The sequence below is a fragment of the Meriones unguiculatus genome, chromosome 11, assembly GCF_030254825.1.
Source record: "Meriones unguiculatus strain TT.TT164.6M chromosome 11, Bangor_MerUng_6.1, whole genome shotgun sequence".
In the NCBI taxonomy this organism is placed as follows: domain Eukaryota; kingdom Metazoa; phylum Chordata; class Mammalia; order Rodentia; family Muridae; genus Meriones; species Meriones unguiculatus.
The window spans coordinates 2,086,499-2,211,718 of record NC_083359.1 but is presented as its reverse complement, the minus strand read 5'-3'; the positions used below and the strand labels follow the sequence as shown (position 1 = coordinate 2,211,718).

The window sequence follows — 125,220 nt, the reverse complement described above, 5'->3', positions numbered from 1 at the left end:
CTTTAAAAGTGTACTAAAGAGACTTGCTGAGCTGGGGAGATGGCTGCTCTTCCAGAGGCCCTGAGTTCAATTCCTAACACCACATGGTGGCTCACAGCTATCTATAGTGAGATCTGGCGTGCAGGCATGCGTGCAGACAGAACATTTATACATAATAAATTAATAAAACTTTAAAAAAAAAAGACTTGCTCAGATATTTTAATTGAGCTGGCATGGTGGTTCATGTTTTTAATTTCTGGAGTTGGGAGGAAGAGGCAGGTGGATTGCTGTGAATTCAAAGTTCTGTATAGAGAGGTTATTTTATTTGGTTGGTTTTGGGTTTTGGTTTTGTAGTTTTAGTGTTGAGACAGGGTTTCTCTGTGTAGCCCTGGCTATCCTGGAAGTTAGTCTGTAGACCAGGCTGGCCTCTAAATTGATGGTCCGCCTCGGCCTGTGCTGGGATTACCGGCGTGCGCCACCACAGGTGGACTGCAGGTCTACAGTTTGTGCTTGGATGCAGTCATGCCTCAGCCTGGTCTACAGAGTGAGTTCCAAGGCTATACAGAGAAACCTTGTCTCAAAAAAACAAAACAAACAAAAGGGGGCTGAGGAGATGTCCCAGAGGTTAAGAGCACTGGCTGCTCTTTCAGAGGACCTGGGTTTAATTCCCAGTGGTCGCTCATGATCATCTGTGACTCGAGCAGGGGGTGCCCGGCTCACTGCCCTCTCCTTCACCACCATGAGTGAGTGATTTGTAAAAGCTGGAGAACAGGCTTAGAGCCTTTTAGGGCCTTCTCTTCCTAACACGGGAGGATGGTGCTCAAGACACCTCACTGGAGGAGAATAACCACAACCCCACAAAACAGCAAGGTGTGGAGGCCCAGGCTTTTCATCTCGGTGTTGGAAGGCAGAGGACTGGTTTTCCGTGCTCTGAGGTCATCCTCGGCTGCATGGTTCCAAGCCAGTGGCTGCATAGCAAGACCCTGTCTCAAAAACAAAACCAAGAACGGGCTGGAGAGAGGGCGCAGGTTAGAGTCCTGGCTGCCTTTGCAGAGGACCTGCGTTCAGGTCCTAGCACCCACGTGGTGGCTCACTGCGGGCTGTAACTCTAGTTCCAGGGGCTCAGACACCCTCTTTCTCCCTACGTGTGTGTGCGTGTGTGTGTGTGTAGTGCACAAGCAAAACACATATTAAAATTAATTAATTAGGAGCCAGGCATGGTGGCTTATGCCTTTAATCCCTCTGCTTGGGAGGCAGTGGCAGGCACCTCTCTTGAGTTTGAGGCCAGCCTGGTTTATAGAGCAAGTCCAGGACAGCCAGCCAAGGCTCTGTTACTCAGAGAAACTCTGTGTTGAAGAAACAAACAACAGTTTAATTAACTAATCAATTAATTAAAAAATGATATCTCCTTGGTATCAGAACCCAACGCCTGTAACACACACCGAACCTGCCTTGATCGTGTCCTTCTGGAACAGTGAGGGGTGCATTTCTATCGTGTATTAGCACTAGTTAAAAAGAAAAATATGAGATAGAGGTTCCAAGAAAGAGGTGGGAAGTAAGGGTATCAGATGCAACAGACGGGAGGGAGCAGAGACAGCGGGAGGGATGGTGAGGATTTGGCAGAGTGCTAGCAGACCTAGGAAAGGCAGAGGAGGTGAGGGTGGCCAAGAAGAGGGAGGTGGAAGAGGAAATGATGGAGACCATAGGGATGGGCCAGTCTAGAAGCTGAGAAATCAGAAAGCAGCTATTAAAAGAGAGGAAGGAGGCTGGCACGCTGGAGTGCGCCTTTAATCCCAGTACTTGGGAGGCAGGGTCAGGCGGACCTCCGCAAGATGAAGACTGGTCTGACTCCATCCTGAGTCCCAGGCCCAGCAGGGCTACACAGCAAGATGCCATCTTAGCCCCTCCAACCGCAGGAGATGAGGGGTGAAGAGGGAGGAGGCTGCAAGTGTGTGCTGTGAGGGAGCGGAGTGACGCTAGCCTTATACTCAGAATCAATGCCGCCCGTCTTCGCCTTTCTCTGCTAGAGCCAAGAGTGGTTTTACTGGAAAGCACTGGCTCTGAGGAATGACTCGGTGTGACCCCGAGAGCCTCGTTCTGTGAGAGAGCTCAAGCAGGCTGTGCTTGAAGGCTGACCGGCTGAAGAGGGTGCTCAGGCCTGGAGGAGGCGGAGAGGGGCTCGTTAGGCGAAGGCGTTTACTGCAAAGCTTTATCACCTGGGTCTTTTCCACAAGGCGCACGTGGAAGGGAGAGGCAGCCCCCGCGTGAGGTCCTCTGCTGGCGGCCTGCGCGCTGGCCTGTGCTCCCCAGTAGGGGATCGTAGGGCTTGCAGGGCCGGAGGAGCCAATAGAGGGCGCCAGGTGCCCCGAAGCGGAGCGCTTAGGAGCCACCACGCGGGTGCCGCTTTTGAGGCAGGGTTCTATGTAACCCTGGTTCTCCTGGAATTCATCACGTATACCAGGCTGGCCTCAAACAGAGAACTTTATTTGCCTGTGCCTCCTGAATGCAGAGACTGAAGCTAGTAAGTGTACGCTTTAATTCAAGAGGCAGTGACCACCAAAAGCCAGGGACAACGAAGATGCCCTACAAGCGACAGGAGAACATAGCTGGCCCCAGAGATGTTCAGATGCTGAGATCCACGGAGAGCGAGGCACCGACTGTGGAAGGGGCTGGAAGCAGCGAAGACCAGCAGCCTGGGTGGGAAGGTCAAACATCCAGGTTCTGCCCAACTCTCAGAGAGGGTTCAGGGCGACCTGACAGCCTGGTGAGGTCCGCCTGCCGATGCCTTCCCACTTTAACCCCAGAACTCAGGAAGCAGAGGCAGGTGGACCTCTGCGTTCAAGGACAGCCTGGACTACTCAAAACAGCAACCAAACTGAAAAACCCATTAAACAGTTTGGTTTATTTGTCATCTTGTGGCTCCCTCGGACTCCTTATGCAGCCCACAGCTGAGCTCCTCCACACTTTGCACAGTTGGCGATTGCTCCGCTGCGGCGGAGAGGTGCTCGGTTGCCTTCCCCAACTGGGATCCGACCTCAGGCCAGGGCTCGAGGCGGTGCATGGTTCCTAACAGCCAAGACGTAGTCATTTCTCCGCCTCGCTGGAGACACGCTTGCGTTCTTGTCTCTTCTCTTCTTCCGTTCGCTATGCTCATGCCCTAGAAGGCCCAGCGCTCAGCTCTGAAAGGGCCTGAGGGGTGAGGTGGGCAAGGTTGGGCCACTGGAACGCTATATAGTTTGGAATTATGACCGTGGACTGAAGTAGCGGCCAGCAGAGGGCGCGCTGGGACAGGGAGAGACGCGGCTGCCGACCTGGGCACCGCGGGGGCGCACTGGGCCGGCCCGGAGCATCCCGGGGCGGGCGCTGAGCATCCCCGGGGGCGCACTGAGTAACGCGGGAGCATCCCCGGGGCGGGCGCGGAGCATCCCCGGGAGCGCACTGAGTAACGCGGGAGCATCCCCCGGGTGCACTGGGCGGGCGTTGAGCATCCCCGGGGCGCACTGGGCGGGCGCACAGCATCCCCGGGGGCGCACTGGGTAACGCGGGAGCATCCCCGGGGCGGGCGCAGAGCATCCCCGGGAGCGCACTGAGTAACGCGGGAGCATCCCCGGGGCGGGCGCAGAGCATCCCCGGGAGCGCACTGAGTAACGCGGGAGCATCCCCGGGGCGGGCGCAGAGCATCCCCGGGACGCACTGGGCACGGCGGGAGCATCCCCGGGGGCGCATTCGTGCTGCTCCCCGGGGACCGGGGTGCTTCACCAGACAAAGGCTCTGTGCGGCGTCGCCCGTGCCCTCTGGCGTGGACGTCGGCGCGGCCGCACAGCTCTTACTGCGGTGGCGTCCACCGCCCCCTGTGTGTCCAGCGTCAGGAGATAACCGGCCCGACCATCCGACCATCCGAGTTCGGGAAGCGTCGCGGTTACAGCTTCTCCCTACTGCGAGGGACCCACCGCCGCGAAGCAGGGGCAGCAAGTTCTAGGCAAAGTGCGTGGACAAGGCGGAGAAGGGCTTCTGCCACCCCAATCCAGGGACACCGACAGCCCCCGGCGGGAGACCGTGGCCAGGGGTCAGGGCCCCGGCTGACCCGGAGGAGGCGCACTCCGGGCCTCAGCCTTCAGGGCGCTGGGACCCTGGGCGCGGTCTGCCTTAGCCTAAAGAGAAGGTATCTCGGGGTGCTGGCTACACGTGTGCGCGGCGGTTAGAGCCGAGGAAGGAGGACACTTTGTTTCCTGTCCCTCTCGAGACATTGTCGCTTGTAGCCCAGACTGTCCTTGAACTCACTGTCTGACCCAGGCTGCCCTCGAACTCGAGGCGAAAGCGCGAGGATCGGGAGTTCGAGGCCGAGCTGCCCGATTTGGTTTGCTTCTGTTTCTCAGAGACCCTAAGAACATAACAACGAAGCGCTTCGGCTCGCGACCACCGCTGGGCGCGCTCTGGGCGGGCGGGCGAGCGGCGAGGCACCAGGCCGGGAGGGGCCGGACGGTCCAGGCACCCACCGTGCGAAGACCCGCCCACCCGGGTCGCCAGGGGCAACCGGGAGGCTCGGCCGGCCCCCGCCCGGCGCGCACAGGCCAGGTGGCCGTTGGGGCGCCACCAGCCGGTTTGATTTCCCGCGGCCGGTGGAAAGGGGCGGAGGGGGGAGGGGAAACGAGCCACCGGCCAATGGTCTGGGCCGGCGGCGTCACGTGGGCGCGGGAGGCGGGGCCCGGCTGGAGCAGAGAGTTGCGGGCGGGGCCCGGGGCTGCGGAGCCCGGCCCTGGAGGCGGGGGCGGGGGCGGGGCCGGGGCCTGAGCCGCTCCCATTGGTCCGCGGCCTGGGGGCGGGGCCCGAGCGCGCCGCCACAGCCGGCTGCGATTGGCCTCGGCCGTCGACGCGCGGCAGGCGTGCGGGCGAGGCTCGGGGCGCGAGGACCGAGCCGGGTGGCCGGTCCGCGAGCCTGGGGGAGGGGCCGGGGCGGTGGTGGTGGCAGCGGCGGAGGAGGCGGCGGCGGCGGGGGCCGGTACTGGACCCGGCGGGATGAGCGAGGCGGAGGCGGCAGTGGTGGCGACAGCGGCCCCCGCGGCGACGGTGCCCGCCACGGCGGCAGGGGTGGTGGCGGTGGTGGTACCTGTGCCCGCGGGAGAGCCGCAGAAAGCAGGCGGCGGGGCGGGCGGCGGGGGCGGAACCGCCTCTGGCCCCGCCGCTGGGACCCCCTCGGCGCCCGGCCCTCGCACCCCTGGCAACCCGGCGACGGCGGCCTCGGGGACTCCCGCGCCCCCGGCCCGGAGTCAGGCGGACAAGCCGGTGCTGGGTGAGGGGGGCCACGCGCCAGGGCGGCTCTAGGGGCGGCGGGCTGGGGGAGGGGCGGCCGGGCCCGGAGGGCCAACGGGTCCCGGAGCTGTCCAGCAGCTTAGCGGACTCTCCCGGGGGCGCCGCAGCCGCGCCCTCCCGAGCGGAGCCCCGGGTGGGAAGAGGGGCCTCGGGGCCCGGCCACGCCCCGGCGGCGGGACCCCTGAACCGGGGAGGGCTAGACAGGCTGTTGGGCTTTGGCCCCGAGGGTGGACCAGGTGAGTACCCGGGGCCGGGTGAAGGCCTGCGCGGTGTAGGACGTGGAAGCCCGAATCCCCCGTGTGAGTGGGTGATTCCACTTGATGGAACCGGGGGAGAACGCCTTAACGCTCCCAGGGAAGCCTGGTGGGCCGCAGCTCGTTAGGGAGGCCGGTTAGACTCTAGCTTAGTTTGCTCTCAAAACTCAGCCCGGCTCCGTCTCTTCCTCCATCTTACTGTCCCACTGCATCTCTGCCTGGCAGCAATCCAAGTCCTGGGCACTGTCAAATGGTTCAACGTCCGGAATGGTTACGGATTCATCAACAGGTATCCGAGGAACCCAGGGAGGGGAGGAACCGGGTGTCTTTTTCCGAACTGGCCCGTGGGATTGGACACCTTGTTTCATCTCTACCATGGCACATGGTGGCGATGTCCAGCTGAGGCTGGTTGAAGGTCTTTAACCACAGCACAAATGTTCGCTCACTGGCAAGATGGCGCTCCGTCCACGTCTTCAAGGGCAGCAGAGGGTTAATGACCCAGGAACTTGCAAACCTGACCCTGGCCTTCCCAGCTCCTCTGCCTCACCTTCTGGAGCTGCTTGGTTATTTTTTAGCTCGCTGTGTGCCTTTCGGGTAGAATGTTTTGGGGCTCCCGAGTGGAGTCCTCACTGATTTCCTGATTAAGGACCCCACTCGCTGGCACCTTCACAGCTTATCTCCCTTAAGGAGCTGTGGCTCATTTGACCAGCCCCCGCCCCCCTTAGGCCCGAAACGGTGAGTAGCTGGGAGGTGCCTGTCAGCTGGACTGCTACTTTCCTTCCTCTGCAGCCTCAGCCTGTGGAGTCGGGAGAGCAGATGCTGACCAAGTAGAGCCAGGCCTCTGCCTTCCTCAGCCCAGCCCCCCTGGGAGCCTCGGCCCCCTCTCTACAGGCTGACCTTTGTGCAGATCTGAGTATTTTAAAACTAGAATGTTTGTCCGGGTTCCTGCAAGGAGCACTGCCTGTCTCCCGTCCTGGGACCAAACCAGAGTCAGAGGCCAGGTGGTGCTAGAGAAGGGAGTGTGGGCGGCCCCTTCTCAGCTGCTGTGGGGAGGCTGTGGTTCACCTTCAGATGAGACCTGGCCCCACTGCGGTGTTCCCGGCTCACACTGCATGCCCCTGGCTCTGGCCCTGCTTTCTCCCTCGACAGTAGAAGGAAGGAGCCTGTGGAATTTCCCAGCCCCCACATTAGGGGAGGAGGGGATATTGGCCAGGGACAGTTACACCCGGCACCAGCAGGTTCTGAGGCGCCCTGGGGAGAAGGGAAGCTGACCTGGCTCCTTCAAGGTGCCCTTGCTGCCTCCCCTACTTTCCCTATGGTGTCCAAGTTTTTCACTGAGGGTTTCCAGCATGTGGCTATCTGCACCAGCTTTCGGGGCCCCTCTGGCTTCTTCGTGCCCCCAAGGAAGGAGCTGGGGTAGTGGCGAGGATGCCCGCCTTGGGCATGGGTGCCTGGGGAGGCGTCAGCGGGAGAGGGCGCCTACCTCCCCTCACCAACCCGTCCTGTCCCGCAGGAATGACACCAAGGAGGATGTCTTTGTTCACCAGGTAAGGGCTAGGCTGGCGCTGTGGGGGGGGCACCGGCCTCCCTGGAAGCCTTTGGCCTAACACATGTAGCTGCACACACTGTTTCTCTGGCTCTTACTTCACGATGGCCTGCCCGGGAGGAGTAGCTGGCGTCGCCTCAGGTGCCTGTGTGGACCGCCATTAGCCCCACATTGGCTGAATTGCTGAGCAGCTGTCAGAGCCGCGGGTGTTGCCCCCAGGGCTGCTCACCGCCCCACCACCTCCTGGGACCTGTTAACACCACAGGAAGGAATGAGGCAATTTTCCGAGGGGAAGGCCAGAGGCACTTGGGTGCAGTGTCAGTGCGCTCGCTCGCTCGCAGCAGCAGCATCACCTGAACCCTCAGGCCCCGCCCGGCCGCCGCGTTAATCAGACCTGGGGCTGGGGCGGGCACTCTGTTCTAACACGCTCCCAGGTGATTCTGATGCTGGCTAGCTTGAGAACCACTGCTCTGGTGGAGAGCGCTCAGTGGGATCGAGGTAAGCGCAGTATGTTTCACCCACTTCACACCTTAAGACCTTTCAGCCTTTGTTTTGCTTTTGAGTTTCTACTGCCTCCATTTTTTTTGAAGTCCTTGAGGGGTACAGGGGGAAGGGAGGACATGTTGGGGACAGTGGTGACTGTAGTGGGTCCCTCAGACCTCTAGGCCATGACTCTCCCTTACTAATGCATTTATCTCTTGTGGTGTGGAGCCTCCTCCGGGCCCCTCCCCTCCTGCTCTGACCACTTTCCTGCTTCGCCCTTGAGCCCTGGACTCCAATAAAATCTCACAAAGAAGGAAGCTGGGAGGAGGCTGAAGCTGGGTCGAGGGCTCCTGGTCTTGCTGCCCTCACCTTCCCCATGACTTTTCCCCAACCAGACAGCGATTAAAAGAAACAACCCCAGGAAGTTTCTGCGAAGTGTTGGCGACGGGGAGACGGTGGAGTTTGATGTCGTGGAAGGAGAGAAGGTTGGGGAGCTGCTGCGGTGGCCCTGGCCAGCACTGTGGGAGGGTGGCCTGGAGGCCAGCACAGGCTTGGGCCCTCCTGACAGCAGCCTCGGGTGTGGGAATGGGGCCTGTCCTCTGTCACCTGGCCAGTGAGGTCACTAAGCACGTCCCTGTCTGTCTTCTACTCGGACCCTCTGTCCTCTGGAGCCAGGGTGGGCCAGTGGCTCCCACCCTGCCCCGTCTTCACGCTCTGTGGGGATGGACTGTGGCGGTTGTTTCTAACCACAAGAGGTTTCTCCTTGGATGGGCACAAACTCCTGCTGCTGTCCACGGGGAGGGGGGAGGGGAGGAGTGATTTTGAGGAGCCACAGGATAAAGGATTTGGGCCAGAAGAAGAGGGCACCAGTGATCTGGCCGGCCTGTGAGTTTGTTGTGGGGCAGGTTCTGATTGCCTCCTCCCTCCCTCCCTCCCTCCCCAGGGTGCAGAAGCTGCTAATGTAACTGGGCCTGGGGGGGTGCCAGTAAAGGGCAGCCGCTATGCCCCAAATCGACGCAGATTCCGAAGATTCATTCCCCGGCCTCGCCCAGCTGCCCCCCCACCCATGGTGGCAGAGGCTCCCTCTGGCGGGACCGAACCTGGCAGCGAGGGCGAGCGGGCAGAGGACTCGGGGCAGCGGCCCAGACGACGGCGCCCACCTCCCTTCTTCTATCGAAGGCGGTTTGTGCGAGGCCCTCGGCCCCCCAATCAGCAGCAGCCCATAGAGGTGAGACACAGCTGCAGGCCGGGAGCCAGCACTCCACATTCTAGAAAGAAGTGGGCAGTTGTGAGGGCAGAGACCGTGGAGTCTTCACCGGGAGGGAGAACTGAGCTGGGAAGCACCAAGGTGGCCTGGGCCAGCTGGGGAGCGCCATCGCCCACCCAGGCCTTAATGCATTTCCAGGGCTCTGACGGGGTAGAACCCAAGGAGACGGCCCCATTGGAGGGTGACCAACAGCAGGGAGATGAGCGGGTGCCCCCACCCAGGTTCCGGCCTCGGTACCGAAGGTAAGACTACGAGGGGTTTGTTGTGTTTTGTTTTGTTGTTTTGTTGTGTTGTTTTGCCTCCCCCTCAGGGTCCAGTGTTGGGGCTCATCATGGGAAAGGAGAAAATGAGGAGTCCTGGGAAGAGAGTCTGCCCTGGCTTCTCTGGTCCTGTCAGAGTTTCTCTTTTTAGGCCTTTCCGCCCCAGGCCACCCCAACAGCCTACCACAGAAGGTGGGGATGGCGAGACCAAGCCCAGCCAAGGTCCCACTGATGGCTCCCGGCCTGAGCCCCAGCGGCCACGAAACCGCCCCTACTTCCAGCGGCGTCGGCAGCAGCCCCCTGGCCCCCGGCAGCCTATAGCCGCAGAGGTGAGGGTCTTGGCTGCCCAAAACTTGGTGTGGCAAAAGCCGAGATCAGTTGTCCTCTTTTTTGTCCTTTTCCTCTGCTTCTAACTTCTGCCTATTGTACCTCTGCTTTCCTTGTCCCCATCCCTCTGCCAGCCTGCTTAGCCCATCCCCGACAGACATTACCCTCATCAGGAAACCCCTGCACAGGCAGCCAAGCCCAGGCTGTCTTGTCATGACCCCCCTCCCCACCCCTAGTGGTTGGGGGGGGCACTGTGGGGGCTAGTTGGAAGGAATGAGAAAAGTTAAAAGTTGACTTTGAAGGCTGTGAATAAGTCTTATTCCCCACTGCTCTCTCCAGACCTCAGCACCAATCAACAGTGGGGACCCCCCCACCACCATACTGGAGTGATTCCAGCTCAGAGGACACCCAGAACTACCATCTGGTGAGAGCCTAGGCTCCTCAGGGCAGATGAGTGCTGGGGCTGGATTTGGCTAAGTTACCCTTTATGATTTCTCTCTCTCTCTTATCTTAGGTATCTGCCAGTTTCCAACTGACTCTACCCAACATCCACCTCCCCCCTTTCCCATAATTCATGACATCAAAACATCGGCTTTCCCCTTGAGACTCAGGAGGGCCAAAGCAACAGCCTTTGGCTTTTTTCTCTTTTTTCCCCTCTCCCTACCAAGGGTTGGAGGAAGGGATCCATCCTTATTGTTCACAGGCATCGCCTCCCTCCCCTAAGTCAGGCTGAGAAGGAACCAGCCAGCACTCACCTCCTCCTGATTGTTTTTCTTTCCCACCCATTTATTTTTTGTTTCCCTTCGCCCTCCCCTCAAACACCTCTGAAGCCATTTTATGAACTGTCGTGCCGCCTGAGCCTCCAGTAAAAACAAAAGCAGGCTTTCTTGTCTTGGTCTCTGCCTTTTCTGTTGGAGAATGCAGAATGGTCGCCACCCCCTGGTGAACCACCCTGGGCTGGAGTGAGGTGTGTACAGGGGCACAGGGCTGACTCCCGGCTCCACGGGCAAGAGCCGCTAACTGAGGGTGAGGTCTCTGCAGTGCCTGGGCACTTGTGAAGTCGGTCACCAAACCCTTACTGCCAGCTAAAGCAGTAGGTAAATAGGAAGCCAGGTGTGGCAGCGCTCAGGAAGCCGAGACAGGGGGATTCCTACTTCCAGGTCATCCTGGGCCACACAGACTCAAGAAAACAGATTGTTTTAAAAAGTGGAGCATGGTTTCGGGCCTCTAAACCAAGCACTCTGGGAGGCTGAGAAAGAGGTTTAGTACAACTTCAAGGCCAGCCTGAGCTGTATATTGAGACCCTATTTTTTTTTTATTTTTTTTTTAAGGAAGGGATGAATGTGGATATGAATAAGTGACAGAATCTAGGCTCCAGGGGCTTCTGAGCCCTGAGCCAAGGTAGGACAAAGAGGAAGAGGGTGGGTAAGGGCACCTCTCTGTACCACACCCTCCAGTGCCTCCACGACAGGACAGGACACTCACCTTCAGACAGTGACTTTATGGATGAATCACTATGTACACATTTACCGAGCAGCCCTTGGGGTTCTGCTCCCTACCCGTTCAAGACATGAAAAATACTCAAAGGCTCCCTCCCAGCCAGCGTTTCTAGGCAGCCTTTCAAGTCCCTCCTGCCCTAGTTGGTCGAAAGCTTTCGGATCTAGCAGCCTTCCTGGAGGGGAACAAGAAGGAGCTGGTACCCACACTGGCCACCCGGGAGCAGCGGGCCAGGACCCCAAATATAGAGACCAAAGCTTTCCGCTGCTCCTCCTCACCAAGTCAGGTACATACTGTTGTGCTCCTTTGCCCTGGAAGGACTGAGGCTGAGGCCAGGCTCTGGGAGGGTGTGTCCTTTACCCTGGAGGGGGCCAAGACAACCCCCTTCACCCAGAGTCTATGTGGCAAGAATTCAGTGAAAGTGCCAGATTGTGGGAGGAGTCAGCATTGGCAGGAAAGCACCCCTACCCACCTCTGTTCTGCTCTTCCCACTGAACCCAGTGCCCCTCCTGCAGACCCAGAGTCCAGGCAGAAGCAGGAGGAAGGCAGGAGGGGAGAACAGCCCGCTCAGGTGGCCACAGCCTGGCCACAGCATAAATAATCCACAAGAGTCACACGAGGGGAATGGGGGCCTCTGAACCACCCTGCCCTTCAGCCTCCCAGTTCCCCAGGCTGAGGGCTTCTTCACCCTGGAGCTGACAGGAAAGAGAGAGCTGAAGTGCTGCAGAGGAAAGGGGGTCTGCAGGCAGCTCACACCCTGCCTGGCCCCTCAGTCATTCTCGTCTGGCCCTAAGTATTCAAGTTCTGTACTGGGTTTCACCTCCTGCTCTAAGAGGGAAGGAGTCCGGCGGAAGGCGGCTGAGATCTGGTCAAACGTCCGGCCTCGGGTTTCAGGCACTTTTAGGAAGGTGAAGATGAAGAAGCCAAGCAGGAGGACGGCAAATAGAAGGAAGACGTAGGGGCCCATAGCATCCTGAGACAGTGGGAAAAAGAGGCTGTGACAAGAGGGTGGGAAACTAGAAGGAGCACACAGGCAGGGGCAGAGCATCCGGGACAGTTGGAGAAAGAGGAGTCGCCGGGGTGGGGCGGGGTGGGGAGCCAGGAACTAAAGACTAGGGGAACTGGGGCTACTGGAGCAGGTGGCTCCTTTAAAAGGCGATGGAAAGGACCAGAAATGAGAGTTTACGTTGAAAAACTCCTTTAGCTTTCTAACCTTTGCTATCCTAAGAATGAATGTATACTTGGAGCAGATTCCTAAAGCCATTTATAACATTAACAAAGTTTGTAATTTTATTTCTGGTCTAAATCATACCACTGGCTTATTTTTCAGAAGACACCTAAGCTGCTTTCCCATCTGCTCCTCCCCCCCCCCCGTTTCTCTCCTTTGATTCTGGTGGGGTAGCTCCACAGACTGAGACCACCCGTTGGGCTGAGAGTCCCTGGGCAGACAGGGATGGGCTGGGGGCGAGCTGTCACCCCTCTGACCGCTGGTATGAGACACTGGATAAGGGCAGGGAACCTACCGCCACATACTGGAAGCCCATGCCAACGATGAAGTTGCAGGTCCAGTTGGAGAAACCAGCTACAGCCATGGCTGCCGGGCGAGGTCCCTGGCTGAAGAGCTCAGCCACAATGAACCAAGGGATGGGGCCGGGGCCAATCTCAAAGAAGGCCACAAAGCCAAATATGGCCACGATGGAGACATAGCTCATGGCTGGAACCCGTTCCTAGAGACCAGGAAGGAATGGTGGAAAATTTGGTTCTGGCCTCTCTAGATCGCTCCCCCTTCCCCTTGCCCTTGACACACAGAACTGAAATCTCAGGCCCTGGAGCATCCTCCACCTCCTTTTAGACAGGGCTCTCAGTATATTGCTCAGGTTGGCCTTGAACCTGCATCTCAACCTCCCAAGTGTTGAGCTGCCCTGGAGAACTTGAGTGCTGCCATTTTGTTGGCTACCTCAGAAGGTTTCAAGGTAGGGAGAATAGCCTGGTCTCTTGCTTCTAAGATGTTGCTTCTCCCTTGGCTCTGAAGGTGTGTCTTTGGCAATTACTGCTCCAGAGGCCCCAGTGCGGCCAGGCTACCTCAGAAAAATAGACCACAGACCTTAGCGCCCCTGGTCCTGGCACACACTCAGCCACAGAGCCTCTTGGGGTTGTGCCCGCGGGCTAGACTGCTGTGTGCCCACAGCCCCAAGGCCTCACCAGCAGCAGCAGAGCCACAGTCATCAAGATGGCACAGCCACACATGCCTGCCAGGCCCAGGAGATGGAGTGTCCGTCGCCCGGCCCGCTCCACCAGGAGCACCTGTGGGGACAGTGAGCGGCGGTGGGAGGGGGCTCGGTCGGCTGGGCCCTCGGGGCACCCAGGGCTGCAAGAGCAAGCAGTTACCGAGACCAGCGTGAAGACCGTGTTGACCACGCCAGCTCCTATGGTGGCATAGGCTGGCTGTCCCACCCCAGCCGACTCGAAGATGCTGGTCGAATAGTAGAAAACCTGGAGTCGAGGGAGCAGGAGTCAGGGATGCCAGCCTTCCCCTAACGGAGCCGAAACGCTGATGGAGGAGGAGGCTGGTTCCCGACCCGAGCCCCGCCTGGCCTCCACACGTACAGCGTTGATGCCCGACAGCTGCTGGCTCAGCTGCAGCACCACAGCGATGATCAGAGGCTGCCGGTGGGTGCGGCTGCCCAGGAGCTGCAGCAGGGACATGGGCCTCTCTCGCTCCAGCTTCCGCTTCTCATCCTTGAGCTCAGCCAGCGCGTCGGACACGTCGGCCCAGCCTGTCAGGCGCTTCAGACCTGGGGGCAGGGAGTGTCAGGCCTGGGGAGCCCAGGGGAGGCTGGGGACCAGCAAGGCGGGTGCAGGCGAGCGCTCACTCTTTCGGGCAGGCCCCTCCAGGTTGCGGATGATGTAGAGGTAGCGGGGGCTTTCGGGACAGAAGGGTAGCAGGACCAGCTGCAGGACAGCGGGGAGCACCGTGATGGCCAGAAGCAGTGGCCACAGGGCAGCTGTGCCCAGCAGGGACTCCAGGCCCAGCACCTGCCGGGGAGGTGGAGAGGAGAGGTGACTGATCTCCCTGCCCCGCCACAGCTGCCTACTCCAAGTCCTGCTCCTGGCCCCCACAAGGCCTATTTACCTGGGCAACCAGAATGCCAATGACGATGGCCAATTGGTTGAGTGTTCCCAAGGCACCCCGGAGATGAGTGGGGGCGATCTCTCCCACATACATGGGCACCAACCCCGACGTCAGCCCTGGGCAGGAGGGAGAAGAGAGCCGAGGAGGACAGCTGAGGGTTCCCACGCAAGCCCACACACAATTAAGTAAAGCAGAGCTGCAGAGTAGAGCCCCCGCTCCCGAGGGTACCTGAGTAGGCGCCGATGAGGAACCGGCCGAGGATGAGTATCTCATAGGAGGCAGCCGCGTTGGCCAGGCCCATGAGGACGCCCCCCAGCACTGCCAAGATGTTGTTGGCCAGCATAGCCCTTTTCCTGGCAGACACAGAAAGAGGAGGGCTTGCCAGGGCCCCCAGGCCAGGGGCCCTCCCTGCCGCCCCACCCCCACGCTCCATACCTTCCCAACCACTGAGAAACGACACCAACGAGAAAGGAGGAGATCATGCCACCCACAGAGAAGATGGCGACGGAGAGAGCCCAGAGTGTGGTGAGGGTGCCTGGCGGGATGGAACCTGGTCCCTCAGGACCCTGCCGCCCCAGCCATGTGGCATTGTAGCTCTGTTCAATCACCTGTGGGGGGCAGGAGTGAGTCGGCGACCCTTCTTCCTCCGACACCCGAGCCCCGCCCCTGCTGCAGGGCGCTCACCTTCTGAGGGGCGTTGATGACCCCGATGTTATAGCCAAACTGAAGGGAGCCTAGCACAGCTGAGAACACAGCGAGGACCAGCGTCCCGGTCACCCGCTGCCGAGGGGGCTCCCCGTCCTGGACAGACAGAAAGAGAGGCGTGTCAGAGAGAGTCCTGGGCAGCTTCCTGCAGAGGCCGGGGCCCCAGCTACGGCCTGACCAGGCTGGGCTCCATCCAGCATACTGGGAGGAGAAAGTGGGCCATATTAGGAATTGTAGAGAGACCTCACTGTAAACAGCGCTCAACGGGAAACGAGGCTCGCAGGGGAGAAGGAACGCCCGCGCTCACTCGACAGCAGGTGCCCCAGGATCTGCGCCTCAGACTTGCCCTGTGACCTTGAGGCAGGCTTAGATTCGTGTGTGACCTTGGCTAAGTCACTTCCCCGCTCTAAACTGAGCCGAGGTTTCCTCTTCGGTCAGGTGACATCACCCCTCCCCCGGGTACCTGTCAGTACGTGAAAACACTGCAAAATCAACATCAGCTATTAGAGGTATCCAGACAGTGGTGGCTCCTACAAACTGATGCTTTTGGCGTTAGCACGAGCCCGCGCTCGCTCTCCCTTCGGACGTTCCCTCATCTGGGTCCAGCCCGCCCCCAAGGGGCCCATTCCACAAAGGGCGTCGGGTCATTGCTTTGGGGTGGCTTTTTAAGCCTAGGTCGAGCCTCCCCTCAGCTCCTAAGCTGGGCCCAAGTACTCGGGGACAAGGGGACATGACGGGATTTTAGCAGGGAGAGCGAGCGTGCCCAGGGGAAGAGGGAGGGACGGTGGTGGTGTGAGGGGCGGTGGCCGCTGGCGGCACAGTCTGTCTCCGCGCGGAAACCTGAGCTGGGGGTGGGGGGGCCGGCACTCCCCTCCGCCCTCCACCCAGCGCAAGGCCAGGAGAAAGTTCAGCCTCCGGGAGGGCCGCCAGGAGTGGGGGTGGGGCCCGGGGCGCCTCGGTCCTAGAAGCACCGAGGGCCTGGACAGACGGGCAGCTCAGGGCGGTGACGCTCGGCTCTGCCTCCCGAGCGGGGTCGAGGGCAGGGTGTCGCCAAGAGACGGAGCGGGGTCCGCGGGGACCCAGTCCCAGCCTGGGCGCGCGAAGCCTCCCGGCGGGACTGGAATCCGACAGTCACGGGTTGCCCCGGCGGAGTATAAATAGCCAGCCCCCTCCTCCCGCCTCCGCGCCTGCGCGCGGGCCTGCGCCCGGCCGACCCCGACCGCGACCCCGGCCCGGGAGACGCAGCCCCCGCCTCCCCGGTTCGCCCGAGCGCCGAGCCTCACTTCGGAGCCGATCTGCTGGAACCCCGACGGCATCTCGCGTCGAGCCTCGGGCGCTGCAGCGGGGAGAACCGACTGGGGTGTCCGGCCCCGGCCTGGCGGTCAGAAGGAGGGACCCCGGCGTCCCGAGGCGGCGTGCGCGGGGCAGGCCCGGCGGAGCCCACAGGCGCGACCCAAAGAGCCGGAGAGCGCCGGGGCTCTCCGGGAAGGAGGGAGCCGGGCCGGGGAAGAGATGCGGCGGCCGTGGCCGCCCCCGTCCCGCCCCCGCTGCACCCATTGGCCAGGGGCGCGCACACCCCAAAAGGCCACGCCCCCGCCCGGGCGCCGTCTGCGGGGAGACACGCCCCCGAGGTTCCCGCCGGCCGCCGAGTCTTCAGAGTGGGGTCCCCGGAACAAAAGGCTCCTCCTGCCGTCCAAAACCCCGGGCCCCGGAACTCCCCAGAAGCGCAGCGGGCCCGGGGTGCGCGCTGTCGGGGAGGGTGCGGGCCCGGGGTGCGCGCCGCGGTGGCGCGGGGCGCGCCGGGCTGGGGGGTCGGAAACAATGCCCCGAAGTAACCCGGGCTGGCTATTTTTAGCTCCCACGTTAGGCTCCGCCAAATGTCAGGTCCCGGGTGTCCCGGCCCGTCCCAGGCGGGGGAGGGCGAGGGACGCGGAGCCTTAAAGGGTCCGCGACAGCTTCCCACACCGAGACGGCCCTGGGGACCGCGTCCCGCCGTCCAGGCGGGGCGCTTCCTGCTGGCCCGTCCCCTCCACGCGCTCTCCACCTCGGCCCCTGGAGGGGACCCAAGGGACAGGTGCTCACGCCGGCCACACCACCCTCCCCGAGGCCCCGGGGCCTCCAGGCATGCGCTGGCCGCGTGGGCGACGTGCTCTCCAGAGTCAGCTGCCGTTTTCGGGCTGCAGCTGAGAGGGCACGACCCAGGCACGTCCGGGAGAGGGGTGCCAGGCGCCGCGGCTGCGTGGGCAGAGCGCGCAATGCCCGGAGCGCCCGAGCGCGCGAGGCTGCAGCGCCACCTAGAGGGAGAGTTTACAGAGCGGCGGTGTCCGAGCGCGGACTCCCGGCCCGGCCGGACGGTCACCGCGGACCGACCGGGCCCTCCACGCGGGCGTGTCGACCTCTCTCCTGCACGTTTTCTCCGTCTGTACCCCTACGACTTGACTGGCCTGACCTGGCCGCTTTTCCTGCTTCTGTTCCCCTAAAAAGGAGGTAGAGGGGCTGGAGGACGGCTCCGCAGCGGGACTCCAGCACCCACGTGGGAGCTACAACCGCCTGCACCTTCGGTTCCAGAGGATCAGCGCCCTTCTCTGGTTTTCCGTGGTCCCGGGCCCACATGTGGTGCACAGATACGCATTCAGGCAAAATACCCATAAAATACCCATAAAAACAATAAGAGGAAAACGAGAGGACGGTAGAATGCTAGGGGATGGTGGCACACACCCTTATTCCCGGCACTCAGGAGGCAGAGGCAGGCAGATCTCTGAGTTCGAGGCCAGCCTGGTCTATAGAGTGAGTTCCGGGACAGCCAGAGCTACACAGAGAAACCCTGCCTCGGGGAGGAAAAAAAAAGGTAGAATACAATTTTCAAAAGGCATCGCTTTTGTTTTAGAGACGCTTGCTCGGGACTGCAGGTCTAAGATTAACCCCTGCCTGCCCAGAGTCGCCATCTTTTGGTTGTCCTGTGGTCAAGTTCAGGTTCTCCTGACCAGATCTTCCCCGGAGCTGTGTCCATCCTTGCCTTTACCCCCTCCTCCTCTTCCTCCTTCTTCCTGCCCCTCTTTCCCTCCTTCTGGCCTAGAACTTACACGGTGAAGTAGTCTGACCTTGAGTTTGTGGTACTCTGGCCTCAGCGCCGTGAGTCCTTTGCCTGTCCCCGCAGCCTGGAATACCAGAGAAATCCTATTTGCCTTTCTTTTTTGCTTTTGTTTTTTAGAGACAGGGTTTCTCTGTGTAGCCCTGGCTGTCCTGGAGCTCACTCCCTGGACCAGGCTGGCCCTGAACGCAGACGTTTGCCTAGTGGTGCTGGTGAGATGGCTCAGTGGTTAACGCTTGTCCTTGCAGAGGATCCAGGCTCAATCCCAGCGCCTAACATGGAGGCTCACAGCCATCTGCAACTCCAGTTTCAGGCGACCTGATACCTGCTTCGGAACCCCTGTGGGCACCAGACACACGTGTAGTGCACACATGTATATGTGCAAACACTCACATAAAATAAATCTAAAAGAAATAAGAATAATTTTAAAAAGCAAGACTCCCCTCCTCGGCAAGGACAAACGGCCAAATGTCCTCTGTGTAGTCTACTCCTCATCAGCGCTTCTCTGCAGCCCAGTCTCGGGGCACAGGCTCATCTTCTTCATGCATGCAACTTAGAGCCGCGTGTGTCTCTCTGTGGATGAGGGTCTGTCTCCTGCGGACGGTGGACAGTGCACATGGGGCAGCAAGGAAAGGAGGGGGAGGGAAACACACAGGGATGCCGGAATAAGAGCAGGGAAGGGAGCTGAGAGGCTAAGAGTCGGGGGAGAGCCGGGCCGGGGTGCAAGTGTCGTGGATGGCACCGGGCGGGAGCTGAGCTTGGGTCCCTAGGTTCTGCCTGCTACCTAGGGTTTATAAGGAGGGTCGTCCCTGTTCTCACGTGCATGGCTCTCAGGTTTCCCGGCGGTTTTTATTTTCTTTTAGTGAGTGTGTGAGTGTGTGTGTGAGTGAATGTGTGTGTGTGTGATGCAGTTGTGAGTGGCCTGACCTGTGGGTACTGGGGAATGGACTTGGGTCCTCTGGAGGAGCAGCAGGCACTGTGCGTGCCATCTCTGCAGCCTACGTTTTTGGTTTTTGTTTTTAAGAATTAGTTACTATGTATCCAGTGTTCTGTCTGCATGTACACCTGCTCACCAGCAGAGGGCACCAGATCTCACTACAGATGATTGTGAGCCACCTTGAGGAAATTGAACGCCCAACCTTTGGAAGAACAACCAGTGCTCTTAACCTCTGAGCCTCTTTCCAGCTCTCCAGCCTGTGTTTTTAAATGCACAGAAAGTGGGACCAGCGCAGCAGTTTACTGAATGCAGAGGCTAGGCATGACGGTATGGCCCCTGGGGCTGCAGAGGCAGGTGGATTTTTATGAGGCCAGCCTGGTCTACATATCCGGTTTTAAGCCAACCAAGGATACATAGCGAGTTCCAGGACAGCCAGGCCTACACAGAGAAACCCTGTCTCAAAAACACAAGCAAGCAATCAGCCACGGTCTGGTATGCCACCAAATGTGATAACCTGAGTTCAGCCCCAAGAAGCCATGTGTGCAAGGAGAGAATGAGTGCCCAAAGCTGTCCTCGGGCCTTCCCGTGGCACCGTGATGCGCTCACGTGCACCTGCCGAAATAATAGGAGAACTCAGGGCAGGTGTGCTGCTGGCAGGCTGAGAGCTTCCGTTAAATCCTGTCGTCCCACAGGAGGCAGGAAAGATCGCTGGCCTTGGGCCTGACCTTGCACTCCAGCACCCATAAACACACACAGACACACACACACAGACACACACACACACAGACACACACACACAGACACACACACACACAGACACACAGACACAGACACACACACACAGACACACACACAGACACACAGACACAGACACACAGACACAGACACACAGACACAGACACACACACACACACACAGACACAGACACACACACACAGACACACAGACACAGACACACATGCACACACAGACACACACACAGACACACACACACACAATGAATGAGTGAATAAATGTAAAAGACAGGACTGGGGCTGGAGCTGGTTACAGTGCTTGCTTAGCACGCAGGGAGACTGGCTGGCTCCCCGCATTGGAAATTATGGCTAATGTGGCCCAGGGCTGCAATCCCAGAGGAAGAACTTGAAGGTCATCCTAGATGACCAGAGCCAGTCCAGGGCCAGCCTGGGCTACATGAAACTCTGTCTCTCTCTTTCTTTCACTGTCTCTCTCTAGAGTGTTGGAGAAACAGAGGATTCAGAAGGGGAATACTGAAGCATCAGAAAGGTGGAAAGAGGCTGGACCCTGGGAGAAGCGTGAGTGACAGGGTGGAAAGACAGAAGGGGACGAGAGAAACAGGGGCTCTTCCTGCTGGAGCCCTGACTGTGTTCTTCTGTGGAGAGCTTTGGCTGGTTTATCTTAGTGCCCATTGGAGCGTTTCCCAATCTCTGGTCCTTATCTCGGGAAATATCCCTGCAGGCTTCTGTCTTCTAAACCTCTGTATCTAGGTAAGGAGGCAAGAGACCAGGCTGCCGGAGAACTCCAGGGCCTCCCCAGACCTGCCTCCGCCAACCTCCGCGCTCACTTTGCTTCCAGCCCCTGGGTGGAAGGTGGAGGGTCAGTGTGCCCACTTTGACTCCGCACTGTGCCGCCAGCTGTCTTCAGAAGGGCTGCGGGTCTGGGCGGAGGGCTCTGCCACCACTGCCTGCTCTTCACGCGGCCGGGGCGTGCCTGCCTGAGCCGAGCCCCGGCTGCCTGACTACCAACTTGACGCCCTTTGGAAAGTGACCTCAGCTCTTTGTGCTGTATTTACCTCGCTGGTAAAGTGAGCCGGGAGATAATAATAGCAGCTGCATCTCGGGCCCTGAGGAAGATGAGTGATACTCAGGGTGCTGAGGACGGGGCCAATGGCAAAGCTCATTTGTTTTCAAGGTAGAGTCAGTAAGGTGGAATTGACTCCTCCGCCATGTAGAGTACACAGCTTCATGTGTTGGTGTGTGCACACACCCATGGCCGGCCTCACGATCAAGGTGATGAACAAACTATGGTCCCAAAACTCTCTTCTACCCTCACACAAAAATGCTTTCTGTTTACAAGCATTTCGCGTGCATGTGTGCAAGGGCCGCATGTGTGTGCTTAGGGCTTGATGAGGCCAGAAGAGGGCGTCAGATCCCCCCAAACTGGGGTTACATAGATCTGATGTGGGTGCTGGGAACTGAACTCCATCCTTGGCAAAAACAGTACAGGCCGCTCTCTCTTATCCATGAGCCATTCTCCAGCCCCTTGTCTGTCTTCCTTCCTTCCTTCCTTCCTTCCTTCTTTTTTTCTTTCTTTTTGTAGACCAGGCTGGTCCACAGAGATCCACCTGCCTCTGCCACCTGAGTGCGGAGATTAAAGCCATGTGCCACCATGCCCGGCTTGTTTTTGTTTGTTTGTTCTGAGACAGGGTTTCTCTGTGTAGCCCTGGCTGTCCTGGAACTCACTCTGTAGACCAGGCTGCCTTGAACTCAGAGATTCATCTGTCTCTGCCTCCAGAGTGCTGGGATTAAATGTGTGCACCACCACTGCCTGTCCATTTCTTTATTTTCTGTTTGCTTTAGAGACAGGGTCTCACGTAGCCCAGGATAGCCTTGAGTTTGCTGTGTAGGTGAGTGTAACCTTGACCTTCTGATCCCCTGTCCATGTGCCACCATGCCTGGTTGAATTAATTCTTCTTATGGCTGGATAGTGATTTCGTTTGTTTGTTTTGTTTTACAAGACAGGGTCTCTCTGTGTAGCCCCAGCTATCCTGGAACTCACTTTGTAGACCAGGCTGACCTTGAACTCACAGAGCTCCACCTGCCTCTGCCTCCAGAGTGCTGGGATCGAAGGTGTACACCACCAAGCCCAGCTGGATAGTATTTTTTTTAAAACTACATTTATTTCTTTATTTCCATGTTTCTTCATGTGCACATGAGCCTACCACAGAGAACCATGTGGAGGTCAGAGGACAACTTGTGTGAATTAGTTTTCTCCTTCCATGGGTCCTGGGGCTCAAACTCAGGTCATGAGACCTGGCAGCAAGCAGCTGTACCCTCGAAGCCATTTTGCCGGCCCATAGATAGTATTCTGCTATATGAATATGCCACAGCTTGTTTCCCAGTCGCCTGCGGGCCTCACTCCAGGTAAAGCTGTTAGGAGCAGTTCTGAACAGGAATCTGTACTGCACATGTGTGCATTTCCTCGGGGACGCGCTGGGTTGTGTGGTGGGCACACGTGCAGCTCGGGAGACTTTCCAACCACTTCCAAAGCAGCCGTGCCCCTCCCCTCCCCACCAGCAGCGTGCTCATTTCAGGTTCTCCCCACCTGTACCAACGCCGCAAGGTCAAACCTTAACAGGCTCCGGTCCTAAAAAATTCATCAAATAAATGAGAAACTGTGTTTCTAACACTTAGAAATACAATAGAAGCCAGGCATGGTTGTGCGCGCCTTTAATCCCAGCACCTTTAAGGCGGGTTTCCATGAATTTGAGGCCAGCCTGGTCTACAGAGCGAGTTTCGGAATAGCCAGGGTTGCACAGAGAAACCCTGTCTTGAAAAAAAAGAAAACAACAACAACAACAAAAAAACAAAAACAAAAACAAAGGAAAAAGAAAAACAAACAAAACAAAAACTCCAAATGCACGGTAGGTTGAAACGGTATTTTCTATGGTTTTCTCTGATCAGTGGCGTTGCGGAAGATCCTCTGGGAGAAGGGTGGTGCTGGGCATCAAGCCTGGCACATATTTGGCAGGTGTTTTACCAGTGAGCTATGTCCAGCCTGTTTTTCTTGAGACAGGGTCTTATGGTGCCACTCAGGGAGGTCTTGCATTCACTACGTACCAGAGACTGGCTTTGAATTTACATGGTGGCTCATGATTGTAATCAAAGCGCTTGGGAGGCAGAAGGATCACTGAGAGGTTGAAGCCAGCCTGGGTTACATGGTTCTAGGCTAGCCTGAGCTATAGTGTGGGAAGCTGTCTCAAAATGAAACACTGAAACCCAAACCAACCTCAAAGGGTTCTAGTTTGTGCCTTTGATGCTATGTTAACTCTATGACAAAAGCCATCTGAGGGAGGAAAGGGTTTACTTGGCTTATAGCTCTTGAGAGTCCATTATCGACAGGACCAGGAGACGCTGTGGAGGAGTGCTGCTCAGTGGCCTGCCCTGGGGCTTGCTCAGCCCCCGGTGTGGCCCTGCCAACAGTGGGCTGGGCCCTCCTACACCAATCCCTGATCAAGAAAATGCCCCCAGACTTGCCTACGGATAATCTGATGCAGGAAACCTCTCAGTTAAGATTCACTCTTCCCAGCGGGGTAGTGGGGCACGCCTTTAGTCCCAGCACTTGGGGAGGCAGAGGTCAGCCTGGTCCACAGAGTGAGTCCAGGACAGCCGGGGCTACAAGAGAAACCCTGTCTCAGAAAACAAAACAAACAGAAATACAAACAAACAAGCAAAAAGATTCATTCTTTCCAGACAACTCTAGTTATGTCAGGTTGGGAAAAACAATCAAACAAACAAACATACTCCACAAATCAACCAGGAAGCAGGCACACGCACACAGACAGACAGATATGCACACAGGGGCTAGATGTATGGCACAGTGGGTAGAGTTACTGCCCATCACCCCTAAAGCCCTGGGTTTGCCCCCCAGCACCACAGAAACTGTGCTGACCCACACCTGAAACCTCAGCACTGAACAGTGGAGGCAGGAGGATAAAGAATTCAAAATCATTTTTGGCTACAAAGTTAGTTGGAGGTCACTTGTGCTGGGTGTGGTGGCAGGTGCCTGTAACTCCAGCATTCGGGAGCCTGGGAGTGCCAGGCAGATGACCACGTAAAAAACCATAGGGCTGGAGAGATGGCTCAGTTAAGACCGCTTGCTTTCCTAGAACTCCAGTGCCAGAGGCAGGAGGGTCTCTGCGAGTTCAAGGCCAACCTGGTCTACGTGGAAAGACCTTGTCTCAAAACATTAGGCAGCCTGGCCTAAATAAAACCATATATATATTTTTTCTTTTTTTAAAGATGTATTTATTTATTATTTATACAACATTCTGCCCTCATGTGTGCCTGTGCATTGGAAGAGGGCGCCAGATTTCACTGTAGATTGTTATGAACCACCATGTGGTTGCTGGGAATTGAACTCAGGACCTCTGGAAGAGCAACCTGTGCTCTTAACCTCTGAGCCATCTCTCCAGCCCCAGAATTTCTTTTTTTTTTTTTTTTTCTTTCTTTCTTTCTTTCTCTTTTTTTTTCTTTTAACACTGTGGTCTTGTTTTCTAGTTAGTTACTGTTTGTTTGTTTTTCCAGACAGGGTTTCTCTGTGTAGCCTTGGCTGTCCTGGACTTGCTTTGTAGAGCAGACTGGCTTCGAACTCACAGAGATCTCTGCCTCCTGAGTGCTGGGGTCACAGGTGCACCACCGTGCCTGGGTACTGTGGATGTCCTTTCCCCCATTGTTGTTGTAATCTCTCTAGTAAACAGCTAAGTGCAAGAACCCAAGAATTCCAATGGACAGATGGCGGGAAGGCAGGGCTGCTGGGAGTTTTCTCCAGAAGCAGGAGTCTGGAGGAATGGCTGAGGGCATTTGTGCTCTTCCAGAAGATCCACGTTTGAACCCCAGCACACACACAGGACCAGGAGATGATGTGGAGGAGTGCTGCTCAGTGGCCTGCCCTGGGGCTTGTTCAGCCCCAGGACCCAGCGCCCCAGTGTAGCCCTGCCAACCGTGGGCTGGGTCCTCCTACACCAATCCCACTGCTAACTCCAGTTCCCAGGGGTCCGATGCCCTCTTTTGGCCTCAAGGGACACTGCATGTGGTGCAGAGACACAGAGAAACGCCCACACACAGAAAACATTAGAAACAAAACAAAAGCAAGAACTCCAATGGATAGATAGCCAGGAGGGAGCCTAGCCCGGACCTCTGCCTCTTAGGATTAAAGGCCAAAGGCTTGACCCGCCACACCCAGTTCAGTGCCATGCTGAGGTGTGGCCAAGGGGTCTAACCGCTACTCTTGTCAACAGATCTCAGGACAGGGCTATACATGCCCCAGTCCCCGCAACGGCAGAGACTTCCCAGCTCCAAGGTCAGCATTGCCAACCCCATCCCTGCTTGCCTGTCGGCATGGGCCTGGAATCCCAGCGCCAGAAGGGCAGGAGGCAAGAGTGTCAGTGCAAGTCTGGGGCCATCTTATTCGACATGGTGAGTTCCTGGCCAAAGTAAGATCCTGTCTCAAGATCACCACCCAAAGCCCGGCCTGGTGCCTTCTGCCTGTGATTCCAGCAGTCGAGAAGGAGAGACAGGAGCTGTGGATTAAACATGTTTGTGTGTTGTTTTTGAGGCAGGGTTTCTCTGTGTAGCCCTGGCTCTCCTGGGACTCACTCTGTAGACCAGGCTGGCCTTGAAACGCCCACAAGGAGGGATGTGATGTCCCGGCTGCCGGCCCACGAAACAAGGCCTTGTCTGAAGAAACCAGACAAAACAAATATAGCCCTGCTTTAAATCAGTTCCTAAGTTCCAAAGGTGTGGGCAGCACGGGGCCTTTGCTCCTGCTCCCTTGCTGCTTACAGCACGGTTCCCTCACGGCTGACTCATTGCTTCGAAGTCATTCGCTCAGAAAGTCTCCCTGATCTCACTTGAGGCTGGACCCAGCCTTCCACGTTACCCTGTTTGGTTGCCTTCAAAACAAGTAGGGCTTTATATTTTTATTGCCCTGCTTCCTCCTTCTAGAAAATGAGCCAGCTGAGTGCAGGGTCCTTATCTGTCTGGTCTACCATGTGTCCCCAGGGTTAACTGTAGTGCCCAGTGCATTGACGGGCACCCAGAAACCACATGTGGGGCACTGGAGAAAAGCTCCTTTCAGAATTCGCTCAGTGGGCACGAAAACCTAGACTTTACAGCTACACTTTACAGCAGCAGGGAAATTGATACTCAATCCATGAGCGCACGAATCCAGCTTCAGACTCTGAAAGGACAGCACAGGTAACCACAAAAGAGCTCTGAGCAGGTGACCTGCCTCAGTGTGGGTGGGGCGGGCAGGCTGGGCCTCCTAGGAGAGAGCTAAGCTGAGCACTGAAGAATGAGTTTGTTAGCTGGGTCCAGGAAGGTGGGTGGGGCGGGCAGGCACAGAGGACAGGAAGGTGCCTTAGTGGGCTAGAATTGGCACAGGGTGTTCTGGGGACACAATGGAAGCCAACGCAGCTGAGGGAAAGGCAGGGTGTCAGCAGCCAAGAGGGACGCTGCAGTGTAGCTCAGTGGCAACAGCACTTGGGTAAGGCTCTGGGGTTCAAGCCACAGCAACGGGGCAATGAAAAGCTGCCTCGGCCCGTTCTTATTTTACTCATAATGCTTCCTGATCTGTTTGTGTGTGTGCGTGTGTCTGAATGAAGGCTTGAAACCAGGTGTGGTGACACACTCCAGCTCCTCCCTACTCCCCTACAGGGTTTCTCTGTGTAGCCCTGGCTTTCCTGGAATTCAGTCTGTAGACCAGGTTGGGCTCAAACTCAAAGATGCACCTGCCTCTGCCTCTGTTGTGCTGGGTGAGAGGCAAGAGCTTCAGGGCCTGTAATCCCAGCACTCAGTTGGCAGAGGCAGACAGATCCCTGTGAGTTCAAGGCTAGTCTGGTCTAATCTAATCTACACACCAAGTTTCAGGACAGCCAGGGCTACACAGAGAGACCGTGTCTCAAAAAAAAAGTTAATAAACAGTAATAATTAATAATAAAAAAGCCAAGAAGCGTTGGATCACTGGAACTGGAGTTACGGAATTGTGAGTCTCCATGTGGATGTCTGCAAATGGACCGCTGGTCCTCTGCAAGAACAGAAGGCGCCCTTAACCGCTGAGCCACCTCCAGAGCCTCACTGAGCGACTTTTTAAAAAGAAAGGAAAGATTTAAGTTCCTGTAAGGAGAGTTTTCTGGGGAGTGAATTTAGGAAAGGGCGCAGGGAAACTGGTTTTGGGGAAGTTGGAGTCTCCAGGTAACAGAATACTTGGCGTGTGTAGGTGAAGGCATGCAATTGCTGAGCACACAGGGGATGAGGGGAAGCGTGGGCTTTCAGGGCTGGAAGGTGCTCCCCGGGGAAGGCTGGCTTCAAACTCTTCTGCTTCCGTCTGGGAGCAAGCTCAAACCACATCCAACCAGCAAGCCACCTTAAACCAAAACAACAGCAAAAAACCTCAGCTGTGCATCGCGGCTCACATCTATAACAAAAAACAAAACAAACAAAAATAAAAAAGGCCAAATCCAGACACAAACAACGGAGTTCGGGAAGGTCTGCATTTCATACAGAAGCAGGTGAGTCAGCTGAGCAACGGCCTTCAGTGCGTTCGGTGGACGAAGGGAGGACTGACCGGGAGGCTGGAAGCTGAGCACAGGCGGGGAAGCTGAAGGCCTGACTGTAGACATGGCCAGATTCAGGAAGAAGGCCTGGGATGGAGAACCAGCACAGGGTTGGGGTCGCAGTGGTCGGCACGCGGAGCCACTGGCTCCAAGGGTCTGGGGGTGCAGCCCGAGTCTGAGATCGGGGGAGGAAAAGAGAGGACTGAGGTCTTAGTTGTGGGAAGGATGAGGTCAAAGTTTTGGAAGAGTGCGAAGGACTGTCAGGTGGAGACAGGGTTGGTTCCTTAGGGATGGCTTCAGGCCGCCTTGGGAGTCGGGTGCTAGAGTGGGTGGAAGGGGACGGGAAGGGTCAAAGGGCACACAGTGGGTCCCTGGAGGGTCAGAATGAGGAAAGAGAAAGTGTGCGGCTGGGACCAGGGAAGGAAATCGGCAATGACACCCAGGGAGGGAATGTGGGTGTGGCGGCCTCCCTGACCTCGGTCTTCCCCGCTCCCACCCTCGGCCAGGTCTCCGTCAGGAGCCTCGGTGCCTGCTCAAGGGGTCGCTGGCAGCCCCGGGGACTCGGCCCTGGCACTCCGGGGTGAGGGGACGGCCCGGGCTGCGGAGGGCTCGGTGGAGGCCTGGGCAGCGCTGGGAGAGTCGCCGGAGCGGGTGACTGTGCCCGGACGGGTTCGGGTCCCGGAAGGCGGGCCAGGCCACCCGAGGGGCTGGCGAAAGCCAGACAGGCGGCAGGCGCGCCAGGGGAAGGGCGGCGAGGGGCCTTCCGGGCCGTCGGGGGGACCTGGCTCCGCGCGACCCCGGCGTCCCCGGGGCAGGCTCGCGGCCGGGGACTTCCGAGAAGCCTCCGCCCGCTTCCCGCCGGCCGCTGCAGCCGGCAGGCGAAGGGGCGTGACCCTGGCGCTCCGGTTTCTTCCTCCTCACCTGGACAGGGGGGTGGGGGCCGACTTCCGGTGCAGGTGAGTGTCCCTCCAGTGACGTCAGGCCACCCTCCACTGCCCCCTGGTCCCGCCCCCTGCCGCGCTCCGGGTGCCCGCGGGGGCGCGTCCCCGACGGCCTACATATACGCAGGTGCGCCGCACCTGCGCGCCCGCCCGCCCGCCCGCACCTGCCGGCCCGCACCTGCGCGCCCGCCCGCCCGCGCCCGCCGCCAGCTCCCCGGGCCGCGCACCGCCGCCGGGGCCCAGGGCCCGCGCGCCCGCTCGCTCGGCCGTCTCGGAGCTCGCCGGAGGGAGCCGCCCGGCCTTCGGGGACCGCTTTTGTCCGGAACCTGCCCTTCGGGCGAAGCAGGTTTCCTCGGCTGAGAGTGTCGCCTCACCGGAGGGCACGGTCCGTGTTTACCTCGTTCAACAAGACCCGCAGCACCGGCCCAAAGCCTTTCTTTGTTTAAATTTCTTTTTTTCACTTTTCTTGTGTGGGGGTCTCGGTGCCTTGACTCTCTATCCAGATTTTCTGTGTTGCTCCCCAGATTTTGGTTTTACTGTAGGGTCGCCCTCCCGGCGCGTCCCGTCTTTCCCGAGACAAGGAAATGGCCAACTCGGGCCTGCAGCTGCTGGGCTTCTCCATGGCCCTGCTGGGCTGGGTGGCCCTGGTGGCGAGCACCGCCATCCCGCAGTGGCAGATGAGCTCCTACGCGGGCGACAACATCATCACGGCCCAGGCCATGTACAAGGGGCTCTGGATGGACTGCGTCACGCAGAGCACCGGCATGATGAGCTGCAAGATGTACGACTCGGTGCTCGCCCTGCCGGGTAAGGCCGCGGGGCCGACGGGGCGGACGCGCCCGGGTTGCCAGGGAGGAGGAAGTGGGCGCCCTGGGCGCGGAGGGGGCGGGGGGCGCGGGCTGGCACGTGAGCCCACGCCCCTCTGCCCCGCAGGAAGCGGGAGCCCGGGCGGCCGTGCCCTGCCCCTCTCCCCGGACAAAGGGGGCCGCGGGATCGCGCCCTCCTTAGACGTTGGCCGCACCGTGGCCTCTAATCTTATCGGCCGATTAGCTGAAGCCACAAACCCGGTGGCCTCGATAGCGGCCCGGAGCCGGGACACGCGCCGCCGCCGCCGCGGCCCAGGCCGGGGCCCTCGCGGCCACCTGCCTCCTCCTCGGCCCCCTTGCTCCCTTCCCCCTACCTGAGCGGTTTCGCCGAAACCTTGGCGCCCCGGGCGGGCTCCGGAGCGCAGGGCGGGGCGGGGCAGGCCTGGGTGGCGGGATGGGGCGGGAACCGTCTGCGCGGGGCCTGCTTGGTCCAGGGGCCGTGCTGGCCGCGACGGGCACGGGGCCCTGCAGGGCTGGTGGGCGCGGTCGGCCGCGCTCGGGCTGGCGCCCTCCTCAGGCTACCTGCCGCCCAGCCCTGAGCGCTCCTTCCTTCCGCCTTCTCCGCAGCGGCCTTGCAGGCCACTCGCGCCCTCATGGTGGTGTCCCTGGTGTTGGGCTTCCTGGCCATGTTTGTGGCCACCATGGGCATGAAGTGCACGCGCTGCGGGGGAGACGACAAAGTGAAGAAGGCCCGGATAGCCATGACGGGGGGCATCGTCTTCATCATCGCTGGTGAGCCGCACGACAGGGAGGCACAAAGGCTCGCTCTCGGTTTGGACCCGATTTGGTACTAAATCTTTCTTTTCTAGGCCTCGCTGCCCTGGTCGCATGCTCCTGGATTGGTCATCAGATTGTCACAGACTTTTACAACCCCTTGACGCCCATGAATGTTAAGTACGTCTCCAGTCTAAGGAGCCACATCCGTGGACTTGGGACAGGGAGGGGGACTCCAGGCCCAAGTTTTGCCTCCGTGACTTTCTCTTCCTCACAGGTACGAGTTTGGACCTGCCATCTTTATCGGCTGGGCAGGGTCTGCTCTAGTCCTCCTGGGAGGCGCACTGCTCTCTTGCTCCTGTCCTGGCAGCGAGAGCAAAGCTGCATACCGTGCGCCCCGCTCCTACCCCAAGTCCAATTCCGCCAAGGAGTATGTGTGAGCCTGTGGGCACGGTGTGGGAGCAAGGCCTCCTGGTCATGACATCTCTGAACACCATGTACAGTTCCCTTGGAGGGTGGGCGCTGGGGGGAGGGGGATTGGGAGAGGAAGACAACTCGGGGCGTGCTTTTTGTACAGTAATAAAGTTTTGGAAAGTAGGTGTCTTTTCAGGCTTCCTTTGTCCACACCTGCAGAGGAGCTGGAACCCACGCCCCCACAGGCAGGAGAATGGAGAGCCGGTGGGGACCCCAGGCTGTGGCCCCTATTTTGTCAGTTACCACCTTGTCTCAGGCTCTTCCTTGCTCTCCCCACTCCTGTGTGCCTCAATGCTGTGGTGTCTGTGCAGGTCAGGATAGCTCTGCTCCCAGGGACTGAGCTCAGGTTGCCGGGCAGGTGGCAAGTACCTTTACCTGCTCCCAGCCCTACCCACATCTCCCTGTATAAGCACTCACCAAGGAGCTTTTTCAGTTAACACACACATTACATTTTATTAAAAACGGGCCGGGAAGGACTCCTCATCTTGCTCCACAGCACAGCTCACCACACTTCTGCCCTCACTGCATGCTGCTCCCTGGCTCACACACAGGGCCTCCACAGACAGAGCAGCGAAGGCAGGGTGGGGACGCAGCAGAGCGCAGACGGCAGGCCAGTTCCGAGCCTCAGCCTCCCCTCCCATTTGTCAGATGTCTAGGTCATCATCTGGGTCTTCCTGGTCCACATCATCAAAAGCATCCAGCTCATAGAAGATGTGGCCAGATGTCCGGCCCGGCACAGGGTGCAGCAGAGCTTGCTGTCTGGGAGGGAAGAGGTGATTAAGTCAGGTCTGGACAGCTCCTTCTAGGTGGCAGTCATATTCTCTCAGGTCTTTATTCCAGAAGGAACAAAGTTCCAAGAGGAATCAGAGCACAAGTACCACCAGACCCTAGAATAGGGACTGCCTTGTACGGTTCTGACAAAACCCAAGTCCCTAGTAGCTAGCAGGCAAAGATTCCTCAGTCTTGCTTCATACCCACCCACACACTGGGCACAGAGCAAGAGGCTTTCCTGAAAGCCCGTGAACAAGCTTCCACCACACCCATGCATGCTGTGGCTTTGTCACTGCTGCCCAGAGACGAGGCCACCCCCCCACCTAGTCCAGCTCACAGGCCCCGGGTCCACTAGGGGAAGAGCTCCTCTGTCACTGTGGGAATTCTGCACAGGCCGGCGGGGACCACTCCCTAGACCTGACTCTAAAGATGGACTTCAGCCCCTATAAAGTGTTGAGGTTAATCAATAACCTGCCATCACCCCACCTTTCTGCGACCCAGGTGCTGAGATCCAAGCCCAACCTTACTTTTCAGAGCTGAACTGGAAAGGCAGAGTGAGGCTGTCTCTGGCTTCTCTTTCTTTCTTTGATAAGCGAAGGTTAAAGGTCAAATGAGTCCTGGGATCCACCTGTAGGTACAAGTGCCGTCACTGCTCAGTTTTACTTTTCACATCCCAGGCCCCCAACACCTAGAGTTTTCTTTTTTTGTTTTTCAAGACAGTTTCTCTGTCTTGGTTCTCAGTCCTGGCTGTCTTGGAACTCACTCTGTAGACCAGGCTGGCCTCGAACTCAGACATCTGCCTGCCTCTGTCTCCCGAGTGCTGGGAATAAAGGTGTGCACCCCCACTGGCAGAGCTAGTCTCTCTAGGTGTTTTTCCTTTCACCAGCCTGTAAAATCACACCCTTGTTCTGGCCCTGTCACTTTTAGATACCTGGGTTGTGTGAGGATCTGGGCGTAGCTCAGAATGGAGGGGAAGGCTCTCGTGGAGATCCAGGCTGAAGTCAGGAAGAATGGAGAACCACCATGACTAGGGAGGAAAAAAGAAAAGAAAAAAAAAAAAAAACCTAATTTTTTTGCTGTAAGGCAGCATTCTTAGTATTCTTGGTTAAGTTACTGGTTTTTTTTTTTGAGACAGGGTCTTTATGTAGCCCTGGCTGTCCTAGAACTCAGCAGTCTGCCTGCTTTTGCTTCCCAGGTGCTGGGACCACAGATGTATGCCAGCATGTCTGGATGGTTTATGAGCTCGAGTCGAGCAACCCTGAGTTCAGATCCTGGGTACGCCACCTGGGGCTCAGGCTTCATCACTTAGGTAGGTGACTTAAGCTTTACCATGCCTGGGTTTGTTTCTGAGCTTCAGAGGGAGCTCTAAAGGCTGAAGGGGGTAAACGACAGGACCACACGGAAGGGCTGCAGGTGGCGCTGAGTGTGTTTAAGGTCCTGGGTCTGATTCTCAAGCACACAGAAATGAAACACAGGAGGCCAGGCAAGATGGCATCACTTTAACCCCAACACTTGGGAGGCTGTGTGCTCAAAGCTAGTCTAGTCTTTAAAAAAAAAAAAAAAGTTCCTGGACAGAAAGGGCTACACAGTGAGACCCTGCCTCAAACAAAATGAAAACAAAATGAAACAAAAGAGAACCAACAACACAGAATTAGATCAACTTTCCATTTTGCTTCTTTTCTGAGATAGGACTTCACAGACTCTAGGCTGTCTTTCAGCCTTCTAGGTCCCTTTTAACTCCTGATTGTCCTGCCTTTATCTCCCGAGAGCATCAGTTTTTACTACACCATGCTGCCTATCTAATTTTATGTTAATCTGACACAGGCAAGAGTCATCTGAAGGGAGGAAACCTCAGCTGCCAACATGCCTCCCTAAGATCCAGCTGTCCAGTGTTTTCTTAGTGACTGATGGTGTGTGTGTGGGGGTGGCTCATGGGCTGGTGGTCCTGGGTGCTCCAAGGAGGCTGAGCAAGCCAGTAAGCAGTGCCCTCCACGGCCTCAGCATTAGCTCCTGACTCTAGGTTCCTGCCCTGTTGAGCTCCTGTCCCAGCTTCCTTCAATGAAGAAGAGCCATGTGGAAGTGTGAGCCGCACACACCTTCCCTTCTTAACTTGCTTCTGGTCACGGCGTTGCATAGCCACAGTAGAAACCCTAACTAAGACACTGGCCCTTGTTTGATCTAATCTTCAGTCTTCTCTGTTGTCTCTCCTGACCTGGTAAGTTGCACGCTGCTGAGGCCTTCGGTAGAGGATGGAGGCAGAAGTCCGGCCTGCTTTACCACTCAGAGTCACCTCTGTGTGAGCGAGGGTGCTCAGTGCCCCCAGGGGGCCAGGCCCATGGAGCTCTCCATGCAGCAGGCCCAGGACACGTACCCGCTCCACCAGGGCGTTATCACCTGGATAGTGACAAGACATGCAGAGGATGAGACACACGGGGTAGCATTTAGGTGAAGGCCTTGGAGCAGACAGTAAGGCCCACATTCTACCATAATCGGACTTACCTTGGCCAATCTTTCTCACCGCCTCACCACACTGCTCTGTGCTTCTACTATTCTACCATAATTAGCCAGTCCGAATCTGATCAGGGGACCAGTGGCTTCATGGGTTACCAAGCTGCCTGTGTGCTGTGATGTCAGGGAGCCCCTTTCCCACTGTGGCTCTTTGGGAGCATTAACTGTGCTATACTGAAGGTTTCAGCCACCTGACTTCACGTTTACTTTATGCACGTTTATGTACACATGCGTGCATCCCGTGGTGTGCGTGTGCCATGGCATCCTGTGGACATCAGAGTCTAATAGATTTAGAGACAGTTTCTTTTTCTACCACGTGGGATCCAGGTATTGAATCAGATTTGGGGGCGAGCACTGAGACCCACTGAGTCTTGCTGGGTGGCTCAATTTGGTACATTTTGATAATTCTTTTTTTTTTTTTTTTAATTTTAAAAAGTTATTTGAGACAAGGCCCCACTAGACAGCCTTGGCTGGCCCGGATCAGCTGGTCTTGAACTCATAAGAGGTGAGGCTGCCTCTGCTGGTATTAGAGGTGTGTGCCACCACAGCCAGCCCAATTAAAAAAAAAAAAAGAAAAAGAAAAAGAAAAGAATTAAAAACTGAAACCAAAACAAAACAAAGCGGCTTATTTTTATTGATGTGGGTGGGTGCCCAGAGGCCAGAAGAGGGTGTTGGTGTTGGTGTTGGATTCCCTGATGCTGGAGAAACAGGTGGTTGTCGGTGTTGAGAGCCACATTCTAGTCTGCGGGAAGAGCAGTGTAAGGGCCGCACATTCCCTGGAACTGGAGCTACAAACAGCTGTGAGCCACCACTTAGGTGCTGGGAATTGAACCGGGACCTCAAGAAGAACAGCCACTGCTTGTAACTGCTAAGCCTTTTCTGCAGCCTGACAAATCCCTTTAAGGTACCAGTGCATGGATCAAAATAACCCCTCTATTTCATATCCCTGTCAGACTGTCTTGTAACTGTTACCCATTTACTTTTATTTCTTTTGAGAAAACGTCTTATGTCGCGCAGGCTAGCCTTAAATTTGTCATTTAGTTGAGGATGACCCCTGACCCTCCACCTCTCAAGTGCTGGAATTACAGGTTATGACAGCTTACGACACTAAGGATGGACCCAAGGCTTCATGAAGGCTGTACCAGCTCAAAGTCACCTCCAGCCACATTTACTTCTTTGTACCCTGTACAACTCAAAGGCCAGGACCCGACTCTAAGGTCAGTCTTTAGTTCTCCATTATCACAACGGTCCCTCACACGGAACTGTATTCCACTTGTTGAGTAAGTGAATGAGGTGGAGACAGAGGCGAGTTGTTAAGCACGCCTGCCTGACACCCAGGAGAGAACGGCAGGGGATCAGCTCAAGGTCCATCCAATCTCTCTGCCCAGCCAGATCCTTCACCTTGATCTGGCTGGGTCATGATAGAAAACCTTAACTGACCAAATGCAGACAACAAGTGATTGTGCTGCTCAGCCCTAACTACATCTACAGCACCCAAGGTTCAGGGGCTTTTTGGAGTGGGGGGGACACTGACAGTCAGAGGAAAAGGAGGGTTTTCTCTGAGATTTCATCTCCTAGAAATGTCACAGAAGCTACACCCACTAATTCTCACCAGCATGGCTTCATAAACGAGCTGAACAAGGGAGACACCGATAGACACGAATGGAGGGAAAGAGCTCTCACAGGGGTGCAACCCTAGGCAAAGCTCTACAGGCAACTGAGGAATGCTGAGAGCAGGAGGGAGACTCCGCCCATGGGAAAAGCCCCCACTTGTTACATCACCCCAACGGGTCAGCCTTGACATCACACACATAAGGAACATTATATTAAACTAAGCAGGTTGTGGTTATATATTTAGGAATATGTATCTATGCGACAATAAAGAAAAATAACGAATTTGAGGTGGGGATGTACATGAGAAGGGCTGGTGGGAGAGAACAAAATGGGAAAACGACGTAATGATATTTTAGTTTAAAAAATTATTAAAAAAGTAAAGAAAGAAACTAAGTATACTGGGAACTTAATGTAAAAATGGGGTATGTAATCTATAAAGATGCATTCTGTGACAACATAAGGTTTTCACGAGAATAAAAAAGTTGTTTATGGTCATCCTTGGCTATATGCCCAGCTGAGGCCAGCTTTGATTTTATGGTTATGAGGGATATATGAGAGCTTATATTAAAGCAGGAGCTAGAGAGACGGCTCAGCAGTTCAGAGCACTTGGCCGCTTGTCTGGAGGACCCCAGGCCCACCACTAGCACGCACACGGTGGCTCACAACCAGCTACCCACAACTTGAGTCACGTGGACCCAATGTCCTTTTTGCCTCTCCAGACACCAGGCATCGGTGCACATGCACACATGCAGGCAAAAATCACATCAACAAATTTTCCAAAAGCAACAAAATCCTTCTACGTCTCTTAAGCTGGGTGTGGTGGTGCCATTCTGACAGCAGGAGGCAGATGCTCTGTAATTCCAGGCTACCCTGAACTACAGATCCCGTGTAAAAAAAAAAAAACCAGTAATAATAAAATACGCCAAGCAAGGCTGGAGAGAGGGCTTTAAGGGTTCACAGGGATCAGATCTGGATCCCAGCGCCCAGGTGCATGTTGCAACCCAGCTCTAAGGGGACAGCTGGGGCTTGCTGGCCTGCAGCCCTGCTGGGGTTGGTCTGGTGCTGTATGCACAAATGCTGAATTCTAACCTCAAAAGCGGGTCGAAGTCTGGAGTGCATTGTCATGCACACCAAACAATGCTGTGTAAACTTTTCCCCCCGATGTTCTCTGATTGGTTAATAAAGAAAGGCTGGACAGCCTGTAACTGGGCAGAAGAGAGGTAGGCAGAGCTTCAGGTCCTGGGCTTTGGGTCTCAAGTGTGGACCACGAGGCAGGAGAGGAAGAAAGGAAGAGAGGATGTGGTCTGATGGAGCACATCTAGCCCAGACAGAATGAATAGTGGCAGGTAACTTGGGGAGAGAGGCTGGGAAGTAACAGACTAGCTTAGAAAATCAGTTTAAACCACACCTACCCAGCTACTGTGCTGAAGCTTGTTAAAGAAATCAACAGGTCTCTGTCTCAATTACCTGGGAGCTAGCTGGGCTAGTAAAGCCCTCTAGAATTACATGTTCTACAATACCGCCTAGCTGAGAGCAGCAGAGTCCCACATCCAGGAAGAGACTCTGCCTCAAAGGAACTTACAGAGAGCCAACTGGCCCTGGTCTTGAGTGCTGGGATTAAAGGTGTGCCCCACCATGCCCAGTCACACGCAAGCATGCATGCACACTCTCCTTAAAACAAATTTACAACAAACACTCTACCCCAATCCTCCCCAAAAGGAGATGGCAGAAATTGGACGGGTGACCCCATGCCTCTGGTTGGAGTGGAAAGGGTCGACACTCTCTGGCAGAAAAAGCTGCACAGGCTTAACTAACAAAAGGGGAACCTAACCTGGGCGGACACTTCGCTGGCTCAGAGCATGTAGAGTTTGGCAGAGGGTAACACAGGGAATGTGAAACAGCAACCAGCTGAGAGAATCAAGAGCAACCGTGACAGGGCCAGGGTCCGTCCTTCTGCACAAGGCTCTCAAGGCTCCCAGTGGTCCTTCAGAGACAACGTCCCCAGGTTCTGACCAGTTAAGAGGATCTCTGAAGAGGTCATGGTAAAGCAGGCTGCAAAGAGAAAAGAGAAGACACGTTATAGCCTGAACTTCTCCCTAATTTCTGGACCCTGTTTTCTCAATTTTCACCAATACCTTAAATATTAATGAAAGCTAATTACTGAAAGGATTTAGTAGCTGACAGCACAGACTTTGGTGTATCATAACCTAAGTTCCAAGCTTGGCTTTGGACCTTGTTCCGGGTCATCTGACTGGGAATTCTACCCTTTCAAGTCCCTCTGACATTTGTTCTCCCCTAGTGTCTTAGCACAGCTCAGATTTTTGATGCTCCGTAGATACACTAGGGGGTGAACCCAGACACAACGCAAGCCTTCCTTACTAGTCGGCACACCCAAGCTGCCTTGCTGTGACGTTCTCTACACGGTAATCAATGGACTAGTGTTTCTAAAAGGCATGGCGTGACTTACTCTCCTCCGACTATCCTTGGCATAACATCTAAACTGCTATTGTACTGTGTGAGACCTTACAGTCAGGTACAGCTTTATCTGCTTGGCTTCCTCTGCCATGTCACACGTTATTCTGTTGCTGCCTTTGCCTTGAGGACAAATCTGTCAGGGTCCTGCAGTCAGTGCTGGTGCAAGCCTGCACTCTATGACTAAACTAAATCGGTGCTCGGAGTAACTCAAAGGGCAGCGTTTGGTTACTGTACATTAGGCAGGTCAGGACACACACTGCCTACCTCTTTCTATTTCCTCTACAGTCTTTGTCTTAAATGGTCGCCACTCCTCATTTCCATCAGTCCACAGCTCCCTGTAACTCCAGCTTCAGGGAACCTCATTCTCCTAAAGATCTACCTGCTCCTTTAGTTACTTTTATTAGTTTTGGGGACAGGGTCAAAATGGGTCAAGGATGACCTTGTTTGCTGAGCTGCCTGCCTAAACCTCACAAGTGCTGGGATCAGATTTTGATGAGGACAGTACACAGCTGTAGGCTGCAAATACAGGCGGCTGTCAGCCACCCTACTTAGAAGCTGGGAACCAAACTTGGGTCCTCTGCAAGGGCAGCAGGCACCAGGCCCAGCGTGAATTTATCTTTTCTTTTTAAAAAATAATTTACTTAATTTTATTTTAGGTGCACTGGTGGTTTTGAGAACATTCATGTCTGTGTGAAGGCGTCAAATCTCCTGGATCTGGAGTTACAGACAGTTGTGAGCTGCCATGTGCGGGCTGGGAATTGAACCATGGTCCTCTGGAAGAGCAGCCAGTGCTCTTAGCCAGTGCTCTTAACCAGTGAGCCATCTCTCCAGCCCCTATTAGTTTATTTTTTGGGTCAGGATCTTATTATGTAGACCAGGTTGGCCTTGAACTCCTCAGAGACCTTTCTGCTGTCCCTGCCTCCTTAGTGCTGGTAATAAGGGCATGTGCTACACTGACCATCTGGAGGATAGCAGGGATTGAATCTGGGGCCTTGAGAACACTGCTCTACCCACAGAGCTTTACCACCTCCCTTGAGACTTATTATCACTAAGTATTTACTCTGTGTATCTACATGTTACACAAAAAGTTCTCAAGCGAAAAGTTCCCACATGGAAAAAGTTTTAGAAGCCCTGTCCAGAACACTGAAGATAATTTTAAATTAAAAAATTTGCCAGATAATATGGTGGTTGCACTCCTTGAATCCCAGCACTCGGGGGACAGAGGCAGTCAAGTCTCTGTGATAGTCCAGCCTGGTCTACAAGGCGAGTTCGAAGACAGCGAAGACTACATAGAGAAACCCTGTCTTGAAAAACCAAAACCTAGTTAGAAAGCTAAAGATCATTTTTGCTAAAAACACTACCTTTTCACTTGATTCTACACATAATAAAAACAAGAGGAGTGGCTTGGTTTTCTGTTTTCTTACTGAACCATTCTCTTCACTTCAATTTTTGAATTAGAGTCCACTCACTCCAGCACTGTAAACATGTTAGTCATTTAAACATCATTTTGTCTTTGGGGCTGGAGAGGGGCTCAGTGGTAAGAGCACTTGTTGCTTTTGTGGGGATCCTGATCTGATTCCCAGCACCAGCCCCAGGGATTTAACACCTCTTCTAGTTTCTGTAAGCACCAAGGCATGCCCCTGGTACAAAACACTCATAAACGTTTAAAGTCACTTGTATTTTTAACTTATAATTATGGAAGCAGTACAAGGATACAGTCACTTAATAACCATTTGTGCCTTTAAAAGTAAATGTATCTTGTTTTATGTTTTTCACTTATTTAGACAGAGTCTCACTATGTAGCCCTGACTAGCCTAGAACTCTACTTAGACCTGGCTGGCATCTGCCTGTATCTGCCTTCACTGCAAGAATAACATGTGTACACTACCACAGCGGCCTTATGCTGTTTTTTATTGAAGAAAATTTATAAACTGGACATGGTGCTTGTAAAGGCACATGGTGGGATGAGGCAGGACGGCTGAGAGAGTACTGTGGGCTACAGAAAGAGATTAAAACAAAACAAAACAAAACCCAAATGTCCTTTTCTGAGGAAGAAAAAAGAAGTTTTGTCCAAAGATTTATTTAGCCCATTGCCCTTTGGAATTAATATTCTCTTTTTCTTTCAATTCTACCATCTACAGTCCTGAGCCTTACAATAATGCACAGAACAAACAAACTTCAAATACATTTACGAAAGATGATGGTATCAACTCTAGGAGAAACTCAGTAGTTTCTTAGTTGACTATAACCCTGAAAACATTAAAGCCAGAATGCTAATGTACATACAAGAAAAATACCCAAGAGTCTACTGCTCTCTTTTGTTAACTGAGCAAAAGCGGCTTGTCGCTTTTCATCAGTGCTGTGTCCCTTCACTCCAGTCAAGTCGGCCAGCTGGGGCTAACGTCTCTAAAACACAACTTGCTGGTGGTGTAATTTCTACTGCTCCAAGCCATACGATCCCCAGTTCTCCACAAAACGAGGCTCTGCGGTTCCCGCTGAGGAGAAGCCTTTAGCAACTGTAGTCCGAATGAGCCCGCGCAACTTCTACTTACCGGCTGTTGGCATCGGAACCCAAACCCTCGCGGAACTCTTCCTCACTCACTTCACAGCCAAGAACGTGGACTCGGTCCCCACTAGGGCAGAGAGGAGAAATGTCGAAGAGCTGGGGTCCCGGCTCCCTTCCCGGGAAGGACCAGGAGAAGCTGCGGGGTAACTCACCCGAGCGCAGCTTTCTTGACAAGAGCTTTCAGGAGACTGCGGCCCTCCCACTCCACGGAGTCTGCGGAGAGCCAAGCGGGGGTGAGCCCCACGGGGCCCTCAGGGTCCCACCGCGACTTCCACCCCTAGCCCGGCGTCTGCGGCGGCGCCCCAAGCCTCCCGACCCTCAGCCAAGCCCGGGGCCGGCCCCGCGGGCCTTCACGGCTCACCTCGGAGGAGCGCCAGGCCGCCGCCAGCCAGCAGCGCCTCCAGCATCGCTGCCGTCGCCTCCTGATGGCGTCACGGGCGAGGGGGCGGGGCGCTCCCGCGCGCGCCCGGCTCCGGGGCCCGCGGAGTCCCGACCGAGGGCCCGGCTTTTATTTCCCCAGGTCCGGCGCTCCCAGGCGGGCTCGCTCGGAGTGGCCGCTCCCGAGCGTCGGCCCGCAGCCGTGGAGCCTACATCCGCACCCTGCACGGCCGGGCCGAGGAAGGCCGTTGCAGCAGTTGCGCGTGGGCAGGGGACGAGGGTCGCGCGAGCTCCACTCCCCGAGAGGGGCCGGCCCCGGGTGACGTCACCCGTCCCCGCCCCCGCCATGTCGCTCCGGCCCCGCCCCGCGGCGGCCCCGCGCGCGTGCGCAACGCTGCAGCCCGGGTCCGAGCGCCCTCCTCCGCTCCCCTTAAGCCGACCCTCCCTCGTTAGGGCGAGTGGAGGAAACAGCGGTCCCAGGGAAGGGAGCACACGTCACTGCCGGAAGTACTGTCAGAGGGGAAGAGGAGGAGGGCGGAGGGGAGGAGGGAGCCTCTGGGCGGTAAAATGGCGCCTGTCAGAGTGGGAAGCCCAGCTGCAGAGGCTGCGGCCCCGCTCCTCAGCGGCTAGGAGGCCCCGACCTCGGGGAGGGGGAGGCCAGTCCGGCCCAGCGCTCCGCGCCTCTCGGCTCCCCCTCCCCTCCTCCCCGGCCCCCGCGCCCCGCGGCCCCGACAGCGGCCCGCCGCGCGCCGCTGCCCCCGCCCGCCCCCTTCCCGGGGCAGACCCCCAGCGCGCCTGCGCAGAGGGCCACCCTTCGCCTTCCCCTTCCCCCTCCCTCCTCCCTCCCTCCCTCCTCCCTGGCCCCCTCCCCCACCGCCCCCTCCCCCAATTCTCCATCCCCTTCCCTCCCGGTCTCGGAGGACCCCGTCCGAGCCCGACCCGTTTCGGCCTGCAGCGTACGCGAAGCCGCCGGTGCCGCTTCCCGCTCATGTGGGCCCCCGCGGGCTGCCCACGCCAGTCCCCCAGCTCCAGGTTCCGCTGGGCTCTCCCTTGGCCGGCGGTGGCTTTCTGAGCCACCCGCTCCGTGCCCATCTCTGCAGCCTCTCCTGCCGCTCGGGGCCCCCGTTCCCCCTCCCGGCGGCGGGGGGCTGCCCCCGGGGGGCTGGCGGAGCTGGGCCGCGGGGGCCCCGGGGCCGGCGGTGCCGGGGTCATCGGGATGATGCGGACGCAGTGTCTGCTAGGGCTGCGCACGTTCGTGGCCTTCGCCGCCAAGCTCTGGAGCTTCTTTATTTACCTTTTGCGGAGGCAGATCCGCACGGTGAGTTCGTGTAAGTGCTGGCAGTGCCGGGGACCTCTGTCCGCGGTGCTCGCGAAATTTTGGATGGTGTTGGGCCTCTCTGGGGCCTAGGAGGGGTGCCTTGGCCGGCGCTTTACCCGCTGGAGACGCAGGACACCTTTAAGCACGGTTCAGACGTTAATAAAAGAACCACGATTTTTGGTGGTTTTGGTTTCTCTTTTAGCCTGCCTCGATGGGATAGGATTTGGCAGCTCCTGAGGGCCTATAATGGTGCTCTCCTTAAGAAAGCTAGAGTTGTTGCTAACCAAAGCAAGAGGCGGGGAACACCTGTTCGCTGGTAGCCAGGAGGTTGATGTGGACTCCGGAAAGACCCTCCTGTTTGAAGGAGTCAAGTTCCTTTGTCAGTGGTGTGGGTGGGTAGAAGGACATATGTAACAGCGATAGATAAGGTACTTGGGGGAAAGCCTTGGGTGTGAGGGAACTCCTCCAAAAAAAGACTCTGGAAGCATGTAGTGTGTGTATATGTGTTTGTTGAGACGCAGGGCCTGAAAACGATGCTTTTACGATGGGCATCTTTAGTTGTAAGAGGCAGCACGTTAAAGTTGGGTGTCTCTAGACCTGGCTGTTGGAGCCTGCGACTGAAGGTGGGCATGTTTCTCCCAAAGACTGCAGCGATTGTGAAGGGGTTCCTGGAGTATAGGGGCTGTGTGGATGAACCCCAAGCGTCTCTGGGTTCTCCTTCTCCCTTAAGCTTTTTTCTAAGGTAAAATTTCAGCTAACATCGTTTAATGACTTATGCCCTCATGTTTTCCTCACCCCTGGGGAAAATCTCTTGAACGCAGATTCGAGGGGAAGTGGGTGGGCTGGCTGTAATCTTAGGCAGCCTAGGCCCCAGCGAGACTTCGGTGGTACAGGCAGTGGACTTGACTGAGTGGCTTAGACTTACACTTACTCTCTAGCAGTCTGTTCTGTTTCTTCCCCTTCCTGCGTTATGTGAGGATTCCTCTGGGTGGTTGTTATAAGCACATAGTCTCCTAAGATAAGGTAGGACCCAGGAAAGACCCTGGTGTGCAAGGCTGGCAGTGTGGGCCTAACTCTGTGATTTTCTTTATGTGTTGACATCTGTTCCTTTCTTTCTGACCTTGTCCTGAGAATCCTCCCTCTTCTATCGGCTCTTTTTTTTTTTTTTTTCTCTTTTCATTGTAGGGCACAGTGCTCCAGGCTAAATATTGGGAGATTAGTTACTTCCTAAGTTGTTCTCTTCTGTACATCATTGACCCCAGCCTTTGTCCTCTCTTCCCTTCCAGTCTGCTTTCTTCCCCACGCCCTTTCTGGCAGATAGTTGGAGCATTCCCTACATGCCCAGTGCAACCCGAGATAGCAGGGCAGGACACACGAGCTGTTTCAGCCCTCATCACAGGCTCAGGGAGAAAAGAAGGGCAGATGCCTTGGGATTAAAGAAGAGAGAACCTTTTGGTTTTCAAGTAGGGAATGTGTGGCCTAGGACCTAGGGATGGGTTGAAGAGCATTTGTATGTTAGAGAAAAGTGAGGAGGGAACTGCCAGGCTTTGCAGAGAAGCTCTGGGAATTAGGAAGTAGCTCCCGGAAAAGCCTTGGAGCAGCAGCGCTGGAAGCTTGAGGTAGTGATGTCTTTTTCCCTCTTCACTTTTCTGTCACAGTCCTTTCTTCACTCTGGACTTCTCTGTATCCTGTCAGCCTGCAAGTAGGACGTTTTAATGTTCTTTGCATTGCCCTGGGTACCAGGCAAAAGGAGCTCCTCAGAGTCACTGCACCTTGTGACTTGGCTAGTAGAAACACAAGTGGACAGGTGGCTGGTTAAAATAGTCTTGGTGGCCCCTGGCCAGAGGTACTGAGCTGACCTGACAACCCCTGGCTTCCCTCAGCTCCTGTTCCCTCAGTGATCCGAGGACTTCCTCTCCCAAGTCCTACTGTCTGCCCACTAAGCGTCTGAGGGCTTTGGTTCTCAGTGAGATGCTAAGGGCGACCATTGAAGAACCCTTGAAGTGTGGAGACCTGTGTTTCTTTCCTTGTTCAGTGTAGCAGGATAATACCACATTAAGACACATTCTGCTTTTAAGTCGTTGTCCTCGCCACAGTCTTTGAGGTACTGGAAAAATAGGTATGGCTGTGAGGAAATGAACTCGTGGAGTTTCCATTTTAACAAAGGAGATAAGTCTTAATTGTGCAGTCCTAGGCATGAAGGTATTTAATCCTTGTCTATTTCACCATCCTTTGAACAAGGATAGTAATAGTAGTATTAGGATTTTTGTTTTCATGGGGCTGGGAATTGACCCTAGAGTCTCTTGTTCATTAGATGAGGGCTCTACCATTGAACGTTACCTCTGTTCCTATCAGGATTATATACGAGGTCCTGAGTCATACATACAGGACCTGGCATATGGTAAATGCTCAGTACTGGCTGCTATTGCAGCCAGGAAAGATTCCTTTATGGGGCTCTAATTCTCTTCTTGCTGTTTTTAGGTAATTCAGTATCAAACTGTTCGCTATGATATTCTTCCCTTATCTCCTTTGTCCCGGAATCGACTAGGTGAGTATGCTGGGTGGAAGAGTCCTGGAGGTGGAGAGGGGCTCCCGCCCGGGGCTGCGGGTCACTTAGCGTTGTCCTTCCCATTGCACTCCAGCCCAGGTGAAGAGGAAGATCCTGGTGCTGGATCTAGATGAAACCCTTATTCACTCTCACCATGATGGGGTCCTGAGGCCTACAGTGAGGCCTGGAACACCTCCTGATTTCATCCTCAAGGTATGTGGAGCTGAGGAAATGCTTACACCTCTTACTGGTTATAGACAAACTCCATTTCCTAGTCCTCAGGGTCAGGGCTTTTCGAGACCTGGCACCAGGGTCTGCCAGCAGGAGAAAAGCATGTGGTGGGCATGGGGCAAGGCCAGCATGGCGTTGCTTAGGGGTGCCCTCACTTCTTCCCTGTTCCTCTACAGGTGGTAATAGACAAACATCCTGTCCGGTTTTTTGTCCATAAGAGACCCCATGTGGATTTCTTCTTAGAAGTGGTGAGTGTGCATGAGCTAAAGGTGACTGATGAAAGAATGGTTGTGGGGTTCTAGGTCTTTAGGGGATGTGGAGGAAAAGGTGCGAGATTGGGATAGTACTCCAGGGTTCTCTAGTGGAAGAGAGCCAATGTAACCACACACACACACACACACGTATATATATATATAAAAACAGGGTCAAGTTGTGTCAGACCTGAGAAGCTGAGAAACTCGGTAACTGCTCAGTCCTTGAGGCTGGGTGGCTCAGCAGCGGAACAGCCCCACAGTGGTTGACGGTCCCAGTCTGGTGCTGAAAACCTGGATGGCTCCTGAGAGCTGCTGGTCCTTCGCTAATAGCAGGTGCCTGGAAGTGCTGGCTGTGGCGTCAGTGCGGGAGCAGCGCAGCCGCGGGGTGAGGGCACAATGGAGGAGGAAAGGCCTGGTGAGCAAGAGGCAGACAGCGCTCCTTTCCTGGTGCCTTCTTACCTGGCTGCTAGCAGAGGCTTCTACCAACACGGGGGGTCTGGGGGCCCACCTCAGCGATGGCAGCCAGGGCAGTTCTTGAGTTGAGCTCCCTGTCTGCGGCTTCTAACCTGTGGCAAATTGACATTAAAGCCAAACACCTCAATCCATCCTTTGCCACTTGACAAGTTAACACGTTACCATAACCCTGGGCAGGAGATGGCTCAGTGATGCCATGTAGGACTTAGAAACACATACCGAGTTTGGCTGCCAGCTCTAGAGTCAGCCTCAGCCTTCCAGACCATAACTTGTGTGCCAACCCAGAGGAGATACTTTCCAGAAGATCCCACCTCTGCTTGCTTATTTATTATGTATGCCGTGTTCTGCCTCCCTGTACACCTGCACCCCAGAAGGGGCCACCGGATCTCATTATAGATGGTTGTGAGCCACCATGTGGGTGCTGGAAACCAGGACCTCTGGATGAGCAGCCAGTGCTCTTAACCTCTGAACCATCTCTCCAGCACAGCTGGTCTCTTCTTAATCATAGCTGATCTCCAGCCCCAGCTAACCAATATGCATGTGTCCCATCAAAGGATAGATTCCTTTTCCACAAACTTTTGTTGTTATTTGAGACAGGGTCTCTCTATGTAGTCCTGACTGTCTTGAACTCACTGTATAGACTAGGCTACCCTCAAATTCAGAGAACCTCTTGCTCCTGCCTCTGCCCATGCAGTGGTGGGATTAAAGTTAGGTGTGCTACCATCCCTGGCCTTGGTCCATAGATCTCTTTTTATTAAAGAGTTTGCATTTTTAGGTATATGTGAGTGCCTGCGTCTGCGTCTGTGTACCATGTGTATGCCTAGTGTCCATGGCAGCCGGTTACTGGATCACCTAGAACTGGAGTTACAGGCAGGCTAGTTGCGAGCTGCCTGATGTGGGTGCTGTGTCCTCAGATTCTTAGTCCAGAATACTATATTAACAGCTCTGGTAGTCTGGGATTTCCTCTGAGAGTGTAAGCCAGGCTTCTGTGCTCTGCAGAGTTCTCAGGATTGTCTTGTAAGCTCTTCCAGAATAGCCCATTAATATGGGTCAGTGGCTTCTCCAGTGCAAAAGTTCCAAATGCTTCTACAGTTCTTCCCCAGATCAACACAGTCAGCAAGATCCCATTCTCTGCTGCCACTCCCTGTAGGGTCCTCTAGAGGAAGAGAACAGATAGGATGAACGGGTATTGAAAGGACTTATTCAGTTTACATTAAAATAGTAATGAGCTGTCTTCCACCTGAGCGGCCGAGCACCTGGAGGCTGCTGTGTCCTTGTGGTTGGAGAGGTGAACAACTTGATATGATAGTTGCTTAGTCCACGGAGGCCAGTGCTGTCCTTGGCCAGCTTGTCCTGGGTTGCGTAAGGTAGCCAATAGAAAGCAAGCCAGGAAGTGGCATCCCCCTGTGGTCTCCTAGTTCCCGCCCCTAAGGTTCCTGCCTGGACTTCCCTCAGTGATGGAGTGTGACCTGGGAGTTCTGAGATGAAATAGACCTTTCCTCCTCGTGTTGTTTTTAGTCCGTGTTTAATTACAGCAGAGACAATGGGTAAGGGCAGTATAAAGGAGAGGCTTTAGGGAGGGAAGGGAAGAGCTTTCAGTAGCTGGGACTGCAGTGCCGCCTTCTCTCACAGGCATCCTGCGCTTTTCTGTTTGTAGCTCTGAATCTTAAGGGTCTCGGTTGCTGCAGACACTGAGGTTGAAAGTTTGCATTTTCACAGACATTTGATGTTACTGGAAGGCTGAGGCTGAGAAAGAAATGTTGTGTGTAAATTTCATTGACTTTGTATGACAGCCTTCTTCCTCTCCAATCTCCTTCAGGTAAGCCAGTGGTATGAGCTTGTGGTGTTCACAGCAAGCATGGAGATTTATGGCTCTGCTGTGGCAGACAAACTGGACAACAGCAGAAGCATCTTGAAGAGGAGGTATTACAGACAGGTAGGGGCCGGCTGCCAGGGCGGGAGGCGGGAGGGCGGGTGGATGTGCACCACACAGCCCTCTCCTTTTCAGCACTGCACTTTGGAGCTGGGCAGCTACATCAAAGACCTCTCTGTGGTCCACAGTGACCTTTCAAGCATTGTGATCCTGGATAATTCCCCCGGGGCTTACAGGAGCCACCCAGGTACGGGAAAAGGTGGTGAGTCTGCGGGGACAGAAGGTGGTTCTGAGTCAGGCTCTCATATAAGCCAGACTGGCCTAACCTGACTCTACTTTAGATCTAGGCTCTGGAGGTAGAACCCAGAGCCTCACACTAAATCCTAGGCAAGCACTATACTAGTCAGCTGTACCCCTAACTCCTTAAGGGGTTGAATGCAAAGAGCCGTAGTCCCAGAGTTTGGATTCCCTACTGTACTACAGATCTGAATGTCAGTTGTCTATTTCAATGCGATGTCCACTCTTTCGTGACCATTTTATAAAGGGGACTTCCCTGTCAGCGCCCTCCAAGTGAAGCGCAGTGGCAGGTGGCCAGAGCTCTGGCTGCACTGCTGTGAGAGCTGTTGATTCTGGCTAACATTTGAAGACAAGTCAGGGTTTTGTTTTGCTGGTTGGTGACTTGGTGGGTAAAGTGTAGGGGCTTTTGTTAATATTCAGGAAAAACTCACAGGCTATCTTGAGTTCTTTGCCTCTTCTCAACTGTAATTTTACTTACCTAGACAATGCCATCCCCATCAAATCCTGGTTCAGTGACCCCAGTGACACAGCCCTTCTCAACCTTCTCCCAATGCTGGACGCCCTCAGGTAAAGGGAGGGACCTCTAGGTCCTTTTTGGTCTTTTTTTCCTTTTTGAGACAAATTCTTTTTCTGTAGCCCATTCTGGCTTGGAACTTGCTTCCTGTTTCAGCTTCTCAAGTGCTGGGACTACAGGTGCACTCTTATCGGGCAACACTCGGGTTGCCAAGGAAAAGAGGGGGCGGGATCAAGTGTTTGGCCAAGACTTCTCCCTCCAGAGCGCGTTGTTTTAGTCACTTGGCGTCTGTGAATTGCGCCTGTCACTGTGTGAAGGTGGTGTGGAGTTCTGCCATTGCTGTCCTCGAGACTGCACTGTGCTAGAGTGAGGGGCCAGCTGTGAGATATCCCACTCATTCCTGTCACTGTCCTTCCAGGTTCACTGCTGATGTCCGTTCTGTGCTGAGCAGAAACCTTCATCAACACAGGCTCTGGTGACAGCTGCCCCCCCTCCACCTGAGTTGGGGTGGGGGGGAGGGGGAGGGAGAACTCGGATGCCGCCTGTTGCCCTGTCCAATGTGAGGACTGCCTGGGCAGAGTCTGCCCTCCCGTCCCTCTGCCCTGGGAGCCCTACACTCTTCCGGAGTCTGGATGGACACATGGGCCAGACTTAAGCAGCCTCACTCTTCGCGTTGACACTCCATGGAAGTGCCAGACTGGGACAGGCCAAGGCCTTGGAGAACTCAAACTGTCTGGTGGAGAGGCAGGACTGGCCAGAGTGACAGACATATCCCAGAGGCTCAAAAGAAGCCAAGTCAACTTTGTTGTGATTTGATTTTTTAAAAACTCTTGTACAAAACTGATCTAATTCTTCACTCCTGCTCCAAGGGCTGGGCTGTGGGTGGGGGACTGGGATGCTGGGCCACTGGGGCTTCCTCAGACTTGTCCTTCCCTTGATTTTCCTCAGTTTTTCTTTCCCAATCCCCTGATACCTGTAATCAGCTCCCTTCTCTTCCTCTTTTAAACCGTGCATTATAACTTTGAAACCAAAGCTGCCCTAGGTCCTTCTCTGACGTTTTTTGGAAGTGGAGGGCACTTTGCTCACATCTGCCCTGCCCGTGAAGAGGGCAGATGCTGTTCGGAGTTGTGGGATTCAGTACCGGGAAAGGCCCCCAGTGAGGGGATGGGCCCTGACGGTAGTGGAGGAGCACACTTCAGAGGAGGATAAGGAAGGCTGAACCAGAGCGGTGTGGATCCCTTAAAGGGCCTACCGCGGGAGAGCAGCCGGCTTGGTCTGGGAGGTTGACGTGGACAGGCTAACGAGGGCGCTGCCCGTGGCTGTTGGCACTCCAGCAGCAAGCTCGGGGCGGACCCCTCCTTCCTGGCGCCGCCTCTCCAGAGCCGGGCCTACTTCCTAGCACCCGCCACGTGATGCTCCGCCCTTTCCTGAGGTCACATGATTTTAACTACACCCTCAGGACGTGTTCCTCCGCCCCGCCGTAGTCCCTGTCCTTTGGACCTCTGCAATTCCTATTGGTTCACACACCGCGAGCCCTGGGCGCCCTGGGCGCGTCTGCAGCCCTCGTCGCTGTCTGTCTGACGGTGTCAGGCACCGGCAGCGTGGGCACTACTTTGTTTTGGTGTCAACGGCCGCCTTCAGCGTAGCAACACGTTTCGTGAATACCCAGACTTGTAATTTTTTTTTTTTCTGCTTTATCCAACGTAGTTTCCGAAAAGAACTGGGGAACCAAGTCTCATGCCGGTCACTCGCCATCCCAGTGCGTCCCCAGCCTCGTCCTGCGGGGCTGCCAGGGGAAAGGGTTTTCCGTAAACTTAAAAGCACAGCAGTCTTCTCTGCGCTGTCACCCGCGTAACCCGCACGCTGATTCCAAAGCGGTTACGCCGGCGGCGCAAGAGGGCCGGGCTGCGCGGCGCTACGCCGGCGGCGCTAGCGAGCCGAGCCGGTGGCGTAAGTCCGCAGGCGGGGCCGCTCCCGACGGGCGGGGGCGGGGTTGGTGAATAGGGAAGTGGCGCAAATTCGTGGATCGCTCCGCAGAGTCTGTTCGTCGAAGCCGCCTCCGCCGCCGCCCCCTGTCCCGGCCCCCCCCCTGGGTTCCCTCAGCCCAGCTCGGTCCAGCCCGGTTCTCGGGAGAATGAAGTTCGTGTACAAAGAGGAGCATCCGTTCGAGAAGCGCCGTTCTGAGGGCGAGAAAATCCGAAAGAAATATCCAGACCGGGTCCCGGTAAGGACAGTAGCCAGGGCCGAGCCTGCTGACGCTGTCGCCACAAGCTAGGCTTGAGTCTGGGGCAGCGGAGGTCAGGTTCCAGCCCGCCGTGGGGTCACAAGTCTGAGCCTGTTGTCTCTGGCACCAGGGCTGAGAAAGCTGTAGAAGCAGAGCTGGGACTGAGGTGTGGACAGGAGAGAGACCTTGGCATTTGCCAGGATGGAGGCCTTTGGTGAGCTTCACAGCAGGGTTTCCATGGCCGGCCTCCCAGCTAGCTCGATTTAAGGTCGATCTTGACCCGAACAAGTTATCCCGTTTCTCTGATGAAAATACTTATTGTGATGTGCCGTTCTGGGATCAGTTCTCAGTATTTAGGTGAGCCAGTGAGGCCAGGATCTCTGGACTCTGCGGTGTGCATAAGGATGAGGAGGAATGAGATTGCAGGAGATTTCAGTACGGGGAATACTGTGCCCTGAGTTTTTCCTTAAGGTACTGCGTTCTTTGTGTCTTCTCATTCTTACCTTCCTTTCCTCAGGTGATAGTGGAAAAAGCTCCCAAAGCTCGGATAGGAGATCTGGACAAAAAGAAATACCTGGTGCCTTCTGATCTTACAGGTGGGAGCTTGACCCGAGAGGCACTCTTCCTTCTGTGGGTGGGCACGCCATGTCAGTGGGAGGAGGCTTCAGCTGCCAGCTGTTTTCTGGAGGCGCCGATGGCCTCCGTGACGCTCTTGCATCCCGTTTTTGGCAGTTGGTCAATTCTACTTCTTGATCCGGAAGCGAATTCATCTCCGCGCTGAGGATGCCTTGTTTTTCTTTGTCAACAACGTCATTCCACCCACCAGTGCCACGATGGGGCAGCTGTACCAGGTATCTAGTACTTTGGAAGTAATGGGGTGTTTGGAGAGCTGCCGGCTTGGATGCAGGGAAGTATAGGTCAGAGGTTCCTGTGGTAGCTGGCTTACTAGATTTACCGAGTCAGCTTGCACCAGGTTGGGATTTTAGCAGCAGTGTGCGCTCGGATGGAGAGAAGAGCGTGCGCTCAAAGACTTGTTTTGACTGAGATTCTTTTTTTCCCAAGCCCCTTTCCCTCATCCAGGATGTCAGAGCACAGTTTGAGAGTTTTGTTTTGTTTTCTGGGATAGGGTTTCTCTTTGTAGCCCTGGCTCTTTTGGAAGTGTTCTGTAGGCCAGCCTGGCCTCAGATCTTCCTGCTTCTGCCTCCCTGAGGGCTGGGATTAAAGGGGTGGAAGGCCCTACCTTGCATAACAGCTGCAGGCGGTGCACAGCTTTAGTTCTGTTCCTCCTCAGGAGGCCGAGGCTTGTCTCGGTCAAGCACAGCTGGTTCTCCACATGATTTTAACCCCATCACTCAGGAGGCAGAGGCTAGGAATCCCTTGGGAGTCTGAGCCTCTCCTGGTGAGTCAGAGATATAATGAGACCCTGTCTCAAAAACAAAAACTAAAGAACCAAACACACATACCAAAAGGAAGCAAATAACCACTTGAGAGGCAGAGACAGTAGTGTCTTGAGTTGGAAGCCACTGGTTATATAGTGAGTTTTAATTTAAGGTCAGCATTTCTTAAAGGAGAGAGAGAAAATTAGAATGAGAAACCCACTGGGTTTAAATGTGTAGCCCTGGAACTCTTTCTGTGGAGCAGGCTAGCACAGAGATTCTCCTGCCCCCACCTCAAGGAATGGCATTAAAGAGGCGCACCACCACTGCCCAGCCGGATGGCGTTTCTTGTTTCCCTTTGTACAGTTGCTAGGTAGGTACTTTCTGGGTGATATAGCTTCAAGTCCATTTCGAGTCAGGTTCTTAACTTACCTTGGTGGCCTTGAAGTTTCAGTCCTTCCCAGGCCAGGCTTAAGAGAATGAGTCTTGAGGAATGTCTTGGTGAATAGTTGGCGTAACTAGGCGCGGGTTGCCTTAACAGCCTTTTTTGCTTTTACTTCAGGAACACCATGAAGAAGACTTCTTTCTATACATTGCCTACAGTGATGAAAGCGTCTACGGTCTGTGAAGCTGCTGTACCAGAGGTGGGGGCTCCATTCTGCAAAGAGAGGTGGCTCTCCTTCCTTGACATCCGCTTCCTCCTTCAGTCGAAAACACCATCTCCTTTCTTCAGGACCTGCACTTAATGTTTGAGGCTGTCTCTCCAGACCTCTCCCAGGAGGGGTGATGGCAGACCCAGCTTCTGTACATCTCCTCCCCGTTTGCCCTGTTCCCACTCCGCTTTACACTTCTGATTGTCGGTCTCTGTCACATCTGATTGTTTGGTTTCTGTTCCCTTTCTAACTGCCCACTGGGCTCAGAACCCCAACAGTCCCTTCCTCTCACCGCCTTCTTTTTGGTGGGGTAGATGGAAGGGGTTGACGTGGGGGGAGGGAGGGGAGGCACACCAATAAAGAAGAAACCACCGAGCTGAATTGAACTTGCTCTGTGTCGCTCCACCTTTGTTCGTGCGTTTCAAGGACTCAAGGTCGTGAACTTAAGTGGTGGGAGAGGAGAAGGAGCGAGGTGTAGATCAGAGAGAGAGAAACACTTTGTTGGTTTCTGTTTTCCTCTGGAAAAGGGTGGGTTTTCGTTTGGATTCTTGATGAGTGGGATAATGTGAGCATTATCTCACGGGACTTTCATTTCATATGTGTGCATCGGGGTGTAATACAAACAAAGGGGTTGTGGGGTCTTTAGGAGAAGGTTCAAAGTGCCATGTTTAGGTAAGCGTATCCAAAGTTGTTGCTTTGCGTTAAAGAAGAGACGTTCATGTTGGGGAGGTGGTAAAAGGTCAGTCTTTAACTGGCTGTCACTTTCAGAGTTTGTGCCAGTGTATGGGATCCTGTAAAGAGGAACGCGAGAGGGCGAATAGTAGGAGAACTTCATCTCCCAGCATACATTTCTCCTCCTGGCCGGAAGTGGGGCGGTTCCCTGACGGGGTAAAAAGATAGTACAAAATGAGGCAGTATGGTGGCCGAGAGTTCTAATCCCTTCTTCATCTACTTTGTTGGTCCCGCCCAGCCTACACTTCCCGGGAGCCAGTGTGCACTCTTCCGCTCTACCCCTCTGGCTCCGGATCTCCCCGCCACTCCCCTGGTGGGGAAAGCTGTCTACTGCGCCTGCGCCAGCCCGTGGCTTCCTGGGAACTGGAGTTCCGGAGGCTCTTGCAGTCCCCTTTCCGCTGCCCCTGCACAGACTACAAATCCCTTGGTGCACTGCGCGACGGAGCCGGCGGGGAGGGGGAGGAGGGAGGGAGGAGGAGGAGGAGGAGGGAGCAGGCGGCCGGCGGTGCGGGGGGAGGGGGCCCGGTCCGGGAGTGCGGGAGGCAGTGGTAGAGGGAGGTGGCGGTAGCGGACTGGAGTCTCAACCGCGCCAAGGCGGACGCTTCGGTGGAGCGAGGCAGGAGAACCACGGAGCGCCCGAGGCAGCACCGGGGATCCCGGTTTCGAGGAGGGGGTCGGCGGACCGGGTGGAGGGGAGGGGGCGATGCTGGAGGCCATGGCGGAGCCCAGTCCCGAAGGTAAGCGCTCCGTGGGCGCGGAGGGCAGCGAGCGGGTGAGGGTTCAGTCGGCAAAGTTGGAGGTCGGGCGCCGGCACCCCGCGGGGGAGTGCGGGAGAAGGGGCCGGGGGCCTGGCTCTTGCGCTGGGAGAGCGCGGAGTTGAGGTACCTTGGAGAAAGAGGAGCGGGAGCCGGGCTCGGGGCGGTCGGACCCCGGCGCGGTGCGGATGGTGGTGCCGGGGTGTCCGGGGCTGGGCGCCGGGAGCCTGGCTTCGGGGCGGGGGGCTGGAGAGGCCTCGGGCCGGTTGGCGCTCGGACGCGGAGGGGCCGGGGGGACCTGCCGGAGAGTAGTTGAGCGAGCACGGAGAGGACCGGCCGAGGGGCCGGGAGTTGGCCGCGGTGGGGAGTTGGTGGCGGCGGCTGCGGAGCGCCGCGGAGTTGCCGCCGGAGCGAGCCCGGTGATTGTTAGAGGGCTGGCGGTGTACTTGTGGGGACGGGAGAGGGTCTGGTATTGTCTCCGGTGCGGAGCCGGGGCTGAGGGCTGGTCGTGGGCCAGTAGCTGGGAGGCGAGGCCGGCCCGGTACTCGCAGGGGCGGCGGGGCGAGCTGGGGGGTTAAGACCGGCAACTTGCGCGGGGGGGGGTTGGTCGGCTAGGGCAGGAGCTTGCGAGTTGTGAAGCGTATTGTGGGAGGGGGACGCGGCGGAGGGCCTGCTGTGGGGTCCCTGGACGGGGACTCGAGGCTGGAGTTTTGGGGTCCGTGGCCTAAGGGGCTCGCCGAGTACGGGGGCGGGAGGGGGGCGGCCGGAGACGCTCGGAACTGGGCCCGGGGGCCCGGCGGGGAGCCCGGAGAGCTCGAGACGGGGAGGGGCCAAAGGCCCGGATGGGGGCGGAGGGACGGCGAAATCGTGGGGAGCGCGGCCGCGGGCTGGGGGGGGGCAGGGTCCCGGTGTCCGGGCTGCGGCTCTCCGCCCGTCCCGGCCGCGAAGTGGCGTCGGGACCGGGCGCCCGGGCGCGTGTGTTTTGGGTGGGGGTGAGGGGCGCGCCCGGCCGCGTGTTCGAGTGGAAGGGCCGGAGGGCGGGGAGCACCTCGGCGCGGTCAGCCTGGGCCCCGGGGCGGGCGGCCGGACGGCATGGGCGCTCCCGGAGGGCGCAGGGCGGCGGAGCGCGGCCGGGTAGGAACTCCGGGCGCGCGTGAAGGACGGGGGCGGGCGGTGGCCTGCGCTCGCCCCGGGAGCGCTATGGCGGGGTGGGGCGCCGGGAGAGCCGAGTTGACTGGAGACGCTGGGAGGGGGCGGGGCGCCGGGGTTGGGGGAAGGGGAGCGCTATAGCGAGGCCGCCGAGGGCGCCGCGCCCAGGCTCCGCCCCGAGGAGCGGAGGGGGGAGCAGGGGCGGGTCCGGTCGCGCCGGGGGCCGGCCGCCGAGGCCGGCGACCTAACAGAGGATGGGATTATTAGGTTGGGACCTCCGGGGTTTAGAGGGAGGATTTTACAGACTCTCCCAGTGCCTTGACTCAGCTTTTATTGATTTCACAGATCCGCCTCCAACTCTTAAGCCGGAGACCCAGGTGAGCTGTCCCATCGACCCTTTCACACGGCCTGGCATCTTGGGGGCTGTTTTGGAGAGGCCCCTCTAACGTTCTCGCCTGGCTTCCGTGTGATCACGTTTCTCTTTCCTTGTAGCCACCAGAGAAACGACGGAGAACAATTGAGGATTTCAACAAATTCTGCAGTTTTGTCTTGGCCTATGCTGGTTACATCCCCCCCAGCAAAGAGGTAGGGCGGAACAGTGGCTGACTAGAGGGAGTGAGTTGCTTTATAGGAAGATTCTGCCCCAGGGCCGTGGAGACTGAGGGAACCGGAGGCTCTTGGGTGGGAAAGCTGGTGTGAGGGGAGGAGGGTGGGGTGAAGGCAGGCAGCCTGAGAGTGTGTCAGGTGTGGGGTTGGGATGTTTCTGGGTCCTGGTTCTCATGCTGGATGTGTGGCTGGACCCCTGCTGACCCTACTCTTCCTCTTTTAAGGAAAGCAGTTGGCCAGCCTCTGGCTCTAGCTCTCCATTGCGAGGCGAGAGTGCAGCAGACAGTGATGGCTGGGACTCGGCCCCCTCGGACCTTCGAACTATCCAGACTTTTGTTAAGAAAGCAAAGTCTTCAAAGAGAAGGGCAGCTCAAGCAGGTCCTCCCCAGCCGGGACCCCCAAGGTCCGCTTTTTCTCGCCTGCAGGCCCCTGACAGTGCCACTCTGCTGGAGAAGATGAAGCTCAAGGACTCTCTGTTTGATCTGGACGGGCCCAGAGTGTCGTCGCCGCTGTCTCCCACGCCCCTGACGCATACCTCCCGGCCCCCTGCTGCTCTCACCCCAGTGCCGCATTCCCAGGGGGACCTCTCCCAGCCACGAAAGAAGGACCGAAAGAACAGAAAGTTGGGACCAGGCGGTGGGGCAGGCTTTGGGGTGCTTCGGAGGCCACGGCCGGCCCCTGGGGATGGGGAAAAACGGTCTCGAATCAAGAAGAGCAAGAAGCGGAAGTTGAAAAAGGCAGATAGGGGGGATAGGCTCCCGCCTCCCGGGCCTCCTCGGGCTCCTCCCAGTGACACAGACTCTGAAGAGGAGGAGGAGGAGGAAGAGGAGGAGGAGGAGGAAGAGATGACAGCCATTGTGGCGGGTGGGGTCCCCGCCCCTGTGCTGCCAACACCACCTGAAGCCCCCAGGCCCCCCGCTGCAGCGCACCCAGAAGGCGCTCCTCCTGCTGACCGAGAAGGCCGGGATGTGGGCAGCACAGAAACTAGCCAGGATGGAGACGGCAGCTCCAGCGAGGGCGAGATGAGGGTCATGGATGAAGACATCATGGTGGAATCAGGTGCGGTGCTGAGGCGGCCCAGGGCGGGGAGCCGGGGTGGTGGGTGTTCGTCCGGTCTGTCCCCGGCCAGGCCCCCAAGCAGGGCACCAACCACACTTTGTCCTTTCCAGGCGATGACTCGTGGGACCTGATCACATGTTACTGCAGAAAGCCCTTTGCTGGGCGGCCGATGATCGAGTGCAGCCTGTGCGGGACGTGGATCCACCTCTCCTGTGCGAAGATCAAGAAGACCAATGTTCCCGACTTCTTCTATTGCCAGAAATGCAAGGAGCTTCGGCCGGAGGCCCGGCGGCTAGGGGCTCTTCCCAAGCCTGGAGAACCCTGAGGGCCCTGTTGAGGCTGGAACTTCTGACGTTACTTGGGAATCGGAGTCTCCCTTCCTTGGATTGAGGAGCCTGTCCCCACCTGAAGGCCAGAATTCTCGAGGGAGACAGACTCACTTGGAAATGAGTGTCTTCTGTCCCTCCTGCTCTGCGGACTTGAAACTGACCCCTCACAGGGTCAGGGGAGGCTGGCTCTGTAGACGAAGTCTCTGTCCAGTGAGCCTGCCGCCCTTTTCGCTTTGGTGGCCAGGCTCACACGGGCCCGGAACGGGGTAGTTGTCTATAAAGTTGTAGTGTAAACACAGCGCTCCCCTCATGTTTTTCTCTTTCACTCCCGTTTACTTTCTTCTACACCGGTTGTATTCTTAATTCGGGGCTCCCCAGTTTGAGTGTGGTTGCTCAAAGGTGGGGTATCAGAGCCTGGTGGAGCGAGTGAGGAAGGAATGCAGAAAGGTGTCAGTTACCACTCGCCTTGTTTTTAATAATATTGGCTGGCTTGTACGGTCAGCCTCCGTGTTGTAAATAAAGCAGAGTGGGCTCTTGTGTTTTACAGCCCCCGGTGTCCTGTTTCGGGAGGGGATCTTTGGGAAACCTGGCCAGAGTCTTGCTGCTGGTGTCGGGGCTGAAACCCATTCTTAAGGTCCAGGGCTGTAGACCCACGACTTGGGAGGAGAGGGAAAATTCAGGGGCTGAGGCTAGCAAGGATGCCTTGAGACCCCGTTTGAAGCCCATCAGTGCCTGGCCCCGTGGTCCCTCCACCCCGCAGGGGTTGCAGCTGAGGAGCTTTGCCATGGGCGACGCCAAGTGGGAGCCGGCTGCCGGCATTCTAAGAGCCCCGCTGGCCACGGTGCCCGCGGGTGTCCACGCTCGGGGGCGGGGTCCTGCGGGGCTGGAGACCGTTGCTCAAGGCTGCGGTCACGTGAGGCTCTAGAGGGAGCTCGTGGTAACGTGACCCAGGGAAGTCACGTGAGGGACAGTCGGCTGCGCAAAGTGGGCGGGCTCGGGTCACGTGGCGTGGGGAGAGGTGGGCGGGGACGCGGAGAGCGATCGCGGCGGCGGCGGTGGCGGTGGCCCTCGGCCGTGCGCTCGGGGAGTGGGGGCTCCGCGCCGCGGCCCTTCGCGCTCTCGCCGCCCCGCGCCGTCCTCCGGGCGCGTCGCCCGCGCTGGGCCCGCCGCGGCGGCGCTCGCGCGGCGGTTGGCGGCTGTGCGCAGGCGCGGCGGGGGCGCCTCGTCCCGTTGGGTGGGCGGCTGAGCCTGGGAGCGCGCGAGCGAGACCATGGCGGGCAGCGGCGCGGGGGGCGGCGGTGTGGGCGAGACGAAGGTGATCTACCATCTGGACGAGGAGGAGACTCCCTACCTGGTGAAGATCCCCGTCCCGGCCGAGCGCATCACGCTGGGCGACTTCAAGAGCGTCCTGCAGCGGCCCGCGGGCGCCAAGTACTTTTTCAAGTCCATGGATCAGGATTTTGGGTAAGCGCGAGGCCTAGGCTGGTAAGGGCGCTGCGCGTGCGGGAGCGGATGGGGCGACATGAGGGGCACCGCTCGAGCTTGCAGTGTTTCTGGCCTGTGGTGGAGCGTAGCGTGTTGTGCTGGGCGGGGGTAGATCTCGTCTGAGCAGACACGGAGCTTGACCAGAACGTGAGCAAACCGGAGGCGAGAATATTAGGTTGGACAATGGGGATCGCTGGTGTGTTTGGCCACTCTCTCTCCTTGATTTTAACCCGGAGGCTCAGAAGCCGTGATTGATAGTCGAGTCTGTGCCGCGATCAGATTCCCACCTATCTGTTGGCAGTCTGGTCTTCTCTCAGGCATCTGCACGCTGGCTATTAAGGAATATTCTGTAAATTTTGTTGTTGTTGCTGTCTGCTTGTTTTGATTTGTTCTTTTGTTTTGAGACAGGGCTTCATTCTCTGTATCCTAGGCTGGCTTGGAGCTCGTGTAGGGCCTCGGCCTCCAGAGCGGGGCTAAACCAGCGTGAGCCAGCATGCGGGGCATGTGGTGTCTTCCTACAGACTGGGCTGTGGAGAGGCTCTTTGGGCTTATTCGTTAGGTTCCGTAGTTTCACTGTTTTGGGACGGTGCAATCTGTGATCATGTAGAGGGGCCCTATTGGGATATTTTAGGCAGTTTTGAAATAAATTTTTTCCTGGCAAAACTTGCGCACTTCTCAGTTCTACTGCGTTCTTATTTTCTCTACCCTCTCTCCTCCCTTTTTGGCCGGGAAGGGGAGAGGTTTAGAGGGTTTTATTTTTGTTTTTAAGATGTTTTAAGTGGCATGCCTTTAATCCCCAGCACTTGGGAGGCAGAGGCAGTCAGATCTCTGAGTTCAAGGCCAGCCTGATCTACAGAGCTAGTTCCAGGTCAGCTAGGGCTACACAGAGAAAACTATCTTGAAAAACCAAACAAGCAGGTAAAGAAAAGGTGTTCTGTGTGTGTGGGGGGGTGTTCTGCATGCATGCTTGTCTCTGCACCACAAGCACACGGTGCTCAAAGAAACCCGAAGATCTCTGGGGACTGGAGTTAGGCATGTGAGCCACCCTGTGGGTGCTGGGGATGGAGCTCCAGTCCTGCGGAAGAGCAGCAGCGCTCTGAAGTGCAGAGCCAGGGTCTTCTAGAACTGGAAAAGTAGAGCAGCTTGCCTTGCACCTGTGACAGCCTCCGTGTCCGCAGCCTGAGTGCTGGGTCAGGTAAGGGTGACAGCATGCCTGCCCCAGGCCCGGGTTTCTTTCCTCCTTCTTTTTTCATAATTCCTTCATTATATACCCTGATTGAAGCCCCCTCCCTCAACTCCGCCCAGTCCCACCCTCCTTCCCTGTTCCCCCCATCCCCTTCCCCTAGTCCACTGAAAGGGAGAGTTCTCCTCTGCCATCTGCCCATAGCTTATCAAGTCTTGTCAGGACTGCCTGGATCCTCTTCCTCTGTGGCCTGGCAAGGCCGCATCACCAGGGGCGAGTGCTCCAAGAGCAGGCAACAGAGTTCATATCAGGCAGCCCCTGCTCCCCTCACTCAGGAACCCACATGGAGACTGAGCTGCGGATCGGCTACATCTGAGCAGGGGGTCTCCGTCCTTTCCATGCACCGTTCTAAGTTGATGCATCAGTCTCTGCAGGACCCTGTGTTCAGATCCTTTAGCTTTGTTGGTCTCCCGAAACCTGGGTTTCTTAGGTCAAAGACAGCGACAAGTAGGAACAACTTGGGGGGGTACCATTACGTATAGGGCATGGGGTGCTGCAGTCAGTGGTGCTGCAGAGTGTGGAGACGGGGCCCGGGCTAGAATAGATTGGCTTGTTTTGGGGTGATCCTGGGCTGGACTGGGACCGTCAGTTTGGCAGAGTAATGAGGCAGTTTTTGTAGTTGTTGAGACTGATCCTTCTGTGTCCTCAGGCTCAGACTGCGTTAAGTTGTGATGTCCTGGGTTGGCATAAGCAGGGCCAGCAGGGTACTGGGGAGAAAAAGGTCACCTGCCACCTGGGAAAACCCCTGTGGTTGGACACCTCCATCCGCCAGAACTGAACAAACTGGACTCTCGTTAAAGATTGTCCGATGTGGAGAAAGTGATAATATCTATGGAGTTATCTCGGGTTTAAATCAAGGTTCTTCTTTCGCATTATAATTTTGGGCAATTTATTTAGCTTTTGTGCTTTGATTTCTTCGTCTGTGGCATGGTGATGATCATGGCGTAAGATGGTTAATTTAGGCAGTAGCACACAGTAAATTCCTGGCGACTGGTAGTTTTCATTTAGTAGTGAGGCTTACTAGTGCAGAGAATAGATTAGAGTGATACAAAATTGTTTGTTTTGGGGGTGGCTGCGCCATGCTGAGGCTGGTTATGCTGGGAGACTTACAGTGCGCTGTAAGGTGTATCCTTGAGTCTTACACCCGAGGCCCCCGACCATGGTAGGCTAGAGTTAATTGCACAGGAAGGCGTGTTTTTATCTCTTAGACTTTTAAATTTTTTGTACGTGAGCATTTTGCCTGCGCTCACATGTTTATGTGCGCTGTGTGCATGCCTGACGTCTGTGAAGGTTAGGGACAGTCAGATCCCCTGGGCTGGAGATACGGTTGCGAGCCATGGGTGCTGGGACTGAACCTGGGTCTTCAGCAAGAACAGTAAGTGCCCGCAGCCGCTGCGCCAGCTCTCCAGGCCTGACAAGGTATCGTGTATGAGAAAGAATGGCTCGTTTGGAAGTACTTACTAAGTGTCAGGGCGGTGCTCACTCAGGACACGTGTCGTGCAGGGCAGTGCTGATGACTTGTGGGCATCAAGGAGGACCCGTGGCCACCGCAGCCTAGGCATTTTCAGGCTGAGCAGAAGTGAGGTGAGGCAGTGGGAAGCCCGGCTTCCTCTGCTGTGGGGCCTTTCCGGAGTGGAGGGTTACAGTTGCATTTAAGGGCATTGTTACCCAGCACAGGCCGCAAGTCTGTCTGTGAATTAGAACAGCAGAGGATTGCCAAGGACCTGGCGCTTTTGTGGGACAGATGTGCAGGACAGAGGAAGCAGGGCTGCTAAGGAAGGTATTTGGAGCTGCTGGGGAACTGTCCTGCACAGTCTTTGAAAGTTTCCATCAAGTGTGAAGAAGTCTTTGGAGCAGGGCTAGAATAAGGAGAGTCTGGAGGTGGGTTGTTATTTGTTTTTGTCTTTTTATGTGAAAGCACATAGTTTGTTTCATTGTGACAGCAGATGGATGCTGTCACAATGCTGGTGTGCCTGCTGGGCACTGGCAAAGCCAGGTTTGGTGGTGTATGCCATTAATGTCAAGAGGCAGAGCCAGGCAGGTCTCGGTGAGCTTGAGGCCAGCCAAGGATACAAAATGAGGGCGTCCTCCCCCTTGCTAACAGGTTGGGTCTGGAGAGTTGGCTTGGAGGATCTGAGGGCATGGACCTCTTCTCCCAGCTCCTGAGGATATGATACCTTCTGTCCTCCACAAGCGCCCTCATGTGACAGCCATGCGCACAGACATGTACATACATACATTTTAAAAATGGAGGTTGGGGAGACTTCAGATTCGGGGTGGGAGCGATTAGTTTAGTCTTCCTCACCTCCCCCTCTTTTTTCAAGACAGGGTTTCTCTGTGTAGCCCTGGCTGTAAACTAGGCTAACCTCAAACTTGGAGATCCACTGTGTGTGTGTGTGTGTGTGTGTGTGTGTGTGTGAGACTTTGGCTGGCTTCCTCCTGCCTCGGCCTCCCAAGGGTTGGAATTGCATTGTCACAGCTAGCATCTCACTCGTCGCTGTGCTCTCTTGAAGGGTGGTGAAGGAAGAGATCTCAGACGACAGTGCCCGCCTGCCGTGCTTCAATGGAAGGGTTGTCTCTTGGGTAAGGGACACGTTACCAAGGCACTTCCAGCCGCAGACTGCCCCCCCACCCTCCGGCTTGTGGAAGCCATGAACGTTCCTCAGCCTTCTCCTCTGTAGCCTCCCGTACTCGCTGCTTTTTCTGGACTTTTCTGCGGGTTCTGGGACCTGGTCCCCTTTCTGGCCCTTTTCCTTGTCTTTTCTCTTAAACTGCTGTGCAGTGGAGCCATGTTTCCCTCCTTGCACTCCTCTAGCTAGTGTCGTCAGAGAACCCCCAGCCCGAGGCGGCTCCCCCGGCCCATGAGGTCCCCGCACCTCCGCCATTACCCCCTCTGCCACCAGAAAGGACCAGTGGCATTGGGGACTCAAGGCCACCATCCTTCCAGTGAGTCGATGGGAGGGCAGAGAAGCGGGGTCCAGCCCAACCCTGAGAGGGGAGACTGAGGATTTTGGTGCTGTGTCCTGACACTGGTGGGAAACTGTCTCTACCTGTGTAGCCCTAATGTGTCCAGTAGCCATGAAAATCTAGAGCCTGAGACAGAAACCGAGTCTGTTGTGTCCGTCAGACGGGAACGCCCTCGAAGGAGAGACAGCAGTGAGCATGGCGGTGAGGGGACGGGCCTGAGGCGGGGAGACCGGAGGCTGGGAAAGGAGACAAGCCTTAGCTCGTTCTGAGAGTCTGTTCACACACAGCTGCTGGCCATAGGCCTGGTGGCCCCTCGAGGCTAGAGCGCCACCTGGCTGGCTATGAGAGCTCCTCCACCCTCCTGACCAGCGAGCTGGAGAGCACCAGCCTAGGAGACTCAGATGAGGATGACACCATGAGCAGGTATGGCCCGACGCATCCTCCTCCATCTTCCCACATCCTCCTCCTCTGTTCTCCCCTCATCCTCCTCCTGCATCCTCTCCTCATCTTCCTCCATCCTCTCCGCATCCTTCTCCTGTATCCTCCCGCATCCTCCTCCTGTATCCTCCCCACATCCTCCCCACATCCTCCTCCTGCATCCTCTCCTCATCTTCCTCTATCCTTCCCGCATCCTTCTCCCTCCTCCCTAGCCAGCACCGTTGTCATCTCTGAGCTCCTTTTTGTCAATTGTGGTCAGGTTCAGCAGCTCCACGGAGCAGAGCAGTGCTTCCCGCCTCCTCAAGCGCCACCGGAGGCGAAGGAAGCAGCGGCCACCACGGATGGAGAGGGTGAGGGTTCTTCTCAGGGAGGTGGGGCCCTAGGCCGGGTTGTCTGTGGTTGGGGTTGCTCACCCCTTTCCTCTCCCTGCTGCAGACCTCCTCCTTCAGCAGCGTCACCGACTCCACCATGTCCCTCAACATCATCACAGTCACGCTCAACATGGGTACGGAGGGCCCTGGCTGGGGGGGGGACAGAGCCTCTGGGGCTCCTGGGGCTTAGTCCTCTCGTGGCCTCTCCAGAGAAATACAACTTCCTGGGCATCTCCATCGTGGGCCAGAGCAATGAGCGGGGTGATGGCGGCATCTACATCGGCTCCATCATGAAGGGCGGCGCTGTGGCTGCCGACGGCCGCATCGAGCCTGGAGACATGCTTCTGCAGGTAAGCCCGGAGCCGGCTGCTGCCCGGGCTGGGCCCCGCCCCCACGCCACCCTGACCCGCCCTGCCCTCCCAGGTGAATGACATGAACTTTGAGAACATGAGCAACGACGATGCTGTGCGGGTGCTGAGAGACATCGTTCACAAGCCCGGGTGAGCGCCGCCCTAGCCTCGGCCCTCGCTCCTAAGTCCCCTCAGTGTCCTTTCACCATTCTAGTGTGAGGCCAGGCATGAAGCAGTGCGGCCTACATAGTGAGTTCCAGACCAGCCAGGTCTCCACAGTGAGACCCTGTCTCAGAACAACACAGAACAAAGTAAAATCGGAAACCTCTGTGGCCATGCATGCCATCCAGCCTAAACCTCCTCAGGAAAGCCACTGCTGTGCTCCCGCCCGCTCCCACCCTCCTCGCTGGCTCCCGCTCACTCCCACCCTCCTCGCTGGCGCTAATTACCCTTTGGCTTCTTCGGTCAGGAAAACCTTTCATGGTTTTTCCCCCCCATGCCTGAACCCTGGAGCAGGATGGTTGAGTGTTACCTGTTTGTACTTCTTGTGAATGAGCGTACAGCGTGTGCTCCCTTGTTTCACTCCGCAGGGGGTTTACCTCAGCCGTGTGCTGAGTCACCGCACTGTGAGCCTTCACCCTCCATTTCTCTGGCCCAGTTACATATGTCCCTCTCTTCTCCATCTTCATGCCCTTCATCCTCGCACTTGGTCCTGAGGCCTCTGCGCTGTCCTTGCTTGACTGGTCTTCTCTGTCCACAGCCCCATCGTGCTGACCGTGGCCAAGTGTTGGGACCCCTCTCCCCAGGCCTACTTCACCCTGCCCCGAAGTAAGTGATGCTCAGACAGGTCTGACGCTAAGACAATGGGGAGCTTGGGCATGGTGGCTCACACTGGTAATCCTGGCACTCGGCAGGCTAAGACAGGAGCTCCACAAGTTTGAGGCCAGCCTGGGCTACATAGTGAGTTCCAGGCCAGCCCTGCCTCAAGAAAGAGATGAGAGGAGCTGGGAGGTGAGGGGGTCAGGAGACCCAGGGTCTGGGAGGGAGGGTGCCAGGAGTCTTAGCTTTGGAGCAGCAGGGCTGGTTTGCTCGGGCTGAGTGGTAGCCAGCGTGCTCTCTTCATTTTATTCCACTCTGTACCAGATGAACCCATCCAGCCGATTGACCCCGCAGCCTGGGTGTCACACTCCGCCGCGCTGACTGGCACCTTCCCGGCCTACCCAGGCTCTTCTTCTATGAGCACGATCACGTCCGGCTCCTCCCTGCCTGACGGTGAGTCTCTGGCCCCTGCCCCTGTGCGGGTGGGCCTCTCTCCAGTTCTCTGCTGTCTCTGTCAGGCTGTGAAGGCCGGGGCCTCTGTTCACACGGACATGGCCTCTGTCACCAAGGCCGTGGCCACCCCAGAGTTCTCTGCTGTCTCCTCTGTCAGGCTGTGAAGGCCGGGGCCTCTCTGTTCACACGGACATGGCCTCTGTCACCAAGGCCGTTCTCTGCTGTCTCCTCTGTCAGGTTGTGAAGGCCGGGGCCTCTCTGTTCACATGGACATGGCCTCTGTCACCAAGGCCATGGCCGCGCCAGAGTCTGGGCTAGAAGTCCGGGACCGCATGTGGCTCAAGATCACCATCCCAAATGCCTTTCTAGGTACAACCCTGAGTGGGGTGGTGTGGGGAGGGGAGGAGAAGAGAGCCGGGAGCAGCGTGTGGCGTGGGCAGGGTTGGGAGGGCCACATGACCATCGCGCTGTGGTGGCTCTCAGGCTCAGACGTGGTCGACTGGCTGTACCATCACGTGGAAGGGTTTCCCGAGCGCCGGGAGGCCCGGAAGTATGCCAGCGGGCTGCTGAAGGCGGGGCTCATTCGCCACACGGTCAACAAGATCACCTTCTCTGAGCAGTGCTACTATGTCTTCGGGGACCTGAGTGGCGGCTGTGAGAGCTGTAAGTCACAGCCTGGCCTGCAGTGGCCACCCCCCGGCCCTGAGTGAGCGCAGAGCCATGCATCTCGCGGAAGCATTACTGGCTAGTGACGGTGGCCCTGGCTGCGTCTTCGCCAGCATGGTGTCCTTGCTTTCCTGTGGTGGCTGGCTCTGGGGAACCGGTTCCAGGTATCACCCAGGAGTCCTGCCTCTGTAAGCAGGGACTTCTCTTCCTCTGTTCCAGACCTAGTCAACTTGTCTCTGAATGACAATGATGGTTCCAGTGGGGCCTCAGACCAGGATACCCTGGCTCCTCTTCCTGGAGCGACCCCCTGGCCCCTGCTGCCTACCTTCTCCTACCAGTACCCAGCCTCCCACCCCTACAGTCCGCAGCCCCCGCCCTACCATGAGCTGTCCTCTTATACCTATGGTGGCGGCAGTGCCAGCAGCCAGCACAGTGAAGGTAAGACCCTTCTGTACAGAGAAGGAGGGCACACGGGAGAGGAGAGGCAGGACAGGGCGGGGGAATCCAGAGGCTCTGGCTGAGCCTTGCTTACCCACCCCCCTAGGGAGCCGGAGCAGTGGGTCAACGAGAAGTGATGGGGGCGCAGGGCGCACAGGGCGGCCTGAGGAAAGGGCCCCTGAGTCCAAGTCTGGCAGTGGCAGTGAGTCGGAGCTCTCCAGCCGGGGAGGCAGCCTTCGTCGGGGCGGGGACTCGGGTGGGGCTGGTGATGGGGCCCCCCCTCCCTCCAGGGGCTCAGCAGGGGGTGCTCCGAATCTCCGCACACTCCCGGGGCTCCACCCCTACGCACCACCCCCTGGCATGGCCCTCCCCTACAATCCCATGATGGTGGTCATGATGCCCCCGCCCCCACCCCCGGTCTCCACTGCAGTGCAGCCCCCTGGTGCCCCTCCGGTCAGAGACCTGGGCTCTGTGCCCCCGGAGCTGACGGCCAGCCGCCAGAGCTTCCACATGGCCATGGGCAACCCCAGTGAGTTCTTCGTAGACGTTATGTAGGCCGCCCTGAGGCCATGTCGGGGCTGTGCTGGTGCTCCTCATGGTGCCTGGGCGCAGCCTAGAGGCTGGTGCCTGCCGAAAGGTGTCTGCCACTGTGACTGTCGCCAGCAGGCCTGGTCCTGCCCCTTCCTCAGGGGTACATGGGGATCTTTGGTTAATTTTAGCTTTATTTTTTTAATAAGCTTTTGGAGGGGGTTAAAATAGACTTTCTTATATTTTGGGGAGTATTTTTAATAGACATTTCCTCTTTTATATGAAAAATTCTTCCATATAAAATGTCCTGGGTCTCTCCTGTCCCCATAATAGGACCACCTCCGTCCGGTTGCCTCGTCTTCTGTTACATGAAGGACGGGTGGTAGTCACGGTACCTGGGGAGAGGAAGGGTGGCCTGGGTACCCTAGGCGCAGTCCCAGGATGCGGGTGGTGTACTTGCCCGGACTGTGTAAGCTGCCTTTGTTACTCTATTTATTTTAGTCACTTGTATAAAACACCAAATAAAGCAGTAGAGGCCAACTCCCCAAGCCTCTGGCTCCTTTCTTCGGGAGGCAGGCAGTGGAGAGGAGGGACTGAGGGAGGCATACAGAGGGCCCTGTGAGGGCAGCAGCAGAGGTAGCTTGTTAGGAGGCCGGGAGGGAAGCGGGCTTTGAGAAGACAGTGAGGGTCAGTGGAGAGAGGACTTGGTAGAAAATTTATTATTCTTAAGGCAGTAGGTACTCCAGAGAAGAAAAAGGAGAACCAGGTCCCCCAGGGGGGGGGGGGGGGCGTGTGTTTTGGCATAAGAGAAGGCACAGGGCGATGCTGGGGCCTGGCTGGGAGTATTCAGAGTCTAAGGGGGTTGCTGGTGACCACGCCGCCGCTCTCCACCATGGCCTTGGAGATGCTTTTGAAGTTACGGAAGAGCTCCTGCTGGGGCTTGGACTGCAGGCTGGCCATGTTCTCGTGGACCCGTGCTGCAGCCTGCGCAGAGGGAGGAGAGGGTCAGGCCTGGGCCTCGCGTGCCCGCCTGGACCGTGCAGCTGCAAGGCTCACCTCAATGCACCAGCTATCACAGAGCATTTTCTCGTGCTGTGCTGTGGGGTAGCCCTCACTCAGGGATCTGGAGGCTCTGGAAGGGGACAGGAAGGTGAGACAGTTGTGAGCTGAGTGTGGCCCAGCCCCTCTGGCCACACCTCCCATCTTCCCACTGCCTTCTCGCCTGGAGAGAACCACCACCATGGCATAGAGGTCAATGGCTCCATCCGCCAGCCGCTGCAGCAGGAACTGTTCATCTGTCAGGTAGATAAGGGCGGGGCTGTCAAGATGAGGGAGGGGACGAAGCAGGAGGCAAGGGGGTTTCCCGAGCTCACTCACTGACGATGCCTTTCTTGTGCTTCATCAGCTTGGCCTCCACCATGGTTGCAAATTGCTCCAGAGCCTGCACTGCCTGAAGAGACAAGAGCCCCGGCGCTCAGGACAGGCAGGCAGCCCACTGCGGCGGGCTGTGCTCTTAACGTCACTCACCAATTCCCCGCTGCGGCTTAGCTCTGGGTGGACAACTCCTGACAGACTCAAGCCGCTGCCCATCCCTGTGCGCCTGGAGGAGACGGAAGATGGCTGGTCAGCGGCTGCGGGGCCATCCTGCCCTCCCCAGACCCGGCCCCCGCCTACCGCCTCAGCTGTTTGCCCGCCTCTCCTATCAGGAGGCCGACATTCCCAAGAGGATTCTTCAGGGCATTGCCAAGCCCAGTGAGTTCCTTCCCTTTGTCCTGTGGAGGAGGTCCGACAGTCAGGACTCCGTGCCCTTCACAGTTCCTCTCCCGACTGTCCTCCTCTTACCATGCAGCCCTGCAGTGCCACAAACAGTCGGAGGATGTCGTTTGCCCCCTCAAAGATCCGGAAGATGCGAATGTCCCGGAGCACACGCTCTACCCCGGGTTCCTGGCACGGGGGAGACAAGTCTGTTGGGAGGGCCTGTGCTGTTGGGCCGCGCGTGCTCGGGGCTGCACTGCACCCTCATACCTTCATGAAGCCCATGCCGCCCATGATCTGGATGCACTCATCCGTCACCTTCCAGGCTGCCTCCTGAGGATACAACCACATGAGGCCGGCTTAGGGCTGGGGTCTGGACCTGGGCTCTGCCCTTCCACCATTCCTGGGTCCTCACCGAGCAAAAGATCTTGCTGATGGCGGCCTCTATCTGGAAGTCCTTGAATCCCTGGTCCATGTTGGCACTCAGCATGTAAGCCATGGACTGAGGGGGCGTGGTGGGCGTGGGAAACACTGAGGTCAGTAAGATGCGCTCTGACCTCCCTCACAGCCCTGTATTCACTTTAACCCCCTGGTCAGGTCACACGTCAGTATTTGGCCCTCTGATCTGGGAAATTGGGCCTTCCAGGCCTCAGACTCTGAGGGGTGGGTCAAGATCGGAGTTTGGTCCCTCTGGGCAGCGCGGAACAGAGCAGCAGCTCAGAAGCCGGCCTGACTGACTATGCCTCCTCGCATCCCCTAGGGCATTGGTGTAAAGCTGGAGACCCACTGCCCCAGGTGCTGCTGGGGGTTGTAGTCTGACCCAGCTGTGAAGAAAGCCACAGGGCTCCAGGGAGGGCACGGGAGGCCCATACCTCAGTCACGTACTGCAGAATAGCCATCCGAGCCAGCTTTTCCTGGATCATCCCAAAGTTGTGGATTTTGTCCCCAAACTGAGTACGATTAGTAGCATGATCAACCTGAAGGAAGGCAAAGTCGGCCCTCTGTGGCTCTGCGGCCTGCAGTGTGAGTGCCTGGGCGGGAGCGCAGGCCGGCTCCGGGCTAGCCCCGCCTGACCCTGGACTCACCGCCTTGGCAATGACGGCTTTCATGGTGCCGGCCAGGGTCGCGGCCATCCCAAAGCGCCCGTTGTTGAGGATGTTGACAGCCACCTTGAAGCCGTCTCCCACCTGTCCCAGCACGTTCTCTGATGGCACCTTCACCCCGTCAAAGTAGACGGTTGTCGTGTTGGAGGCTTTGATGCCCATCTTCTTCTCAGGGGGACCCCTGAAAACGGGGGCAGGTTAGTTGAGGTGGGACAAGAGGCCGCTCCAGTCCTCGTGATCAGGTGGGAAGTGCCCATGGAGGATGCAGGCAGTGTCCGCAGCCTAGAGCTCTGCCTCTACCCTGCTGCCCTGTGTGTCCCCACTGAACCAAAGTGCCCACCTGTGGCTCCTGCGTGTGGGTAGCCCCAGTGTGACCCGCAGTGCCCATGTGCTTTGAAGGACCTGGAGCTGTGCCCTTCCTCACTCACGGGTTAACCCCTCCAAAGCTCTTCTCCACTACAAAAGCCGTGATCTTCTCCTTCACGGCCCCCGTGGCCGCATCTTTAATTGGCGTCTTGGCAAAGACTGTGAAGATGTCTGCCAGGCCCCCGTTACTGTGGAAGATTGAGGTGATGAGTCTGGGTGCTTCAGCACAGTGAAGTCAGGGAATGGGGATGAAGAGAAGAAATGGAAGGTTGCCTGATCCAGATCTTGGTTCCATTGAGAGTGTAGTATTTTCCACAGGGGCTGGGGACAGCCGTGCTCCGGATGGAGGCTGCATCCGACCCACTTGTGGGCTCTGTCAGACAGAAAGCTGCCACAGCCTGCCCTGTGGGGAAGAGAACTGGCTTACCTGGAATGAAGACCATCAAAAGGGTGCCCCTCTTGTGCTACCCTGGCAGTCCTGTGATGGCCCTAGGCCTCCGAAGGGTGTCTTACCAGATGCCACCCTGGGGAGGTATTTTTCCTTCTGGGCCTTCGTGCCATAGAGCAAGATGCCTTTGAAGCCAATGCTCTGGTGAGCTCCCAGGGTGACGCTGACACCGAGGTCATACATGCCTACAATCTCCGCCAGTCGGGCGTACTGCAGGGGAGGAGGCATCGGATCTGCATTAAACTTGCCTTCAGCAGGAGCGTAGCAGCTGCCTTGCAGAGCCTGACCTGGGCCCCCTCTAACAGTGTAGTAAAGTTCCACCACCATAAAGGGCACGGGCAGACTGAGAGTGTAGTTCAGGGTAGGGTGCTTGCCTAGCATGCATGAGGCCCTGGAATCCTTTCCCCGAGAAACAGTAGCAGGGACATCCGAGGTCCTAGATCTTTTGATTTTCTGAGAGTCTCACTAGGTCCAGCTAGCTTGGTATGTGGACCAGGCTGGCTGCAGACTTGGAGATCTGCCTGCCTCTGCCTCCAGTGTGCTGGGATGTGCCGCCATGTCCAGCTGCCCTTTGACGGGAAGACTGCCTACTACCCCATTGGCCACATGGTCCCTAAAGACTCAGGAACGGGGGTTGGGTCCGCAGTCCTGGCGGGCTGCACGTGGATTGTGTGTTGAGGGGAAGGTGTGTGCACAGCTGAGACAGAGGGCCAGCGGATGGTGCCCCTGCCTATCTGCTTGGCCCTGGTAGTGAGGCAGCCAGAGCCAGAGCAGTGTGGGGTATTGACGAGGGGTGCTCTCACCTGGGTGTTGCAGAGGCCCAGACCACCCAGCTCACTGGGCACTTGCAGACCAAACGCCCCCAGCTCCTTGAGTCCCTGCAGAGTGCTCTGCTCCACCTTCTCCAAGGAGTCGTTCTTGGCAGGGTCGTTCACTTCCTAGGCAAGGAACAGGACCCCACATTCAGGGGACCCTTCAAGCACCCCAACGTCTGCCCGCCCCAAGAGGGGCTTCCCCAGTCATCCCGTACCTCAAAGAACCGGGCCATTGGCCCTACCAGCTCTTTAAGAAACTGTGTCTGTTCTCCATCAAGCACTGCAGGATGGGAAGGAAGAGGCTGGTCAGGCAGCGAGGCTCCCCTGCCCACACTGCCTCTAATGAGCCCTTTGCTTACCAGACGGGTACGGGAACACCTGGTCAGTGGTAAGCTGGCCTTTGAACATGCCCACGGCGAAGGACTTGGATTCCTGGGCAAGGAGGAACAGGGTTTCAGGCCAGTTAGGGCGAGTCTCCTGCCTCCTAAGTATCGATCCAGTTTCTGGGTCACTTACCACCTTGGCTGGATTTTGTCTGGAGGCAGCATCAGAGGAGAGGGTGTCTGGCTTGTCCAAGACCTCCTGGGGGAAGGGCCAGATAGATTGGATGGAGATGGGTCTTGAGGTGTGTTGGCGAAGCGCTGCCTCTAGGAACTGCCTTTCCCCCTACTTTTTGCACTAGGGCACCCTGGCTTGCCCTTTCCCCTACTTTTGCTGCCAGAGCTGTCACCGGGTGACTGGGACGAAGAGAGAGACCCCTGTCGGTCGCAGGCTAGTGTGAGCTGGCAACTCCCATTTCTGTGCCAGTCTCCACCATCCGAGATCACTTACCTGAGCGGCCTCCCTGGCATAATGTCGCTGGGCAGAGGTAGGCCGGGGCTGCCGCAGAAGCACGGATCGCGGGCTGTAAGGAGTCGGGATTGAGTCCTGCCCCGGTCCCCAGACCCTCTGTACCCCGCCACATACGGACCTTCCGGCCCTCAGCCGCAGCAGCTGTCCCCCCACACCCGGGGCCATCCGAGCTGACTGCATGTCCGAGCGCTGCTGAAGGCTTGACCGCTGACCTCTCCTCTCTCCTGCCCAAAGGTTGTGTGTCTGGGCCCTGACTCATGCTCCACAATGCACTGCGCGGCGGGGGCGTGGCCTTTCGTGTCCCAGGGCATGGTGGGAGCTGAAGTTCCGGCGCTCACCCGGTCCCGGTATTCTCATTGACCTAGAGTGATGGATCTCCAAGCGATCTGTTTTTCTCCCCCAAACTCGCCGGTCTGCACTAAAGTCTCATCCGCCAAAGGGGGATGGAAGGGGGGAGGAGTTTAAGTGGCTACAGCCCGAGAGATGGAGGTGGACTAGGGGAGGACTTCCTACTCAAGTTAGAGGGGACAGGTGAGGTTAATGTCAGGTGCAGAGGCCTGAACTGTTCAGAAGGTGATTCCCTTTTCCGAATGGAGGGCCTTGGGGTGGCACACTCAAGCTGGAACGTGCTCCCGAACGTGAGACCTAAACGCTCCTAAAAGCACGTAGTAGGGGCCACTGATCTCTTTCATGGACTGGGAGAGACTGAATCAGGGTCATCATGAATTTGAGGCCGCGCAGACCCTGTTAAAGTAAAAACTCCAAACACGGAAGTCCCAAGAAATTTATTTTAATTATGTGTGTCTTTGTGTGTGGGAACGTGCACATTGGTGCAACGCCTATAAAGGCCAGAGGCACTGGGTCCTCCGGAGTTACAGGCAATTGTGAGTCTCTGGCATCGGTGCTGGGAACAGAGCTCAGGTCCACTGGAAGAGCAATATGCATTTCTTTAGCGTTTGAAGGGTTTGTTGTGTTTTTAAATATTATGCATACGAGTATACCATCTATTCACAAACATGGCGTACCTGCCTGGTGCCCACCGAGGTCAGAAGGAGGCATTGGATCCCTTGGAACTGGAGTTACAGATAGATGTATGGGGACGCTGAACACTGAACACAGGTCCTCTGTAAGAGCAGCAAAGGCTCTTACTTGCTGAGCCATCTTTCCAGCCTCATCTAAATGTTTGCGTGTGTGTGCGCTCTCATAAGCAAGCCCTCATCAGCAGACAGCTTTCAATAGTCTATGGTCTTTTTGCTTGTTTGTTTTGAGACAGGGTTTCTCTGTGTAGCCTTGGCTGTCCTGTACTCACTTTCTAGACCAGGCTGGCCTCGAACTCACAGAGATCCTCCTGCCTCTGCCTCCCGGAGTGCTGGGATTACAGGTGTGCACCACCATGCCTGGTTTATGTGAGTCCTTGATGCCAGGCTTGAGAGCAAGTTCCTTTACCCAGTGAGCCATGTCACTGCCCATCCCGACTCCAACCCCGTTCCTGTATTTGTCACTGTGGTCAGCCCTGGGAAAGAAAGTCAGGCTCAGCTTGAAATTTCTTCCAAACTGCTGGGACTACTTTAGAGAAAACCCTCTTTCCCACTCAGGAAAGTAGGTACGGTACGCCTGGCTTCGGGGAGGCACACTCCATGGAGCCGCGTGCTACCTGGGGGCCTGTGGAAGAGGGAAGCCACGCTCTGCGCTCTGCTTGCCTACAACTACGTAGGGTAGGGAGAAGGCAGCTCAACTTCGATCTTGGCGGATTAGGGAGATTAAGGCGAGAGAAGAGAGATGTCCCAGAGACCAAGAGGTGAAAACTGGGTCTCTGGAGGGGAGGCCTGCATGTGTGGTGGGGCCTTTGATGGCTGTTTGGTGGCTTGGTCTCAAAGCTCTGTCACTTGGTCCTCACCAGCCCCCAGGTCGGCTCTCTGGCTCCTGGCTCCCCCACTACTGCGGTGGGCACCGCCCCTCCTCACAGTGCTGCACAGTGACCTTTTCCAGGCCTTGCTGGGTGAGTAATGCCAGGGTTCTGAGGGGCCACGGTGGAAAGGGCTGGCCAGGTGTTGAGGTCAAGTGTTGCAGGTTCTGGGCTGTTTGGAAGCTTGCAGAGGGGCTGATCCAAGCTCAGCTTCTGCGCCCTCCCTGCAGCATCCGTCCTAGCTAGAGTAGGTCTTGACAAACAAGCCATGGCTAGCAGGGGTGGCCAGAGGGGCCTGGGCTGTGGGAGAGTGACTTAGGTGTGTTCCTGTGACAGACATCCTGGACTATTACGAGGTTTCCATCTCAGAGAGTCAGGTAAGGTGATGAAGGTGGGTGCCGGGCTTCCTGGCTGCCAGGACTGAGGGATGCACAGTCTTGCTAATTTTAAACTCAGTCTTAGGGGCCTTGGCAAGCAAATCCCGCACGCTGACTTAGGTGTTGGGGCACTGAGAGTACTCTGTCTGTGGTCAGCCAGTCTTGTGCCCCTCTCTTCTCCCCTATCTTGGATTGCTCCAGTTTCAGCACCAGGGAGTCCAGGCCATAATTAATTACTTCTCAGACTTCTTCCTGTGAATCCTAGGGGAGAACTAGGCCCTCAGGATTCTGTGTGGCCAGCCCCTCCCTCAAACCCTACCCCATGCTGTGGCCTCCCTCCATCACTCAGACAACCTGGGATGCTGCCATCCGAACCGTGGGCTTTTCCCTCTAAGAAATGAAATCCGTCCTCCTTGTCTCTGCTGTCACCGCCGGGGCCAGCCAGGCCTCCATGTTTGTCGTAGAGCTTCCCTGCTAGTGAGTCTAGCTCCTTTCCCATTATCCGGGTTCCTGCCAGCAGTGAAGGAGTTAACACTGCCAAGGCACCCCCCCATTCTGGCTCCTAGCTCCCTCCCTCCCTCCCCCTGCTTCCTCTCTCCTCCTCTCTCCCCTTCCCTCCTCGGCTCCGCGGCTTCATCGGCCGCTGCCATCTCCGACCCCCCCCCACCCCACTCCCCCGCCACGGCCCCTAGCCCCTGGCCGTTTGGCAAGACCCCCGCATACCCCGGGGCTTCCCGAAATCCAGTTCCCCTCCCCCACCCCAGCTCATGCCCCAGCCCCAGAACTCCGGGGCTGCCAGCCCCCTGTGCCCCTGCCCCTCCTGAGAATCGGGGTGTGCTCCTCCAGCCCCCTCCCCTCCACTGGGGAGCCCTTTTTAGGGTCCCCCCTCCCTTCCACGCTTCCCTACCCTTCTCTCCTCCAACCTTCTCCTTCCCCTCTCACCCCTCCCCCCATCCTGGCCCCCCCTGCAAAAGTGGGGTGCGGAGGGGGGAGGGGTGAGAACCCACCGAGGGGAGGAACAAAACTCCAATGAAGTCAGAGCCCCCTACTCGCCGCCGCGGCCCCCAACATGGACTGTCTCTGTATAGTGACAACCAAGGTAAGCACGATGGGGGGCATTGGGGAGGGGAGCAGTAATGAATTTGTAGAGAGGGGTTGCCAGGCCTTATCTGGGGCTGCAGACACCAGAGCGAGAGCCTCTGAAGTGAGATGTGTTAGAGGGGTCACATTTAGTTTTGGGGTTCACGTCTGAGGAAACGCTGGATTTGGCCACAGGTGCCACCAGGAGTGACATTTTGTCCCTCTAGAGGAATGGAGAATTTGGCCCCTGGGGGCTTGCTGTGCTCTGGTCCACCAGCAATGTTTTGAGGGCGATTTATTTAAGGAGAAGCCTGCCTCTCACACGGGAGCTCTGGTCAGATACGTGGGAAGGTGGGCTCCCTGTGTGCTGGGGTGGGGGCTGTCTTCCCTCCTGGGCAAAAAAAGCTGGTCTTTGGATGCAAACCAGCATTGGGGGTCTCCTGGCATGAGGGTAAAGGTTACTGGTTGAGAGTGTCTGGTTCATCTGGGGGTGTCAGCTGTCAGGTAAGGGTGGGCCTTCAGGAAACAGAACATCTTGTGGTAGATGTGTTTGGGGTGCTCCTGGTTTGAGGGCATTGCTGGAGTTTAATTCTGTGGACTGGAGCACCCTGGGAGTTGTCAGAGGGCTGGGGTCCTGATACAGAACTACCTGAGAGAATGGACCAGGTGGGATTAGGATTTGGGGTACCCCATAGGAGCTGAGGTTGTCCTCTCCTGGGAAGGAGAGGTTTGGGGTAGGAGGGTAGAGAGGGGGTAGCTGAAGAGTGGGACCATGTGGGTGGTACGAGCTTTCGGGGTAGCCGAGGCAGGTGCCCAGTGGCCCATCTCCCACACCTCATCAAGAAAACAGAAGAGCAGATGGAGGAGACTGTTACCCCGACTCTTGGGAAGACCGCTGGATCTAAGGGTCTCTGAAGAGGCCAGGGTGTAGGAGGAGGACAGGGCTCGCAGAGCCGGGGCCCACGGAGGTGCTTAGAGCCTGGAAGGACAGGGCGCTCTGGGCTGAAGAGGCCGAGCAAGCCTAGGTGGTTTGCCTCCAGACTCTGGGACTGGCAAGCTGGTGTGTGGAGGGAGGCTGGGGCGGGTGGCAGGCAGCTGGGGGCTGGGGGGTGGGACAGGAAGTGGGGGCCGGGGGAGGCGGGGTCCGGGTGAGTCACAGGCTGGGGAGGGGGTTATATTTAGTGGGAACTGCAGCTTCTTATGGGAGGAAGCTGAGGACACACATGTTCCTTGCCACAAACTCACACATGTGTATACACATGCGTGTGCACGGGTGAACACGACGGAGGCTGAAGACTTCGGGTCTCTACCCCTCTCCCCATCTACAGCGCCGCTTGCTCTTCTGTCTGCGGGGTCTGGGCTTTCTTCCAGGGAGCTGGCTTCTCTCCTCCCCTGGTCTCCAGCGGAATTTTGTGCCTCGGCTCTTCTGGCCCTCTTTCAGTCAGGGCCCTTTCTGTCGCCTGTCCTTAGGCCTGATCTTTGGCCTTGGCCCCTAGCTGTTGTCACCGGTGCACAGATGTGTACAGGAAGCCCACTGAAATGTGTGGGCTCTGCCTCTAACACGTGAACACATGAGTGCCAGTAAGGGTGAGGGGCTTGCCTGCGCTGGTGGCTGTCCTGGGTGGCTGCTTTTATTAATTTCTCCGCTCCCAACTCCTGAGTGTTCGATGGAGCACATGACCCAAGCTTCCCTGAAGGCAGGAGGCTTGCAGAGCCGATCACGCATTCGGGTCTTGCTGAGGTTTGGAGACCCAGCTTTGCCACATTCATTGGCCAGGAAACTTGTCAGCTTCAGGATGGAGGGACTCCAACTCCCATAAGGCCTTGAGGCACCAGCTCTCTCAGTGGTAGAGTGGAGTTGTCCTTCGGACTGTTGGGAGTTGTGGTTCCTCTGTATCCAGGCCAGTGGCGGGGGAGCCCGGGAGGAGCCAGCAGGGGGCACATGGCTTCTGCCCTAGGAAAATGCTGGGGGTGGGATGGGAGTGCACAGCCTCCGCGGCGGCCGAGCCGGCCGCGTCCGTCTGTAATTTAAGGGACCTCTACTGACGACGTAACGTGTGCTGGGCGCTGCGCCCCGGGAACGCCGCTGTGCAGCTCTCCCCGAGTCCCGTTCGGCACCCCGCTCCCTGCCAGTACCTCCGTCTCCGAGCAGCTTTCTCCCACTCCGCCCCCGTCCCTCCCCCTTTCTCCCCGCGCGGCTGCTGCCGCAGTTGCCATGGTAACCAGCGACGACTGAAGTCGCGCGGCGGACTGGAGGGCAGGGCGAGGGTGTCGGAGGGCGGGGCGGAGCGAGCGGGGGCTGGGGGGAGGCAGGGGAGGGACGGGGGCCTGGGGCCAGGGCCCCGGAGGCGAAGCGGTTAAGCCCGCTGGGGGGTCCCTATTGGGCGACGCGAAGACGCTGGGGGCGGGGCAGTGTGGCCCATCGCTTCATTCATTGGTCGGCAGGGGCGTGGCGGAGGGCTGGTGTGGGCGGGGCCGGGGAGCGAATGGGCGGGAAGCGCAGGGAGGCGTGGCTTCACGGCCAGGTGGGCGGAGTCGGCCTACTCCACCGGGGGAGGCGGGCAACAACCCTCCGAGGGGGCGGGGCTGGGTTGCCAGGGTACCATGAGGGCGGGGCCGACCCCGTAGGGGCGGGGTGCGGTTCCTGTACGGAAAGGAGACCGGGTTCGCGTGGCCGTAGTCCACGGAACTGCGGGGTGCGGGGGTCTTTGGAAAGGAGAATCCGTGGGTTGGGGATATGACGTCTCAGTTTTCCCAAGATGGAGGCCTGCTCGGATTTCATCAGAGTACCCCTCCTACCTCAGCTCTCTGTTCCAGGGAGACAGTTGCTAGGCGACGGCAAAGTCCTTGATTGCTGCGTTGCCAGGCAACGGGGAAACGGAAAATGGAGGGAAAAAGGAAATGGGGGGGATGGGAGAGGGTCTCAATGGTCCGTTGCGCCTTCTGGTGGAGGAGCAGGACCTATGTATTTTCTAGACCGAAAAAGATTTTTGAGTCCAAGCCTGTCCCGCATTGGTTCTTTCTGAGGAGCCATGCATTTTATTTAGATATGAAACTAGGTCGTTGAGGTGGGGATCCATCTTGGGGGTCTTACCTAACAGAGGCCGATGGGTGCAGGGGTGAGGTTCTGTAGAGTCCCTTAAGGCCTTTTGCCTTGGGCGGGAATTTTACATTTGGGGAGATTTGGGGAGACCCCTCAAGGAGAGAGATAAACCTTCACCGGGAGGCTCTCTGGGAGAGAGGTTTACAAGTTCAGGAGTTTGGGGAAGGAAGGGAGACTGAAATGACCTGAGACAGTGTAGGGTGTTCTGAATGGCTCCTGGGTCCTCACTCTGTAGGCCTGGAGCTCACAGAGACTGGCCTGCCTCTGTCTCCCTAGCGCGAAGGGTAAAGACCACCATGTTTAGCCTGATGCTTTATTTTCCTTTTCCCTGTGGGTGTAGAAAAGATATATTTGGGAGCAAATCTTCCAACCAAAATGCAGCTCAGAATTACAGAGAGGGTGTTGAAATGGGGCAGGAGCAGCAGCCAGAAAGTAAGTAATTTACTAATTTGAAGGGTAAAGAAAAGAAAAAGTTAGACATGGTGGTTCATGCCTGAACTTGGGAAGTAGAGGCAGGAGAATCAGGAATTCTGGCTGGAGCCAGTCTGGGTTACAGGAGACTGTAGTCTCTCTCATGAGGGGGAGAGGGACAGAGAGAGAGAGAGAGATTGGAGTTGTCAGGGTGTGGGTAAAGGCGTTTGCTGTCAAGCCTGGTGATCTGAGAAGGATCCTTGCGACTCACGGTGGAAGGAAAGAACCGTCTCCATGCACGCCATAGCACTCAGCTGTGTGGTCTCACACACAGATACATGTAGTAAGATTTCAGGTAAAGCATGAAGTATTTTTAATATAAAGCAAGAATGTTGGAATGATTGGAAAAGACTGCAATTGGATTTGGAAGATTTGCTTTAAAGCAGATTAGACATACTCAGAATTGGGTTCTAGTGAGGTTTTTGGGGTATCTTAGACAGTCCAGCATATAATTCAGTTTAGTGGTTTTGGACGAGGAAGCTACAAACATGTGAAGAGGCCTTATTTGGGTAATATATTAATGTTAAGGTCGCCAGTGGTGGTCTGGGGGACAGAGGACTTGTAAAGGGATGATTTAAAAGGCACGTCCACTTGAGGGCATGTGGAAGATCTACGTTTCTTTAAACTCTTGAAGAAGCACCGTGGCCGTGGGGTGGGGCTGGGCGGTCGGCAGGAACTCTAGCGTGGCAGGTGCTTCGCAGTCTTACAGGGTGTTAACAGCAAGAGGCTTAGGGTGGGGGCTTGCGAGGTCCCTCGCAGCTCTCAGAGGTGACAGGGAGAAGCGCTGCTGCCCCCCTCTAGTCCAGGGGTACCTTACTGATGAGATGCACAGTGAGGTTTCAAATAGTCACAAGCCCAGTATTTTGGGGGTAGTGGAGAATTGGGTGAAGTAAGGGGTCCCTGAGCGCCAGAAGGATAAGTCGCTAAATTTTACAAGTGTCAGTGTTTGTAGAGTGATTGAAATAGGAGTAGACCGTGGGAAGCTGAAGACAGCAGGGAAATCGCTGCCATCAGGGAGGAAGTTGGTAGCCAAGAGGGTCTCCCTCACCCTTCACTCCCATCATGACGCTCTCTGGTACTGCGCAGGCGCTGCCCCCCCCCTTCCCTGGCCGCAGCCTCCTGTCGCCGCGGCCGCCGCAGCCCCCGCCCCCTCCGCCCCTCCCCCTCCCCCAACCCAGCACCCTTGCTATCCCACCCATACCCTCCCCTCAGTCCCTCCCCTTCTCCATGTCGGCTCGGAACAGATTCGCCTCCATGTGTCTCTGCGTGGTACGTGCCGCGGTACGGGATCTACGGGATCCGGCCTGCTTGCCTCTTCCCGGACACCCCCCACCCCCACCCCCCCAGATCTCAGGATGCGAGCTTCAAACGCTGTTGCTCTTCCTTCTGCTTGGCATGGGGTCTCTGGGTTGCAACTTCTTGAAAACAGGCGCAGGGGGTTGTACCTCTCGTCCCCCACTCTAACCCACACCCCTCTATTCTTGGGGTGCCAACCCCGGCTCCAGGTCATTCTGTGCAGCTGGGCCTTGGAAAGCAGCAGGAAGGAATAACGGGCACCATCTGTCAGGCCTTATCCTTGTTTCAAGTCCTAATATATTGGGGTGCAGACTTGCCCAACAGCATAGAGCGCCAGCCAGGGCCCTGCCTCTCCCCGGGTTAGGAGCCGTGGCCTCCTTCCTGTTTGGCTTCGGCTGGCCTGTAAACCAGAACTGTAGGGGCGACCTCCCCACCCCCGTGTCTGCAGTGTCGGAATTGCTCTCCTACCTTCCCTACGGCTTCATGGCTTCACAGAGTTCGTGTGAAATCCCCTAGGGCAGGGCCCAGGCCCTAGCTCCTCCGGCCATATCTTGAGAACTTTGGCTCTTCTGTGGCCCTCATTTCCCTCACACCGTCTCCCAGTCTCCAGCCTTTCCTTTAGTGTCACGCACAGGTCCCTCCCCACGGTAGGGGAGCAGGGAGGCTGGGGCCTCACGGTGATAAAGGGTCACCTTTGTTTCTTGTCTATAATAAATGGCTGATCGGCTCCCTCCAGGCCTCCATTTCCTTTGTGCACCAGACCGTTCCTCATATTTAGAAATGTCCTGTTCAGTGGGGTGCATTTGGGAGGTGCACACTTTGGTCCTGCCTAGCTTACCCTGCAGGGACTTCTGGGCACCTCCTGTGGGCATGTCCTGCCGTGGGGCCCCGTCCCTCAGCTGGGGCGGTGGTCAGGCTGTTGACCTGCTCGTTCAGAACACTAACCGGGCAGCTCAGCCTTCAAGAAGGTCCATTTCGCCTGGACTCGCCTTGCTTCTCTTCCCCTCTTGCTTTTCTGGGGAGCAGGGCTTAAGCAGGGTTTTGGTTGGTCCTGGACTCACTATGTAGTCATGGGTGACCTTGAACTTCTAGGCTGCACCTCCAGAGTGCAGTGATTACGTGTGTTCACCCCGATATGTCCCCCCAGGGTGCCACCCACACTTGGGGAGCCCCATCTCCCTTCGAGAAGGCTCTTCAAACGTGTAGAGTGTTTTTGTTTGTTTTATTCGTTCATTTGTTGAGACAGGGTCTAGCTGTGTAACCCTAACCGGCCCGGAACTTTCTACACAAACTTTCAGAGCTCTGCTTGCCTCTGGCGCCCCGGCCTGTGCTAACCCTTCACCGCTGGGTCCTGCTTTGAGAGCCTTTGGTTGACAGGACCACTCGCTTCCCCTAATCCCCTTACTATGTCCTTAATCTACAGTCAACCTGCTTCATCCTCCTCAGCGTTTTCAGAATCACAGTCCTTGATAAACTTCCTTCTACTTAATCTTGCTACTTTTGGCCTCCAAATGTTTCTCCAAAGGTCCTCTCAGTTTCTCAGAGACCCTGGGAGGGAAATTCCGCCCATGTGTGGCAGCAGCTGCTGTGTCTGTTCCCGCCAGTCCCTGGCCGAGCCCTGCATCTGGTGCTCTCTGCCTTCTTCCCTGAGTCTGGGGTATTGACAGTTCAGTTTCGGAGGTCAGCTCTGGAGGGGAGGGGCTGCTGCCTCTCTCCGAACCCCAGTCAGTCCCCTTTACTGATGTTTCTATTAAGCAGGAGGCCCTTGTCCCGGCAGCTGGTTAGTTGGTCAGGGAGTCACGTTGAGAGCCTTTTTACCTCCAAAGTCCGGCAAAGAGCAGGCGTTCAATCTTAAAACATTGTATCATCTTCCTCAATCAGGGGGCCAGACCTCCCTCCTGCCTGTCCCCCTTCCCTTCCTCCCCCAGCGCATCACCCTCTAGTTTATCCGGATTAGCTGGCTAGCTTCGGGCCCCTTTGCTGAGTAATTGGGAATGAGCCAGGCCGCTGAAGGAAGATGGGGCGGCCGAAGCCTCACCCTGCTTAGGGGCTGTTGATGGCTAGCACGCTCTAGCTGAAGTACCTGACTTTGGTTCCTGTTTCAGGCATGCAAGGTGCTGGAGAGCCAGTTGCTTAGGGGGAGAGGCTGCCATGGGGAAGTTGGGGTGCTAAGGGTAGGGTGTAGAGCAGGGACGTCAAATGGAGTGTGAAAATGGGAGATGATGGCAGAAACAAAGAATCTGGGGATAAATGAGGGTTAGGGTTAGCCGCTGCAACCCGTAAAAGGATAAAGATGAAGGCTTGCTTGGGCATGGCTTGAAGACACCGGCGGTGGGGGATGTGAGGTAGGCGGCCAGAGCCCTAGGATACCAGGAGTAGGAAGTTGGAGGAATGGAGCCTGGACCTGGCTGGAGAGGGGGCTGTCCGGAGGGCGGGGAGAGGGGAGCCAATGGGCTGGAGGAGAGGGCGGGGGAGGAGCCGGGCAGGCCCCAGGGCCCTCCGCACTGCACTGCGAGGGGACAAGGAGGCGCCCGGAGCCCCAGGCGCTGGGTTGGCCCGGTGACGCTGCCTCCGTCCCTATCCCCCAGAAATATCGCTACCAAGATGAAGACACGCCCCCTCTGGAGCACAGCCCGGCCCACCTCCCCAACCAGGTAAACGCCCCCGAGCTGGTGCACGTGGCGGAGAGGAACTTGTCCCACCTCGAGGCCGTCCACGGGGTCGTGGGCCACGCCCACCTCTCCCCCCTCAAGGTAGGAGACCCTGGCGGCCCCCTCCCCAGTGCGGCCCTCGGAGCCTCGGAGCTGCAGCAATCCCCCATGGGCCGGTAGGGCGAGAGCGATGGGGGAAGAGGTTGGGGGTGGCTTTTGGGCTCTTGGGGCTGGGGTGCGGGGTTGTGCTTCTGGATCTGGGAGGGAGGGGGATGGACGCCGGAAGCACTTTGGTCTCAGAAGAGAAATAGGCCAGGCAAGTGGGAGTGGGCTCGGAGCCTAGAGCCGGTGCATGCGCCCTTGCTTATGTCTGGTGTGTTGAGAGGATGGATGGATCGCCCAAGAAGTGCCCCCAATGCCGGGGCGCTCTCACTCCCTCGCAGCCCCAGCCCCCACTTCAGTTTTCTCTGTCCAGAGCTCTGTTCCAAGCGCCTGGTGCCCTCGTTTGCCCCTGTCCCTTTCCCCACCTCCTCCCCCAACCTCCGCCTCTGGGCCTGGCGCTGCCTGTTCCTGAGTCTCAGCTCTTTCCATCTGGCTGGACTGAGACTGGGAGGCTTGGTCCTTTCTGCCTCTTCCTGTGCCCAGCCTTTGCTCCCTCCCGTGCCCCCCACCTCCCCGCTGGCTGGCTGGTTCTTGATGCTGTCTCTCTCTTCCTCCCACGCATGTATCCTCCCCCCCTCGCTGATCCCCAGCTCAGGCCTCTGTGGCCTGATCAATCTTCGCCTGGTTGGAGCAGTCGGTCCTTTCTGTCTGTCCTCCCATTCATTTCTTTCCCAGCGTCGCTCCTCCCTGATCGTCCTTGTCTCTTTCCTTCCTCTTGGTCTCTCCTCCACCCCTGCCTCCTTCTCCAGCCGTCTCCTGTCCTCATTATCACATATGGCCACCTGTTCCCCTTTCCCTCCGCTGTGTTCACAGTATGCCTTTTTTCTCCCTCTTCATTCCTCAGAGGCCTTTTATTTCCCAGCCCACTTTCCCTCAGGATCCTCTTCTAGGGACACAAGCTGTGAGACTGAGGAGAATTCTGAGGGACAGATGTGTGGGGTGCTCTGGGAAGGGGACCCCAGTCACTTGCATTTCACCAAGATTTGTGAGCCAAGGGATAAGGCAGGGAAGTGGCAAAGAGAGTAGTTGGAGGAAGGTGGGGAGGGCAAGGGTCTTCAGGCCTGAGGCTGAGGCTGGAGTGAGGCTAGCTGCTTGAGAGGAAGGAGGAGCGCCGAGCCCTGGAAATAGCACATTTGTGTGCAACTCTGGCCGAAGCCAAGGAAGATTCAGATGCCTTTTGCAAAAATGGGGCCATTATGTCTTGGGTGGAGAGGAAAACGAGGTCCTTGAGGGGCCGGGAGAAGGCTAGCGGAGGCTGTAAGTGAAGGTGGACAGGGCTTCAGCCACGGGACAGGAGAGAAGCTGGGGTGCGGGTTGAGAAGTGGAGGACTGTAATTTGGGGATAGAGCCTAAGGGGTTGAAGATGAGGTAGAGGAGAGTAATGAGGCCCCTCTCCTCTCGTTAGAGGTGGCGGGCGAGGGCAGGAGCTGGTAGGGGATGGCGCTGAGGGCTTGTATGGGGACAGGGAAGTGGCTTGGGAGGAAGGCCGGGGACAGGATCTAGGGAGGCCACGGGGGGTGGGGGGATTTGGCTGGGTGTGGGGCGAGGCTGTAGGGCGAGGATGGGTCTGAGGTGTGTGCCTCAGAGGAGGCCGTGGATGACTTCAGCAGGCACTGATGCTGGCTAGACAGCAGCGTTTGCCTGCAGGGGAAGATGACAGTGGATTGGTGGGGCTGAAATCTGTGAAGGGCCTGAAATGGCTTCAGAAAGAGCAGTAAGAGAAGAGAGACCTTAGGAAGGGGACCGGGAACCCTCGTGCTCGGTCGATTTCAAATATTTGTCTACGGAGGAAATAGATTGGGGACCCCCGGAAGGAGTCTCTCGGCAGCCTCACCTCACTGCCATAGAGACGTGGCTTCGGTTGCCCTGGCAACTGGGGAAGCCCCTAGGACAATTCTAGAGCTGTCCCCGCCCTGCAGTTGAGCTAGAGACCTGGCTGCGTTGAGGCCACTGACGTCAGGGACCAGGGCACGCCTCGTTTTAACCCTTTCCTACATGGGCTGGGGGCAGGGGCTAGGTTTTGGACGCCTTTTACCATGCCTCCTTCCTGAGAGTCTTTGCACTGCGTAGGGCGGGGCTGCAGAGGGAAAGGGAGGCAGGTTATTCGGGGCGCACCGCGCCCACGCCCACGAGTAGACGCCTCCTGGCCTCTTGGCCGGGCTAGCGGTAGGCGGGTCCGGCGCCTAGGAGAGGGACTCTCGGGTCCTTTGCTCTCGGGAGTCTGTCATACCCTAGGCCACGCCCCCACCCGTTGTCCTGACTACCAGGCCTCCTGGAGGTGGGTCTCCCCAGGTCTTGGCTGGTCTTAGATACTGTTGCTAGGCAACCTGGTCCCTGGAGGAAGGGGTGGATTGGATGGCGGGTGGGTGAGAGAGAGGGAGGGACCAGAAGCTGGGGAAACCCCGGATTCTCACGGCGCGCAAGATTTAGAGCAAATGTGTGCCAAGGTGAGGGACACATTTGGGGGAGGGTTATCAAGATATCTGAATGATTGTGAAGGTACAAAGACAGGGAAGGGAGCCGCAAGCGGGAGAGCAGGCCCGGGTGGACCGGAACCCCGGGCTGTAATACGTACCACTTAATGCATGTAACACCCAGCAGCGTTAGATCCGGTGAGCAGCACCCCCCAGCGTCCCCCCTCTCCCCACTTTACCATCTGCTATTCCCCTTTCCGTCTGGCCGTCTCTCTCTTTCCTCTTCTCACACACCTCCTTAAATACACAGGGGCCTGGGCTGGGCAGAGTTGTGTGTGTGCGAGCGTGTGTGTGCGTGTGTGCGTGTTTGTGTCATGTAGCTTGAGGCTGGGTCCTTGAGTTGCTCTGAAGGTGGCAGAGTGGAGCCACTGCGCAGCGGGGAAAGGGCTCCAGACTGGTGGGACCCCTCTGCTTGCGACTCCCCTGGAGTCAGTGCTAAGGCAGCTTTTTGTCTCTGTCTTCTCTTGCAGGCCAACTCCCCCCCTGTGATTGTCAACACGGACACCCTCGAAGCCCCAGGATATGTGAGTTGTTTAGGTTTTGGGACTAGGGCCCTAGGAGAAGGGTCAGAGAAAGGAGAGCGTGGACCCCTGTTGGGAGGGAGGGGACACTCTGCCTGAGTGTCTGTCTTACTGGCCTTGTGTTTCGCCCCGTGCTGGAGTTGCAGGTGAACGGGACGGAGGGGGAGATGGAATACGAGGAGATCACGCTGGAAAGGGTGAGAGCCGGCCCCTCCATGCGAGGTCCCTCGCTCAGGGCTGTTGTTTCTCTTTGTGTGCCTGAGTTTTCCTGGTGCCCAGTCTCCTGTGTCCCTATGTGTTCCAGCCCCGGCCCCGGCCCGCTTCCCTTGACAGAAGTGAGCAGTAGGGGGAGCTGACCTTCCTGCCCTCTTTCTCCGCAGGGTAACTCAGGTCTGGGCTTCAGCATCGCAGGTGGCACTGACAACCCACACATCGGTGATGACCCATCCATATTTATCACCAAGATCATTCCTGGTGGGGCTGCAGCTCAAGATGGCCGCCTCAGGTGAGCCGACAACACGGGGTTTAGAAAGCTACCGCTGCAGGGTACAGTGGTACACGCCTGTAGTCCCAGCAGAGCCAGGCGGATCTCTGAGTTCAAGGCCAGCCTGGGCTACAAAGTGAGTGCAGGACAGCCAGGGCTACACAGGGAAACCCTGTGTTGGAACATCAAAAGAGCAAGCAAGCTAGCACCCTGGAAGGGGGTGTCTGTCGGGAGGAAGCCCCTGGCTCAGGCCCACATTGCTGTTCCAGGGTCAATGACAGCATCCTGTTTGTGAATGAAGTGGACGTCAGGGAGGTGACACACTCAGCGGCGGTGGAGGCCCTCAAAGAGGCAGGCTCCATCGTCCGCCTCTATGTCATGCGCCGGAAACCCCCAGCCGAAAAGGTCATGGAGATCAAGCTCATCAAAGGGCCGAAAGGTAGGGCCAAGCTCCTGCCTCTCCCTGCCCTGCCCCAGGCCTCCCTCCCCAGGCCAGGCAGCCACTTCTCCCCTCTCTGCCATCCAGGACTTGGCTTCAGCATCGCAGGGGGCGTAGGGAACCAGCACATCCCAGGAGACAACAGCATCTACGTCACGAAGATCATCGAAGGTGGCGCCGCCCACAAGGACGGCCGGCTGCAGATCGGAGACAAGATCCTGGCGGTGAGGGTCCCAGTCCGTTTCTGGCCCAGACCCAGGGCTCACGCCCGGGCCCGGGGTCCTCTCCATGCTTGCTTCCGGGCCTGTCTGAGCCTTGCTTCCCCTGACTCCAGGTCAACAGTGTGGGGCTGGAGGACGTCATGCACGAGGATGCCGTGGCTGCCCTGAAGAACACGTATGACGTTGTCTACCTAAAGGTGGCCAAGCCCAGCAATGCCTACCTGAGTGACAGCTATGCTCCCCCAGACATCACGACCTGTGAGAGCCCTCCAGACCTCAGAGCCCCTCATGACCCATCCTAGCCATTCCTAACACTGCCCCATGACACCCCGGGGCCTGTTTCCAGGACCACAACCTCTGAGCCTTGTGCTGGTCAGAGAGGAGAAAAAGCAGTCATGGGGAAGCACTGAAAGTGGGCACTCATGTCTCTTGTCCAAGGGATACAAAGCCCACATGCTTTTTATGCTTCGGGCCAAATCCTCAAGCAACAGACAATTCTCACAGTCTTTAAGAATGTAGAAAAGAGCTGGGCATGGCGGCACACGCCTTTACTCCCATCGCTGGGAGGCAGGGGCAGGGGGATCTCTTGAGTTGGAGGCCAGCCTGGTCTATAGAACGAGTTCCAGGACAGCCAGGGCTACACAGAGAAACCCTGTCTCTACACCTTCCCCCCCAAAACCCCCCATGCGCAAGAATGTAGGGAAAGAACCCGGCAAGATGGGACATACCTGCTTTTCCAGTTCTTGGAAGGTAGAGGCAGGAAGATCAGGAGGTCAAGGCTGTCCTGGGCTTCATGGCACGTTTGAGGCCATCCTGGGCTACTTGAGGCTGTGAGAAAAAGGGGGAAAATAAGAAAAGGACAAAGGCTTCACATTTCTTCTATAAGACTAGTTCACATGGTCACAGAGCGATCATGGAGAAGGAGCACAGAGGCCTGCTGAACTCTGGCCCAGGGAGGCCAAGATCAGAGCGCCCTGGCAGGTGCCCGCAACACAGTAAGAGAAACGCTGTTGCAGAGTAAGGTGTTTGGGAAAGCCTCAGAAACATGATAAACACGATTCAGTGTATTAAAAAGTCAGCAGCATGGGTGCAGTGGCCCATATCTGTATCCCACCATTCTGGAGCCAGAGGCAGAGGATTGGAAGTTCTAGGCCAGCCTGGGTTACTTAGTGAGATGAGACTCTGCTAGAACGAGAGGGGCAGAGAGAAACAGACAGAGAGAGAGAGAGACAGACAGAGACAGACAGAGACAGAGACAAAAGAGACCAAGTATGGATGTGAAAGTCAACTGAAACTCAACATCTGTTCTGACACAGACCCCTTCGGTGGCCCCGGGGTGGAGATGCCGGGTGCAGTGGGAACAGACCTTCACATAACGAGTCCCCACGTGTGCCCGCCACCCCAGCAGTCAGGAAGGCGCCGCTTACTCCGTAACTCCTTTCTATTGGTGCCGCTATTTCTCACCAGCCGAAAACTACTCCTGGAGTTTCCAGTAATTAAAAGAGGTTACTTATTTTCCTTGCAAAGGTGATAGGGATGGAAGCCAGGGCTGCCTCGTGCAAGTGCTTGCCACTGAGTCATGCCCGGGCTGTATGGCTATATAATTTCTTCCCCACCTTCCTCTTCTCCGTAGACTGAACATAGATTTACTAAGGAAAAGCAGGGAAGAAAGAACTCAGAAGGCTCCATTTCCGTTCTCGCTTTTTTGTCTTTTCTTTTTTCTTTCTGTGTAGCTCCACTATTCCATATGTAGGCCAGGCTGGCTTTGAACTTGTGCCAATTCACTTGTCTCGGCCTCCTGAATGCTGGGATTACAGGTGTGTGTCACCAAGCTTGGTTTTAGAATTTTTATTTATAGGTATCTTTCTGTGGTTGTTGTTTTAAGGCAGGGTTTCTCTGTGTAGCCCCGGCCGTTCTGAACTCAGGCTGTAGAGCAGGCTGGCTTCAAACTCAGCTTCCCAAGTGCTGGGATTATAGATGTGTGCCACGATGTGTGTCCCCATTATGCCAATTACTTTTTTAAATTAGAGAAAATGGGTTTATTTATTGTTTGTGTACGTTTGTGTGGGTATGGACACTTGGTGGCACGCGTGTGCGTGCGTGCATGCGTGCGTGCGTGCGTGCGTGCGTGTGTGCGTGCGTGTGTGTTCAGGTCAAAGGACAAACCTGTGAAAGTCTCTGCTCTCCTTCCCCCATGTGGGCGCTGGGGTTTGAACTGGAGTCATCAACCTGTTCAGCCATCTCCCCCACCCCATGGCTTGTCTTCTGTTTTGCTTTGCTTTGTTTTTGCTTTTCAAGACAGAGTCTCACTATGTGGACCAGGCTGGGCCTAGAACTCACAGAGATGGACCTGCCCCTGCTCCTACCCGCTCCCAGGGTTGGGATTTCAGCCTTGTGCGGCCACACCCAGCCACACTTCTTCCCCTCCCTTCTCTTTTGTAAGAGGTTTTTGTTGTTGGTTTCGGTTGTTGCTCTGTGCAGCCCTGGCTGTCCTGGACTTGCTTGGTAGACCAGGCTGGCCTGGAACTCCCTGCATGTTTGTCTGTGTGCCACTGTGTAGCGTGGCCTGTGCTCATGGAAGCTGCCAGTGTGCTGGGTGGTCAGATCCCCTGGAACTGGAGTTATAGGTGTTTGCGATCCACCGTGTGGATGCTGGGAACCGAACCAGGGACTTCGAAAGAGCAGTAGGTGCTCTTAACTGCTGAGCCGTCTCTCCAGCCTCGGTTTCTCTGTTTTCAAATGTTGTTTTATTTGCTTTAAAGCACTGTGATTCTGAACCACGATAATTTTGTTAGGCCAAATTTGTTGTAACATTTTGATTGTTATGGTTGGAATGGGGAAAACAGAAAAGGAATACTTTTGTCAATTGACAAGAAATATAGTAACTTAGTGGGATGTGGTGGTGTAGGCTTTTAATCCCAGCACTCGGGAGCCAGAGGCCAGGTTACTACACAGAGAAACCCTGTCTCAAAAAACTAAAAAAAAAAAAAAAAAAAAAAAAAAAAAAAAAAAGGAAGAAAGTGATGAAAAAAGTATTTATTTATTTATTATAATTTATTTAATTTTTATTTTATGTGCATTAGTGTGAAGGTGTCAAATCCCTTGGAATTGCATTACAGACAGTTGTGAGCTGCCATGGGGGTGCTGGGAATTGAACCCGGGTCCTTTACGGAAGAGCAGACAGTGCTCTTAACCACTGAAATAGTTTTTTAAGACAGAGTCTTATCATGTGTGGCTGACCTGGAACTTGCTCTGTAGACCAGGCTGGCCTGGAACTCACAGAGATCCACCTGCCTCTGCCTCCCAAGTGCTGGGATCACAGGTGTGCGCCACCACCACCTGGCAAAAATGATGAATGGAATGAAACAATGTTTCTGGATGTTTTTTAAAGATGTTTTCCCCTTTACTTAATTTGAGTGAGTGAGTGTGTGTGTGTGTGTGTTACAGGCTCACACATCATAGTAAGGGTGTGGAGGTGGGAGGACTGTTTGTGGGCGTTGCTCTCTCCTTCCCCCAGGTGGACCCCGGGGATCAAAGTCAGGTGGTCAGGCTTGGTTGGGAGGAATCTTTATCTGCTGAGCCTGTATGGAAAAATACAGGCTTAATATGTGAAGGAGCTCAACCTTCCTCCAACTATACATTTTATGGAATCCTAATCAGAATTTCAGTGTGTCTTCTTCTGGAATCTGTGTTGCATCTTAAAGTTCAATTGGGAAAATGTGTGGGAGAATAGCTAAGACATTTTTTTTTGGAAAGAATGAGATATTATTTTTCTTTATCAAATATGAAACACACTTAGGCCACATTCAAATTTAATGTACTATTTGTTTTTTAACTTCTTTTAGAGACAGTCTTACTGTGTAGCCAAAACTGCCCTTGAACTGGCAAGCCTCCTGCTTCAGCCTCCTGGGGTTGGGATTATAGGTGTGTCTGATCATGTCCAGCTTTCTGGGACTTTTGTTTTACTTTTTTGAGACAGGATTTCTCTATGTAGCCTTGGCTGTCCTGGAACTCGCCCTGCAGCCCAGGCTGGCCTCGAACTCAGAGATCTTCTTGCCTTTGCCCCCAGAGCGCTGGGATCAAAGGTGTGCGCCGCCACTGCCCAGCCTCTGGTACTATTTCTGAATTTCCCAGAGTTAAGTTGGGCTCCTTGGGAAGAGGGGTGACTTTCAGTTTTGGGCAAGACAAGAGACAGGAAGGGTGGTGCTTGAAATACTTAGAATCCAGGGGTTTAGAGGGCTGACGTAGGGGAGTGAGAGTTTAAGGGCGGCCTGGACTACATAGAACCTTCCAACAGCTGGGAGGGCAGAGTGCTTTCCCACTGTACATGAAAGCCTTGGGCTTTATCCCCAGTGCTGAGGGAACCTGGGCATTTCAGTGCACGCTCCTGGTGAGCAGGAGGCGGAGGGGAGGGCTCCGATGTTCAGGGCTGCATAGTGAGTTTGAGGTCAGCCTAGGTTACGTGAGACCCTGTGTTTAAACACAAAAAACCTCAAAATGGTGCTAGGGAGATGGCTCAGGTGGTAAAACGCCTCTTCCCAAGTGAGAGTCCTCGTCCGTAAAAAGCTGGGAGCTGTGGTGCACATGCTTGAGGGCTGGTGCAGAGGCAGGTGGATTCCTGGCGCTCTCTGGAGCTGACCCCAGTTAGCCCAGCGGAATCTCTGTGCTCAAGTTCAGCTGGAAACCTTGTCTCACAAAGCGAGGTGGGGCTAGGCACAGGGGCACACACTGGACCCCGGCACTCAGGAGCAGAGGCAGGAGGATCTCTGAGTTTGAGGCCAGCCTGGTCTACACAGTGAGTCCAGGACAGCCAGGGCTACACAGTGAAATCCTGTATGTAAACAAAGAAACAATAAAAAAGGAATATATAAATGTATAAGACGAGCCTTAATATTGCAATACTAGAGGGCTCCAGGGAGGGGACCCAAGGCTGTTAGTTATACGGCAGACATAGGAGCCATGAAGAGCCTCCTCCCGGCTTCTCAGAATTCATTTAGTACGTGAAACACACACGGTCTTAATAACACCTAAGAAGAAGGTGGGAATCAGGCATGATAGACGTTTGTGGACCCAGCTACTCAAGAGAGGGCGGTAGGAGGATTGTGGGAGCTCAGTCAGGCGCAAGCAATACAGTGAGATCCTGACTTGAAAGTAGAGTTCAGCCCAAGCTGTGACCAGGCGGTCTGGGGAGCCATGCAGTGGCTGCACGGAGCGGGCCAGGTCTGGGGTCCTGACTGCACTGCCAGACAGCCTTCTCGGTGTCTAGAGGTCTTACCTTTCTCCCTGAAAGCGTAAGGGAGAGCCTCATCCACCCTCTTCCCTGTGTCAGCTTTATCAGAGTAAGCACAAGGGTGCTGTGCTGCAGCTTGGGTGTGTGTGTGTGTGTGTGCGCGCGCACGTGTGCATGAAGGCGGGAGCATGTTTTCTCACTGTTACTGTTTTGAGGTAGGGTCTCGCTGTGTAACCAGTGCTGGCCTGGGTTTGCGGCAGCCTAAGGGCGTGGTAGGCCTGGACACCACCTCAGCACAGGACAGTCCTTGCAGGAGTCTGACTGTCCCTGTGCCCTCAGCAGTGGCAGAGCACGCTGTAGTGGGCGGGGCAAACACCAGAACCCGACAATTCTAGAAAGACAGGCACCCCTCCCCCTTGAGACAGGGTCTTACTGTGCAGCCCCACTGGCCTGGAACTCTGCCCGCTTCTCCAGCGGATCTGGGGGTGTGGCATACCCGCAGCTGTGGGCGGGGAGAATGTTTGCTCACTGAATTTGAGTCCGCTTAAGGCTCTAGGCCAAGCCTGGGAAAAGGAGAAAGGCAGGGGCACAGGCTGAGTAAGGCCACGGGTATAAGCAGTCTCCCTCGCAGAATGTGGAAAAATACTTAAGATAAATGACCCGATTAAAGGAAACAAAACCATGACAGGCGTGAGGGACAGTTTAATGGACTGAGAGCTGCTTTAGGAAGAGCATTGGACCCACAGGCCCCTTTGCCGTCACCAATCCTTCAGGTCCTTGCCCTGTGGTGTCGCCTGCACATCTCTGACCCGGCTGCGGATGGCCCACATTCCGCCCGCATCCTCTGGCTGAGCCCGGCTTGGGCTCCGTCCGGGGGTGGGGGGGGGGTGGGTGGGGAGGATGCCTGGGTGGGTACCGCGGTCTTGCGCTTTCATCTCATCCTGTCCCGTCTCCCCTCAGCGTATTCTCAGCACCTGGACAACGAGATCAGCCACAGCAGCTACTTGGGCACTGACTACCCCACAGCCATGACCCCCACTTCCCCTCGGCGCTACTCCCCTGTGGCCAAGGACCTGCTGGGGGAGGAAGACATTCCCCGGGAGCCGCGGCGGATCGTCATCCACCGGGGCTCCACGGGCCTGGGCTTCAACATCGTGGGTGGCGAGGACGGCGAGGGCATCTTCATCTCCTTCATCCTCGCCGGGGGTCCGGCCGACCTCAGCGGGGAGCTGCGGAAGGGGGACCAGATCCTGTCGGTGAGGGAGGGGCCTGTGCGAGGCTCCGCGCTGCGCCCGGGGGCCCTGCGCTCTCCGGGGGCTGGCTGGGCCCCGGGGGACACCTCTTCTCCCTGCCTAGGTCAACGGTGTCGACCTCCGGAACGCCAGCCACGAGCAGGCCGCCATCGCCCTGAAGAACGCGGGCCAGACAGTCACCATCATAGCGCAGTACAAACCGGAAGGTGTGCCTGAGCGCCCGAGGCCTGAGCTCCCGAGGCCTGAGCTGGCCCTCGGACGGCCCCAGCGGGGTGGGGTGAGCGTGGAGGGGGTGTGTCAGGACGGCTGGACAGCGTTCCAGAACCTTCTGTCCTTCCTCAGAGTACAGCCGGTTCGAGGCCAAGATCCATGACCTTCGGGAGCAGCTCATGAACAGCAGCCTGGGCTCAGGGACTGCGTCCCTGCGGAGCAACCCCAAGAGAGGTTTCTATATCAGGTGAGGGGCTTCCTGGGCATGGTTCTTCCTGGGCGTGTCGTTCTCGCCCACCAGGGCTGATCACTGATCTGGAATATATCATCTGGTTGAAAAACAGCCCCAAGTCTTGTACTTGCCTTCTAGCCACTGGTTGCCCAAGTACTTTCCCAATGGCTTTCCTGGCAGGACCGAAGGCCAGCACTAACACAGCAGGCCTCCTCCCTCTCTTCCTCCCTCTCTCCCTCCTTCCCTCTCTCCCTTGGACCTAGGCCGAGTTTGAACCCCTGTCTTCAGTAATCGCCCTGCACCCGCCACACACCCAGCCCTGGGATGTTTGCATCTTCTCGGCACCTTAGTTAGCCTCGGCGGGAAGGCCCGAGCTCTTCGGAGCCTGCCTCCCGTCTGTCTGTCTCATTTCTATCTCTTCCTTCCACTGCACCCCCCCGCCCCTCCCGTGCTAGGGATTGAACCCCAACTTCGTGCCTGTTAGGCGGGCACCGAAACCACCATTGAAAAGCCACCCTAGCTGATCTTCTGACATCTCAGCAGCACTTGCCCCCTTCTCAAGGAACACATGGGCCTAGCTGACTCCCAAGAGCCCCCTGCTGGATGCCCAGCCTGGGGGTCCCCCTACCAGGAAGGCTCCTCTTCCTGTCTCCTTGCCTCTCCAGTCCCCTGCCCATCTCCTTCATCCTCTCTCCTCGTGCAGTAGGCTGGCCCCGTCTGCGCTCTGCTGTACAGCTGTCTCTTAGAGCCGTCTGGCCCAGCTTGATACCGTCTCGGAGGTTCAGACCAGCTCTGGCTGATGCTTTTGGGCCCTCTCCTTTGGGTTGTGCCTGGGCGAGTCCTAGACCGAGCTTGCTGTGTCCCTGCTGGTGCAAGGCCCACACCCAAGCTCTCCCTTTCTTCTGGGGGCTCAGCAGGTCCTGGGGTCCCTCAGTGCTCACTGTCAGACAACACTACAGAGCCCTCGGGCTCTCCTCCGTCTGCAGCCCCCTTGCTTTTCTCTGCGTCGTCGCTTTGTCATCCCTAGCCAGCCTTGAGGTTTCCTGGTGTCTGTGGCAGAGCTTTGCCCCGTCCAGCTGGCCCACCTTCCTGGCCCTCAGCGGGGCCCTGACCCTCAGTCGCTTGTGCTGTAGGGCGCTGTTTGATTATGACAAGACCAAGGACTGCGGCTTCTTGAGCCAGGCCCTGAGCTTCCGCTTTGGGGACGTGCTGCATGTGATTGATGCCAGTGACGAGGAGTGGTGGCAGGCGCGGCGGGTCCACTCTGACAGTGAGACCGACGACATTGGCTTCATTCCCAGCAAACGGCGGTGAGGCTCCGGGCCGGCGGCCTTCCTGGTAGAGGCACCCAGGGGGGGCATCCAGCAGGGGGCTCTCCGGAGCTGGCTAGGCCCTGCTGGGGACCAAGGCTGCCGAGGGGGCCAGGGTGTAGGGACCTCACTGTGCGTCTTCTCTGTTCCCTGCTCTTCCTCCATGTGTCCCACAGGGTTGAGCGACGAGAGTGGTCAAGGTTAAAGGCCAAGGTAGGTCCAGGTGGACGGTGACTCGGTGAGGGAGTGGTAGGGAGGCCACTGAGCCAAACCCCGAACCTACCACAAGGCCTGCTCTTTCTCCTAGGACTGGGGCTCCAGCTCTGGATCACAGGGTAGGTAGGGTCAGTGGGAAGCAGCAGGGTGCACGAAACACACCTTGACCTTCCTGGGAAAGCAGGCGAGGTGGCCCCAGGCCCCTGCCTTGGAGCCCCTTGCAGATGTCCGTCTCTCACCAGGTCGAGAAGACTCGGTTCTGAGCTATGAGACAGTGACGCAGATGGAAGGTGAGCCTCAGGCCCCTGCCCGGCCCCTGCCTCAGCCCCCCCCCCCCGCTTCCCCTGCCCCCCTCCCGCCTGCTCTGCCTGGCCTCGGCCTCAGCCCCCCCGCCGCTCCCCCCCCCCCCCCGCCTGCCCGCTCTGCCTGGCCTCAGCCTCAGGCCCCCGCCTGGCCCCTGCCTCCCCCCGCCCCAGCCCCCGCCCGGCATCTGCCTGTTGCCTGAGCCAGGTTCTTTCTCCCTAGTGCACTATGCTCGCCCCATCATCATCCTCGGGCCCACCAAAGACCGCGCCAACGACGACCTTCTCTCTGAGTTCCCCGACAAGTTTGGATCCTGTGTCCCTCGTGAGTGTGGGGCCTTGGGTCTACGGAGTTGGAGTTGTCAGGGCCGTGACACTGGCGTACAGTGGGACACAGACCACCGTAGAGCGGGGCGCTGCCTGCCCCCTTCTGGGTGTGCGGCAGGAAGGTTGGGCCAGAGCCTGGGGGGTCCTGGGGGGGCAATTCTGTCCTGTCTGAGTCTCTGGGGCGGGGGGTGACGTAGGCTGGCAGGAAGGGCGACGGTGAGCTCTTCGTGGGCGGGCGGCTCCCTGCAGATACAACACGCCCTAAGCGGGAATATGAGATAGATGGCCGGGACTACCACTTTGTGTCCTCCCGGGAGAAAATGGAGAAGGACATCCAGGCGCACAAGTTCATCGAGGCTGGCCAGTACAACAGCCACCTGTACGGGACCAGCGTGCAGTCTGTGCGGGAGGTGGCAGAGCAGGTAAGACTGGCGGGACCTCACCGCCCTCCTCCTGCCCTCTCCCCGCTCTCTCTAACTCTTTCTCTCTGTCTCTCTCCCCACTGGCTCTGCGCTCCGCTCCTCCACCTCCTCCTCCTCCTGGGCAACCCTGACGCCTGCTTTTCTGTGGCTCCCTTGCTTCCTGACCCCATGCTCCCCACTGTCCCCGCCTCTCCGCCTCTCCTCCCTTCTTGCCCCATTTCTCCCCTTCCTGGGGCTTTGCCCTTGACGGCGTTCATGCCTTCCCCTGCTCCTTTCCTTCCCTTTCCTGTGGGGTCCCTACTCCCCTCTCTCATCCCTCCTTAATCTCCTTTTCCCTATTGCCCCCCCTCACTGCCTGTCCTCCCTCTGCGGCTCTTTTCTCCATCTGCCTCCCCTCCCTCCCATCTGTCTCTCGCATTCCTTCCATCTGTCTGTCCTCTGTCCGTCCTCCCCTCCCTCCTCCCTCTATCCTAATTCCTTTATCCTTTCCTCTGCTGTCTCTCCACGCCTGCCCTGGCCTGCCCTCTGACTACCTCCTTTGGGGCCTCTCTTTGCCTGTCTCCCCTCTGTTCTGCCCTTCCTTGTCCCCCGGTGCTTGGCGCCCCACCTTCCTTCTCCGCGCTGTTGGTCACCCTGTCCATACCTGTTTCTCTTCTCTTCCCTCCATGTCCTTTGACATCTGTCACTTCCCCTTCGGCCAACCTCCTGCCCCTGCCTTTCTGTGTGCTGTGTCCTTTCCCGCCCCCCGCCGGCCCCCAGGGGAAGCACTGCATCCTCGATGTCTCGGCCAATGCCGTGCGGCGGCTGCAGGCGGCCCACCTGCACCCCATCGCCATCTTCATCCGTCCCCGCTCCCTGGAGAACGTGCTGTGAGTATGGAGCTGGGCTCCCCTCCGCTCCCCACGTGGGGCCTCGCCTGGACCGCACGGAGGCCCTCTCGGCCCAGAGGGCTGGCTGGAGGGTGGAGAGCCAGGCTGGGGCAGTGACAGGTCCCTCCTGCCTCGGCTGCGCAGGACTACAGTTCTCAGGGGCCCCGGGGCAAATCGGAACCCCAGATGCAGTTAGGATGGAGACTCTGCATCCCTTCTGGGGCTGAAGGCTGGACGGGTCGGTCCAGAGAGGGCCTGGATGGGCGGGTGCCGAGAGTGCAGGCAGCTGCAGAGGGTGTGGCTGGCTGCGCGCCCCAGCACAAAGAAGGAAGTTGCAGCTTAGCACGTCAGGATGGAGGAAGTGAAAACACAGAGGGGGCCAGCCCTCACGGCTGTGTTTTTCTCACTCTCCACAGAGAGATCAATAAGCGGATCACGGAGGAGCAAGCCCGGAAAGCCTTCGACAGAGCCACGAAGCTGGAGCAGGAGTTCACAGAGTGCTTCTCAGGTGAGAGGCCACTCTGTTGAGGGATGACTGAGATCAGGTGGAGCCAGCCGCTCCGTGAGGGATGACTGAGATCGGGTGAGAGGCCACTCCATGAGTGATGACTGAGATCAGGTGGAGCCAGCCGCTCCTGTGAGGGATGACTGAGATCAGGTGGAGCCAGCCGCTCCTGTGAGGGATGACTGAGATCAGGTGGAGCCAGCCGCTCCTGTGAGGGATGACTGAGATCAGGAGGAGCCAGCCGCTGCCCTTAAGGGATGAGCACAGTTCTGACTGAGATCGGGCGGAGCCCTGCAGGGTAGGCGGGAGGCAGTGTCCTGTTGGTGGGCTCCACACTCATGGCTGCAGGGCAGGCAGTGCTCCTTGCCGGGGACTCCCTGGGCACACGTCTTTGGGACCTTGGCCTCACTCCCTGCTCCACCCCGCTCGCAGCCATCGTAGAGGGCGACAGCTTTGAGGAGATCTACCACAAAGTGAAGCGTGTCATTGAAGACCTCTCAGGCCCCTACATCTGGGTCCCAGCCCGAGAGAGACTCTGATCCCTGCCCTGGCTTGGCCTGGACTCACCCTGCCTCCATCACCTGGGCCCTTGGTCTGGACTGGATAGCCCGAGCCCCTCGCACCCCGGCCTCCCTGCCCACCCTTCTTATTTATTTCCTTTCTAACTGGATCCAGCCCACCGGAGGGGGAACAGTCCTCTGCATGTACCCCGCACCCCAGATCAGGGCTCCTGGACCCCAGGAACCTGCGGCCTGGGAGGGGGCTGGGCTCCTGGTTCCGAGCCCTTGCTCCCTAGGTCCCCTACCCTACCCGCCCCCACGCACACACAGACCCACGGGGGCCTCTGCCCTCCCCGTTTTCTCCCCACACATTCCAGAAGTCAGGGCCCTCTCAAGGGATCCCCCGCTGTAGGGTTGCAGGGCCACAGGCTTCCGCGCTCCCGAGGCTGGGCTCGCCCGCCCGCCACTCCCCATGCCGTTTCAGTTCTCATTATTTTCTCCATTTTTTTCTTCTCAAAGGTGGTTTTTGGGGGGAGAAGTTGGGGGCTCTGCTGTGGTGCCCCCATCTTTCACACACCTCCACCTTTTCTTTGCCGGTTTGCATGAGTGGAAGGTCTAATGTGGCTTTTTTTTTTTTTTTTCCCTGGGACTTTATTTTGTTTTATTTTAGTTTATTTTTGGGAAAAGGGGAGGGATGGGTCTAGGGACTGGGGAATATGGGAGGGGGGTGGGGGGTAAGGGGTCAGGGGTTGGGTGTCTGGGAGCCAGGGGAAGACAGGAAATGCTGCCGCCTTCTGCAATTTATTTATTTATATTTTCTTTTGAGAGAGTGAAAGGAAGAGACAGATACTTGAAACCCGGTGTGTGGCCTGCTTCTTTGGGGTGAGGGAGGGAAGCGGAGGACACAGGTGGGGGCCTGGGACGGGTGGGTCTGGGAACTTCAGACCCTTGCCTCACAGGGACGGGAGTGCCTGAGAGGGCCCTGGGAAGGAGTTGTCAAACTGGGCAGCAACACGAGGGCCGTGGGCCTGAGAAGAGTGGGGGCTCAGCTGGCCCCTGGCCAACCTAGTCCAGCCCTGACTACTGCCCTAGCTGGTCTCATCTCCGCTGGTGGCCCTTTCGTTCCTGAAGAAAAATGCAGAAGCGTCCTCCACCCCCCGGGGCCCGAAAATGACCTTTGTACAAAGCTGGACGGAATGTACAGGTCTAAACACGATTTAGGACTTGGCCTCATCCACCTGAAAGGGCTCAGAGCACGGGCCTTGGTGAGGCAGAGCCCGCAGTGTCAGAGCAGTGAGCAGCCTAGGGGGCGGCCTGGAAGCTGAATGTGCCACCGCCACCCAGCCTCAGGAGGCACCCAGGACAGCGCCAGCCATAAAAAGATTAAAAAGTCCAGTTATGGAGGCTTCTGCGTGTAATCCCAGCGCTTGGGACACTCAGGGTTAACCCAGGCCAGCAGCCTGAGCATCAGAAGGAAGCTACCTTAAAAGACAAATGCAATAAGAACAAAAACTTAGTTTCTACCGAATGTGTATTTCTTGGTGATTAGAGTTGAAAAACCCCAGGTGGACCCGTTAAAGACAGGGCTGTCTAGAGCAAACATTCTTCCTTACACTCATGGGGCCACGCGCAGAATGTTTGTTTGTTTTTGTTTTTCGGGACAAGGCTTTTCCTTGGCTCTCCTGGACTCGCTTTGTAGACCAGGCTGGGCTTGAACCCACAAAGATCCACCTGCCTTGGCCTTCAAAGTGCTGGGATTAAAAGCGTGAACCACCACCGCCTGACTTTATTATTTATTGTTATTGTTGTTGTTGTTGTTATTATTATTATTTTTTGAGGCAGGGTTTCTCTGTGTAGCCCTGGCTGGCCTGGAACTCACCTTATAGACCAGGCTGGCCTGGAACTCAGAAATTCGCCTGCCTCTGCCTCCCCAGTGCTAGTATTAAGGGCGTGCGCCACCACCCCTGCCTGGTATGAACAGTCTCTAGAGTAGAGTTTTCCGGAGGAGGGGTGCTGTGTGAATAGTTGTTGGATTTCTTTGTGCTCCATCTTGCAGGAAAAATTATGAGGAGTCTTGGCAGATACTGTGGGTAAGAAATCAGAAATGTGACCCCAAATCCAGAAGAAATGGGGATGAGTGTGCAATCCCAGAACTTGACAGACAGGCGGCTTGCTGACAGCCACTGTGACTCTGTTCCCATGTCTTTCTGATTGCCAGGGATCATTCAAGGAGAAGGCTGGGGTGGGACCCCTGGCACTCGTTAAATCCTCAACAACTGCCAAGGGCAGTTTTCATAGTCACCCTGAGCAGAGAGGAGAGCGAAAGACCAACCGAGGGGAAGACGAGTCATCCAGCAGCAAGGCAGAGGTCACTGGAGCGCGGCCGCATGAACCGGTGACCCTGGCATGCCCAGGGGAATTATCCACCCAGCACGTAGGACCCGGGGCCTGATGTCCGGCCGGGTGCACAGGCGCTGTTTTGGAGGGCGGCTTTCAGATAATCCTCTCGGCTGGGTTCTGGGTAGGGTGAGGCCAGGCCAAAGGGAGGATCCAGGCACTGAGGAAGGTGTGCTAAGGGAACGGGTCTGGGTCCAAGGCACTGAGGAGACCTTACCTGGAAGGGGTAGATCTCCCAGGTTTTTTGTTTTGTTTTTGTTTTTTTGTTTTGGTTAAGTTTCCCAGGCTGGTTTCCAACCTGACATCCTGCTACAGCCTCTGAGTGCTGGGACTGTGCCCCACCACCCAGGCTCAAATTCTGCATTATTATTACTGCCTTTAATTAAAAAAAAAAAAAAAATCAAATCTATGTGTGTGTGTGTATGTCTGTGGAGGCCCCAGGAGACCAGAAGAGAGTATTTCGTCCCCTGGATCAGGACTCACAGATGCTACCCCACGTGGGTGCTGGGACCCAAACGTGGGTCCTCTGGAGAGCAGCAAGCTCTTAACCGCTGAGCCATCTCTTCAGCTCCTGTCACTTTTTTCTTTGTTTTCCTTTTCTAATTGCGAGTGCGAGGGTGGTGCATGTGTGGGGGTCAGAGGCCAACCCGGGGGAGTCGATTTTCCCCTTCCACCATGTGGGTTCCAAGGATCAAATTCAGGGTGTCAGGCTGGGTGGGCAAAGTACCTTCTGCATCGTCACAGTGGCTCTTGTTCCGTTTTATTATTTTGAGAGAGAGGGTCTCAGGTTCCCAGCCCGGCCTCAGATTTGCTGTGCAGGTGAGGATGACTTTGAACTCGCGATCCTTCTGCTTCCACCTCGCAATGTTGGGGTCACAGGCACCCACCATCACTCCTGTTTTCCGTTATTTTCAAGCGATGTGAAAGATCTGTGTACCTGACAAATTTGCACACCCAGAAATTCACATGGTTAGACAGTTCCCTCCTCATCTCACACATCTGAGGGAGCGTGCTTAGCCGTGCAGAGCATGTCATTCCAAGGCTACGGACAGCGTTCGTTTGGTGTCCCTCACCTTGAACGAGGTTCACACCTAGGCCCACAGGCTGGACAAGCACTGTCTCGCTGTCCTCCGCTCCTCTGCTCCCTTGAGGCAAACTGAAAAAAAAATGCATTCCTGTTTTGCCTGCACGTGTGTCTGCGTGAGGGTGTTGGATCCTCTGGAAGTGGAGGTTCAGACAGTTGTGACCTGCCACACGGGTGCTGGGAACTGAACCCGGGTCCTCTAGAAGAGTGGGCCACGCTGTGAACCTCTGAGCTATCACTCCAGACCAAAAGAAAAAAAAAAAGCTTTTGAGACAGGGTCTTTATGTAGCTCTCTGGCTGTCCTGAAATCCATCATGTAGACCAGGCTGGCCTCGAACTCACAAATCCACCTGCCCCTGTCTCCCAAGTGCTGGGGTTAAAGGTGTGCATCAACATTCTTGGCATCAGACTGGAAATGATCTCATTTAAAACTTTTACGTGTGGGGCTGGAGAGACGGCTCTGAGGTCAAGAGCACCTGTTGCTCTTGCAGAAGACCCGGGTCACAACCATGGAGGCTCGCAGCCATCTCAATCTTAGATCCAGGAGGTCTGGGGGACACACATGGTGCATGCATGGGAAAAGATTCACACGCACAGCAACACGAGCACATTTTAAAAATAAAGGTTCTATGTGTGGGGGTGCTTTGCCCACAGGTGTGTCTGCACCGTGGGTGCCAGGTGCCCTCACAGTCAGAGCAGGGTGCTGGGTCCCGGGGACCTGAGTTAGAGATGCTTGTGAGCCACCATGTGGTGCTGAGTCAAACCAGGTCCTCTGCAAGAGCGGCCACTGCCCTCAGCCAGCCCCGGAAGGCAGGGCATTGCCTGGGCTTCCTACCTGACGTGGATTCAAATCCTGGCTTCTCTGTTCTTACCCTCTTCACGTCTTTATCAAGTCCCCACTGTCCCTTTTTTGTTTGGTTGTGTTTGTTTTTGGTTCTGGCGTGTGTTCTAACTATGAAGAAGTCAACACCCCTTGTCAGGGTACTCGGGCCCCTCAGTGGGGATGGACAAAGCTGAATGAAAACAAGGCAGAGGGTTTGAAGCGCTGAGTGCTGCTAAGCAAGTACCGTGGCTGTTGGGCCCTGTCCAGGGCTAGGTTAGGCATGCGGCCTCGGCTGGAGCAATGCTGTGTTGACAGAAATGATGACATGACAGGAGTGAGCCAAGGAGAGCAGCAGCAAGTAGGTTTGGAAGACAGCACAGAGGAGGGTCCTGGTGTAGCAGGCCCCAGAGGGGAAGCAGGATCGGCTCACAGGACTTTATGTTCCCTCCTGCCCCATGGCATTCTGGTGCCGTGGAAAGCTGGCAAAGCGTCTGGGGACAGGGCCCAGTGAGAAAGGGTGCCCGTTGCCAAGCCTGGAGACCCGAGTTCACCACCTCTAGGGACCCATATGGTGGAAGCAGAGACGTTGTCCTTTGACCTCTGAATGCTCACATCCATACAACAAATAAAGAAATGTTAGAACAAACAAACAAAAACAAGCAGCCAGGCATGGTGGCACACGCTTGCGATGCCAGCACTCAGGGAGGCAGAGGCAGGCAGATCTCTGTGAGTTGGAGACCAGGCTGGTCCACAGAGTGAGTCCAGGACAGAGAAAACCTGTCTGGAAAAACCAAACCAAACCTGAAGGTGTAAAGTTATTGTGGAATTTAAATGCTGATTTCTGCACCTCCACATCTGGTTGCAAGCCTTGTCCTGAGGCGTCTCAATGACGTATAAACTAGCTCCACAGCCAATCACTGAGCAGGCGAGGACGCAGGGCTGGACATCCTGCCAGCCAGGTGAGGAAGAGCTAGAGGAAGAAGCAGGGCATTCATCCGGGAGAAGAGGTCCAGGAGACCCTGAGAGAGCTCAGCAGAAAGCTGCAAAGTGCAAGCATGCCTGGCTGTGCGCTGGGCGGGAAGCAGGTTAGCCTAGAGGGTTCCCGAACGGGTAATGACTGCGCAGTTCCTGTGTCGTGAAGCTTATTATGGACAGATACAAAGAGTCCCAATTATTTACGCGATAGCGGGTTAAGAGCGAAACTAAGAGAAACCAGAACAGTTACATAGAAATAACCGTAATACAAACCAAACCAGAGGGCCGGATTCCACGTGTGCCACTAGAGAGCGTCCAGCAGGGGGCGCTAGAGCCCCGCGGCCTTGCCCGCGGCGGTAGCCACTGCGGTGTCGCCGACCAGGGCAAGGCGCTTCGCCCGCTTCCCCAGCTGGCAACTGCCCGCCTCGCTGGGGCCCTGAGAGTGGGCACCTCCAGCCCTGGACGTGGCGTGCCCGAGCGCGTGCACACAGCGAATGGGTCTGCTCGCCTACAGGGTAAACCGGAAAATGACGCAAACCCCACAGCATTCGGTGTTTGAGGCCTTCCCTGAACCGTCGTGCTTGCGGGTGTCAGCTCCAACGGGACGCTTGGTGCAGGGCCGCCTCCTCGCCCTGGCTGTCCCTCCCTTCCCCAGCCCTGCAGCCATGCATGCAGCCACGCAGCCACGCAGCCACGCATGCAGCCACGCAGCCAGCACTCATTGCACAATCTGTCCGGCTTCAGCTCAGCCCCCTCTCTCCAGCCCTTGCTGGCTGTGGGGCTCTCGGGAGCTCGATGCGGGATGAGCTCAGCTCGAAGCCTCCGGTGCCAGGTGCTGCGGTCAGGGCTGTGGACCTGTGGCACTCGGTTCTCTCTCCCCAAGTCTGGGGCAAGGCCAGGGTAGGGCGGTCACGCGTGGCCGTGGCTTGAAGTCTCCTGTGAAACACGAGGGCTTATCTGCGTGGGGCACTGTTTCCAGGGCCGCTGCTTTGCCCTGGGGAGCGTGCAGAACCTCATGCAAATGAGCCCACTCGGGCGCCCGCTCCCTTTCCTGACACGCGTGTTCGCCTGTGGTGGCTGGTGAGAAGGCCCCGCGAGGGCTCACGCATTTGAAGGCTTCACCCTGGGCGGTGGAACTGTTTGGGGAAGAAAGAAGAGGGGTGTCCTTGAGGGGAGGCGTGTCCCCAGGCACCGGCTCTGAGGCCCACAGGGCCACCCCCCTCGCTCTGCCTCTGTGGATCGGGCGGGAGGTCTCCCGCCGGGCGCCCTGCCCTGTCGGTCATGGATTTCTCAGACACCATTAGCCCCAGTTAAACGTCTTATTTTATTTATTCTGTGAATGAGCTGCCTTGGTCATGTCTGTTCACTGCAAGAGAAAGGTGACCAAGGCCCAGTCCATCTCTCACCGGGCCCAGAGAGGAGGCCACAGCTCGGCGCTGCTCACTCAGCGCTTCAGCTTCCGCAAACCCTCGAGAGGGCCTGGGACAACGGCTTCAGGCCCTGCCTGCACCCCCTTCTGGGGGCCTCGTCCCCGAAGCCCTTGCTCGCCCTCAGGCAGCTCCTCAGTTTTGGAGCTGTCCAGGCCTCCCCCAACCTGAAAAATACCTCCTTTTCCCAGTTTCCCCCGAAGGAGACTCATTTCTCTCTGCTTGTCCACCCCAGCTCCGAGCTGGCAGCCCGGGACTCACTCTGCCCCCCACCGGGCCGGGGTCTCATCTGTGTAGTCACTGCTGCGGAGGGAGAGACTCAGAGGGGCGGGGCTTGCTTCCACCCAGGGTTGTGGCAGGGTGGGGGGTGTGGCAGAGAAGGCTACTTACTGGGTGACAGCCAGGGAGCAGAGATGGGGGAGAGGGAGAGAGAGGGAGACAGAGAGACAGAGACAAAGAGAGACAGAGAGAGAGGAGGGGGAGAGAGATCCAGGAAAAGATGAACCTTTCCAAGGCACACCCCTGGCTGAGCTCACTGCCTCTGGGCCCCCAGCCCCTCTGACAGTTTTCGCGCCGAGGCCAGCTGCTGCATTCTTAGCCGGTGCCCACCACCTTCCTCGCCCTTTGTGCAGCCCGGAGGTCTGAACCCATGGCTTTGGGCGTGCCAGGGCCCCGCGCTGCCACCCAGCGAGCGTCCAGCCGGCCTGCAAGTCTTCACGCCCCGCAGTGCAGGCCCACGCCTCCGTGTGTCCGTGAGACATCTGTGAGCACATGTCTCTGTGTCTCTGTGTGTGTGTGTGCTCTCTCGGCTCTGCTCACGCGGTGTGGCTCTTCTCCCGGATGAGGAGGGCAGAGCTGGGAGACCAGAGGGCGTGATGGCGCTCTTCACAGGCGAGGCCAGCAGTCAAGCAGGCGTGGAGAGGCCCGTGCGGCAGGGGACAGAGGACCCCACGTGGCAGCAGGCAGCATGGCGCCTGTCACGCGAGCGAGGCACTTGGCAGGAACACACAGGCGCTCGCACTAGTCCGTTAGCGCTCTCTGCCCACCCCGGGCAGGGCTCGAGGCTGCAGAGCAGACTTTAAGATGCCCCATTCCGGAACAATACGCAAATAGAAAGATGAAAAAAAATGGCGAGTTTTCGGTGTTTTGCTGTTTTCCACGCTAATGTGGAGGTAGCACCAGCACCCAGAGAGCGAGAGACGGGGCGCGCCTCACCCCTGAACCCCTCCTTGCCCTGCCTGTCAGTAGCTGCCATCCACACTGGAGCTGCGTCTGTTTGCCAGAATAAACTGGACCTTAAGTGGCAAAATCAGAGAGTGTTAAATTAATGGCCCAATTTTCACCAAAATCGCTGGCAGCGAGCCTAGTCCATGCAAACAGGAGGGTTTTCAGGACACAGACAAACAAGGACACGCAGCGGCTGCGTTTATGTAAGCGATGCCTTCTGAGCGGCTCGGGGGCTGCGGATGGCCACAGTCGGAGCCTCCCTTCCCCCGCCAGGGAGGTCTCAGGACTGAGGGGACTTGGGGACCTGGGTGCGGCCCAGCTAAGGGCCCTGTTCTGGCTGAGGTGCTGGAGGGCACGCAGGGCGCGGAGCTGGCTGCCCATGTTTTCCTCTTCACTCTTTTGTGCAGTGTGGCTCTGGCAAGCTCCTGCCTTGCAGGGCCTCAGCTTTCTTGCCTGCAGAATGGGTTGCTCCCTGGGTCTGAGGCAGGTCAAAGCACTGGGGCACAGGGCAGAACCGGCGACTTCTTGGCCCCAGTCCCCGGGAAGAACGGCTTCTCTGGCCTCCTCCTGCTGCCTGGAGGACTGCAGGAGTAGGTCAGGCTAGGCTGCAAGCCGTGAGCCCCCAGGAAGCCACAGCTTGCAATTACAGGGCCAAGGTCACAGGGCAGGATTGGGCAAGAGCCGGGAATCAGCTGGTGCTTCTGATCCCGGTCAGGGATATTTGGAGATACGGACAATTCTGAGAAATTCAGAACAGAGAGGGGAGGGACCCCGGCCAACTGCACCCTGGCCTTTGCGGCCTGCCCCTCCCCACAGAAAGGTAAAGATTAGTGCCGTGGGGGCGTAACCCGTGCGTGTGTGTGTGTGTGCGCGTGAGTGTGAGAGTCAGGAGACCCCTTTTTTTCTGAGACATAGAATAGAGGTCACCCACACCTTCCCTCCACCCCAAATACCTCCCCATCCGAAATCCATTCCCACCTCTGTTTACGGTCCAAAGTCCTGGCACTGGCAATGCCAGGTTCAGCGTGCTCAGGGCCCCTGGGTGGACCCTGTCCCCTCCTCTCCCGTTGCCCAGGGCTGTCCACCTGGTTCTTCAGATCAGCCCCCTCCTTAGCCTGGGCTGTGTGGTGTGAGGGACCTTCAGTAAGTAAAGTCGGGGAGAAGGGGTGGGTGGCCCACAAGAGGGTGGGTGGAGGGGTCCTGAGGGCACACACACGGGCACACACACACACACACACACACACACAAGTTTGTGTAAATAGGAGAGGATAGAGTTTTCTTAGACAGGATGTAGCCCTGGCTAGCCTGGAACTCCCTCTGTAGACCAGGCTGGCCGTGAACCCTCAGAGATCCCCCTGCCTCTGCCTCCCAAATGCTGGGATCATAGGCGTGCGCCACTATGCCCGGCTAGAGGGTAGAGTTTTGGATGCCAGGCTTGGGAGCAGATGGGAGAAGAAGGGAGTGTGTCAGATGTGAAGGGGATTGGGCTTTGTCGGGGCCTGTTGGCCTCAGCTCTGGACTTGGCCGTCCTAGGCCCATCTCCGACGCTATTATGACAAAGGATTACCAAGATTTCCAGCATCTGGACAATGAGGAGAACGACCACCATCTGCGGAGAGGTGAGCGTGCCCCTCCAGAGGAGAGCTCCTGCCACTCAGCCCCTGTCCCCCTGCCGCCCTTAGGGGACAGTGGCTGCTGCTCTTGCTGGGGCTGGGTACAGGGCACAGGGCTACAGTCCTCAGCTGCCCCGGTCCTCCTGCGCCACCCATGACCCTGGCAGCGGGCGGATCCCGGGCGCGGGGCCTGTGGAAGGGTGACTACTGTCCCTTCTGAGGCCAGGCCAGTGTGTGCGGTGGTGGTGTCCGTGGTCGTCAGGATCAGGCTGAGGGCATGGGGAGGGGTCCCACGGGAGGGGCAGCGCTCTGTGTGTAAATCACCCCCTCCCCACTCCCGACGGCTCTGGGCAGGGGCTGCTGTGTTAGCAGAGCACGGCAGGAGCTCCTGAGGCGGCCCTGGCGGGCAGCGCGCCTCTGTGCAGGGAGGAGCACAGGGAGGGAAAAGGGAGAAGCCAAGCCAGCTGGCAGGACCGAGCGTGGTCTTCTCCGCTGGGGAGGCCCCGGGTGCTCCGGATTCCTGGAGAGGAAGGATGCCTTTCCCAGGCGCGGTTAGTCGCGTGCAATGACGCCGTCGGGCCACAGGGTGGCAGCAGAGGCTCGGCCTCGGCCGCGCACGGGCGGGCCAAAGCGCGGCGCTTCGAACTGGTCCTAGTTTGCTGTGGATCCTCCCGGGTTGCCCCAGTTGCGTAATCTCCGTCGTTCCTCTCAGGCCGCTGGAGGGCTCAGCGTGCACCCCTCGAGGCCCCGCGGTCCACAGCAGGCGCCAGGGTCGAACCCTGACTGCTCTCTTGCAGGGCCGCCGCCCGCCCCACCGCTCTGGCAGCGCCTCTGCTCCGGGCCCCGGCTGCTCCTGCTCTCCCTGGGCCTCAGCCTCCTGCTGCTCCTGGTTGTCTGTGTGATCGCGTCCCAAAGTGGGTGACCAGGGCTGGGCAGTCCACGGGGGCAACCTTGGGCGTGCGAGAGCGGGCGATGGGTGGGCACAGCTGGTTTTTCACACCCACGTCCTCTCCGGCCTAGACTCCCAGCTCCGGGGGGACCTGCGGGCTCTAAAGCAGAATTTCAGCAACTTCTCTGCGAGCACTGAGGACCAGGTCGAGACCCTGCGCACCCAGGGTGAGGCGGCCGGTCCAGGGCCTGGGGGTGGGGGTGGGGGCCGTGAGGGGTGGAAGGGTCAGGAGCAAGTTTCTCCTCCAGGAGGCAGTGTGGGAAGAAAGATGAAGCTGCTGGAGTCGCAGCTGGAGAAGCAGCAGCAGGATCTGAGCAAAGGTGAGGGGGAGGGGTGGAGAGGGGCTGGCGGGAGGGGAGCGGTGAGGGGAGGGGGCGGAGTCCCGGGCGGCCGGGGCCTGCGGTGACTGGCTGCCCCCAGTGCTCACACTTGTCCACCTTCTTCTACCCCCTCCCCCGCCGCCCTCGGCGCCCCAGATCACTCCAGCCTGCTGCAGCTCGCGAATCAGCTGGTGACCGACCTCCGGAGCCTGAGCTGTCAGATGGCGGCGCTTCAGGGCAACGGTGAGCGGCGGGGCTGGCAGCCCGTCCCCTGAGCCCCCACAGACCCTGAGCCCCACAGACGGCTCCTCACCCACCCTCTCCCCCACGCCAGGCTCTGAGCGGACCTGCTGCCCCATCAACTGGGTGGAGCGCGGAGACAGCTGCTACTGGTTCTCCAGCTCGGGGCGGCCCTGGCTGGAGGCGGACAAGTACTGCAAGCTGGAGAACGCGCACCTGGTGGTGGTGACGTCCTCAGAGGAGCAGGTGGGGCCGCGGGGACCCCTGGGGGGCGGGCAGGCGGGGCCGCGGGGACTCCTGGGGGGCGGGCAGGTGGGGCGGCGGGGGCAGGGGCTGTCAGCTCTGTTTCTGTCCGCAGAAGTTCCTCCAGCACCACATGGGCCCTATAAACACTTGGATTGGCCTGACGGACCGGGACGGGCCCTGGAGGTGGGTGGACGGCACGGACTACGAGACAAACTTCAAGTGAGTGTGCGCCTGCCTGCTGCAGCTTGTGCGTCCCTGGGTGGGGAGGGCCCCCTGCTTCCCAGTACTGGGAGCCTCTGGGACCGAGGCTGAGTCTGATTTCCTGGGGTTCACGGCGGTCCCCTGTCGCAGGAACTGGAGGCCGGAGCAGCCGGATGACTGGCACGGACACGGGCTGGGAGGGGGCGAGGATTGCGCCCATTTCTCCGCCGACGGCCGCTGGAATGACGACATGTGCAGGAGGCCCTACCGCTGGGTCTGCGAGACGGAGCTGGGGGCCGCCAGCTAGGCGCCCTCCCCTAACTTATTTCTTGACGCTGAGCTGTGAGGCTTAGGCGGGGAGCCCTGTCTAGGGGTCTCCGCAGCTGGGAGTTTCGGGGCGTTTGTGGCCCATGCCCGCTGGGGTTCCCCCCTCCCAGGCTCTGTGCAGCGGGCAGTGGACGATTGTCAACTTTTTTTTTTTTTTTTTTAAGAGTAAAAAAAAAGAAGAGACTTACCCGTGTCTGGTCACTGGGGATTAGCAGCCGGGGGGGGGGGGGGGGCTGGCTAGGGCTGGGGAGGCCTCGGCCTCGGCCTCAGGCTTTGCTGTGCGCAGCTAGGCCGGCTGGAGGGGTTGTTGTCCTGAGCCCCAGTGGGAAGGAGGGTTACCTGCAGCCCCGGGCTGAGTCCCTCAGACGCTTGGGGCGACACTCGCTGGCCTGTTGCGTTCACCACAACAAACAAACCGCTTTGTAGACTGAAGGCCTGCGGCGAATACACAGCTCAGGGCCACAGACACGCGAGGACGAGGACGGGGTGCTGACACCAGTATAACCCACAACAGAGGACAGGAGCGAGGACGAGTCGGCTAGAGGACGAGCGTAGACATCATTAACAGAACTGGCAAACTGTTCGCCTACGAGTAACACCAAACACAAGAAGTGATACGTCACACGCGTATCTGTGTGTGCACGCGTGTGCGCCCTCCATCGTGCGTAGATGTCCACGTGTGTATGGGCGATGTGGTAGCCACATATTCTTTTGACAAGCCGGGTGCCACTGCAGAAGAGCCTGGCAAAGCTGACACCTAGAATTAGAAGCAAGCAGCAGACTGGATGGACTGTTTGCAGCATCTGCAATGAGCAATTAATAACCGGCCTGTGAGGAACCACGAAGCACAAGAGAAACTGTGCGAAGTGTGCGAAGATAAGCGCCTGGCACTTCCTGCTGGAGAGCTCTCCGGGCCGCCAGCAGCCAGCAGCTCCCTTCCCTGTGCCTCTTGTGGCCTGGGCTGGGGACGTCACCCTCAGTCTGCAGGCAAGGACCTGTCCTGAGAGCACGCGAGAACCGAGGCTGTGAAGGAGCGGGTGTGTGTGGCTCCTGTGTAAGGACTGGCTCACCGGCCAAGAACGCGCATCGCTCCCCAGAGGCCCCACTGCACAGCCCCGAGCCGCATGGGAGGCCACTCTGGGGTCTGACACAGCCTCTAGCCGAGTGGGAGGCCACTCCGGGGTCTGACACAGCCTCTAGCCGAGTGGGAGGCCACTCCGGGGTCTGACGCTCCATGTCTGGAAGCGCTCTCGCTCACACAGAAGACACTCACGCGGGCACACACATGATCGAAAAGAAAAGGAATCCTTAAAGGGCCGATTTCTGTGAGCTCCTGTGGAGAAGCAAAACAGCCATGCAGTGGGCACTCACCTCCACAGCCGTAAATAGACAAGGAAGAACCTGGGCAGCAGCGGGGGGGGGGAGGGGGCGCCCGTGGCGGTAGGGACCCACGTGGCGGGTGGGGGGCCCCGTGGCGGTGGGGACCCGCGTGGCGGGTGGGGGCCCTCGTGCTTTGTCCCGGGCGATCCCACCTGGCAGGTCGCTGCAGGCTGTGGCGCGCTCTGCGTGTGTTCTCCGCTCTTAGGCGTGGGGACCCATGGCTCGGTGGTGACGGCTTTCTCTCTACCTTGTGAGGTCACAGGCTTGGGGTCACAGGCCTGGCTGGCCTGGCCGCCCAGTCAAATCCCCAAGTCTCGGCCTCCCCATTGCTGGGATTGTCCTCAAATAACGCCAGGCCTGGACTGCTATTATTATCATTTTTCCCTGAGGGTTCGGGAGGTCAAAGCCAGGGTCTAACCTTCCGTGGCCAGTGCTGGGCCCACTCAGCCGTCTCCTCGGCTGGCACGTGCTCCCGTGACAACACCGGCCTTGCCGGGCCCGCACTCCTGTGGCAGCACCGACCTGGCCGGGCCCACACTCTGTGAGAACACTGACCTACCTACCTCGAGAAGCCTGAGTGGCACCGTCTGCACGGCTGTCCCTCCTGACGTGTGGCCGGCCGTGTGCCGAGACTCTGTCGCAGCCCGGCAGGACAGGAGCGGACCGCAGGCCAAATGGCCCCTTTGTCCCTCGGTTGCTCTCTGTCAATGTTTCATCACAGGGGTAGGGAAGCGAAGTAGGACAGGGATCCAGGGCATACTGCCCCAGAAAACATGTCAGCCTGAACCCCTGAGCGAGCCTCGGCCCAGGCACGCCGTGCTCCCGGCCCGTGAGGTAAAGAGACTGTAAGCTGGTCCTTCCTAGGTGTGTTTCTGCGGCATTTGACGACCTCTGTGCTCAGCTCTGCTCCTCAAAGCGTGCTCATCAGAAAAGCCACCCCCAGGGCTCAGGCCCTCCCCAGACCCTGAAGTCAGCTGAGCTTTGGCGTGGAGGGCTGGCAGGGGTGGAAGGCTCAGTGGCCTAGATTTGGGGTGAGGCAAACTGAGGAGGGCTGTGGAGCAGGGCCGTGTTCTGCGGGACTTCTCAGCAGTGGTGAAAGGAGAATGGTGGGACGCCAGGGTGGCCCTGCTGAGCAGGGAAGGGACAGCAACCCCGTGGCGATGGCTGAGGGAGGGGTCGGCAGCATCCAGGTCCAGCTGGGAGCGCGGCTGTGGGCTGTGGAGGATTTTAGCGTCACAGAGCTTCTGGGCGATTGCAGCCCTCCGCCAGGAGGGATGAGAACAAGGAGCCGAGCAGTCTGACACTGTGACTGGCTGAGGCGCCTGACCGTGACAGCCAGAGCTCAGGCCGGGCTGGCAAGGCCACCAGGTGGGCCGGTCCGAGGGCGGCTCTGTTTGCCTCCAGGTGCCTGCTCTGGCCCTGTGACTGTCCGTGACCGCCCGTGACCCCCGTGACCACCTTGAGAGCTGGGGGTCTCCAGGCCGTGTGCCCTGGGGCAGGCAGGGAAGCAGTGAGGGTGTGGTCTCAGGGTGTGCCTCAGGTTGGGGATTTCAGGGTGTGGACACGTCTCTGGCCTCACTCTACCTCATGTCTGTTGTGTCCGCCGTCACTCAGCCCCACACACCAGTGGGAGGGAAATGCAGAGGTGCTGGGTTACACAGCTGGATACATGTGGGTGTCACTGGGGCACAAGTCCCCGAGTGTGGGCTGGAGAGTCAAGGACAGAAAATCATATTCATCTGGGTTTTGATTCCCTATCTCTCCCCCCCAGACACACACACACACACACACACACACACACACTCACACACACACACTCACACACTCACACACACACTCACACAGGCAAACAAAACAAAACAGCAGAGTTTCTACAGAACTCACTCTGTAGAACAGGCTGGTCTTGAACTCAGATCTGCTGCCTCTGTCTCCCGAGTGCTGGGATTACAGCCATTTCTATCTGCCTCTCCGTGGTCCCTTCGTCTAGGACTCTTCCTCCTTGAAGCATCATGGAGCCCTCTGCTCCAGGCCAGGCTGAGCCAGCTCTGCACGGTAGATGCAGGCAAGTGTGACAAGAGGAAGCAGCCTGTCACCTCACTAGGAGTCAGAATTCATAGACGTCTGTCTCAGTGTGAGTAGAGCCTGAGAAGAGTTGAGGGAGGCAGCTTCTTTTTTCTTTCTTTCCATTCATTCAGTCTATTTTTTTTTTTTTTTTTTGAGACGAGGTCTCTCTGTGTAGCCCTGGCTGTTCTGGGACTCACTTTATAAACCAGGCTGGCCTTGAACTCACAGAGATCCACCTGCTTCTGCCTCCCACGTGCTGGGACTAAAGGCGTGCTCCATTGCACCTAGGTGGGAGGGGGTTTCTCAGGAGCCCAAGAAGGCAAGCCTGTGGCACGGGAAGAGGGCACTGAGAAGCTGCCCCATGTTGGGCAGCCAAGGCAGTCCTTGAGCGTCTCCTGAGCGTGCAGAGCAGCTGACCTGAGGCAGAAGTGCTTGGAGGATTTCCCAGCAGCCCCTGCTCCCCACGGCTGTCAACTCCGGGTAGCTCTGCACCTCCCTGTGCTGGTCGGCCTGGCTCTAAACAGCCCTGGAGAACGTTCTGGAGCAGAGCGTGTAGTCAGGCTCTCGGGGACGTCCTCAGGACAAGCTGCCTAGCCTACCTGCCCACCTCCGGCTGTGGCAGAAACGAGTGGGCAGGGGCCGTGAGAGGAGGAGCCTTCTGTGGTCCACACACTCAGGCTCTGGCAAGAACACAGATGCCCGCCAGCAACTCAAACGTGAAACACGGAAGAAGGACCTTAGGAAATGTGCGAAGTATCCAAAAATCTGCCAAAGCCTCCCAGAGACCTCGCTCTTTCCTAAACACAGAGGCTGATTCTCGGGGCGGTCACTCACTCACTGCTGAATGGATGCCGCCACGAGAATCCAGATCCAGAATGAATAAATTTCATGAGTGGTGGCCGGGTGTGGCTCATGCCTGTAATCCCAGCACTCGGGAGGCAGAGGCAGGTGGATCTCTGTGAGTTCAAGGCCAGCCTGGTCTACAGAGTGAGTCTAGGACAGCCAGGGCTACACAGAGAAACCCTGTCTTGAAAACCAACCAACCAAAAATTTCTAAGTAGGGAGGGGGCACCCTTGGGATGTAAAGCAAATAAACTGAAATTTAAAAAAATCATAAGCAATGTTTTTTGCCTTTACTTTTTTTTTTTTTTTTTTTGACAAAAATGAGTCTACATTTATCTGGAAGAAAGAACATGTGAGAACTAGGTTGCAGGAAAGTTTAAAAAAGAACAGTTAGGAAATTCATCTTCCCAGAACTTGAAATCTATTATCAGGCAGTGTCATTAAAATGTGCTTCATGGCTCCGGAGAGATGGCTCAGCAACTAAGAGCACTAGCTGCCCTTCCAGAGGACCCAAGTTCAATTCCCAGCACCCACATGGCAGCTCACAACTGCCTGTAACTCAGCTCTGAGTGATCTGACGCCCTCACACAGACATGCACACAGGCAAAACACCAACGCACATAAAATAAAAAAATAAGTAAGTCATGAAATATGCACTTTGGTAGCTGGTTGTGGTGGTGCATGCCTGGAACCCCAGGACTCAGGGAAGCAGAGGCAGGGGGATCTCTGTGAGTTTGAGGCCAGCCTGGTCTACAGAGCGAGTCCAGGATAGCCAGGGCTATACAGAGAACCCTGTCTTGAAAAGCCAAAATAAACGAATTAAAGATAGACAGATGGATAGATAGATAGATAGGTAGATAGATCGATCGATAGATGGATGGATGGATATATGATAGATAGATGGATGAATTGAAGATGGATAGATGGATAGATGATGGGATAGATGATGGGATAGATGATGGATAAAATGCACTTGGCGTTGGTGTAGGAATGGAAGATGAGCTGGAGGTGCAGAAAGTCTTCAGAGCCGGAGCCGGGAGCCGGCTGTGGCTGTGCGGGTGGTGAAAGTGTCCAGTGGTGACCGCCTGAGCAAAGAAGGATGCTGGCGGAGGCGGACCATCCCTGTGAGCTCCCGGCAGGCCTGCAGGCTGGCCAGGCATTCCGATTGTGGCCGAGGGGTTCTCTGTGACTCACTCCACTTCTTGCACGTCACCTGCCTCATTTTCAACATCTTATGCTATTGTGGTTTGGCTCCTTCGCTTCTTCGCTTCACACCTTCTACCTCAGCTTTAGAGTTTAGCAACCATCTCTCCTGTCTCTGCCTGTCTCCCTCTCCCCACCTCACTCCTTCCTCACTAATGACTAAGAAGTCTTGGAGGACCCTGTTGTTTGATTTGCAGTCCTCTCAGTCTGGAGAGCCATCCTGAGCTCCGTGTTAAGGTGCAGGACTCCCTCTCCCCAGCAGGGCCTCCTGCTCTGCCTGATTCATCTGGAGAGTGTCTTTAGACACAGATGCCCCTAACCACATTTGGCATGTGGCCTCCGACACAGCTCCCTGCTGGCTCTCCCCTCCCCGCGCCTACAGGGTAATTAGGACTGTGTTCCTGTTCATACGGCAGGAGCGTGCTGGTGGATGCAAATCAAGCATCCTCCAAGTGCCCAGTTCCAAGCAGTTACGTACACCTATCCTGGCAGTCCCCTCCCCAAGGGGCGTACAGCCTCTGCTCTCCGGAATTAAAGTTGAACTAGCTCCCTGCAGTGGTCCCCGGAATGTGTGACTGGAACAGTGCTCACCGACCATTCCAGACCTGCTGCTCCGTCTCCTGCCCCTCCTGACCTCGTGGGCTGCTGGGAGACAGCCCCCCGGGGAGGGGAAACCCACAAAGAAGTGTCTGTTTGGGTCACCGGAGAAGTGTCCTAATCACCCGAGCCAAGGTTCAGGTCATGACTGCTTCGGGGACCATGGGAGGAAGGGAAGTGGGATTGGGGGGGAGGGAGAACAAGGGTGGGAGTGCCTGATGACCAGACTGCCTCCGCTCATGATGCCATGAGGCCACAGGAGCCAGGGACAGCTGCCTAGGCTGGTGGACTGACTAGTTGTCACTGTCATTTTGGTTGGTACATGAGTTGGTACATTTATTTCGCTCATAATTTATCCTTCTCAGGTCTCTGATCACACTGATGGCTGAGCTAAGCTAACGGTAGGAACTGGAGTTTCAGGTGCTTGTGTGATGCTGGGAACTGACCCTGGGTCATCTTCGAGATCAAGATCTCCTAGCCATTGAGCCTTTTCTCCAGATCTAACCACAGCATCTACACAGACTGGACATGTTATTTTGTTTTCTTTTAAAATTTTGAGACAGTGTCTCACTATGGAGCCCCGGCTAGTCTGGAACTCACTGTGTAGCCCAGGCTAGCCTCGAACTCTCAGAGATCCGCCTGCCTCTGCCTCCCGAATGCTGGGATCAAGGCATGCGCCACCGTGCCTGGCTCAAGACTGGACATGAGGGAGGGGGCTACATCGGGGACACAAAGTGAATAAATTGTAATAAATGATAATAAAGAAAAAATTAAAAAAAAAAGTTGCTTCAGGGTTTCTGAAACTGGAGATGTACCACACGGTGGCGCTGCTGTCCCGGGTGTTGGTAAAATGTGTGTGTGTGCATGCGTGTGTGCGTGCGTGTGTGTGTGTGTGTGTGTGTGTGTGTGTGTGTGTGTGTGTGTGTGTGAGAGAGAGAGAGAGAGAGAGAGAGAGCGAGAGAGAGAGAGAGTAACGGCTCACACCTGCAGTCTCGGGAGGATCAGAGCCATTTTTTACTGATAGCGATTTCCAGGTGAGCCCGGTGGTGTGAGGCCCCGGCCACTCAACAACACTATCCCAAGCTTCCAGCAGAGTAGGCTGCCTCTGTGTGTGTGAGCCTGTGAGGGAGCAAAACAGTAAGGAAACACAGACTTCATCTCAAAGACGAAGGAAGATGAGCTTTGGAAACCCGCAGGGGAGGGAAAGGATTTGGGGAAAGAGCAGGAAAACGGCGGCCGCCAGAGGAACAGGCGAACAGTCTCTGCTGTGCAGCTAGTGTCCTGGCAGGGGTGTGCGGGTCTGTGGGTGAGTGTGTGCGATCATGTGCTCCTGTGTGAGCACGCCCATGAGATGAAAGCCATTTGAGCTGTGGCTAAGTTGCTGTTTGGAGAATCCGCTGTTGAAAGCTGAGCTGCCCAGGAGGCTGAGCTCCAGGGACAGCTAGGGATCCAGGATCTCCAGTGTGGCCTGGGGAAGGGGAGGCCCGAGGGGCAGCTGTGCAGTGCAGGGTGGCTGGCACCAGGAGCTGAAGAGTGCAAGGGTTGGGGCTGGCTCAGGCTGGGGAGCAATAGCAATGCTGCCCTTGGGGAATAGCCACCTTCCTGCCCTTGGGGAATAGCCATCCTCCTGCCCTTGGGGAATAGCCATCCTCCTGCCCTTGGGGAATAGCCATCCTCCTGCCCTTGGGAAATAGCTGCCCTCCTGCCCTTGGGAAATAGCTGCCCTCCTGCCCCTGGGAAATAGCTGCCCTCCTGCCCCTGGGGAAGAGCCACCCTGGAATTGCACTGGAGCGTGATAGACCTCGGCCTGGGGCAGCAGGCACAGTGAACTGAGTCACTCATGCTCACTTGGGAGAACTTTAGTCGCTTCACAGGGATGTGGGGAGTCTCAGAGGGAATTTGCCAGCTCACAGATATAAAGCTACATGTGGCCAGGGCGGCCAGTGGAGACCCCTGATCCACAAAAGAGGGAGTGAGCATTGTGAGCGGAGGGCCCAGGGGACATCAGACACTATGATGTGAGCACTAGGAGGGACAAGAGCTCACGGGCTGCCCACTCCCCAGCCCACTCATTCAGTCCTCAAACTTTAAGGACTCAGAAAGAAACTGCTGTTGCACCTTCATTTCCGCTCAACTTCTAAGTGTGTGTGTGTGTGTGTGTGTGTGTGTGTGTGCCTGCGCGCACGCTTGCGAGCGCAAACTTTGACTGTGCAGCAGGACTTTTACTGTAATTCCTGGTTTGCTGTTTCATTCGTTATTCCTCTCTTCTTATTCTTGTATATCTCTTCTTGGGTTTCCCTCCGCCCTCGTTGCGCTCTATGTATTCCTGAGCTATAGCTGATACTAATTATTGATTTTCTGAGTGTTGCTGCTGTAGACATTTTTTTCCTTTTTGTTTTCTGGACTCGGTGGCGCAATGATCACCAGGCAGAAAGTGCTTCAAAGTTAAAAATCTTCAGGTCTACAAAGTGAATTCCAGAACAGCCAGGGCTATACAGAAAAAAGAAAAAAGAAAAAGAAAAAAGAAAGAAGAAAGGAAAGAGAGAGAATAAGTGTGTGAGTTGCAAGTGAATAAGATCAAGGAGGCAGGAAAGTGGGAGAAAGAGAGCCAAGGTTAAACCAATAAAAGAAGGAGGGTGGGGGGGCAGAAGAGGATGTTATAGAGGAAAAGAGAAGAGAGCAAGCGGTTAGGAAAAAAAAGAAAGAGCAAAAAGTTCAAGAACAAAAAGTCAGACAAATGTAAGAAGGGGAATAAAATCATGAGAACACAGGAGTAGCCTCCAAAAGCCCATAAAGCAGGGACTGGAGGGATGGCTCAGTGGTCAGGAGCGCTGGCTGCAACACCAGGAGAGGTGGCACACGCCTGTGATCCCAGCACTCAGGAGACAGAGGCAGGAGGACCTCTGGGAGTTCAAGGCCAGCCTCGTCTACAGAGGGAATCCAGGGCAGCCAGGGCTACACAGAGAGACCCTGTCTCAACAAAACAACACAACACAAAACAAAACAAAACAAAACAAAACACCGCAACCATATGGATAAAACAAACAAACAGAAAACCCAAAACAACAATGACAATGACAACAACAAACCCAGACTCGTGGAGGAAGATTACAGGGACCTGAGGGGATGAGCCTCTCACCCCCTAGTGTGAGCGTGTCGCCTCCTGAGGCTCAAGGACTGAATTTCGTCTTAGCTGGGGAAGGGTCTTAAGGTAAGTGATGCTCAGCCTGTTTTCTGCCTTTATGGACATGCAGCCCAGCTGGCTGATCCAGGCAGGACCTTCCTCTCTGGCCTCTGTGTCTGTGTGCGCATGGGTGTCTGCAACCCCCCCGCCCCCTCCCCCCAAGGCTGCTCAGTGGGCAAGTGTTAAGAGTTCCCACACCTAGGCCAGCTGCTTTCAGCCTTCCGGTGCTGCGGCCTTTCAATACAGCCCCCCACCTTACGGTGACCCCAACCGTAAGATTATTTTCTTGCTATTGGTGACTGTAACTTTGCTGTCTTTTCCGACCGACTTAGGCCACCCCTGTGAAGGGGCTGTTCCACCCCAAATGGGTGGTGACAGGCTGAGAACCACTGCAAGAAACACAGCAACTACCTCGGGGTGAACTTTGTCAAGAGGTGCTTAAGAGAGAGACATTGTTACCTATCACTCTGCCAATCCAGTGGCAACCTGGAATAGCTGAGGTTGCTCCGGAGTGAGGTTTGGAGACTGTAGCCTCCATGGCAGGAGTTCATTTGTCTGTCAATTGATTGATGTCCATCAATTGATTGATGGTGGTCAGAATCAGAATCGCCATGGGGAGGAAATCTCTGGGCCTGTCTAGATAAATGAGGGCCTATCAAGATTAGGTTAAGCGAGGTGGGAAGGCCCACGTGAAACTTGGTGGGACCCCCTTGTGGGCTGTGATCTCCGGCAGGATAAAAAGTACAGGAATTCGCTCATGCTCTGTGCTTCCTGCTGCGAACAGCTGTGTTCCTGCTGCTGACCTCCTGTTCTAAGCGGCTGTACCCTCAAACATCAGTGGACACAGTGCCTCACCTATTACACTAGAAAGCGCAGACCCAGCTGGGCCGCACACCAGCGTCCTGCGTCCGTGTGCTCTCACAGGGTTGCATGTCTGGTGGGCGAGCCAGACAAATGCTGATAAAAACCCAGGAAACTCATGGCCTGACAAACAGCTGAAAGTTGGAAAGGCCCACAGACCGTTAACTGCCTGGGCTTCCATGAGGCTGACAGTGAATCTTTACGTAAGAGATCTGCGGCGCAGAAGAAAGCAGCCCCCCCCCCCCCCCCAGGACGCCACCTGTACCACTCTGGATCCTCCTGGACCCACACACTGTGGGGGTCTTAACCACCTCTTCCCAAGACAAGTTCTTACTTTCCCACTGCTGTGATAAGTCACCATGGCCAAGGTGACTTAGGGAAGAAAGAGTTCACTGGGCGTGTGCAGCTTCAGAGGGTGAGTCCGTGGCCATGATGGTGGGAGGAGGCACAGGGCATGGAGCAGAGCTGAGAGCTCTGGGGACAACCACCATAGCAGAGAGAGGGAGGGAGAGGGAGAGGGAGAGGGAGAAGGGAGGAGGGAGGGAAGAGGGAAGGAAGAAGGAGGAGGGGGGAAGGAAGGAGGGAGGGAGGAAGGAGGAGGGAAGGAAGAGGGAAGGAAGAGGGAGGAAGGAGAAGAGAGGGAGGAGGGAGAAAGGGAGAGGGAAAGAGAGAGGGAGTAGGGAGAGAAGGAGGAGGGAGGAAAGAGGGAGAGAGGGAGGAGAGAAGGAGGAAGGAGGAGAGAAGAAGGGAGGGGGAGAGGGAAGGAGAGAGGGAGGGAGAAGGCACTGTTTGGGAGCTGCATGGCCTTTTGAAACCTCAAAGCCTGCCCCTAGCGACACACCTCCTCCAACAAGGCCGCACCTCCTAATCCTTCCAAAGCAGTTCCACCGACTGGGAACAAACCCTTCACATCGGAATCTGGGGCTGTTCTCATCCACCGACTCACACGGAGCTAACAAAGAGAAGCGGTTACGGAATTGGTGACTTTCCTTTAGCGTCTTTGCTTTGCTCGGTGCCTGATGGGGTAATATCTAACTATACAAAAGCTCACATGTTTTTTAGAAGAACAGATTTATTTATTTTTGTGGCTGTGTGGGGGAGAGCGCCCAGGGGCCAGGATCTCCTGGAATGGAATGACGGGCGGTTGCCAGCTTTGCCTAACTCTGGGAACCGCGCCCAGGTCCTCGGGAAGAGCAACAGCTGCCCGGCCACCTGTTGACCAGCTCACAGCTGCCCGGCCACCTGTTGACCAGCGATCACATTTCATTGGCTGGGATTCGCCAAGCCTCCCCAGGGCGTTGCTGGGGCAGTGGGCTAGTGTGCCCACTCTGCAGTCTGCCCTCACTCTTAGGGTGTTGCAGGCACACTCCTGATGAGAACCAGAAAGCCAAGTGTGGTTTTGGAGCCGCCTAGCCCTGCCTCCGAGGTGTTATCTGTGTCTTCTCAGATGTCAGCTGTGATTAGAGGAGCTCCTCCCTCAGAGAAGCCCGGACGCTGGCACAAACATAAACATACCTAGGGCTTAGCAGTGTGAACGAACCTACACAAGCAGGTCTTCAGGATCAGTAAGCACACCTCTGACGACCTCCCCTCTGAAGGGCACAGACGGTCTGTGTCACATCAAGACCTTTCACTCCCAAATCCTCCCCCTTTGTCCTCACCCAGCTTGAACTGGTCAGCTGAGACCAGTAGGCCTGCATCCCACGGAAATCCTTACACACACACACACACACATGTGCACACACATGCACATGCACACACACATATGCACACACACACATGTGCACACACACACACATGCACACATACATGCACATGCGCACACACATATGCGCACGCACACATCTAGATTTATACATGCATTTAAATCTAAATTTCAACTGATGTAAAATGTGACATTTTATATTTCTTTCTCCCATTATCCTCTCTTGTTTTACATTCTTGTAGACTTCTTTCTTGCTGTCCATAGTCGATCTTCTATGTTCATACTGTATATACATGTATTTACATATAAGTCTAAGGGTTGTGGACTTAGCTCATTGATAGAGTGCTTGCTTAGCAAGTACAAGGCTCTGGGTTCAGTCCCCAGCACTGAAAAAAAAAGTAGGCATGAGTCTAGCTTCTACATATGAGAGAAAACACACTCTCTTTGTTCTTCTGCGTCTGGCTTATTTCCTGTTAGCAAAATTTTAATCATGTATCAGAATAAGTAGCATGGGGGTTATAAAATTCCAGATATGAATGATTATATTTGTAACTTACATATACTTCAAAAAAGGTAATGATTCAAATGTCCCTCTTTCGATATAGCGTATTTTGTTGTAGGATAAGTCCCTAGGAAAAGTAAAAAGGAAATAATCCTTTCGTTAGCTATTAGATATCTAATTGGTATGAATAAGCAACAGAAGTTAGAATTGATAATATTATTGTTTTTTCTTAAACTCTAAACCTTTGGTTTTATATGTGAACTTTCTAGAACCTCTAATCCCATCCACATCTATCCAAGATGTCTCCACCTTTATGATTTTCCTGTATAAAATAGGCCCTGGGAAATTTTGGAGGTAGTCTTTCCTGAGAGTGAAATTATTAGGTGACTTCTGCTTTTGAGACAAGATTTCTCTATGTGGAATGTAATCCTCTCACCTCAGCCTCCTGAGTCTTGAATTTACAGGCACAAACCTGGTAGCTGGGAGCTTTCGAAGATGGAAACTTTCAGCCCTAGACTTACCAAACTGGTAACTGGGGGTGGGGGGTGGGGGTGGTGGTGCTGCCAGAACCAAGTTCTAACCAGATCTCCAGGTGACACTGAGGTTCCTGGCTGGCTCAGAGCACGGATACAGTGCCATGGTCCCATCATGGCTTCTTGGCTTGGCATTCAAATCCTAAGGAGGCCCAGCCCTAATCTGCTTTCCCTCTTTTATTCTGAGGGTGCTCCTGGGCCCCCCTCAAGCTCTTTGATGCGTTTTGCCTTTTTTCCACTCTTGTTTTTAGTGTTTAGCACATTCTCCCCAAAAGGGCTGTCTGGTGACCCCCATCGACTCTGCAAGGTCTTCCTCTAATTGCGTTGCTGTAGGAAAAGCTTCCCTAAACCAAACTCAAGTCTTTTCTCCTCTTCTGTGGTCCAGACACAATTTATACCTCAGTGACCTACAAAAACAGGTATGTATGAAAGTGTATGAATGGAGGTCAGAGGGCAATATTCAGAAATCAGTTCCCGTCTTCCACCTTGCTGAGCCAGGAGTCTCGTGTCTCTGCCACACTGCGTACTGGAGGCTAGGTGACTGATTGAAGATGCACACCATTGCAACTGGCTCTTCTCCAGCGTGGGTTCTAAGGACCAAATGTGGGTCATTGGGCTTTCCTTGCTAGTGCTTTTACCCACTGAACTCTCTCCTGAGGCCTCACTATTTTAAACCATTATTTTGCTTTTATTTATGTGCATATGTGTCTGTTCAGGCATTCAGAGGACCAAAGAGGGCATCTGATCCTCTGCAGCTAGAAGTTCAGACGGTCGTGAGCCCCTGATGTGGATGTTGGAAACTGAACTCAGGTCTTCCGAAGAGCATCAAGTGCTCTGAACTGCTGAGCCATCCCTCCACCCCCCCCCTTATGCTTTTGAAATTATTTTTGCATTCCTTCTAATCACAAACTCCTTGAAAGCATGAAGTCTAACTCATCTATATTATCCATTGAGTTTAAGACTGACACAAATATTTGAGAAAACTCAAATATTTATAAAATATACACACAGTTGGTGAATTCTAGAAAAGTGGCTTATTTGGAAGAAATTCAGCTTGTGACTTCATGTCTGAACCTTCCGTGTCTCTGCAGCATTAAGATTCATGCTTGTATGTTTGTTCCTCTTGAGAACATGAACTTGAGACCTGCCTAACTCTACCTCTCCACTGTTGTGATTAGAGGGACATGCCACTATTCCTGTCTTTTATTGTTTGATCAGTAAAGGACAGGGGCACTTCTGCTGTGTTTTCTTCAAGTAAACTATGTACTTACTAACCAACATTTCAATATCTATTTTGACATGGGCATAAGAATTCTTACACTGAAAACTGTAATACTAGTTTGTTCCCCTAATGACTTAATAATCATTTTAATACTATTTTATGTAAACTACCATTTAGCTACTTATTTAATATTTCATCATCAATTTAATTCTGATTAAATTATTACAAGAAGTTGGATATGCCAGCCACATGCATGCGATCCTAGCATTTGGGAGGCTGAAATGGAAGGACTGCTGCAGAGTCAAGGTCAGCCTGGGCAACACAAGGAGACCTAGTTTCAAAAACAGAAAAAAAACCAGCGTGGGACATATGTGCTTGGTGGGGTTCTTGTCTCCCATGCACAAAAACTTGGATTTGATCCCCAGAATTATGTAAACCATGTGATAATGCATGCCTGTAATCCTAGAACTTTGGAGATAGAGGCAAGATATTAAAGAATTTGTCAAGGCCAGCTTTGGCTATTTAGAGAGTTCAAGGCAAGCCTGAGCTACATGTTACCATATCTCAAAGAGGGAAAAACACTGTCAAAACATTCTGGGTTAATGACCTTAAAATTATTGTAGTTGGCTATTTTCTTCTCTTTGATACATCTAATCAAAGGTAACACTAATTTTCTTACATTCTGTCTTAAACCTTTTGTTCTGTAAAGGCTAAATTCGTAAATGTGTTGGGTTTGCAAGCCCACACACAGAACCAGAAACAATGGAGCCAGCAGCCATGAACCAAAAACCTCTGCAA

At 56.5% G+C, this 125,220-nt stretch overlaps 12 protein-coding genes and 2 long non-coding RNA genes across 29 annotated transcripts in view; 8 read left to right on the top strand and 6 right to left on the bottom strand.

The window, feature by feature from the left end:
- Positions 1–4,852: 4,852 nt before the first annotated feature.
- Ybx2 (Y-box binding protein 2) lies at positions 4,853–10,315 on the top strand. The gene is made up of 9 exons (XM_021648168.2): positions 4,853–5,269; positions 5,769–5,832; positions 7,057–7,090; positions 7,968–8,057; positions 8,516–8,800; positions 8,978–9,081; positions 9,251–9,428; positions 9,766–9,850; positions 9,941–10,315. The coding sequence occupies exons 1-8, from the start codon at positions 4,996–4,998 to the stop codon at positions 9,814–9,816; spliced, it is 1,080 nt and encodes a 359-aa protein (XP_021503843.1). The 5' UTR covers positions 4,853–4,995; the 3' UTR covers positions 9,817–9,850; positions 9,941–10,315.
- A 592-nt stretch (positions 10,316–10,907) lies between these two features.
- On the bottom strand, positions 10,908–16,275 carry Slc2a4 (solute carrier family 2 member 4). The gene is made up of 11 exons (XM_021648167.2): positions 16,045–16,275; positions 14,741–14,857; positions 14,492–14,664; positions 14,285–14,409; positions 14,057–14,172; positions 13,797–13,959; positions 13,531–13,718; positions 13,312–13,416; positions 13,126–13,227; positions 12,447–12,650; positions 10,908–11,896 (listed from the first exon to the last, which is right to left on the bottom strand). Exons 1-11 carry the CDS (start codon positions 16,075–16,077, stop codon positions 11,693–11,695), a joined length of 1,530 nt encoding a protein of 509 aa, XP_021503842.1. The 5' UTR covers positions 16,078–16,275; the 3' UTR covers positions 10,908–11,692.
- Positions 16,276–27,065: 10,790 nt separating this feature from the next.
- Positions 27,066–29,406, bottom strand: LOC132646267 (uncharacterized). The gene is made up of 2 exons (XR_009584378.1): positions 29,264–29,406; positions 27,066–27,229 (listed from the first exon to the last, which is right to left on the bottom strand). It is a non-coding gene; the product is annotated as an uncharacterized LOC132646267 (long non-coding RNA).
- Cldn7 (claudin 7) lies at positions 28,284–30,260 on the top strand. The gene is made up of 5 exons (XM_021648182.2): positions 28,284–28,468; positions 28,608–28,890; positions 29,517–29,681; positions 29,759–29,843; positions 29,941–30,260. Exons 2-5 carry the CDS (start codon positions 28,668–28,670, stop codon positions 30,101–30,103), a joined length of 636 nt encoding a protein of 211 aa, XP_021503857.1. The 5' UTR covers positions 28,284–28,468; positions 28,608–28,667; the 3' UTR covers positions 30,104–30,260.
- A 302-nt stretch (positions 30,261–30,562) lies between these two features.
- On the bottom strand, positions 30,563–40,812 carry Elp5 (elongator acetyltransferase complex subunit 5). 2 transcript variants are annotated; one of them, XM_021648146.2, is made up of 8 exons: positions 40,433–40,770; positions 40,224–40,284; positions 40,058–40,138; positions 36,862–37,082; positions 33,121–33,302; positions 31,840–31,935; positions 31,436–31,536; positions 30,563–30,896 (listed from the first exon to the last, which is right to left on the bottom strand). In XM_021648146.2, exons 1-8 carry the CDS (start codon positions 40,476–40,478, stop codon positions 30,782–30,784), a joined length of 903 nt encoding a protein of 300 aa, XP_021503821.1. In that variant the 5' UTR covers positions 40,479–40,770; the 3' UTR covers positions 30,563–30,781. The 2 variants fall into 2 exon arrangements, with proteins under 2 accessions (XP_021503821.1, XP_021503823.1); XM_021648148.2 differs by lacking the exon at positions 40,224–40,284 and having other exon boundaries at positions 40,433–40,812.
- An 822-nt stretch (positions 40,813–41,634) lies between these two features.
- Ctdnep1 (CTD nuclear envelope phosphatase 1) lies at positions 41,635–48,990 on the top strand. The gene is made up of 8 exons (XM_021648149.2): positions 41,635–41,767; positions 44,249–44,315; positions 44,410–44,528; positions 44,723–44,794; positions 47,094–47,210; positions 47,283–47,394; positions 47,927–48,011; positions 48,377–48,990. Exons 1-8 carry the CDS (start codon positions 41,666–41,668, stop codon positions 48,435–48,437), a joined length of 735 nt encoding a protein of 244 aa, XP_021503824.1. The 5' UTR covers positions 41,635–41,665; the 3' UTR covers positions 48,438–48,990.
- Positions 48,991–49,750: 760 nt separating this feature from the next.
- On the top strand, positions 49,751–52,597 carry Gabarap (GABA type A receptor-associated protein). The gene is made up of 4 exons (XM_021648217.2): positions 49,751–50,182; positions 50,700–50,778; positions 50,915–51,033; positions 52,121–52,597. Exons 1-4 carry the CDS (start codon positions 50,093–50,095, stop codon positions 52,184–52,186), a joined length of 354 nt encoding a protein of 117 aa, XP_021503892.1. The 5' UTR covers positions 49,751–50,092; the 3' UTR covers positions 52,187–52,597.
- Positions 52,598–53,400: 803 nt separating this feature from the next.
- On the top strand, positions 53,401–57,387 carry Phf23 (PHD finger protein 23). 4 transcript variants are annotated; one of them, XM_021648209.1, is made up of 5 exons: positions 53,401–53,680; positions 55,193–55,224; positions 55,340–55,432; positions 55,879–56,512; positions 56,623–57,387. In XM_021648209.1, exons 1-5 carry the CDS (start codon positions 53,647–53,649, stop codon positions 56,835–56,837), a joined length of 1,008 nt encoding a protein of 335 aa, XP_021503884.1. In that variant the 5' UTR covers positions 53,401–53,646; the 3' UTR covers positions 56,838–57,387. The 4 variants fall into 4 exon arrangements, with proteins under 4 accessions (XP_021503884.1, XP_021503883.1, XP_060219399.1 ...); XM_021648208.2 differs by having other exon boundaries at positions 55,678–56,512; XM_060363416.1 differs by lacking the exon at positions 53,401–53,680 and adding an exon at positions 54,428–54,832 and having other exon boundaries at positions 55,678–56,512.
- Positions 57,388–57,861: 474 nt separating this feature from the next.
- Positions 57,862–67,142, top strand: Dvl2 (dishevelled segment polarity protein 2). Of its 4 annotated transcripts, none has more exons than XM_021648114.2 (15): positions 57,862–58,305; positions 62,083–62,152; positions 62,385–62,515; positions 62,628–62,725; positions 62,824–62,959; positions 63,234–63,324; positions 63,410–63,479; positions 63,556–63,695; positions 63,769–63,845; positions 64,456–64,523; positions 64,839–64,967; positions 65,205–65,336; positions 65,451–65,630; positions 65,853–66,071; positions 66,178–67,142. In XM_021648114.2, the coding sequence occupies exons 1-15, from the start codon at positions 58,112–58,114 to the stop codon at positions 66,624–66,626; spliced, it is 2,184 nt and encodes a 727-aa protein (XP_021503789.1). In that variant the 5' UTR covers positions 57,862–58,111; the 3' UTR covers positions 66,627–67,142. The 4 variants fall into 4 exon arrangements, with proteins under 4 accessions (XP_021503789.1, XP_021503788.1, XP_060219397.1 ...); XM_021648113.2 differs by having other exon boundaries at positions 62,628–62,737; XM_060363414.1 differs by lacking the exon at positions 62,385–62,515 and having other exon boundaries at positions 58,167–58,305.
- Positions 67,143–67,295: 153 nt separating this feature from the next.
- Positions 67,296–72,216, bottom strand: Acadvl (acyl-CoA dehydrogenase very long chain). 2 transcript variants are annotated; one of them, XM_021648116.2, is made up of 20 exons: positions 72,057–72,216; positions 71,918–71,990; positions 71,603–71,668; positions 71,446–71,518; positions 71,302–71,366; positions 71,075–71,209; positions 70,337–70,481; positions 70,097–70,226; positions 69,886–70,011; positions 69,440–69,638; positions 69,227–69,331; positions 68,770–68,856; positions 68,625–68,687; positions 68,442–68,543; positions 68,274–68,371; positions 68,127–68,199; positions 67,977–68,049; positions 67,822–67,894; positions 67,656–67,731; positions 67,296–67,583 (listed from the first exon to the last, which is right to left on the bottom strand). In XM_021648116.2, the coding sequence occupies exons 1-20, from the start codon at positions 72,116–72,118 to the stop codon at positions 67,446–67,448; spliced, it is 1,962 nt and encodes a 653-aa protein (XP_021503791.1). In that variant the 5' UTR covers positions 72,119–72,216; the 3' UTR covers positions 67,296–67,445. The 2 variants fall into 2 exon arrangements, with proteins under 2 accessions (XP_021503791.1, XP_021503790.1); XM_021648115.2 differs by having other exon boundaries at positions 71,918–72,198.
- Positions 72,217–74,179: 1,963 nt separating this feature from the next.
- Dlg4 (discs large MAGUK scaffold protein 4) lies at positions 74,180–99,355 on the top strand. Of its 8 annotated transcripts, none has more exons than XM_060363412.1 (20): positions 74,180–74,221; positions 82,760–82,825; positions 85,929–85,982; positions 86,126–86,176; positions 86,360–86,484; positions 86,733–86,902; positions 86,990–87,126; positions 87,237–87,381; positions 93,314–93,609; positions 93,710–93,812; positions 93,949–94,063; positions 95,182–95,358; positions 95,535–95,571; positions 95,666–95,693; positions 95,817–95,864; positions 96,100–96,201; positions 96,453–96,625; positions 97,385–97,494; positions 97,911–98,002; positions 98,432–99,355. In XM_060363412.1, exons 4-20 carry the CDS (start codon positions 86,147–86,149, stop codon positions 98,536–98,538), a joined length of 1,995 nt encoding a protein of 664 aa, XP_060219395.1. In that variant the 5' UTR covers positions 74,180–74,221; positions 82,760–82,825; positions 85,929–85,982; positions 86,126–86,146; the 3' UTR covers positions 98,539–99,355. The 8 variants fall into 8 exon arrangements, with proteins under 8 accessions (XP_060219395.1, XP_021503783.1, XP_060219391.1 ...); XM_021648108.2 differs by lacking the exon at positions 74,180–74,221 and adding an exon at positions 74,915–75,320 and having other exon boundaries at positions 82,760–82,924; XM_060363408.1 differs by lacking the exon at positions 74,180–74,221 and adding an exon at positions 74,916–75,320 and having other exon boundaries at positions 82,760–82,924; positions 85,929–85,983; positions 86,118–86,176.
- Positions 99,356–107,420: 8,065 nt separating this feature from the next.
- Positions 107,421–110,515, top strand: Asgr1 (asialoglycoprotein receptor 1). The gene is made up of 9 exons (XM_021648117.2): positions 107,421–107,575; positions 107,966–108,051; positions 108,843–108,959; positions 109,066–109,161; positions 109,243–109,314; positions 109,471–109,557; positions 109,649–109,800; positions 109,913–110,019; positions 110,152–110,515. The coding sequence occupies exons 2-9, from the start codon at positions 107,985–107,987 to the stop codon at positions 110,306–110,308; spliced, it is 855 nt and encodes a 284-aa protein (XP_021503792.1). The 5' UTR covers positions 107,421–107,575; positions 107,966–107,984; the 3' UTR covers positions 110,309–110,515.
- A 1,006-nt stretch (positions 110,516–111,521) lies between these two features.
- On the bottom strand, positions 111,522–112,484 carry LOC132646462 (uncharacterized). The gene is made up of 3 exons (XR_009584752.1): positions 112,272–112,484; positions 111,861–111,955; positions 111,522–111,661 (listed from the first exon to the last, which is right to left on the bottom strand). It is a non-coding gene; the product is annotated as an uncharacterized LOC132646462 (long non-coding RNA).
- Positions 112,485–113,050: 566 nt separating this feature from the next.
- Positions 113,051–125,220, bottom strand: part of LOC110555106 (leucine-rich repeat-containing protein 37B-like) — a 17,646-nt gene continuing 5,476 nt past the window's right edge. The window contains exons 5-7 of the mRNA XM_060365008.1: positions 122,723–122,794; positions 122,318–122,368; positions 113,051–113,198 (exon numbers count right to left, since the gene is read on the bottom strand). Coding sequence (XP_060220991.1) covers positions 113,051–113,198; positions 122,318–122,368; positions 122,723–122,794 — 271 coding nt within the window. The remainder of the gene's footprint in view (positions 113,199–122,317; positions 122,369–122,722; positions 122,795–125,220) is intronic.

What these genes read in the sequence shown, in the direction of transcription:
- Dlg4 (XM_060363408.1), top strand. Translation starts at nt 75,291, where the DNA reads ATGGACTGTCTCTGTATAGTGACAACCAAG. An exon ending in AAGAGAGGTTTCTATATCAG is followed by an intron (nt 94,064 to 95,181) that starts GTGAGGGGCTTC and finishes CTTGTGCTGTAG; the next exon opens with GGCGCTGTTTGATTATGACA. An exon ending in GTTTGGATCCTGTGTCCCTC is followed by an intron (nt 96,202 to 96,452) that starts GTGAGTGTGGGG and finishes GGCTCCCTGCAG; the next exon opens with ATACAACACGCCCTAAGCGG.
- Asgr1 (XM_021648117.2), top strand. Translation starts at nt 107,985, where the DNA reads ATGACAAAGGATTACCAAGATTTCCAGCATCTGGACAATGAGGAGAAC. An exon ending in CGACCACCATCTGCGGAGAG is followed by an intron (nt 108,052 to 108,842) that starts GTGAGCGTGCCC and finishes GCTCTCTTGCAG; the next exon opens with GGCCGCCGCCCGCCCCACCG. An exon ending in GACTACGAGACAAACTTCAA is followed by an intron (nt 110,020 to 110,151) that starts GTGAGTGTGCGC and finishes CCCCTGTCGCAG; the next exon opens with GAACTGGAGGCCGGAGCAGC.
- Gabarap (XM_021648217.2), top strand. Translation starts at nt 50,093, where the DNA reads ATGAAGTTCGTGTACAAAGAGGAGCATCCGTTCGAGAAGCGCCGTTCT. An exon ending in AATATCCAGACCGGGTCCCG is followed by an intron (nt 50,183 to 50,699) that starts GTAAGGACAGTA and finishes TCCTTTCCTCAG; the next exon opens with GTGATAGTGGAAAAAGCTCC. An exon ending in CGATGGGGCAGCTGTACCAG is followed by an intron (nt 51,034 to 52,120) that starts GTATCTAGTACT and finishes CTTTTACTTCAG; the next exon opens with GAACACCATGAAGAAGACTT.
- Slc2a4 (XM_021648167.2), bottom strand. Translation starts at nt 16,077, where the DNA reads ATGCCGTCGGGGTTCCAGCAGATCGGCTCCGAA. An exon ending in CCTCATCGGCGCCTACTCAG is followed by an intron (nt 14,173 to 14,284) that starts GTACCCTCGGGA and finishes CCTCCTGCCCAG; the next exon opens with GGCTGACGTCGGGGTTGGTG. An exon ending in AGCTGTCGGGCATCAACGCT is followed by an intron (nt 13,417 to 13,530) that starts GTACGTGTGGAG and finishes CCTCGACTCCAG; the next exon opens with GTTTTCTACTATTCGACCAG.
- Ybx2 (XM_021648168.2), top strand. Translation starts at nt 4,996, where the DNA reads ATGAGCGAGGCGGAGGCGGCAGTGGTGGCGACAGCGGCCCCCGCGGCG. An exon ending in GGCGGACAAGCCGGTGCTGG is followed by an intron (nt 5,270 to 5,768) that starts GTGAGGGGGGCC and finishes TCTGCCTGGCAG; the next exon opens with CAATCCAAGTCCTGGGCACT. An exon ending in TTCCGGCCTCGGTACCGAAG is followed by an intron (nt 9,082 to 9,250) that starts GTAAGACTACGA and finishes TTCTCTTTTTAG; the next exon opens with GCCTTTCCGCCCCAGGCCAC.
- Ctdnep1 (XM_021648149.2), top strand. Translation starts at nt 41,666, where the DNA reads ATGATGCGGACGCAGTGTCTGCTAGGGCTGCGCACGTTCGTGGCCTTC. An exon ending in AGAGGAGGTATTACAGACAG is followed by an intron (nt 47,211 to 47,282) that starts GTAGGGGCCGGC and finishes TCTCCTTTTCAG; the next exon opens with CACTGCACTTTGGAGCTGGG. An exon ending in CCAATGCTGGACGCCCTCAG is followed by an intron (nt 48,012 to 48,376) that starts GTAAAGGGAGGG and finishes CTGTCCTTCCAG; the next exon opens with GTTCACTGCTGATGTCCGTT.
- Acadvl (XM_021648115.2), bottom strand. Translation starts at nt 72,118, where the DNA reads ATGCAGTCAGCTCGGATGGCCCCGGGTGTGGGGGGACAGCTGCTGCGG. An exon ending in CAATGGCCCGGTTCTTTGAG is followed by an intron (nt 71,210 to 71,301) that starts GTACGGGATGAC and finishes TTCCTTGCCTAG; the next exon opens with GAAGTGAACGACCCTGCCAA. An exon ending in ATGGTGGTGGTTCTCTCCAG is followed by an intron (nt 67,732 to 67,821) that starts GCGAGAAGGCAG and finishes GTCCCCTTCCAG; the next exon opens with AGCCTCCAGATCCCTGAGTG.
- Phf23 (XM_060363416.1), top strand. Translation starts at nt 54,541, where the DNA reads ATGGGGGCGGAGGGACGGCGAAATCGTGGGGAGCGCGGCCGCGGGCTG. An exon ending in GGGCGGCGGAGCGCGGCCGG is followed by an intron (nt 54,833 to 55,192) that starts GTAGGAACTCCG and finishes TTGATTTCACAG; the next exon opens with ATCCGCCTCCAACTCTTAAG. An exon ending in AGACATCATGGTGGAATCAG is followed by an intron (nt 56,513 to 56,622) that starts GTGCGGTGCTGA and finishes TGTCCTTTCCAG; the next exon opens with GCGATGACTCGTGGGACCTG.
- Elp5 (XM_021648148.2), bottom strand. Translation starts at nt 40,797, where the DNA reads ATGGCGGGGGCGGGGACGGGTGACGTCACCCGGGGCCGGCCCCTCTCG. An exon ending in CGGCCTGGCGCTCCTCCGAG is followed by an intron (nt 40,139 to 40,432) that starts GTGAGCCGTGAA and finishes TCTCTGCCCTAG; the next exon opens with TGGGGACCGAGTCCACGTTC. An exon ending in CAGATCCTCACACAACCCAG is followed by an intron (nt 31,537 to 31,839) that starts GTATCTAAAAGT and finishes TTGTACCTACAG; the next exon opens with GTGGATCCCAGGACTCATTT.
- Cldn7 (XM_021648182.2), top strand. Translation starts at nt 28,668, where the DNA reads ATGGCCAACTCGGGCCTGCAGCTGCTGGGCTTCTCCATGGCCCTGCTG. An exon ending in CTCGGTGCTCGCCCTGCCGG is followed by an intron (nt 28,891 to 29,516) that starts GTAAGGCCGCGG and finishes CCTTCTCCGCAG; the next exon opens with CGGCCTTGCAGGCCACTCGC. An exon ending in TTGACGCCCATGAATGTTAA is followed by an intron (nt 29,844 to 29,940) that starts GTACGTCTCCAG and finishes TCTTCCTCACAG; the next exon opens with GTACGAGTTTGGACCTGCCA.
- Dvl2 (XM_021648113.2), top strand. Translation starts at nt 58,112, where the DNA reads ATGGCGGGCAGCGGCGCGGGGGGCGGCGGTGTGGGCGAGACGAAGGTG. An exon ending in TCCATGGATCAGGATTTTGG is followed by an intron (nt 58,306 to 62,082) that starts GTAAGCGCGAGG and finishes GCTCTCTTGAAG; the next exon opens with GGTGGTGAAGGAAGAGATCT. An exon ending in GAGGATGACACCATGAGCAG is followed by an intron (nt 62,960 to 63,233) that starts GTATGGCCCGAC and finishes AATTGTGGTCAG; the next exon opens with GTTCAGCAGCTCCACGGAGC.